This window comes from Chlorocebus sabaeus, chromosome 25, assembly GCF_047675955.1.
Source record: "Chlorocebus sabaeus isolate Y175 chromosome 25, mChlSab1.0.hap1, whole genome shotgun sequence".
Lineage (NCBI taxonomy): Eukaryota > Metazoa > Chordata > Mammalia > Primates > Cercopithecidae > Chlorocebus > Chlorocebus sabaeus.
In genome coordinates this window covers 44138480-44282658 of record NC_132928.1, presented here as the reverse complement: position 1 = coordinate 44282658, position 144179 = coordinate 44138480, and the positions used below count along the sequence as shown (strand labels likewise).

Genomic DNA, 144179 nt, shown 5'->3' with positions numbered 1-144179 from the left:
AGACAGGGTCTCGCTGTTGCTCAGGCTGGAGAGCTGTGGTGTGATTTTGGCTCACTGCAGCCTCCGCCTCCTGGGCTCAAGCGATACTCCCACATCAGCCTCCCAAGTAGCTGGGACTACAGATGTGTGCCACCATGCCTGGCTAATTTTTTAATTTTTTGTAGAGACGGGGTTTTGCCATGTTGTTCAGGCTGGTCTCAAACTCCCGGGCCTCCCAAAGTACTGGGGTTACAGGTGTGAGCCACCATGCCTGGCCTGAGAATCCTAGATTTAAATACCAGGTATCTAGAAAAGCTTATTCTTTCAAAATATATTCCCCAATCCAGTTACTATGTGTCAGACCCTATGCTAATGTAGCTGAGATTACAGTCATAAACAAAATAGCCTTGTTCTCATGGGGCTTAAGGTCTACAACAGCCCAGTCTAGTAGAAATATAATGGGAGTGCATATTATAACTTAAAATGTTCTAGTAAATACATTTTTAAAAGCCAAAAGAAGCAGGTAAAATTAATTTTAGTAACATTTTATTTCTCAATATAGCTAAAATATTATGACATGTAATTGGTGTAAAAGTTTACATTCTTTTTATTGTCGTTAGTCTTCAAAATTTTGTATGTGTTTTGCACTTAAAATACATCTCAGTTTGGATTCGCTACATGTTAAGTGCTCAACAGTCTCATGTGGCTCTTGCCTACTGTACTGGGAGGTGTAGTCTACCAACATCCTACACGTAATTCCACAAGTCAATATTTAGATCGAGGTGTTCAATCTTTTGGCTTCCCGGGACCACATTGGGAGGAGAAGAATTGTCTTGGGCCACACATAAAATACACTAATGATAGCTAGTGAGGAAAACAAAAACAAAAACAAACACACACACCTCATAATGTTTAAACAAAGTTCACAAATTTGTATTAGGCCACATTCAAAGCCATCCTGGGCCGTGGGTCGGACAAGCTTGATTTAGGTTATAATGGTAATATGTACTATCAGAGAAATGGAAACTGGTGTAATAAGCAATTGGGAAGGTTTTTGGGGATGCTGACAGTGAAACTTGAGGGATGAGTTGGAGTGAGGCAGGAATGAAGGAAAGTAAGAACAATCCAGGCAAAGGGAACAGCTTGTGTGAAGTCCTTGGGTTGAAAACAAGTGAAAAGGAGGCTGTATGCTGACTTTTGTGAGAATGAATGAGCAGCTCACATTCTTCTATGAGCAGAAGAATGATGGTACTACGAACAGAAAGAGAGAAATCATCCAGAATAAATCTGGTTTTAGAGGAAAGATAACTTTGATTTTAATACGGCTTTCAGGTGCAAAAGATACAAGAAAATGGGAGGGAGGAAGGGTTGGAGATGTAGCTGTCAGGGTTAATGGAGCTGGCAAGTTAAATCTTTTGTTGACATCTTTATGTCTGAATTTATCTTCAAGGGTCACTCATTAGGTGGGCTGGAAACCACTATGGGAAAGAGATGGGAGAGTTGATCAGATTGATCAGGAGGGGAGGAGAGAGACGGAGAACATAAACTGTGTTCTAGAAAAGGTGACAGGTCATGAGGAAGAGATTAAACTCAGTGATGGAACCTTGGGGCCAACAGGAAAAGGAATGGAAGATTAAGACTAAGGGGTCAGAGCCTGGAGAAGTGGAATGGAGGGAGGATCAAGGCCAGCAGGTCAAAGGTGATTGGTGAACAGTGGCTTCCTTTAGTCGACCGCTGGCCGCATGGTGAGTGGTGGGTGAGCCAGGTTTAAAGTAAAGGCAAAGAGTCTAGTAGACACTTTAAACAACTCATCTTACCAGCTTCCCCTACACACTGGCAGTTTCAGAGGAAACAACCCAGAGACTGAAAAGAGAGAGGCCGTGGAAAATGGGCTGATATCTTGAAGAACAACGGAAAGCCTCTAAGACTGGAGAGAAAACCAATTTGTCTGGGCCCTGAGGACAGCCTGCTCTGGCTGTTACCTCTCATGCTCTTACATTCTGGCAGACAAGGTGTCTGCTGCTCTTAGCAAATCCTAAAGAGACAGTGGTGATAACTGAAGTTCACTTCCCAAATGGTGAAGTGTCTCTTCTACCTACCATCAGGAGAAGCATAGGCATCCCTAGTTCACCAGGCCTCTGGCCACCAACCAGAAATTTTAAAGCCTGAAGTCCATTGTGATGCATTTAAAGCTTGCTGTGTCCATACTGAGAGCATGTGAAGAAGCCTGATTTATAAGGTCCTGGAGTTTGTGTTTTCTGCATGCTCTCCTGGAATGCTGAAACAGCAAAATGCTCTTTTCTTGGCAGCCATGAGAGAATGCAGCAGTTGGTGAGATGGGCAGTGAGCCTTCTTGAAGACCCAGCTGTGAGCTGGGCACCAACTGCAAACACTGCAATTCAAAACCAAACCAAACCATCCTATAGACCAAATGCCTTTTAGCAAGAAAAAGCTGTGCTGTGTTAAAATAATGAGATGATGTTCTGTTGTGAGGTGATCCTGCTTTTTAAGGGCAGAGATTTGCTCAGTGATATTTGTGGAATTGTTGATGTCTACTCTGTAGGTCTTAGCTCTGACCATCTCCGCCCCTGTGATCACTAGGAGCTGAGAATGATAGGTGCATGGATAATAAGGCGGAGTGATGTAAGTGACAGAGTAATCATAAACCAAGACTGGAAGCATAACTTTTCATCCAGGCTTGTCAAAATAACTGCACGTCTACATTTTGTTATGTTGATTATGCAGTGATTGAGAGCTGTGTTAAAAGTTTTTGAAACAATGAAAACTTTAAAAAAAAATCAGTAAAATAAGAGAAAATATGATGAGGTCTTTTGTTGTAGGCCATTCTCCTGGACGACAGCATATTTAAGCTCATTTGGATGGGGAGGGAGAGAGAAAAGAGAGGTGGAAACTGAGGTTGGCAAGGTGGATGGGACTAGATCGTTTAAGGCTTTGGAGGTCATGACAAGGAGTTTGAATTTTATCGTAAGAGTGATAAGAAGCTGGGGAAATGTTTTGTACAGAGAAGTGTTTACAAGATCTGATTTGTGTTTTTGTAATCTTTCTTTTGCTGTTGTGGGGTATAACAATAGCAGGCCTATAGAGAGTGAACGTCCCATTCTAATTCTGGCCATGTAGCTGGTGCAAGGCTTGATTCCCAAGTGACAGTGCACAGAAACAACTCACAGAGACATGAAAGGAGCCGGATAGCACTATGGTCAGGAGTTTTCACTGCCCGTGTTTCTTGCTGGCTTGCGAATGCAGGCAGAATCAAAGAAAATATGTAATATAAAGGGTTCTTTGTAGTTTTGTTTAAAGGGAACCCATGTTTAGAAGCAGGTTTGCAAAACTTGAAAATGTGATGATAAATGTCAAGCCTGACATGTTTAGGGGACTAGCGCATGTCAGCTGTGGGCTGAATAGACTCAGCAAAGCAGAAGATTCATGGAAACAGAAGGCTCTCTTGCAGGTTTCCCAACGCTGCTGCTTTAGGGTAACACTAAACCTTAAGAGGCATCGAAGGGGATTTGCCTCCAGAAAAACCACCTGGGATTTGAAGTCTACCCCTTTCACTCCCTATTGAGATGGACTTACTCTACTCCTTCATGAATGAAGGTCCCTCTCCCTTCATTCAGTGGATCAGCATCTACTCTCCTGTTGGCCAGGGGCTCTGTGAGGCATGGGTGCACTGTGCCCTCATGTAGTTTACCCTGCAGAGGAGAAACAGACAAATCGTCTTCCTAATAAAGGAATTTTTAGTGCCAAAATTCCTTTATTACTGAAAGGAAATTTCAAGGAACAGATTACATGCACTCCTTCTTATTTCCTTAGTTTGGAGTCAGTTAATGATTAAGAAGCCCCTGCGTTTTCCCTTCTGCCTCGCTGAGGGAAGCCAAGGTGCACTCTGGTAACCCCAAGCCTCTGCATACCCCAGCTCTTCCTCTCTGTTTCCTCCTGACTCCCATTCTCCAGAGCTGGACTACCCTGGTTCTGCTAACCTGTTTCTTTCCTTCTTCTTCAGAGGTTTCTGGAGAAGCAAAGTCCATTTAGGTGTAGGCCCAAATGTATCCCTTTAGCAGCTGGGGTGGTTTTCCTTGAAGCTGCAGTAACACCAGCCAGTTAGCAATCTCCAGCTTTTGCCCTTGGACTTTGCTGGCTCACTTTGTCTTTGCTGCAGGCACAGGCGCCCTGCCCTGCTGTGCTCAGCGGAGACCTTGGCTCTGCCTGCACATTTCTCTCCTCTAGCGAATTTCTAGCCTATTCTAGTCTGCTGGTTCTCTGTTGAACCTTGTCTCTTTGTTTTTATTGTTTCTGAGACAGAGTCTCACTCTGACACCCAGGCTGGAGTGCAGTAGCATGATTTTGACTCACTACAGCCTCAGCCTCCTGGGTTCAAGTGATTTTCCCACCTCAGCCTCCTGGGTAGCTGGCATTATAGGTATGTACTACTACACCCAGCTAATTTTTGAATTTTTGGTAGGGATGGAGTTTCCCCACGTTGACTAGGCTGGTCTTGAATTCCTGACCTTAGGTGATCCACCTGCGCCACCTCCCAAAGTGCTGGGATTACAGGTGTGAACCACAGCACCTGGCCTGAACCTCATCTCTCTTTATAAGACTTCACCACCTAACCTTCCAGACACAGGTTGGCACACTTCCCTTTTTTTATTTTTTACATCTTGAGCCCTGGGACCCGATGAATGTCTCACATGATGTCCCAAGGCCTCTATATGATAAGCTTTACAACTTGAATAGATTTTGAAAATGTACCTCAGTTGAAGGTCATCTTTGTGGAACTTTATTAATTGGGTTTCTTTTAACGTTTTTCTAAAAGGTATTTTTGTTTTCAAATTTTCATCCTCCGTGTATAATTTTCTAAGAGGTATCTGAACCCCCCTGATTTCATTAGTCTATGTTTCCAATATCTACTGTTTTCCTTAAAGAGTATTTTGTGCTACATTTAAGGTTAAATGGCTTTATAAAAAGCACTGTGAATATTTTTAAATGTACATTTTGAACTTTGAATTGAGGCGTCAGATTTTTTGCTGAAGTAATTACAGTTAAAAGTAATTTTAGCTCTATTTTTAAAAAGAGGTACACCCTAATAATTATGCCCTTGTGTGCATTAGTAAAAAATGATATTTCTGCTATTATAGAACAAAAGTGCATTGGAATTGCCCCCTCATCCAGCATTCTGGCTTGGTTGCAAGTACATGAGGAAGGATTAAGGAAGTGGGGAAGAGCCTGTACCTTGTGTGTTTCGCAAGGGGAAGCACACATATTCCTTGGGTCTTGTTTGGGCTTTGGGAGCTATAATGCCTTGTCAAAAGTTAGGGAGAATAACTCACTGACCATTTTCGGATCTTTTTTCCCAGTTATAACTTCCCTTGAAGCTTAATTATATATGAACATGTAAATAGAGAAAGATTATTAAGTGGCTTACAATGAGGTCAAAGTGCTCATGGTTCTCTGCCTGCCTTTTGTCCCATTACACGTGAGTATTTCCTGGTAATAGACAAGGAACTTGGTGTTCAAGCCATTCAGGACAGAAATAGAAAAATGGTTGCATAAAATCCAATATTCATTGGCTTTGAAGTGGTTTATTACAGATATGTCTTCTCCTTCTCTTCCCTACTTCTGCCTGAGAAAAGCAGGTGCCTTTACAGCAATACAACCCAAAGTCTTTGTGGAATTCCACTTCCACACTTTTTGCATCACCTTGATCTATGGCTTGTAACAGTTTGTGCATCAGTGGTGCCTATAATGGGAATTGTTTCTTTCCTTTAAAAAAAACAACAAAGAGAATATAGTTTAGAGATAAAATCTTTTCTCACTTTTTTTCTATTCATATTCCTCCCACTTGTCACTGTTCCGATCAAGATAACTTAAACAAATTTGTACAAGTACTCCATGTTCACCATTGAAAAATTAGAAAATACAGACTAGCAAAAGAAAAAAGTTACCCCCAATCCTATCAACGGACGCAACCACTGTTAACAATTTGGTTTGTAACAATGTTCTCTTTGGTATGCATTGGCACATCAGCATTCTCTGAAGTCTTTTTGGGAGTGCTGTCCACTGTGGACCTATGTAATGAAATTTGCTGTTGCTATAACCATGGATGGAAAAATTGGTCCTGTGACAAAGTACAGCAGCATAATGAGGAGGCAGTAAGACTGCAATGTAATGTTCACCTAATGTCAAGGAAAGATGGTTTCCCATTCTGTGGAACCACTTGGCTTGTGAGGACAGAGGAAATCCCTGTCTAAGCAGTAAACAATTTGGCTCAAACAGATGCAATCTGTGCAATGAAAAATGAACATTATGGGATTACTACGGGATTGCTTATTGCATTTTTTCCAGTCTTTCAATACTTTCAAGTGCGTGGCTTCACTAATAATTAAATAAATGTTAGTTGAAACAACTCAGAGCTCTACTATTGCTTATTAAGTTAGAAACAAATTAATTACAATGACAAAACCCAATGTTAATGGAGGTATAAGAAAAATACATATATTTATATGTTGCTAGTGACATTTAAATTGTTCCAATGATTCTGGAGTACATTCTGCCCAATTATGATGAGAGCAATAAAACATATCTTACCCTTTCAGTTATAATCTACATTATGGTATATAGATTGAGGAAATCAACCAAAAAAGAAAACAATTTATATAAAGATGGTTATAGTTTAAATTATGGGCAATCAGGTAAATCATTGTCAAGAGACGCCCCTTCTATTTTATCATCCTCAGAAATGTGCTTTATCTACTTTGGAAAGCTCTTCTAAGTAATGAAGGCTTTGAACGGTGATTAAGTCTGTAGCCATAGGACAGAGGCTTCTTTTGTTTGGGTGGAAAGATATGATCAGTGACTTTCTGCACAGAATAAGCTGCTTGTGGATTTCCTATATTCCTGCCACATTTTCCTGTTACATAAACTGATGTTGATTGGGAAAATAATGGAGTAACAGAATTAACAGGATTATTAGAGGTCTTCTTATTTAACCGACTAGGTGAGAAAGGTAGCTTCTTGACATACATAGGCATATGTCTGGTCATTGTTTGATCAACTTACTGCCTCTTGCGGCAATTTGATGGAAGCTTTATAATTTAGAAATTTCTTCCTTATAGTAAATCAAAATCAACCTGCTTGTGACTTCTACTTATTAATTCTACTTCAGCCTTCTGAGTATACATAGGATAAATCTGGTTCCCCTCTGAATCATTTTCTTTCCTCACCAGGCTGAAAAGCCTTAGTTAGCTTTTTCAGACTTGCTTCAGATGTTCAACATATGGTTATTTTTCTCTAGAAGCATACCAATTTGTGATGTTAAAGCTTTGCAGAAAGAAATAACCATAATACCCAAGGTGTGGTCTAAATACTACAGAGAAGGCCCAATAGAGTAGTTCTTGACACCACATTTTTATGAATACTAAGATCTTATTAGCTGTTATCCTTGCCATTTACTCATGTCATGTAGGTAGACAACTGAAACCCGTTAATATTTTCATTTGTGTAGCAGTTTAGGTTCTTCTCCTCTATCCAATAGAATTGTTTATTCGAATCTGAATGCAGTTTTTAACTTATTCATATATACATATACATACATGCATATTTACATACATATGTATATATATATATAATCTTCTTGAAGGATAATTTATATAGAGTAACAGGCAGTAATCTGAAGTGCACTGATCAAAGAATTTCTACATATGTAAACATCCATTTGACCACCACCCAGAGCAATATAGAGAGTTTTTCTACCACCCTAAAAGGTGGTTTCACCTTCCTTCATAGTCAATATCCTACAAATGTAACCACTGTTCTGATCTCTATCACTGTAGATTAATTTTGCCTGTTTTGAACTTCATAAAAATAAAATTGTACAATTCCAATTCTCATGTGTGCATCTGTGACTTTGTTCATATAGCTGAGTGAGGCTGAAAATCACTTTTTTATTACTATGTAGCATTCTATAGTATGAATTATACCACAATTTATTTATTCGTTCAACTGTTTGACTTTTAAAAATAAAGCTACCACAACTATTCTAGTACATGCCTTTTGGAAACAGGCACTCATATCTGGTGGTTGTATACTCAGGAGTGGAATTGCCGGGTCATGGGGTAAATATGTTTTGCTTAGACCATACTGCCAAATAATTTTTCAAAGTGGTTGTACCATTTGTATGCTTACTAGTAATGTATAGAGTTCTAGCTTTCCATATCTCCAGTACTACTTAAGTCCTGTCAATTTTAGACATTTTAAAGATGTGTATAGTGTTATTATCTCATTGCTTTAATTTGCAGATTCCTGATGACTGGTTACACACATAATTTTCATGTAAAATTAACTGCCTGGTTTGGTTCTATTGAATTCATTTTGGATAGCTACTTCGTTATCTTATGACTTTGCTATTCCACATAACTTCTTGTTACACACTCATTTCTTTAGTATGTCATTTATCTCCAAGCCCCCATAATACACGGATAAAGACAGAACATGGTATCAAGCCCCTTTAAATTGGCATCAGTGTATTGATTGGCATTCTTGGCTTTCAATGATGAAGTCAGCTAACTGTGATTATCAGCTCACATTTCACTATGCTTTCAGTAAGGTTATCCAGAAATACTGAAATTTAGATCCTTCCATGACTATAGTAGTCTTTTGATCTTTCAGTTTAGTTGGTACTCCTATCAAAAAAATGAAAAAGTTTAAGTTGGCATTCTTTGTGAATCTAGAATGGCTCCTGTTCATCATTTATTCCTTCTTTTCATAAAGAATCACCCTCAAAAATCACCCTTTTGATAACCTGTTCTTACATTTTTCCTAATGATATATTTTCCATTTTATAAATGTAGGACAGCATTTGCAGCTTCTTGCTTGAAACAAAAGTGTGGTTAGATTGGTTTTTTCATTTCATTGAATTGCTATGTTTAAAATTGATTATCTTTTTTATAAATGGAATTCTTAAAGGTTTTAAGATAGCTTGCTAGTTAGCTGAATTTTACAAGTACTTTTCTTGGAGGAGAGGAATTATGAAGTCTTTTACAATGCAAATAATCATTTATTATCTCTAAAGTTTTACTTTTGCAAATGGTAAGAATGATTGAGAATTGAATGACAAGAAGGATTTTATAAAAGGAGATAATTCAAAACTACAAACTACTGTAGACCATTTAGTAAAATTACCTTGGTCTGTTAAGACCTCAATGAACTTGAAGAGGTAGAAAATAACTTTTTTAAAAAAAGAGGTAGGGTCTTACTAAGTGTCCAGGCTGGAATGCAGTGGTTTTTCACAGGCACAATCATAGCAAACTGGCCTCAAACTCCTGGCCTCAAGGGATCCTCCCACCTCAGCCTCCTGAGTAGCTGAGACTTTTAAAGTATCTTAGGCATTAAAAGAATCTGGTCTAGCCTTGCAAAGTCTAAAAGTAACAACATAAATAGCTAAACTGCATTATATGGCTAAGATTGCTTGGTTATATTGCTTTGTGATTTAAACATGAAAAATAAAGATTTCATTTCATGGAATATAACCAATTAACTAGAACAGCTGCTGCCCTAATTGAGGATATTTTTCATTACTATGAACTCCAAATTAGCCAGTTTTTTTTTTTTTTTTTAAAGACAGGTTCTCGCTCTCTCCCCCAGACTGGAGAGCAGTGTCCTGATCTTGGCTCACTGAAACCTCCACCTCCGAGGCTCAAGTGATTCTCCTGTCTCAGCCTCCTGAGTAACTGGGATTACAGGCATACACCACTACCACCTGGCTAATTTTTGTATTTTTGGTGGAGATGGGGTTTCACCATGTTGGCCAGGCTGGTTTCGAACTCCTGACCTCAAATGATCCACCCACCTTGGTCTGCCAAAGTGCTGGGATTATAGGCATGAGCCACTGTGCCCGGGCTAACCTTCTCTTTTATGCTTCTCATTAAATTACATAAATAATAGGATTTTTGAATCTAAGAGAAAACTTGGAGTTCATCAGTGTTTTAAATTTAGCTGTGAGGAAACAAATACCCAGTGAAACTAAATTTCACCACCCAAACACCAAGCATTGTTGTTGTTGTTGAAGAAGCAGATAGGCAATATTCCTGCTCTCATGAAGATCACAGTTTAGTTTGAAGGGGACATGGAAAAAGCAAAACACAAATGCTTGAAGGACAAGGTATTAGATTTAGATGGTGCTATGTGTTAGACAGACTGGAATACATTATTTTCAGTGACTAGTTTTCTTCCTGCTTTACCAAAAGGCTTCCTGAATGACGGTTTCAAAATAAGAGGACCTAAATGACATAGTATTCATGGATATATTGAATGTCAAAAATGTTAATTTCTTTCAGGCAACTTATACCCATTTGTCCTTTAAGCAATTACAAATGTAGATAATATTTCCAGAATGAAGACATATTTAAATAAAAAATATACTCCAGAAGATCAAAAAGTCTAGCTGTGTTGCCTAGGGCAAATGAATCACTTTTTTTCATCTTTGAAACTATTCGTTCAGATATATTGATTACAGAGAATCTTTTCTTCTCAGAGGGGTTTAATGAAATTAATTAGAGTATGTGACTAATCTAGTGAATATTTCTACAGCTTTTATAAGGAAGATTGAAGAGACGTTCTCAGAGGCCTGCATTTTGATCCTAGTTTTGTAATTGAAGCTCTCTCAGTGGACACATCATCTAATTTGGTTGTGCTTCAGCTTACCAAACAGGGAAAACACTTAACATCAAGCTCTACATTAGATTTGCGGGAGATTTTTAAAAATGTCTGAGATAGGACCCTAGCCCTCAGAAATACCATCCTCTAACTAAGAGAAGAGACAACAGTAGGTTGTGGTAAAAATGCTGAGCTCATGCTACAGATCAGAGATTTGATGGCTATCCAGAGGAGGGAAGAATGCCTTTCTGCAGGAGTTGGGAAGGCTTTTTTGAGGAGGCTTGAGTTGGGCTGAACTCTAGAGGATGCATGTGCTGGAAAGGAAGTGGTGTAATTATAACAGTACTTGTAGAAAGATTTTCCAGATAAAGCTTCTGCAGGGACTAGGGGCAGAGGTCTCTAGAGTCTCCCAGTCACAGAGATCTGAAGTTGGTTGGTGACTGACACACCTGAGCAGCTGGCTGAGATGCAGGCGGTGGGGTGAACCACAGAGGAGGTGGAAGAGGACTCTGCAGCCTGGGTCTGGGTGACAGATGGCTTCATTCATAGGATGGCAGAAATCTGAGGACAGAGCTGGTTTGGAGGCAAGGTGATAATTGATTTTAGATATATCAAGATGTTGCAGCAAATTGGACTCAAAATGTCCATCAGTGGAAGCCAAGGTCTGAGGGCTAAGAGCGAGGTAATGGTGGAGATGAGGAATCATCTTTGTGAGCCCTGGCTAGTGAGAGGAGACGGTGTGAGAACTCAAAGGTGAAACTTGGACCATGAGCTACTGGCTCCTTCCACTGGGGCATTTTTTAGTTCATATCCCAGAGTTAAAATGATTCCTTGGCAGCTGAAGGGAGCTGACAGTTATTGACACAGTGCTCATCACACTCAGGACTTGGTGCTGACCGTGAGCAGGTTGATCTGTCTCGGTACCCACCTATCCCCGCTACTGCTTATTGATAGGTTAAAATATATAAGATATATACCTATAAATCATATGTGCTTTGTGATCCAGACCAGGGCGTATTTGAGCATGAAATGAGGGTACCATTGATAACTATGCCAGGGCAACCAGGACCGCCCAGGAGCTTGGGCAGTTCATCTGCAGTAACAGGAGCACATGTCAGTAAGTAGATGTAGGGCTAGTGTGGAGAGAGGCTGGAGTCCCCACTTTGTTCTCAGTATGAGGTTGGTCATTCCTCCAGCGAGTTAATGTCTGCCTAGTGGTGTTGAGCTGTCCTGTATGGGATTTTCAAGAAGACTTGCTGAAAATGAGTTAATATGAAAAAACTCATATTAACATGAGTTTGGTACTTTCAGTGTGTCAGACATTGGAAGTCTGGGTTCTTATCTAGTTCCATGAGAATTTCCCACAAGTTACTTTTCTGAACTTTTAGTTTCTTCAGATTGAGAGAGAGAGAGAGAGATTAGCTTTTCTTTTTCTTTTTTTTTTTCTTTTTTTTCTTTTTGGTGACGGGAGTTTACTTCTTCGCAATTTCATGCTTCCCTCATCCTGCTGCTTTAAATTCTCTGCTCCCTCACTTTTTGAATTTCCCTTGCTCAGAAGGTAAAGTTAAACAACTTTTGAAAAGTGCCCTTTCTGTTCAGTGGCAGTGCATTTTTGTTACTGCCAAATGATACCTTGCATTGGGGGAGCATTTTTACAGCTCACAAGCATTCCTATAAATTATAAGAATTATCAGAATCATGTTGATGGGCGGGAAAATATCAATTTAATATTTTATATATGACAATTTTGGGGCACAGAGAGGTTAAGTGACTAGCCCAAGGTCACACAGTTAGTAAGTGGTAGACTTGGCCTAAAAATCAAGGTTTTTCTCTGATACTAAGGAGACTGCTTTTCACTATATTAAATCCAATGTTATAATGGAGCCTTATACTTGAATATTAAATATGAAGGAACAGAATAAAGAAAATATCCAAAATATAATCCACAATTCTCCTTGTTAAAAAATAACTGATTTTCATTATATAAGTAATAGATGAGCATATTCTTGCTTTAAAGTATTCTGATAGTACAGACAAAGCAAGTTCCCAGTCTTGCCACCCTTCACAGAGGTAACTACTGTGATCAAACTACCGTTTGATATATAATTCTCTCTTTAAAAAAGTAGTCTCTGGTGGTGTTTCTCTCCAGTTAGAAAAGTAATATGTGGCTATTATAACAGTAAAAGGAAGAAAACAAAGTCAAACACTCATTACCATCCTACACAAAGATAAAGTTAATATTTTAGTGTTTTCTACAATCTGTAGTCCTTTACATACACATATATTTATAATTGTATGTATTTTATGTAATTGAGATTGTAATGCATACACAATTGGCTTTTTAAAACAAAATTAACATGTCATGAACATTTTCCCATGTTGTTAACAATTTTGCAGAAAAATAGTATTTTAATAGCAGCATATACCTTTAGTTAGAGGTAGTCCCATAATTTAGTTAATCATTTACTGTATTATTAGAAATTTCCAGTGTTTTTGTAACTATAAATAATGCTGAGGTAAGTTATCTCTTTAATAAGGTGAGAATGTTTCTTATTCTAATTTTATGCATTTTCCTTTATTGACCCTATTTAGTATTTCTGTAGGAAAAGAGACCAGGTACCATGTTAATTATTGAATCTCATCATCTGGGTAAGCATCTCACATCTACTGAGCCATTTATGTCAAAGGAACAATGATGGGGACAATAATAATGAGCATGCATCTTTGACTACTCATTAATGCCATCTGCTCAGTAAAACATTAATGAGCTTACACTTTTGACCTGTGAAAGTGCTTTTAATTACAGTTCTTTTCTTTGCCTCTTTGCTTTTTGATTCTGCCAAACTGCTGGATCCTTTGAACATACTGTCCATTCTTTATAGTAGCAAATGAGCTCTCTGGCTTTGAGCTGTTTTAAACATGACAGTAGAAAAGGGGTGATAAAAACCAAATATCTCTCTAAACTTTGGATGTAGTGCTGAATATAAGATGAATGTTGTAGAGGTTAAAAGTTCCCATTATCTACTTGATTAAGAGAAAATTCACACAATATTTGAACGATAGAATTGCTCAAGGACTACAAATGAAAACAAAAACATAAATATGATAAACTTCAATAGTGTCAAAGAAATCAAAGTATCAACTAATATAAGATAGCTTCTTTAAAACCTGTGAAATTAAGAAATATCTTGTAAGTAGATTTATTATCCAGTTGAGTCAGGTATATAGAGAAATAAGCATTCGTGAAAAGTTTATTAGCTAATGAAGATGTAAGTTGATTACATTTGGTCAATTTGGAAGTAAACATTAATGCCTTAAAATTTGCCTTCTCTTTGAGCCAATATTTATGCTTACCAAAATGTATCATAAAGAAATGACTGCTATAGAATTCTGATAAAGATTTGTATAAAAATATCTGTTTATTAATGTTCTTATACTAAAAAATAGAAACAGCTTGAATATTAATTTATTCAGTTAATATTTATTGAATGTTGCTATATGTCAAATTCCATCATACCTCAGACTTTGGGTATAACAGTTAACAAGGCATGGTTTGTCCTACCAAGTACATATAGTCCAGCAGGGTACATCCATCAATGGAATTCTAGGCATGCATTAAAAATGAAGCTGCACCCTTCTTCCAGTCAAGATGGAGTAACAGAGTTTGGATTTACCACTCTGCCTGAAACAATAAAGCACCAGATAAATGATACGAATTAATGGTTTCAGGTGTTGGACAACAGGTAGTGAAGGACTGTGACCTTTGAGAGAAAGAAAATAAGACAAGTGCTAAGATTGTACTAGATTCCTATCTGCAAGAGGTTTGATAGTGAGGGTAGGGATGGTCTCTGGTCATCTTGCTGAGTGTAAGAGATGGAGACCGGAATTTGGGGAAGTCATGACTTCTAAAATTTTCAGAGTAGAGTACTAAAGAAGAAGGATTCCACAAAGAGAGCACTTCAGAGATCTCTAGAGGGATCCCCTTGAGTCTTTAAGTGATGATCAGTATGCATGTGAGAGGCAACCATCTGGGGTTAGGGAAATAACTGCAAGAAGGAGAAGGCAGGACAATACCTGCGTCACACAGGGTTGGGGAATATCCTTGTTTCTTAGGTCTTTCGGTGAGCACTCCTGTATCCTCACAACCTGGGTCCATTTGGAGAGTTATATACATTTCTCCAAACCTTACCTCCAATCCTTCCATCTCATTCCTTTCAAATATCTGAATATCTGACCAAACCATTAGCACATTCCTATGAACCTGTATATATTTAACCTCAAGCCATTGCTATTTACAAGCAAATTGGACAAAAGAGCTCTCAAGTTTCTACTCACAGGGAGGTTTCTCTTTTTCATAGTCCCTCAGAAGCATACCTAAATGGGTATGAAACATTTCAGCAAACCTTTCAAATGGTGCCAGAATATCACACAGAGCCTTCTCTAGATGCCGTTCAAGACTTTTCTGTCGTAGTCCATGACTCGTAGACCACTCTCCTGAAGTCATAACTGTGGGCTGAGGAGGGGTGGTATTAGGTCGGAAGCAGATATGCCAGAAGTATGAACAACTTGCTCATGAAATTTATGCTTTCAGAATGAGCAAAAGTTTGAGTTTGTGCTTTGGCCTGTAGAAAAACACTTCCATTTGCTAATCATATGCTACAGGGTGTACTGAGTTAATGGTGAAGCACCTGAGATAACCATTTACAATGGTCAGCTGGTGTCCCATGATCTGTTTATTAGTCTCTGTCAGAGTCCAGTAGCAAGGTGTTACTCACAAGAAGAATAATTACTTGCTGAAAAGGGCATGGCTTCTATCCAAAGCCCTAGGGGCTTTCACATGACTTGCTATGAGCTCTATTTAGCTTCCTTATTGTTTCATTTGATATTTTCAGCGCTATCTGTCCTGATGGGTCATAAAGGTTAAGTAGCAGAGCTGCTTGAGCTATGGTTCAAACCAGACAGAAAGCCCTTGATTGATTAGGAGTACCCCTAGTCAAGGTTAGCAATTTTTTTAGGTCATCCAGTAAATGGACCAGAGCAGCCAGCACATACATAGGAATGTTGCCTCCCAAATCCAAAGAGATTCACAAAATTGTTGACTTCTTTTTCAGTGAGAAAAGGTTCAAAGTTAGCACAACTGTACCCTCATTTTGGGGACGCTACCTCAACTTGTCCCAGATCATTGACCTCCCAGAAACTGAAGTTACAAATCATGATATTATCTTACAATTCTTGTTCTTCTTATATACATTGTATTACCAAAGCATATAGAATAGTACACTTCTTTTTGTCATACAGGGGGTCAGTGAGATATGAGATGGTGTTATCAAGGGATGCATGGACTAAATTTTAGCACAGAGCCGGCAGGTTAGCATAAGTGAGAAAGATGATGAAGATGTATTGGTACCCCTCCCAGAAGGGATTTTGATGTCTGCATACCGATAAAAAGGAAAAAGCATTTTCCTGAGGGATAGCTACATGTCAGGAACTAGGGACTATTTTGGTTTACTTAAGCAAAGTGACTACATCTAGAATAGCAGGTACAATTAGAGTCACCGCTTGATTAAATTTATAATCATCTACTTGTATTCTGTAAGTTCCATCTGCCTGCTCCACTGATCAAAGAGGTAAAGGAAATGAGGATGACAGATGCACCACCCCTGCATTTACAAGTCTTTGATGGCGGAAGTAGTGTTTGTCTTAGCAGTAGGAGTTCAAAGAATTTTTACTTGTCCACCACAGTTCAGGGAAGTAATGTGCAGATTCTGAAAAATTCTGGGTATACCTATTTCAACTATATGCTCAGAGCTGGTGATATAAAGATATGATAGGTTTAGGGTGACCCTAGGCATTTGAGTAGGTGAACTTATCTGATAGTGTAATCCTTAACTGTGAATGGTGTGCCACAGATGGGTCTCCTAGATGGTGTACTAGATGCCCTACTATACACCTAGGGCATATGGTATGGCCTATTGCTGGTAGGGTGCAAACCTGTACAGCATGTTACGGTACTGAGTTCTGTAGGCAGTTGTAACACAATGGTAAATACTTGTGTACCTAAACTATCTAAACATCGAACAGGTAATGCTATGTGACATGAGGTTACCATGGCTAGAATGTCACTAGGCCTTAAGAATTTTTCAGTTCCATTATAATTTTATGAGACCACAGTCATATGTATGGCCCATCATTGACCGAAATGGTATTATGCAGCACATGACTGTATTAAATTCCAGATAGGCTGTTTCCTAGTTTGCAAAGTTAATTTGATTCAAATACAGCTTTAGGCCAGGTGCAGTGGCTCATGCCTATAATTCCAGAACTTTGGGAGGCTAAGGTGGAAGGATTACTTGAGCCCAAGAATTCGAGACCAGCCTGGGCAACATGGTGAAACCCCATCTCTACAAAAAATAATAATAATAAATAATTTAAAAATTAGACTGGCATAGTGGCATGCTCCAATAGTCTCAGCTACTTGGGAGGCTGAAGTGGGAGAATCTCCTGAGCGCAGGAAGTCGAGGCTATAGTGAGCTGTGATCACGCCACTGCACTCCAACCTGGGCAACAGAGACCCTGTCTCAAAAAAACAAGAAACAAACAAAAACAAAAATAAAAGCAAGAAAACAAATACAGCTTTAGTTTACCAGAGGAGTTAAGAGTACTGGTTCTGGTGCCAGATTGCCTAGTGTATGTCCAGGTTCTGTCACTTACTAGCTATGGGATTTTCCTCATTTGTAAAATGGGTATGAAAATAGTACCTATTGCCCATCAATGGTGGATTACATAAAGAAAATGTGGAACATACACATCATAGAATGTGCAACCATAAAAAAGCATGAAATCATGTCTTTTCAGCAATATGGATGGAGGGGGAAACAAACTAACACAAGAATGGAAAACCAAATACTTTAAGTTCTTACTTATAAGTGGGAGCTAAACATTGAGTATGCATAGTCATAAACATGGGAACAGTAGACTCTGTGGTCTAATAGAGGCAGCACGTGAATTGAAAAACTACCTATTGGGTATTATGCTCACTGCCTGGTTGCAATATACCAATATACTTATTATTTATTTATAATAAAACCTGCAGATGTACCCTCCATATCTAAAATAAAATTTGACATTACACAAAAAGAAGTGTAGGTTAAAAAATAGTATCTGCTTCATAGAGTAGTTGTGATTAATACATGAATTAATAACAGTAATGAGTTTAGTATATTGTCTGGTACTTAATACATCATTATTTTTCAATATATTTAATTTTTATTGTTTTAACCCTTTGCATATATCAGTTTGATAAAATTTTAATTTAAAAGGTGAGAAATTAGACCTATTAAATGTATATTGCTTCTTCCAGACTCTAGCTGGAATAGGGTATGGGGTATAAGAGCTGTAGTTTATTTGTTTTTTTGTTTATTTTCATTTCAGTGGGTTTTTGGGGAACAGGTGGTGTTTGGTTACATGAGTAAGTTCTTTTTTTTTTTTTTTTTTTTTTTTTTTTTTTTTTTTTTTGAGACGGAGTCTTGCTCTGTAGCCCGGGCTGGACTGCAGTGGCCGGATCTCAGCTCACTGCAAGCTCCGCCTCCCGGGTTTACGCCATTCTCCTGCCTCAGCCTCCCGAGTAGCTGGGACTACAGGCGCCCGCCACCTCGCCCGGCTAGTTTTTTTTGTATTTTTTAGTAGAGACGGGGTTTCACCGTGTTCGCCAGGATGGTCTCGATCTCCTGACCTTGTGATCCGCCCGTCTCGGCCTCCCAAAGTGCTGGGATTACAGGCTTGAGCCACCGCGCCCGGCCGAGTAAGTTCTTTAGTAGTGATTTCTGAGATTTGGTGCACCCACTGCCCGAGTAGTGTAAACTGTACCCAATGTGTCGTCTTTCATCCTGCACCCCCACTCCCACTCTTTTCCCCCAAGTTCCCAAAGTCCATTTTATCATTGTTATGCCTTTGGATCCTCATAGCTTAGCTCCCACTTATAAGTGAGAACATACGATGTTTGGTTTTTGATTCCTGAGTTACATCACTTAGAATAATGGTCTCCAATTCCATCCAGGTTGCTGCAAATGCCATAATTTCATTCCTTTTTATGCTTGAGTAGTATTCCATTATATATATATGTATCTCACATTTTCTTTATCCACTGGTTGACTGATGGGCATTCGGGCTGGTTCCATACTTTTACATTCGTGAATTGTGCTGCTAAAAACATGTGTGTGCAAGTATCTTTTTTGTGTAATGACTTCTTTTCCTCTGGGTAGATACCCAACAGTGGGATTGCTGGATCAAATGGTAGTTCTACTTTTAGTTCTTTAAGAAATCCCCACAAAGTTTTCCACAGTAGTTGTACTAGTTTACATTCCCACCAGCAGTGTAAAAGTGTTCCTTTTTTCACCACATCCACGCCAGCATCTATTATTTTTTTATTTTTCGATTATGGTCATTCTTGCAGGAGTCAGGTGGTATCACGTTGTGGTTTTGATTTGCATTTCCCTGAACAGTAGTGATATTGAGCATTTTTTCATGTTTGACCATTTGTATATCTTCCTTTCAGCATTATCTATTCATATTCTAAGTCCACTTTTTGATGGGATTGTTTGTTATTACTAATTTTTTTGAGTTCCTTATAGATTCTGGATATTAGTCCTGAGTCAAATGTATAGATTGTGAAGATATCCTCCTATTCTGTGGGTTGTGTGTTTACTCTGCTGATTATTTCTTTGGTTGTGCAGAAGCTTTTCAGTTTAATTAAGTCCCATCTATTTATCTTTGGTTTTGTGGCATTTGCTTTTGGGCTCGTGGTCATGAAGTCTTTGCCTAAGCCAATGTCTAGAAGAGTTTTTCTAATGTTATCTTCTAGAATTTTAATGGTTTCATGTCTTAGATTTAAGTCCTTGATCTGGAGTTGATTTTTATTTAAGGTGAGAGATGAGGATCCAGTTTCATTCTTCTGCTACATGTGGCTTGATGTGGCTTGCCAATTATCCCAGAACCATTTGTTGAATAGGGTGTCCTTTTCTCACTTTGTTTTTGTTTACTGTGTTGAAGGTCAGTTGGCTGTTAGTACTTGGCCTAATGTCTGTGTTCTCTATTCTGTTCCATTGGTCTATATACCTATTTTTATTCTAGTACCATGCCGTTTTGGTGACTATAGCCTTATAGTATAGTTTGAAGTCAGGTAATGTGATCCCTCCAGATTTATTCTTTTTGCTTAGTCTTGCTTTGACTATGTGGGCTCTTTTTTTGGTTCCATATGAGTGATAGAATTGTTTTTTCCTAGTTCTGTGAAGAATGATGGTGGTATTTTGATGGGAATTGCACTGAATTTGTAGAGTGTTTTGGGCAGTATGCTCATTTTCAAAATATTGATTTTGCCTGTTCATGCACATGGATGTATTTCCATTTGTTTGTGTTGTCTATGATTTCTTTCAGCAGTGTTTTATAGTTTTCCTTGTAGAGGTCTTTTGCCCCCTTGGTTAGGTATATTCCTAAGTATTTCATTTATTTATTTATTTTGGCAGCTATTGTAAAAGGGGTTGAGTTCTTGTTTGATTCTCAGCTTGGTCGCTGTTTGCATATAGCAGGGCTACTGATTTGTGTATGTTAATTTTGTATCCTGAAACTTTGCCGAATTCATTTATCAATGCTAGGAGTTTTCTGGAGGAGTTTTTAGGGTTTTCTAGGTATATGATTATATCATTGGCAAATAGTGACGGTTTGACTTTCTCTTTACCAATTTGAATGCCCTTCATTTCTTTCTCTTGTCTGATTGCTCTGGCTAGGACTTCCAGTAAGTACAATGTTGAATAGAAGTGGTGAAAGTGGGCATCCTTGTCTTGTTCCAGTTCTCAGGGGAAATGCTTTCAACTTTTCCCCATTCAGTATTATGTTGGCTGTGCATTTGTCATAGATGGCTTTTATTACATTAAGTTATGTCCCTTCTATGCTGATTTTGCTAAGGGTTTTAATCATAAAGTGATGCTGAATTGTCAAATGCTTTTTCTGCATCTATTGAGATGATCATGTGATTTTTGTTATTAATTCTGTTTATATGATGTATCACATTTAGAGTTGCGTATGTTAAACTAGTCCCGCATCTCCAGTATAAAACCTACTTGATCATGGTTGATTATGTTTTTGATATACAGTTGGATTCCGTTAGCTAGTATTTTGTTAAGGATTTTTACATCCATATTCATCAGGGGTATTGGTCTGTAGTTTTCTTTTTTGTTATGTCCTTTCATGGTTTTGGTATTAGGATGATACTGGCTTCAAAGAATGATTTAGAGAGGAGTCCCTTTCTCTCTCTTTTGGAATAGTGTCAATAGAATTGGTACCAATTCTTCTTTGAATGTCTGGTAGAATTCAGTTGTGAATCTGTCTGGTCCTGGACTTCTGGACTTTTTTTGTTGGCATTTAAAAAAAATTACCATTACAGTCTTGCTGCTTGTTATTGGTCTGTTCAGAGTTTCTATTTCTTTGTGGTTTAATTTTGGAGGGTTGCATATTTCTGGGAATTTATCCATCTCCTCTAGGTTTTCTAGTTTATGCATGCGAAAGTGTTCATAGTAGCCTTGAGTAATCTTTGGTATTTCTGTGAAATCAGTTGTAATATCTCCTATTTTGTTTTTAATTGAGATTATTTGGATCTTCTCTCTTCTTCTCTTGGTTAATCTTGCTAATTGTCTATCAACTTTGTTTATCTTTTCGAAGAGCCAGCTTTTCTTTTTAAAAAAGCTTTTGTATTTTTTATTTGTTTCCATATCATTTCATTCTGCTCTGATCTTTATTTCTTTTCTTCTGCTGGGTTTGGGTTTGGTTTATTCTTGTTTCTCTAGCTCCTTGAGGTGTGACCTTAGATTGTGTATTTGTGCTCTTTCAGACTCTTTGATATAGGCATTTAAGGCTATGAACTTTCCTCTTAGCACCACCTTTGCTGTATCCCAGATGTTTTGATTGGTTGTGTCACTATTGCCATTCATTTCAAGGAAATTTCTTAATTTTTTTTTTTTTTTTTTTTTGAGACAGAGTCTTGCTCTGTCACCCAGGCTGGAGTGCAGTGGTGCCATCTCGGCTCACTGCAAGCTCTGCCTCCCAGGTTCACACCATTCTCCTGCCTCAGCCTCCCGAGTAGCTGGGACTACAGGTACTCACCACCACGCCCTGCTAATTTTTTGTATTTTTAGTACAGACAGGGTTTCACCGTGTTAACCAGGATGGTCTCAATCTCCTGGCCTTGTGATCTGCCCACCTCGGCCTCCCAAAGTGCTGGGATTACATGCGTGAGCCACTGTGCCCGGCCGAAATTCTTAATTTCTATCATGATTTCATTGCTGACTCAATTGTTGTTCAGGAGCAGGTTATTTAATTTCTGTGTGTTTGCATGGTTTTGAGGTATCCTTTTGTAGCTGATTTCCAATTTCATTTCACTGTTGTCTGAGTGAATACTTCATATAATTTCAATTTTCTTAAATTTATTGAGACTTGTTTTGTGGCCTGTAATGTGGCCTATTTTGGAGAATGTTCCACGTGCTGATGAATAGAATGTATATTCTGCAGTTGTTGGGTAGAATGTGTAAATATCTGCTAAGTCAATTTTTTTCTAGGGTATAGTTTAATATTCTTTGTTGACTTTCTGTCTTAATGCCCTCTCTAAGCTGTCAATGGAATATTGAAGTCCCCCACTATTACTATGTTGCCGTCTATCTCATTTCTTAGGTCTAGTAGTAATTATTTTATAAATTTGGAAGCTCCGGAGTTAGGTGTATATATATTTAGGATTGTGATATTTTTCTGTTGACTAGCCCTTTTATCATTATATAATGTCCCTCTTTGTCATTCTAAACTGCTGTTGCTTTAAAGTTTGTTTTGTCTGATAGAAGAATAGCTACTCCTGCTCACTTTTGGTGTCCATTTTTATGAACCTATATGCTGCACTTTCTGACTTTATTTCCCTGATTTTCTTTTCAGGCCCTGGTTCTTAGTTTTTTCAAGAGAAGCCTTTTGAGTTTGGAAATTTCTATCCCCTCTCAACAAAGTCTGGTTGTCAAAGCTAAAAATGGAACTAGCAAATATAATATGCAAGTTAAAACTGAATGGTAACTTCATTTTTCTTTATCTGTTCCCTGAAAGTGTTAAAAGCTCTTGTTTTTACTGGATAGGGAGTAGTAAGGCATATCTACTAGCTTAATACTTTCAGAATATTATTTCTTTTCCTTCAGCTATGTAGCAGGTACTTGATAAATGGTAGCTAGTATTGTTATTTTATGTATATATACTTGTTCAAGTGAAACCAATAAATTATGCTTAACTTTATGTGTAAGTATTAAAGCTTCTCAACAATGTACTAGAGCCTTGTTTTATTCATTCATTCATTCATTTATCCATCCATTCACTTGACAAATATATATTCATAGCCTACTATAGGCTAGGAATTACTCTAGTGTTCCCTAACTCCTTCTTTAGAGTTGGGCCAAATAGGTGACACTGCTTTTCACAGTGACATTTTCTACAAAGCACCCCGGGTTCTTCAGTAACTAAATTGGATACAGTCCAAGATGGGTCAGGTGTACACCAAATCCTTCTGTTAACAAATAGTTTCCAATGTAGTGTCTCAGTTCAATAAGTTAAACTGCTTCTTCTGCCCCCTACCCAGTATTAGCTAAGAAAGGAAGTGAATAACCAAGTTGTTGGCTATAGCACTGCACATCTTTTTCTTTGGCCAAATCTAGGCCAGCACTATTGGTAGGTTCCTGGATCTCCTGTTAAGTTTCCTTCTATTTCCTGCCCAACAGTGGCCATGAGCTCTGACATTGGCAATGGCAGTGATGAGTTACACTGAATCCCAGGAGAGGTGCCACTTACCTCATTTATTTATGGAATTGGATGTCATTGGTAGTATTAGTGTCTGTCTGTTACTGAGGAGAAAAGGCATTGTTCTAGGTAACAGAATCCTGATTATATCTTTTCAATCCTTTGTTTTTCATCTTTATGTAAATCATGGTATGACTAGACTTTAAAGGTTAGTGATTAGGACACTGAGAAGACAGGCAATTAGAAACACCTTTGATAACAAAGGTATACATATTATGTGTAGACTACATCTACCCCAGCTAGTTAGTAATATGTAAGCTTCATATAAACTTATGTAACTTATATAATTTAATTTTATCAGTTCTCAGTAATGATAAAAATATAACCAATTTTTCAGAGATTACGTGACTTTTTTTTATATGTGTGAAGGAGATTTAAAGTATTTCGCTATGTGTGAAGTGACAATTTTTCATGTGCAAAAGCAGCTTTTAGAAAGATGGCAATAGATATGTCAAGATAAAACTGAAAATGCTTGCCCGTGCAGAAAAATGGCATATAGAGCCAGATTGGCTCGTAAATGCAGAATTTTCTTCCTATAGCTCTTTTGAGCCTATTGAATCACATTTTTTTTCTATGTGCTGACAAAAACTGACATAGGTAGCTCATCAGTTGTGACATGTCCACCATGAGGAATGTTTTCTTGGAACATGATCTCAAGTTATCTACTTCTGGGACTGTTAAGTTAAATACCTGAAAGATTCTTTGTAACCAAGAACTAAGATATTTTCCAATTTTTGAGCTGATTCTTTATGCAGGATTTATGTTCCTAAAAAGCTGTTTTAAACGATATGCTTGAAAATCTAATCATATTTTCAGCGTACTAAAGGATCATTTTATTCAGAGGAACTCCCAAGCAAGTGTCTTAAGTAAAAATCATCTTGCTAATCACAACCCAATGTAGCTATTTTATTTTATTTTTCTTCTTAAAAGCAACATATGACTGGGCACGTTGGCTCGTGCCTGTAATCCCAGCACTTTGGGAGACTGAGGCGGGCGGATCACCTGAGGTCAGGAATTTGACATCAGTCTGGCTAACACGGCGAAACCCTGTCTCCACTAAAAATACAAAAATTAGCTGGGTATGATGGCAGGCGCCTGTAATCCCAGCTACTCGGGAGGCTGAGGCAGGAAGAATCGCTTGAACCAGGGAGGCGGAGGTTGCAGTGAGCTGAGATTGTGCCATTGCACTCCAGCCTGGGTGACAGGAGCAAAACTCCATCTCAAAAAAAAAAAAAAGTAACACGTAACTGCTCTATATTTCACATAAGATAAGGTATTTGAAATGCTAGTTTTTATTTACTAATGTACAAAGCGCACAGATCTTACCTGAACAGTTTGATGGGTCTAGACAAATGTATATGCCTATGTGATCAACATCCCAATACAGATGTAGAATATTCCCATCAATCTGTAAAGTTTCCCTATGTGCCTTTCTAGTCAGTTCCTTCCCCATCTCCCAACTGATGTTCTTATTTATATTACTACTGTTTAATTGATACTATTCTTGAACTGGCTATAAATGGAATATCTTTTACATCTGGATTCTTTTGCTCAACAGAGTGTTTTTGAGATCTTTGAGGTTCATTTAGATTTTTATGAGTATCATTATTTCATTCTTTCTTGTTATTGTACAATATCTCATTATATGATTATATCACAATTTATTTAACCATTTTCGTATTGATGGATATTTTGATTATTTTCAGTTTTTAGCTATTATAAATAAAGCTGCTATGAACATTCTTATAAAAATTTTTGTGTTTTCATTTGTCCTGGGTAAATTCCTAGGGGTAGAAATATTAAACAAGTAGGGATATATATATATGTTTATAAAGAACCAAAAAATGGTTTTCCAAAGTGGTTGCTGCATTTCCCTCACCTACCAGTGATATATGAATGTTCCAGTGGTTTCACATCTTTGCCAATATTCCTATTATTACTTTTAACATCTTAGCTGTTTGAGAGGGTGTGTAGTAATTTCTCAATGTACTTCTCATTTGCATTTCACTGATGACTATGATGTTGAGCACCTCTTCATGTGCTTCTTGGCCATTTGTCTTGTGTATCCTCTTTTTCCTCCAGTATATCTTCAAGTTTTTCCATTAAAAAAATAGAGTTATCTTTTTATTATTGATTTGTGATATGTAGTTCTTTACATATTCTGGATATAAGTCTTTCATCAGATAAAGATGTCACAAATATTTTCTGTTTGTGGATTATTCCTGTTCTTAATGTGTTTTTGATGAACAATAGTTTTAAATTTATAGACGTCTGATTTGATAATTTTTCATTTATGCTTAGACTTTTTAATCTTGCCTACAATATCTTTACCTATCCCAAGAACATAAAGATAGTATCATACATTTTCCTCTAGAAGCTTTATAGTTTTCACTTTTATGATCAATCTCTAATTTGCTTTTGATTTTACAGGCTTATAGATGGAAGGGACTTGCCTTGTCCCAGATAAGAGTTTGGACTTGGACTTTAGGGTTAATTCTAGAATGAGTTAAGACTTTGGGGGACTGTTGGAAGGGCATGATTGTGTTTTGAAATGTGAGGGCTTGAGATTTGGGAGGGGCCTGGGGTGGAATGATATGGTTTGGCTGTGTCCCCACCCAAATTTCATCTTGAATTGTAGTTCCCATAGTGGGAGGTACCCAGTGGGAAGCAATGGAATCATGGGGGCAGTTTCTCCCATGCTATTCTTGTGATAGTAGGTTCTCGTGAGAACTGATGGTTTTATGAGGGGCTTCCCCCTTTGCTAAGCTCTCGTTCTTCTCCTTCCTTCCACCGTATCTGGTTGTGGGGATGTGTTTGCTTCCTCTTCTGCCATGATTATAGGTTTCCTGAGGCCTCCCTAGCCATGTGGAACTGTGAGTCAATTAAACCTTTTTCTGTTATAGATTGCACAGTCTCAGGTATGTTCTCATAGCAGCATGAGAATGCACTAATATACAGGATGATGCTGTACTCATAGAATTATTTAGAAAGGAGTCCCTCTCAATTTTTTGGAATAGTTTCAGTAGGAATGGTATCAGCTCTTCTTTATATCTGGTAGAATTCAGCTGTCTGGTTTAGGGCTTTTCCTGGTTGGTAGGCTTTTTATTACTGATTCAATTTTGAAACTTGTTATTAATCTATTCAGGGTTTTAATTTCTTCCTGGTTCAATCTTGGAGGGTTGTATGTTTCTAGGAATTTATCCATTTCTTGTAGGTTTTCTAGTTTGTGTGCATAGAGGTGTTCATAATAAGTCTCTGAAAGTCTTCTGTATTTTTATGTGGTCGATGGTAATATCCCCTTTGCATTTCTGATTGTGTTTATTCAGATATTCTCTTTTTTCTTTATTAATCTAGTTAGCAGTCTATCAATCTTATTTTTTCTGTCAAAGAAACAACTTCTGGTTTTGTTCATCTTTTTTATGGTTTTTCACTACTCAATTTCATTCAGTTCAGCTCTGACTTTCATTGTTTCTTGTCTTCTCCTAGTTTTGGGATTGGTTTGCTCTTGTTTTTTTAGTTCCTCTAGGTGTGATGTTAGATTGTTAATTTGAGATCTTTCTAACTTCTTGATGTGGGAATTTAGTGCTATAAATGTTCACCTAAACACTGCTTAGCTCTGTTCCAAAGATTCAGATATGTTGTATCTTTGTTTTCATGAGCTTTAAAGAATTTCTTGATTCTGCTTTAATTTCACTGTTACCCAAAAGTCATTCATGAGCAGGTTGTTTAATTTCCACATAATTATGTGGTTTTGAGTAATCCTCTTAGTCTTGATTTCTATTTTGATCATGCTATGGTCCAAGAGTGTGGTTGGTATGGTTTTGGTTTCTTTGAATTTACTAAGAATTGTTTTATGGCGTATTAGATTCTTTATGGATCCTTAGGATTTTGGATGAATAAAATCAGGTCATTGACAAAGACAATGTTAATTTTTTTTTCTAATCTTTGCTTTTAAGTTTTCTTTCCTTGCTTTATTATTAAGACTTCCAGTTCAAAGATAAAGAAAAGAGCCATTCTTACCTGATCTTTGGAGAAATGTATCCGTCTTTCACCACTAAGTATAATGTTAGCATTTTTTTTTTTTTTTTTTTTTTTTTTTTTTTTTGAGACGGAGTTTCACTCTGTTGCCCAGGCTGGAGTGCAGTGGTGCGAACTTGGCTTACTGTAAGTTCCGTCCCCCTGGGTTCACGCCATTCTCCTGTCTCAGCCTCCTGAGTAGCTGGGACTACAGGTGCCTGACACCATGCCCAGCTAATTTTTTGTATTTTTAGTAGAGACAGGGTTTCACCATGTTAGCCAGGATGGTCTCGATCTCCTGACCTCATGATCCACCCTCCTCGACCTCCCAAAGTGGTGGGATTACAGGCATAAGCCACCATGCCCGGCCAACTATGTATTTTTTTTTAGCTGTATATGTTTTTTATTTATATTGAAGATATTCCCTTTCTATTTCTGGTTTTCTGAATTAATCGATTTTAATTTTGTCATTTTCTAATGCTCTTAATGGGATACAGTTATTGTGAATTACATTTGATGACCTACGGTTCACACTTGACAGTTTTCTTTAAGAGAAAATAGGCTTCCAAATTGAGTTGCCTTGATAAGGTCTTGTGATTCATGGCAACATGCTGTCTCTAAGTTAAAAAAACAATCTTATCATGAGTTCCTCAAATTGTTGATGTACTGATTAATGTATAACCTACTGACACTGCAAAGGGTGCTGATTTATTTCTGTATTATAAAGTTTTATTGATTGTCTTGCATGCAGATAGTTTAGCGTGTATATTGCAACCTGTGTCCAATGATTGTAACCTCTGTATTGTACTCTCCAATGTAAAATAAGCTTGATGTTAGGAGTTCTCATCCTTTCTAAAGTCTCTTATAAAAGTTTTCCAATTTGTAGCAGACTCTGGAATGCTCCCAGCTTTGTTGGTGTGTGTCTTCTCAGCTCAGTCCTCACATTTGGCTTCCAGTAAAACTCTATCAAATTATTTCTGGCTCAACAAACTTAATTTAGGTCGACATTTTGGCATAGCTGGTAGGATTTCACAGTCACCTCCCTAGACCATCCGGCATGGCTTACAGCATTTGTGCTGATACTAGCAATGGACCCATTGTATTCCTGAACTCAGTTACCCTTACTAGGTACTACAGATGAGCTCCTCCCAGAATCAGTAAACCTCTCATCTTGGTGAAAGTTCTGGTTTACTGAAGCTGGTTTTTTCCTTGGCTAAGAGGTCAAAGACTCTCTCAAAATTAGAGTTACTCCCAAGAATTCAAGGTAAGGGATTTTTTGTTGTTGTTGTTAGTTCTAGGCCATGGTAAAATAGGAGCTCTGTGAATTGTTTCCCTGGAGGTTTGAAGCAAGACAACTTTAGCTTTTTTTTTTTTTTTTTTGCTTGCTTGCTTTCTTTTCTTTCTTTCTTTCTTTCTTTCTTTCTTTCTTTCTTTCTTTCTTTCTTTCTTTCTTTCTTTCTCTCTCTCTCTCTCTCTCTCTCTCTCTCTCTCCCCCCCCCCTCCCTCCCTCCCTCCCTTCCTTCCTTCCTTCCTTCCTTCCTTCCTTCCTTCCTTCCTTCCTTCCTTCCTTCCTTCCTTCCTTCCTTCCTTCCTTCCTTCCTCATGAGGACACTCTTGCTCTGAAGGTAAAAGACCCTTCCTCTGGTCGAATGACTCTTAGGAAACAAAAACTAACAAAGGTGTCTGATGAACTGTCCATGACATGGAGTAGTCTCATAGGAAAACCCCTACACTGTTAATATTTTGCCCAGCTGGTGGGATTTATAAAGAATGATCATAAGTTTTTGCTCAGCTGGTGGGATTTATAAAGACTAATCATCTCTTTCCCATGAGCACCCTGCTACTTCTTTGGAGGTGATTTGGGAATCTGAGACACCTAAGAGACTCTATTAGGCCTATTGCATGAAACCTCTGGGAAGAACGATTCGTAACTAGCACACTTGATCCACTATATAGCTTGTCTTACTCAAAACAAATTAGAAAAAACTGGTTTTAGAATCAGACAAGTTGAATGGGAGACTTACTTTCAGTAGCACCTAGAAGCTTCTAAAACAAATTCTGAAAAAAATGTTTTCCCCATTCAAGAGGTAAACAAAGGATATTTGAAACTTATTTCTAAATTAAATAAGACTTCAGAGACATTCTCCCTACTGCCTCTGAATGCTCTTCCTCATTCTGTCCTGTGCCTTCATATTCTCCTTTATCTGAAATCATTCCTTTCAGCTTGTTCCTTCAACTCCCATAGGTCTCAGGCAGAGATTTTTGGAATTTCACAATGCACACATTTCCTTCTCTCAAAAGGGGAAAATGTATTTAAATTTGGAACAGAAGGAGCAAATGGAATAATTCAGAATAATACAACTACTGAGATTATAAAAATACAGATCCAACAAATTTTCCTAAACCAGAACTAATGAGTGATATTGATAATTTACTGCAAGCTGTGCTGGATCACTTATGGTCCCAATTTTCACTCATGTTGGTGAAATATATTCAGCCATCCCCATTAAAGTGGAAGTAAAATTGATTAAACCTTTTACCCAATATCAGATAATGTTCTTTAAATGCCCTGTTGGACTTTGCAGTCATTTGGAGATGTAAAACTCCACTGGTCTTTTGGAAAGCTTAAATTCTTTCTCCATGCTTTGAGATATAAATTTGCTATGCTGTTTTCCCTAACACGTGGTAAGGGCTTTGGCCATGCAGGACAGATAAACTTTAACTTGTTCTGTTCTCAGAGGCACAATTTAACTAAACTCTTCATTTAAACTAGTGAGTTCTCTCTGACTCATGACTAAAATTTTAAATTCAAAGCTATAAAATATTTATCTGTATTTTTATGTGTACATATCTGTATTTGTATGTTGTCTACATGGTACTAAATTGATTATAAATAAATGAGTGCTCATAAATTAGTAAGCCCAAATATTTTCCAAGTTCACAGGACTTGAATAAATCTTTTGGTAAATAAGATTAATTTAATATTGTTGATTTAATGAAAACAGCTGTATTTTCTGAGTTATTGGCAAAACATCCAAATATTTAACTTTAATAGTCTTTCTTGAGTGAACACCTGATATTCATAGGCTATAAAAATGGTTAACAGGAAAATAACTTGAAATGATGACTACCTTTATCTAATATCTTAGTTCTCATAAGTAAACTAGGTAAATTGTTAAAAACAAATAACTAAATGTAAATGGGATAAACTACTATAAATGAATTTTTTATGTTATTTGAGATCTCAAAGTTATCTTAAATAATAGATAGTCATTAAATGTCTGGGTCATTTCCACTTAAGGTAAAAAATTGTGTTATAAGAAAGCATGTTTCTAGAAATTATAAAATGGTACTTATCTATACAAAACTGATATGTGACAGATAATTCTAGATTTCTTGCTTCTTAGGTTTTCACTAAAATTTAAAGTTACTAAGATTTAAAATTCTAATTAATATATACAACTCTCTATATAAAAAGGACCAAAAAAGTAAGATGTGTTTTTGATGAGAACATATTATCAGAAGGTATAAAAATGTGTTCTTTATTGAGAAAAGAATAATTTTGTACAATTTCGATGTTACCTAAAGATTACTTCAAATTATAGATTTAGGAAGGAAACAGAAACAAGATTAAAAGGAACCAGTAAATGGGAGAGAAAAGAATGTGAAGAAAGTTATGGATATGAATCATGCTACTGTAAAGACACATGCACATGTATATTTATTGTGGCACTAGTCACAATAGCAAAGACTTGGAACCAACCCAAATGTCCATCAGTGATAGACTGGATTAAGAAAATGTGGCACATATACACCATGGAATACTATGTAGCCATGAAAAAGGATGAGTTCATGTCCTTTGTAGGGACATGGATGAAGCTGGAAACCATCATTCTCAGCAAACTATCGCAAGGACAGTAACCCAACACTCCATGTTCTCACTCGTAGGTGGGAATTGAACAATGAGAACACTTGGACACAGGGTGGGGAACATCACACATGGGCCTGTCATGGTGTGGGGGGAGGGAGGAGGGATAGCATTAGGAGAAATACCTAATGTAAATGACGAGTTAATGCATGCAGCACACCAACATGGCACATGTATATATATGTAACAAACCTGCATGTTGTGCATATGTATCCTAGAACTTAAAGTATAATAAAACAACAAAAACAAAACAAAGCAAAACAAAACAGAAAACAAAAAAATAGTTATGGATATGAAGATGACTTTTTGGTTGGGAAGGTTAAAAAGTAAGGAGAATAATTTTGTATGAGGAAGAATCTTGTATATGTTTTTCCTAAAGTAAATGACTAGCTATTTAAGAAAGAGGAGACGTAGGATAAATTAAAAAGTCCAAGCATATTGTCAATGGTCTGAGTAAGTCATGGTAAGGTTTTTGAAAAGAAGGTTTATGAAAAGAAAATTTATGAAAGAAATCTTGTGTTTGATCAAGTTGGCTATAATTAGATGAAAATTATGGATGCCTTTCTGAAGATGAAGCTTTGATATTAAAAATACACAAATACAAAACTTAAAGAATTTGATCCCCTATGTTATAGTAACAAAGCTTTCTTGAAGTATTAATTTGCTCTTAATAAAATTGCAAGAGATTTCAATTTTTAATCCTGTAATTTTTCTTTTTGAAACTTCTTTTTATCAAGATAATTTCTACATTGTCTTTATTAGGACTCTGATTACTTTAAAAAACTGAGTTTTAAAAGGATTAATGTTTTCACATTCATGTAACTTCCTGTATTGCTTCTGAAGTCCACTTGACTCTGGTTAAATGAATACCTGTTATTTTACAATGACCAGTGATTATGCTTTGATCACGTGTTTTGAAACTTTGACATCCTGGCAGGTTTCCTCAGGATCAAAATCAGTTATATTTATGGGTATGTTATTGATATAAATGTTCCAAAAATTATATAAATTCATAAAAATCTAATATGTTGTTTATAATTTTGATCATTAATTTTTTTCTAAAGTTATATTTGTAAGACTATGTTATTAATGTGAATATTCTAAAGATTCTAAAGATCATGTGAAATTTACAAAAGTCTAAGGGTCCTCATGTGATGGTGTTAGTCATGATTCTGGTTGTTTTCTTAAAATGCTCCATGTAATAGAAATAACTACATTCCTTTATCAATTAGAAACTGTCATCAGATTTTAACCATGGCTATTCTAAGTTTTTGTCATCTACAGTTAATATTTTCAATTCTTCTCTAAAATTATTTGCAATCAGCTAAGGTACAAAAATACTTTTTATTGAAAAGACTCTAACAAGTGCTCTTGAACACAGACTTCTGATAACTTTAAGATCAATGGACTAGAACTTTCAGAACTCTGACAAAAAGCTGATTTATTCATGAAAATTGCTAACTCAAAATCAAGCAGAACAAAAATTATATGAAACTAAACTGATGGAGGACTAAAGTGATTTTTTATGACTTTTTGTTTGAAACATGGCTGATTCTTTTTATATTTTGTTTTCCAGAGTCAAGAAAACAGTTTTGTCTTTTGAGCTACAGTAATTGGGTAAAATATACTTTTATAAGCAAAACTGAAACATTTACCTTTCTCTCTCTACTTGAATTATCCAGAATCTGGAAACTATTCATAAGCATTCTTGTTTTATGACAATGTAGTTATTTGCATAAGTTCAATAAGAATCTTTTTTTTTTTTTGGTAACAGGATACAGTGGAAACACTAGTTATTTTTCAAAGCTTTAACTAGAATGTCGTATTTTCAAATAGGACAAGATTGCTTTGAGAAATTGAGATTGAGACTAATAGACTTGGAAAAATATTGGCCTGATACTTAGTCTATGCAATTTCCTTACAAGGTTTCTGACCTTGTGGTAAGTAAAGAATGCTACTTTTGGATAGGTTTAGGAACCTCAAGATATTCTGGGGACCTCAAGAAGAGGGGAAGTCACCTTATCTGCACTGGTATTACAAGCACAGTCTGATAGTGAATCCTTGGCTTGACTACTTAGGCTCAAAAGGCTTTTAAAAGTCCAACCCAAAATCCTTTATAAAAAAAGTTACAGCAAAGCTAATTTAAAGGAGTCTCTATGGTCAATCACTATTCTTGCTGTACTTTATACAAATAACCAAGGCAAATGCAATCTGACTAAAACTTATATGGCAAACAAATTGGTCTCACTGTGATTTTTCTTTGGTAAAAAAAGGGACTGGAGAGAGAACTATCATGTTTCAGAAAAGAACTATAGTACGCCTGTTATTAGATTCTAGCCCTGACTGTTGTCTTTGAGTTTTAAAAATTTTCCCTTTTTTGGACTAAATACTGGATTATTTCCTGGTTATAACATGTCTCTAAAGAAGAATCTGAAGCTGATTTTCTTCTTGATGATTTTAGTTGGTCCCCTAATGGTATAGGCTCTCTTTTTCCAATTCTGGCATACAAATTCTCTTTTTAATTCTAATCCTTATGTGCATTTTTTGCACTATTTAAATTATTAATATGATGTATGTCTCATTGTTTTACTTCTTCCAAGAAAACAAAATCATGAAATTCTAAAGATTAGAGATGATTCAACAAGTGAGAGCAGCTATAAATTGGTATCTTATTTAGTTGGTTACAGTCAGGACTAACTTCTTTATTTTGTGCTGGCCTTCAAATTATTATTATTATAACCTTAACCATAAATATAAACATAGTTGTTATTTTCCTGGCTATTAAGTTACTCATTATTTTCATTTCTGCTTGCTTTAGATCAGTTTCTAAAGTCAAATTCATGGTTACCCAGCAACTGGTGATGATTCATTATTCAGGAGAATAGCATGTAGTCTTGTGTCCATGACCTACATTCCTAGCAATCTGCCTTACCTGCAATAACAAGATTCTTTGCCCCCACTGAGGGGTATGACTTTCTGAGAATGAGCTTTCCTAGCACCAAGGAATGAAGCAAGTCTATCACTGTAACCTAAGCAGAGATTGATCATCAATGCTTCTATGGGAAGATTTTTGATCAAAAAGGGGAAGTGAAAACCAGAGGTCAATTTTGACAGTTTAAAAGAAAACAGGCTTTCAAATTAATCTGCCTTGGAAAAGTCTTGTGACTCCTTCTTCCTGAGTAAAGAATCTTGTCATGAGTTCCTCAAATTGTTGATGTACTGATTAATGCATAGCCTACTGACACTGAAAATGATGCTGATTCATTTTTGAATTATAAAATTTTACTGATTGTCTTGCATGTAGACATTTTAGCCTGTACATAGCAATCTGTATCCAGTGATTGTAAACCTCTATATTGCACCCTCCAATGAAAAAAGACAATCCAGTATGAGGAGTCCCCCTGACTTCTCCTAATCTCTCCTATAAAAATTTCCCAACAGACTTCAAAAACTCTTAACTTTGATAGTGTGTTTTCTCAAGTTTATCCTCGCATTTCGCTTTGAAGGAAACTGTATTAAATTATTTTTATCTGAACAGCCTTAATTTTAATTGACATATTGACTGAATTTTTTTATTTTTTATTTTATTTTTTTAATTTTTTTTGAGATTGGCTCTCACTCTGTCACCTGGGCTGGAGTGCAGTGGTGCAATCATGGCTCACTGCACCCTTGACCTTCTCAGGCTCAGGTGAACCCCCTACCTCAGCCTCCCAAGTAGCTTAACTACAGGCACATGCCACTATACCTGCATAATTTTTTTATTTTTTGAGGAGACACGGTTTCTCCATGTTTCCCAGACTGGTCTCAAACTTCTGGGTTTAAGCGATCTGCCCTCCTTGCCTCCCAAAGTACTGGGATTACAGGTGTGAGCCACCACACCTGGCCTACACACATTGATTGAATTTTGATTGTTAAACTAATCTTGCCTTCAGGGGAACGGGCCTACTGGTCATGATGCACTATACTCTGTATATAGCTAGATTTGATTTACTAGTATTATGTTAAAGAATTTTGTATTTTTATTCAAGAGGGTTATTTTTATATACTTTTCTTGTAATGTCCTTGTCAGGTTTTAACACTAGGTTTATCTTGTTCCCATGAAATGCATTGGGAAAGTTCTTTCTACTTTATTTTCTCAAAGAGTTTGTATAAAATTGGTATTTATTCTTCCTTACATGTTTGACAGAAGTCATCAATGGGACCATCTTAGCCTTGATGTTTCTCTGTGGAAAAACTGAAATAAGTTAAACATCCTTGACAGTTATAGGGCTATTCAGATGTTCCGTTACTTCTTGCATGATTTTTCACAATTTGTATTTTTAGTGGATTTTCTCTATTTTATTGAAATTGGCAAATTAATCAGCATAAAGTTTTTCATAATATTCCCTTACTAGTCTTTTGAGGTCTATAGGGTCTATGGTAATGTCACTGTTCTATTCCTGATACTGGTAATTTGTGAGAGTTTTTTTCTCTCTTTTTTTACTTGATCAATCTTCGCAGGGTTGACCACCTTAAATTTTTTTTTCAAAATCCATTTTTTTAGCTCTTTTATTTTGTCCATTGCCTGCTTCTCATTTTGTTGTTTTCCATTCTTTAATGTTTTCTCTTTTCTAGTTAATTTAAATTAATTAGCTTTTCTTTTTTTTTTTTTTTTTTTTTTTTTGAGACGGAGTCTTGCTCTGTAGCCCGGGCTGGACTGCAGTGGCCGGATCTCAGCTCACTGCAAGCTCCGCCTCCCGGGTTTACGCCATTCTCCTGCCTCAGCCTCCCGAGTAGCTGGGACTACAGGCGCCCACCACCTCGCCCGGCTAGTTTTTTGTATTTTTTAGTAGAGACGGGGTTTCACCGTGTTCGCCAGGATGGTCTCGATCTCCTGACCTCGTGATCCGCCCGTCTCGGCCTCCCAAAGTGCTGGGATTACAGGCTTGAGCCACCGCGCCCGGCCTATTAGCTTTTCTTTTTCCAACTTCTCTATGTAGAGCCTTAGATTATTATTTATAAATTTTTCTTTTTTTCTAATATAAGCATTTAAAGCTAGAAATTGCCCTCTAAGTGCAATTTTGACAGCATTCTACAAAGTTTGATTTCATTAGCATTTTGCTTGAATTATATTCTAATTTAGATTGCTTGTTTGACTAATAGATTATTTAGAAGTAGGTTTTTTAATTTCCAGATTCCGAGGTTTTCCATGTATCTTTTGGTAACTGATTTATATCTTAATTCTGTTATAGTCATGGTAACATTCTGTGTTATTAAGTTCTTTGAAATTCTTGAGATTTGATTTATGTCTCATCACATGATCCTGCTAGATAGTTGTTCCATATGCCTTTGAAAAAAGTATTTTATGCAGGGTATTGGTTGTTCTGTTATATAAATATCAAATAGATAAAGTTGGTTGATAGTATTAAGCAAATCTTCAATATCCTTATTGATTTTCTCTATTTATTGAATTAATGACTGGAAGAAGGATGGTTAAAAATCTCAAACTCTATGTTCTTTTTCTCTTTAGTTCTGTGAATTTTTGCTTCATGCAGATTAAAGATCTGTTGTTAGGTGCAAATATATTTAAGATTGCCATATATTCTTAATAAATTGACCCCTTTATCATTGTGGGATGTCCCTCTTTATCTCTGTCAATATTCATTGTCTAGAAGTCTACTTTGATATTAATATAACCACTAAGAAAATAATTGACTTTAATATGTTTTCTGCTTATTTTTCTTATTTGCCAATATACTGTCTGTATTAGTCTGTTCTCACACTGCTAATAAAAACATACCTGAGACTGGGTAATTTATATAGGAAATAGGTTTAATTGATTCACAGTTCCATATGGCTGGGGAGGCCTCATAATCATGACTAAAGGCAAATTAAGAGCAAAGTCACATCTTACATGGCAGCAGGCAAGAGAGCATGTGTAGGGGAAATCCCTTTATAAAACCATCAGATCTTGTGAGACTTACCCACTATCACAAGAAGAGCATAGGAAATACCTGCCCCCATGATTTAATTACCTCCCACTGGGTCCCTGCCACAACACATGGGAATTATGGGAGCTACAGCTGAAGATGAGATTTGGGTGGGGACACAGCCAAACCATATCGTTCTGCCTCTGGCCCCTCCAAAATCTCATGTCCTCACCCTTTCAAAACCAATTATGTCTTCCCAACAGCCCCCACTCCAAAAGTCTTAACTCGTTTCAGCATTAACTCAGAATTCCACAGTCTAAAGTCTTATCTGAGACAAGGCAAGTCTCTTCCACCTATGAGCCTGTAAAATAAAAAGCAAGTTAGTTGCTTCCTAGATACAATGGGGGCGGGCAATGGGTAAATATATCCATTAAAATGGGAGAAATTGGCCAAAATGAAGGGACTGCAGGTGCCATGCAGGTCTGAAATCCAACAGGGCAGTCAAATCTTAAAGCTCTGAATGATCTCCTTTGACTCCATATCTCACATTTGGGTCATGTTGATGCAAGAGGTGGGTTCCCATAGTCCTGGTCAGCTCCACCTCTGTGACTTTGCAGGGTACAGCCTCCCTCCTGGCTACTTTCATGGGCTGGCATTGAATGTGTGTGGCTTTTCCAGGTGTATGGTGTAAGCTGTTGGTGGATCTACGCTTCTGGGGTCTAGAGGATGATGGCCCTCTTCTCACAGCTCCACCAGGAAGTGCCCCAGTGGGGACTCTGTGTGGGGGCTCCAACCCCACATTTCCCTTCTGCACTGCTCTGGCAGAGCTTTTCCCTGAGGGCCCCGCCTCTGCAGCAAATTTTAGCCTGGACATCCAGGCATTTCCGTACACCTTCTGAAATCGAGGCAGAGGTCCTGAAACCTTAATTCTTGTCTTCTGTGCATTTGCAGACTCAACACCATGTGGAAGCTGCCAAGGCTTGGGGCTTGCATACTCTGAAGCAACAGCCCAAGCTGTACCTTGGCCCATTTTTGCCAAAGCTGGAGTGGCTGGGATGCAGGACACCAAGCACCTAGGCTGCACAGAGCAGGGGAGGCTTGGGCCTGGCCCATGAAACCATTTTTTCTTCTAGGCCTCTAGGTCTGTGATGGGAGGGGCTGCCGTGAAGACGTCTGACATGCCCTGGAGACATTTTCCCCATTGTTTTGACAATTAACATTTGACTCCCTGTTATTTATGCAGGTTTCTGCTGGTGGCTAGAATTTCTTCCCAGAAAATGGTTTTTTCTTTTCTACAGTGTCATCAGGCTGCAAATTTTCCAAACTTTTGTGCTCTGCTTCCTCTTGAATCTTTTGCTGCTTAGAAATTTCTTCCTCCAGACACCCTAAATCATCTCTCTCAAGTTCAAAGTTCTACAGTTCTCCAGGGCCGGGGAAAAATGCCACCAGTCTGTTTGCATAACAAGAGTGATCTTTACTCTATTTCCCAAGAAGTTCCTCATCTCCATCTGAGACCACCTCAGCCTGGACTTCATGGTCCATATCACTATCAGCATTTTGGTCATAGCCATTCAGCAAGTCTCTAGGAAGTACCAAACTTTCCCACATTTTCTTATCTTCTTCTGATCCCTCCAAACTGTTCCAACCTCTGCCTGTTACCCAGTTCCAAAGTCACTTTCACATTTTCACGTATCTTTACAGCAACACCCACTTCTGGTATCAATTTACTGTATTAGTCTGTTCTCATGCTGCTAATAAAGACATACCCAAGACTGGGTAATTTATAAAGGAAAGAGGTTTAATTGACTCACAGTTCCACATTGCTGGGAGGCCTCAAAGTCATGGCAGAAGGTAGATGAAGGGCAAAGTCATGTCTTACATGGCTGCAGGTGTGTGCAGGGGAACTCCCCTTTATAAAACCATCAGATCTCGTGAGACCTATTCACTATCATGAGAACATCATGGGAAATACGCAATCCTGTGATTCAATGACCTTCCAGCAGGGCCTTTCATGACATGTGGGAAATATGGGAGGTACAATTAAAAGATGAGATTTGGGTGGGGACACAGCCGAACCATGTCACTGTCCCTCCTGCTGACTTTTGTCGGGTAGTATTAAACACATTGGTGAGGCACAGGTGGAGTGACGTACTGGTAGCCATTGCAGTTTTCTTAAAATCGGGCAGTGTTGAGACCAATGCAGGCTAGCAGCAAAATTAGTTTGTTGGTTTCAGGCTATATGAATAGGATGAGTTGGCTTTATCTACCTTTGGAAAATTTTTTGACCTTGCTTCTGCCAAGCTAGTAGAGGTATCCTTTTGCCTGAGAAAGATTAAAACAGGAAAAGTGTTTTTCAGGTAGTGTCCAACTTGCTAAGAATTGTGAGTTTATTTTTCTTCAATTATCTTTATTTTCAATATTTTTACATAGTAGAGGAGTTCTATGGCATCTTGATTTCAAAAGTTGGAGATTCAGTGAACTGAAAGTTCCAGTCTGGGAGCCAGGAGAACGGTGTTTTCTGTTTGTTTGAAATTTGAAATGTCTGATTTCAGGCAAGTCTTTTAAAATGTATCCTGAAGAAAACAAAGATAATGATGTTTGTGCTAACTTACGACTCATGGAATTTTATAATTGTATGTGGTCTTGCAGATTATCTGCTCCCACCTGGAAATTTTATGTATAAGGAGACTGTGGTTTTGAGAGGCCAAATCATTTGCCTAAAGACATTCAGTTTGTTTATGGCTGGGCTAGAATTTGAACCCTGAAGACTTGTTACCAGTCTAATGTGACTTTTACCCAAATACGGTGACTTTAGAGAGCATGTAGAAAGACTCCAAGTCTCCAAAATAATGAATCCGTACCTATACATTGGCCAATATAAGATATTAAATGATTTAAACATTTTAAAAATGCCTACATGAATTTAAAAAAGTAGTGTTTATCTTTTATAACTGAGTTTAAATTCAAGAAAATATGTCAAAAGAGCCTCATATTTATCAAGTATAAAATAATCTGTTTAAAGAAGATATCATTCCCTTTATTACTGATGTAACAATGTCAATTTTATAGCTTTCAGAAATTATAAATGTTTCATTGGATCCTCACAAGCAACACTATAAAAATAGTAGCTAGTATTTATTGTTTACTATGTGCCAGAAATTTTTCTAAGTATTTTATGTCTATTAACCTTTTCCTTCAAACAACCTTAGTTCCTATTATTATCCTCACAAATGAGGAAACCAAGGCCCAGAGAGTTAAAGTAACTTGCTTGAGGTCACATAGCCTTCCAGAAGCAGAACTGACATCAACCCTAGAGTGGATAACTTAGTCATAGCCACTTTGCTATAGTGCCTCTCAGGTGAGCAGGGCAAAGGTACAGATTGTTCTTTACCTTTCTTTTCCTCCTGCAGGAAGGTAGAGGACTGAACACAGTCATTTTGTGTCTGGGTAGGGTCTTCAGTGGGGCCTTCTGAAGATTTTCCTTTGATTCTATGTTTTACACATTTTCTTTGTTCTCCATTGCAACCCTGTCTAAGCCACCTTGTTTGAAGTTGTGCTCTACTGTGTATGCCATTTGCATATTTCTCTCAAGTTCCCCTTTCTGTTTCTTCTGTGCACGTCCAGAAACTGAGTAGTGCATGGGTGCATCACACAATCTTTGCCTACTAAAGTAGTTTTTGCAGAATGGGGATTTTTAGCCATTTTTGTACTAGAATACCCATCCGGATGACATTCTAATGCTTGATATACTTTCTTGGAAGCAGAGGTAAGATGCATGTGGATTACAGGCAATTCTCAGCACCTTTAGCTTTATTGTCCCTCCTGTCTCTCCAACGCAAGAAATACAAGTGAGTGTGAGTGAGGGAGTTATGGGCACAGCTGTTCATCTGTCCTTGTGCATAGGGAAAGTGAATCATCCTCACTACTTAGTGTTTCTAAAAAATAATCATTTACTTGTCTCATCCCTTGCAATAGATTGTGTACCCTGGGTCTCAATAGTGTGCTTGGTTACAAACTGCTGCTTTGGAAAGACCTGTTAATTATGAAGTAAGATGGTTAGGTTTGGTGATTGCTAAGATTGCTTTTATCTTTAGCATTCTATGGTTTCCTCACATTGTGCCACAAGGCCCCACATCACTGTGGCAGTGGACATCTGGGTCACTTCTGAGAGACTTAGTATTGTGGGTTGAATTGTGTCCCCCCACCCCAACAATATATGTTCAAATCCTGACCACTGCTACCTGTGAATGTAATCTTACTTAGAAATAGTGCTTTTCAGATGTAATCAAGTTAAGATGCGGTCATACTGGATTATGGTAGATCTTAATTCAATGACCAGTATCCTTATAAAAAGATGGAAATTTGGACCAACACAAAGAGGGCACCATGTGACAATGGGGGCAGAGATGACAGTGATGCACCTACAAGTCAAGGAACACCAAGAATTGCCAGCAACCACCAGAAGCTAGGAGAGAGACATAGCGCAGATTCTCTCTCAGAACCTCTAGGAGGAGCCTCTTGATCTGCTGACCTCTTGATTTTGGACTTCTAGCTTCCAGAACTTCAAGACAATAGATTTCTGCTGTTTGAAGCCACCAGATGTGTGGTCATTTGTTATGGCAGCCCCAGGAAACTAATACACTTTACAAACTTCAGGTTAGTTGATCCTCACCTATGTTTAAAGTTCTGTGTTCAGACACCCCTTTCATGTGCTCTGTAACAGGATGTGGCTCTCTAGCAGGCGTGTGCCCGAAAACTCAAGCTCTGGAGTGTCTTCTCCTGACTTCTCCCCATGGGAAGCCTCCAGTCTTTCTGATCTTTCTGAGACACTTGCTTTTCAGTTTTCCTCATAGTTGCTTCCCATGGATTCTCTTGACCAGCTCCTACTGTGGTCCTTCTGTGGGAATTATTTCAAACCTAGACTAGAACTGAGGAGAGATTTAGAAAACGATTCCTGACTCCCTTTAGCTGATGTAATTTTAATTTATAATTTTCATGTCAGAGTGATTACGGTGAAATTATTTAAAAGAAAGACATTATCCAACAGTCTCATGACAGTGTCATTTTATGTTGATGGGGTAATTTGTCCCTTTAGAAACAATTATTTCTTGAATAATTACTTTGGGTACCAGGTGACAGGCTCAGACTATTTTGGGACTCTGTGGCCTTGTCTCATGACATGCATTTACCTTGAGGATAAGGCGTGTGGCAGGTATTGCCTGTGACTCATTGCTCTTCTGTTCCTGTCTTTAGCAGATAGCAGCATTATGACTACGATGGCTTGAAAGAATTGCTGCCAATATGATTCTTATGTAAGACTGGCATAGAGGAATGTCCTCGTTCCTTACTAAGCATCTTTTTGCTCAAACCAGATTTTTTTTTTTTTTTTTTTTTTTTTGGTTGACAGCCCAGGAATTTCACTAGACGTGGGGAAATATGAGTTAGCCAAGTATTACATTTGATCACTTTATGTAAGTCTTCCAACTTGAAGTTGCCTCGCTTAAATTAATAAGGGTTAAAATAAAGTTATCTTTATTTATGATTCTGAAGATACAACTTTAACAAACTATATATTGATTTGTACTAAAAAGAGTAAAGAGACATGGATTATTTAAATCTATGTTAAAATATTTCTGAAAACTTTCAAAATCTACAAAACTCAGTGCACATTTTCAGGGTGATGACAAGTGCACTAAAATAACATTCAGTCTTCTTGATTCCACATTCCGTCTTGTCCCTGCCTTCTCCCAGACAGACCTACATTAAGAGTCTATTGTGTATCCCACCTCACTTTTGGTGGTCTCTGTTCTAATGCCAAATTTTCCACAGAGTCTCTGTTTCAAAACCCATAGCTAATCTCAGAGAGCCAGGTTTTCAACGTTTAAGAGCTGGAAATACTATTTTAGTAATATTGCATTTTGAATATCCAGAGCTCTATGAAGACAAGGATGATATGCCCAAAGCTTACTGCACTGTATGAAGGTGCAAATGTTCCTCTTTACCAAAGCAGTCATTTGGCCACACGGTGACATTTTGGTCAACAACAGACTGCATATAAGGTGGTGGTCCTATAAGATTATAATAGAGCTGAAAAATGTTTCTCACCGAATGACATCTTCATGATCCCAGTACTGTGTAAGCCTAGGCTAATGTACGTGTCTGTGTCTTAGTTTTTAACAAAAAAAGTTTTAAAAGTAATAAAAATTAAAAAGTTCTAAAAACTGAAAAAAACTTAGAGTGAGAATATAAAGAAAATATTTTTGTACCACTGACAATGGGTTTGTGTTTTAAGCTAAGTGTTATTTACAACAGAGTCAAAAAGTTAAAAAATTTTGAATGTGTATAAAATAAAAAGTTGTAGTAAGCTAAGGTTAATTTATTATTGAAGAAAGATTTTTTCTAAATAAATGGAGTGTAGCCTAAGTATACAGTTTCATAAAGTCTACAGTAGTATACAGTAATGTCCTAGGCCTTCACATTCACTCACTACTCACTCACTCACCCAGAGCAACTTCCTGCAAGCTCCATTCATAGTCAGTGCCCTACACAGGTGTGCCCCTTTTAATCTTTTACACTGTATTTTATTATACCTTTTATATGTTTAGCTATGTGTAGGTACACAAATACTTATCATTGTGTTAACAGTTGCCTGCAGTAGATGTATGGTAACAGACCATCTAGACTAGGTGTGTAGTGGGCTATATATACCCTTGGGGTTTGTGAAAGTATACTCTATGATGTTCACACAGTGATGAAATGGCCTAACAATGCATTTCTCAGAACATATCCTTGTCGTTAAGTGGCACACGACTATAATTCTTATCTCCAATTTATATGAAAAAATTAACATTCAGGTAGGTTAAATTAATTGCTTTCAAATATATAAACGGCACAAAACAGAAAGATTGTTCTGTTCCAAAGGCCCACTGATTTCATATCAAGAGTTGATAGTTCGAGAACCTACTCTTACAAAAAAATGTTGGCCGAAATATTAGAATGTAATGCAATCCTACTAATTAATGAGTTTTATTTATTTTGGCAAATACACAATTTAATTACTAGCTGTTAGCTGCAAACTGCTTAGCTCCTTTGGGGTTTTTCAAATGTGCAGAAAACCTCAGGCCAAAGAGCCCAAAGCAAAACACACTGCTTTCCCCTGATAATGGCATTTTCCAGATGTCATTTTCCCAGCTGTCAGAATGTGATAAAAGGCTTGGGTTTAAAAACTTGACCTAAGACTTAACTGAGTCTTGCCCAGCAGAAATATGGGTTTCATTAAATTAGCAACAGATCTGAAAGCCAGAATGCAAAAGCAAGCTAATTCCCAAAGCCAGTGTTTTGTCCCCATAACCTGCAGGTGTCTGAGGACCATAGAAATCAGCTTAATGTAATGTTTCTATTTTTCTCTGCTCAGGTTCTGAGATGGCAATTGCTGGTTTTATTGGTCTGGGGATTTCATCTTTCAGAGCTGTCAAGGATTTTAGTGGCTATGAGGAGAGAACTCTGATGATAAAGTATATTGATTCATGATTGCATTCATATAAAACACTAAATGGAATTTTGAATGGCAAGAACATGTTTTGTACATTCAATAAACGAGAATCTGTGTATAATGAAAATGATAACATTTAATATTAGAATGATAATTTTCAGTTTATAAAGTGTTTTATTTAATTCTTACAATATTCCTGTAAGGTAACTGAGTGGTTGAGTTATAGTATCTCTCAACACATACACTCCAACCCCTGCCACAAACACATGAATATATGTTCAGTTTTCTTTTATATACAAAATATCCCATCTCCCCAGACTGTTACTCCATCTAATACTTTGTTCACTTCTAAAATTCCTGGAAAGGTGGAATGTTCCCATAACTGTCTTCAACTCATCACTACCACTCCATGAGATCTGGTCTAATCTTTGCCATTATAGAAAATTTCACTTAGTTATTAATAACTTCCTCATTGCCAAATCTAGGGAAGTTTCCTCCCTATGTATCATTCAAAGTTCTTGGTAGTTTTGCATTCTATTGATCAGCTCCTTCTTTTCCTTATTTAGTTCTTCTTTTAAGTGTTCCTTACTATGGCTTCTGTGACAATAAGGCTTTCTTCCCAGTACTTTGGCCATTCTCTCTCCGCTGTCTTTGTTAGCTCCTCCTTCCTTTCTTCTGGAAATTATATACAAGGCCTTGAGGGTGTGGTGAGAGGCTGGAGCAATAATTTTAGCTGTTTCTCTTCATCTTCCTCTCCCACGTTCTACAACAGCCATTCATTTTCTACCCTGTCCTCTTCGCACTCAGTTGATAACTTTTTTCAGGTCTGCAGGATGTGAATCTCATGACTTTCTGTCCACAAGAAATTGAACTCCAAATACATACCCTCTTATCTCCTCTCTTCCAGTTTATGAGGAAGAGGTGTGTCTTTTCCTGTTACAGAGCAAACCTTGTTCATGATCTTATCCCCTTCTGCCTTTTCTGGGAATAGAACCTTGTTCCATTGGGTATTTCCTCTCTATAAGATATTTTTAACCCATCCTTGTTAGTTTGTTTTTGTTTGGAGCCTCTATACATACTTACGTCTCTCCAATTCTTTTTTTTTTTTTTTTTTTTTTGAGACGGAGTCTCGCTCTGTCGCCCAGGCTGGAGTGCAGTGGCCGGATCTCAGCTCACTGCAAGCTCTGCCTTTTGGATTCACGCCATTCTCCTGCCTCAGCCTCCCGAGTAGCCAGGACTACAGGCGCCCGCCACCTCGCCCGCCTAGTTTTTTGTATTTTTTAGTAGAGACGGGGTTTCACCGTGTTAGCCAGGATGGTCTTGATCTCCTGACCTCGTGATCCGCCCGTCTTGGCCTCCCAAAGTGCTGGGATTACAGACTTTAGCCACGTCTCTCCAATTCTTAAAAGTGATTGCCTTCACTTAGTGTTCTCTCTAAACACCATCCTATCTTTTTCACTTTCAGCAAGGTCAAGCTTTGGCAAGGGAGAGTCTACAGATGCTCTATTTCCCCTCCTTTAACTGTTTCTTCAATTCAGGCTTTAATGCCAGCCTAGGGACATCTAATTGCGTCACATCAGCAAGGTTGCTGAATTTCTCAGCAGGAATTGATGCTGCCCTCTACACCCATTTTGTTTTAGAGACTTTGCTCCTGTGGTTTCCATTAGCCACTCTCTCCTGGTTTCTGATTGTTTTTGCTTTGTTTCCATTTGGGCTCTCCTTTCTCATTCACCAAATTGTTCTTTTCCTGCTTCTTCACCTTCTCATCTGCTGTCTTCCCCTCCTCCACCATTTTTCTCTTTCCCCATTGATTCTTTCCATTCGGCTACAAGTTTGAACCTCTTTTGTACACCATGATATAAATGACAGATGTTATTCACATGCCAGACGCCTCTATAGCAGTATCGTTGGCCTTAACGTCAACTTTCTGGCTCATTCAGTAACATGTATTAGAAGGCAAGTGAGTGACAACAGTTATTATAGGGGTCACCTCGAATTAGTAATAATTTCTGAAAACAGCAAATAAATTGGAAACTTCAGTACTTTAGCCTTTATTAGAGACAGATTACTGGAGACACACCACACAATTGATTGGAGCACCTTAGTGTTTTATGACCACATGGTTGGGAAAGGCTGATATGTTAGGTCCGAAGCAATTATTAAATTGATTTGGATTTAATGGTGATTTCATAGTTATTTTTTCCTGGAGAATTTTCAACCAAAAAATTTATTTTTTTGATCCCCTAAGACTCATTCATTTATCTATTTACCTTTTTATATCTTGCAAATAAGTAAAATTCCTATTCTGTAAGTGTGCTGGTTTGGAAGATGCTGTTCTAGAATTAAGCAATGAGAAAAATCATTTGCCTGGGTATTGATGGTTATATACAAGAGTCTTATATTACAAAAAAATAGCTTCTTCATACTATAAGAATTATATTATGATGGGAACAAAGATATTGTCATTCGTGTATTAAAGAGACCCATCCAAGGATAAAGTCCCTGGGAAAGTAAGTTTCTGGGAGCTGGAGAGAATGAACTGTTTCTTCACTTCAGGCTTTGGAATTGTGTGGAAAAGAATGCCACACATACCTTGAGATGCTCTGTTAAGCTATGATCTCTTGAAAGGTGAACAGGAAAAGATAAGAGATTTATGGGAATCAGGACAGCTTAATTCTTGAAATATTACCTATCTAGAAGACATCTTCCCACAGTGGTTTTTAGGGTAACTTTGAATTTCATGACCTCAGTGAGTATAAAATTTGAATGGAGAGAAAATACTGTTCTCTAGAGGTTGAGAACAAGCACATTCTTTCCTATTTTATAATTTGAAGCAAATACTTCAGTCATGATGAACTATTAAATCTGATTTTCCTTTATTTTTAAGACTCAGAAGGCCAAAGTTTAAACCAGAAGTTGACATTGACCTGGCTCATATTTACAATTACGATTTTCCCCTCTAGTGGTCCCTATCTACTTCTATTTTTAGTTTACTTTAGCAAAAGAATGCAACTCTGATAGCAGATATACCGCTTTATCCCAGCAACATGAGATTAGAAGCTTTTTAAAAAGCAGGAACCATGGTGTATACTTCTATCCTTCAAGTGCTTTGCATGAGATTGATGTGTAACAAATAATTTTGAGTTTGTGTCTCATCAATAAGTAAAACATTTATAGAAAACAGATATTTTTATAAAGAAAAATAATTTATTTTCTTATTAACTAGAGACAATTTATATCAACAGTCTAGTATAAACCAGAGATTGGCAAACGTTTCTGTCAACGGACAAATAATAAATATTTGAGGCTGTGCGGACCCTGTGGTCTCTGTTGCAACCACTCAAGTCTGCTTTTGGGGCATGAAAGCAGCCACAGGAGACAGGAGATGATTAGAAACTGTGTGTGTGGCTCTGTGTCACCAACAAAGCTGTGTTTACAAAATGGGCAGGTTAGAGTCTGCCTGTAAACTGCAGTTTGCTGATTCCTGCAATACACTTTAACACCCGCCCCTGCCCCCGACACACACATATATGGTGGTTTTAAAGAATGACATCATTGTATTGTAAACGTAATTTAAAACTTTGAAACAGGCTGCAGAGATTCGTAGATATTCCTTCCAATAGGCTCTGGGTATTGTCCTAAACAACATGGATTTTTCAATTGCCCCAAAGGGGACAAAAATTCTATCTGAGGGGCAGAAAAGAATCATAGCAATTATAATGGTTTGTGGCCCTCCGAAGTTCAACTCTACCCAACAAAATCCTTATATCTTAGTGTTTAATTTTGAGGGCACTGAGTAGGGAGATTAGGTTAAGATATCTGAAAAAAAATCTTCTTAGAAAGGCAATAATGAAAAAAAGATTGAGAATCACTGCTATAAGGATGTGGACTTCGTCTTTCATCAGGTTATTTTTCAATTCTGTAATTTGTGAATTACTGGCAAATTATTGCAAATGCAAGTACTTCTTGTCTCTAGACTTTCAAATGACTTCTGTCTATTGGAAAGACAATCTCCCTCTTCATCCCCAGGAAAAAGCCAGTTTTGTGTTCATTTGTAAATTTATTTCAACATTCATTTGCTCCATGTAAATTTACAGTTTTTTAATTTATCCTTTGAATTGGTTGTAACATCTGCTTGTTTCCCTTATTTAATAACTAATAATGAGTTACATAGAAATTCTGACATGTGTTTATTTTCTATCTGTATGAGCCTTGTGGTTTTACCCACTTAAAAAATATAACAATTTCCACTGGTTTATAATAGTTCTTTTTCACTTGAAAATACATCAAAAATCTTCCCATGTCATTATGTATTTTAAAGATTATAAATATTCCATTAAATGAATATATCACATTTTAAAAAAATTATCTTTTGTTGTTGGAAAACAATGAATCATTTTTTAATGAACAAGCATAAATCGCTCTCTTAAAAATACACAAAATACGGGAAGTCATAAAATGTGTCAAAAGCCTGTTACTTAATTTTTTTTGGCATAGTGCTTGTTTGCTTTTAGTTCCAAGTTGACTTTTTCAAGAACATGGGCCAGTGGACATAAAGGCCAATGCTATTTTCATGGCTCTATTTGTTGACAGAAGGTTACATGTGTTGCTTCTGTGAATCTACAGATCATTTTGGGAAAGCACTAAGCCCTGGCCTCACCAGAGGTACACAGGAGGTTTAGGACATTGAGTACACTTTGTTACTTTACTTGGCTCCAGGTGCCTGGTTGAGATTCTGGTTGGCTTGCAATTAATTGCAGGAACATGGAATGTCTACCGTTTGTCTAAGTCTTTCATTTTCCTTGCCAGCTCCCCCTCCTTTCTCTTTACCTGCTCAAGTGCACTGCTGATTACTTCCAGCCCTTATATCAATGTTTCATATTCTTTAAGCCAAAATTTTAGAAATGAATATTCTCACCTTTCATGTCCTGAGAATTCTGTGTAACTGTTGGTAAGTCCGCCTCTCTCTGATCCTTTATTTCACTCTCTCCCTCAGCATCTCCTGTTCTTTACGATTGCCAAGTGAGTGACTTTGGGTGGCAAGTACCTATTCTCAGAATAATTTTTTAAACTTTTTTTTTAGGAAACCATATGAGTAAACATTTTATGCATGGAGAGGAAGGCAAAAGATACAATATAATAAATGCTTCAACGTGAATATTAGTAATAAGACCAGAGTAATGAGATATAAATGGCTTCACCCCATCTCCTGTAAGGCAAGCCTGTTGTTACAAATCTGCAATGGTGGTACTTCCAATATATTATTCTTTCTCCTTCTGTTACCAAAAATATCAAATATAACACTTTCAAGATCAACCAGTACTTTATTAAATGATCCTAAATTAAATGCAGAAGCAAGAAAACTGGTTCAGATCTTCTGGTTTTCAAAAGAGCATTCCAAATTTTAACTTTTGATAAAATCTATTTAACATTTAGGGAAGTAATCCTTCGGTAAGTGTCTGCAATTCCTTTAGTACTCTCTCTGCCTATAACAGCATTTAAATAATATATATAAATTGTAAAGAGAATGAAAAAATTCATACCTTAATTCAATTATACATAAGAATTAAGGTATGAATTTTTTCATTATGCAAATCAAAGAGAGCTAAATTAAAGTAAAAAAATGAGTTAATTGATAAAAAAAATTTTTTAAATGCCAATGTTTAATTTTGATGAGTCCAGTAAAATCAAACCTTTTTGTGTAAATTGGTAAAAATTCATTCTGAAAGACATATAGGGACATAGATCAGGAACCATTAAAGTGTTTATACCCTTTCTTACTAATCCACTTCTGGACACTTAGCCTAAAACAATAATCTAAATGTTGAAAAATTGTGTAAAGGTATTACTAGCAGTGTTACTTAAAAACAGGAAAGAATTAGAAGTAACCTAAATATACAATTGAGTATCTAGGTAATACATTGGTAACAACTAGGTAAAACAGTTTGGTCAGTCTGTGGAATCTGTGGAATATTATGCAACCATTCAAATAATGATTATAAAGATGATGTAACATATGCTTATTGAATAATAAAAAATTTACATTTGCGTATACAATAAAATGAAATACTTATGATTTATATTATAAGACAAATATAGCATAAAGATGAAGAAAACACATAAAATTCAGATGCATTGTGGTGGTGGAATAGTTATAAAAATTGCTTCTTTTTTTTAAAAGTTTTCTATTAATCTCCGTGTATTAATTGTATAATGAGGGGAAAAAATCTCCAAGCTTTCCTAGTAGTTTTTGCTGCTACAAGACCTGTCACTTTCTTTTTCTTCCCCTTTCCTCTCTCCCTTCCTTTCCTCTTCTTTTTTCTTTTTCTTTTTTAAGCTTATATTTTACTTCCAGTAGAACTAAGTTTTCAGAAACTAGTTTTGTTTCTGGTATAAATTTTAATCAACTCTATCACTTCAATCCTCAATAGTTCTCAGTAAGAGAAATATGACACATTTATTTGATATTAAAATATAACACCATAGCCTCTCCATTCGTTGTGAACCCGCACAGTTAAAAATTTGAAGACATTATGGCTTTTAAGGTTAGTGATTGAGATTGCGGGTGCATGGTCAATCTTGATTTCCAAGGGAACACTTCCTTTCTCTGGTTGTGTTACAATGTGGGATGGAGAACAGAGATGTAGAGAGCTTGCTATAGAGATATGAATTATCTTTGATTCTGGCAAGGCTATTGGGACTCTCTTATGTATTTGGTAAGAATTTTGGAAGAGGAATGGCTCCTTGGCTCTGCTGGGGCTTACCTTGAGACTCGGCAGCCCTCTGGCTTTCACATAGCTGGGTGGGGAGCTGAGCCAGCTCCAGTTGGACAGGAGCTAGGAGCTCACGTCAGATGTGGGCAGGCATGAGCCCAAGTCCTGGAGAAGAGATAAGGGAGAAGTGAGGTTGGTGGAAGGTGGACATATTGGAGAGGGTGGGATGCTAGGAAGGTATAGAGCAAAGCTGAGAACAAAGGCAAGGCCAGGGTAAAACCAAGATCCATGGATGGAACTTGCTCAAAGAAAGAGTCCTTGCTCATGGAACTGAAGGTTGGACACAGACTTGAACATAAAGCCTCATTAAAGAAAGCAAAGGCAAGAAACAGGAGCCAGGGGATGAAGCTGGGCTGAAGTTAATGGGAAGTCCGGTTTTGTAAACAGGAACAAGGGAAGGGTAGTGCCCAGGTGGAATTCTGGGGGTGCTCTTTTCAACTCCAGCCACCTGTTATTACTGCTCTCCAGGTGCAGAGGAGTTCAAGTCCAGAGTACCCTAAAGGAATTCATAGCTTCTGACCAAATGTCAGATGAATTCCTAGATAAACATCCTTGTCGAGACAGCACTACTGCTCCAGTATTTGTAGCATGGACCAAGGAGTCTCCTGAGTGCCATGAGGCCCCTCTCCCAAGAACTCTGGCTTACTGAGATCACAAGTTCTCTGACATAGCTGCCCAGATAAGTGGTACAAAGTTCAAGTGCTTCTAATGCTGTCATTTGTCATGTCTAACATGGATGGATTATCTAATCTTGACAGGTGGTTTTTAATGGGGGGGGATATATGTACATATATGTATACATATGTATATTCCTCATTTGCAGATATTTAGAATGTAGAATTTATATATAAATACTGTCTATCCACATACACATGTACATATATGTATATATGTAAAACTTATCATTTTCTTTTAAAATTTTTCCTTTAAAATGTTGCAGCCTCTGAGTTAAAATGATTTTGATAATATTTGCATTTTATACGTGTTTTTTCAGCTTTTGACTAAATTTACCACAGCCTACAACATGCCATGTCTCATGGAAAGTTTTCAGCATTCTGCCATTCTGGGGGTCTCCCTAATACTGGGCTGACTTGTCAGTGAGAGAAGAAGTAAGGGCTCTAACAATACGGTAAGCCAAACAGCTGTGTTTCTCCTGCAGCCCGCAGGCCTTGGTGAGTGTGTCCCCTGCACATAATTCACTTCCTTGGGCTTTTGCTCTACACCCTCTCTGCCACCAAACAGCTATTGAGTTTCTGAGTCGTAGGCTAAAACTTTCTGCCATAGTTGCCTTTTGATAGGGTTTGGCTCTGTGTCCCCACCCAAATCTCATGTTGAATTGTAATCCCCAATGTTGGGGAAGGGCCTGATGGCAGGTGATTCTATCATGGGGGCAGATTTCCCCCTTGCTGTTCTTGTGATAGTGAGTTCTCATGAGATCTGGTGGTTTAAAAGTGCGTGGCACTTCCCCCTTCACTCTCTGTCTCTCCTGCTTCACCATGTAAGACATGCTTGCTATCCTTTTGCCTTCCACCATGACTGTACCTTTCCTGAGACCTTGTAGCCATGCTTCCTGTACAGCCTGTGGAATAGTGAGTCAATTAAACCTATTTTCTTCATGAATTACCCAGTCTCAGCTAGTTCTTTACAGCAGTGTGAGAACAGACTAATACACATTTTAAGTCATTGGCTTATATTTCATTTATGGAGAATTCTGTAAATTAAGATGATGTAGGCATGAGTTATAGAATTGTTACCAAAAAATGGTCCTGATCCAGATGCAAGCAAGAATTCAGGATGAGTCCATAGAGTACAGTGAAAGCAAGTTTATCAAGAAAGTGGAGGAATAAAAGAATGACTACTCCATAGACAGAGTAACCCTGAGGGCTGCTGGGCCCATTTTTATGTTTATTTCTTGATGATATGCTAAACAAGGAGTGGATTATTCATGCCTCCCCTTTTTAGGCCATATAGGGTAACTTCCAGACTTTGCCATGGCATTTGTAAACTGTCATGGCGCTGGTGGGAGTGTAGCTGTGAGGAGGACCAGAGATCACTCTCATCACCATCTTGATTTTGGTAGGTTTTAGCTGTCTTCTGTACTGCAACTGTTTTATTAGCAAGGTCTTCTGACCTGTATCTTGTGCCGACCTCCTATCTCATCCTGTGACTGAGAATGCCAAATCATCTGGAAACGCGGCTGCCCAGTAGGTCTTAGTCTTAATTTACCGAGCTCCTATTCAAGATGGAGTTGCTCTGGTTCAAATGCCTCTGACATTTCCATATAGATTTGTTTTGAATCCTGGCTCCATTGTCTGCTAGCTGAGTGACATTTTTGCTGATGACATTACCCCATTGTACCTCAGTTTCCTTATTTGAAAAATAGGAATAATGGTGCTGATCTATTAAAATTAAGATTATTTGAAGAATAAATAAAGTAACACTTGAAAAAATGCTTAGGACATAATAGTAACCTAATAAATGATATTATCATTTTGATGGGGTTGGTTGCCCAATAAGAAGAAATGTGGGAACACTCATAGAAAGAATAACTGCTATTTAAAAGTGTGTTTCTGGTGTTGGACATATCAGATCAACTTGACTCAGATCCTTTTCTGGGGAGAATATCTGGCTCTTTTCAGAAAGGTTAATGTATATTAACAGACATGCCTATTTATGTCGCAATATAAAAACACTCATGTAAACAAATGCTTAACAAACAAAAAGAATATGTGATTGAATAAGTGAAAGCATATTTCCACAAGGTGCTAAGAAGCTTATGGGAATAAAAGTGATTGAGACCCTAATTTCTTCCCTTTTGAGGTTTAATGTTAGAACATCTCTGATGAACTGAGGCAGTCCTAACTGAAGTCATTGGTTAGGGAAGAAGACCAACTCTCTCCCACCCAGGAAGAAACTCACCGTGGGAAATGGGACAACTAGGCTGTGCCGCATGTTACAAACAAGGTCCTATGTGGTTATAGTGGAAGACTGGTTCAGGGTTGCTCACTTACCCTCTCAAAAACTCTACAATGTAGGACCTAGTATTGTCCTCATTTTTCCAGCAATGAAACTTAGGCTTAGAGGGGTTAAGAAACTTGCCCAAAGTAAGGGCTGGGAGGCAGCTAAGAGGTAAAACTCCAGCCCCATCTGTCTCCAGAATCCTTGATTCTCACTTCTATAGTACACATACTATCTGAGATCTTTCTCTGGCCTTTCTCTTCTCAACATTCAGTTGACAAAAGAAAGAAATGCAAATTGGGGCTAAGGATTAGGACACATACTTCAGTGGGAAGGGGAATGGCAATTAGAGGAAGAGAATTTTAAGAGCTTTAAGGTTTCCCAGCCTCCTCTAGGAGGGTGATGGTTGTGTGATGTAATCCTCATTCTTACCTGACTTCTGGAAATACAAAACAGGCATTTTCAAGATGATTGCCTAAGATTTAAAATCATTTTGTGGCCATGTATACATGCTTTTCTTTCTTTTTTTTTTTTTTTTTTTTCCAGTGCAAACTTGATCTTTCCAGGCCTTAATAATCTCCTCTGGAAAATAAGAGGGTTGTGCTAAGTCATAGAATTCTTTTCACGCTCAAGGTTTGTGAGTTCAGGAATTTATAAGCTTTTTCTGGTATTTAACCTTTGGCCTTAGTTTCTTTAGTACTGTGATCAAAACTAATCTCCCCAACTTAAATTTTGTGTGACAGGTAAGGAAGCCAGGACAAAGGACTTAATGAACGCTCTGAAGCAGGAAGGATAGCAGCAAAAGGTTTTACAGCTATGTATGAAATGAAGTTGAAAGGAAAGAACTCAGAATCTCAGAATCCAGTGGGTATAGCCAAAAAGGTTGAAGCTCAGAAATGACTTTCAGAGGGATTACATGGAGGAATAGATAAGATTTGGTTGTGCCCTTCGTGTAAGCAGGCTGTAATTAGATTGGCTGGTGTGAGTTAGTGGGAAGGATTAGCCATCACAGAGGGACATTTAATGGGATGGCTGTCTGGTTCCCCCATCTCGCTGTCCCGTCCCAGTCCACCCTTGGGAACTGGTGTAGCTGCCATCACCATCAAATAACTCTACTTCCAATACTTCCAACTATGCAGAGCTTTCTTGGTCTTAGTTTTATTGAATCAAAGAACTGTTACCCATTAAATGAGAAAAAAAGTTTTTAAAAATTCACAAAAACATAGATGTGAGCAATGTTTACAGAGTAGAAATTTCTGGTTCTCATTTGAGAGAGTAACCAATTCCTTATCGTCCTCTTCCTTACCTCTTCTTGCTTCTCATCTGCCCACTTCTTTCTTCTGCCTTTCTTTCCAGCTTCTCTTCACCTTTTTTCATTCTTTCTTCCCACTCATCTGACACTTTACTGAGCACCATGTTTAAAGGTCTGTGTTAGGTACTGTGGCCAACAGAAGATAAAGAAGGCACAGTCCCAGCATCTTGTGTTGCTCTGGAGCTAGCAGCAGAGACAGACACAGATAAGTCAGTGTGGTAGCCCAGTTCACAAGACAGTCCAGTCTCAGGTTCCTTTTCCTTACCTTCTCTGCAGCCCCATCCCCAAACCTACTGATATTCTCTCCTCCTCCTCCCTTCTAATGCCCACTTTAAGGATTAGATGCCTAAATGGCTAATTATTTTTCCCTAAACTATGGGGACAAGTCTCTTAAGGTTCACTATGTCATATCAAGCACGTTCCATATATATGATCACTCACCAGTTGGGACTTCCTTCTCTTTGTATTAAGACAGATTCACAGAGGGTTTAGAAAATACAAGTTTTAGCATTTGCCTTTTAAACTGAATAATGATGGTGTTTCCAGGACTTTGTCAAGTGCGAACTGTGTGCTAGGCACATATATATTGTCTCTACTCCTTGTATTATCACTCTGCTCTCCATCAACTCATAGATAAGTCAGAGAGGTTAAGTAACTACTCTAAAAACACGTAGAGGTGGAATTTGAACACAGATCTAACTCTTTTTACTACATCTGTGCTTTAATGACAAAAGGCAGGTTCCATATAGCCTTTCTACTACTCTCCAAAGAAATTCTACTTCTGTGTGTGTCTGTGTTTGTGTGTGTAATCTACTCATAAGATAAAGCATATAGCATATGATAAAACTTTTAAATTTTTATCTAATTTTTTGAAACTGAGTCTCACTCTGTTGTTCAGGCTGGAGTGCAGTGACACAATCTCGGCTCACTGCAACCTCCGCCTCCTGGGTTCAAGCTCTCCTGCCTCAGTCTCTCGAATAGCTGGGATTACAGGCATCTGCCACCATGCCCAGCTAACTTTTGTATATTTAGTAGAGGTGGGATTTCACCATCTTGGCCAGGCTGGTTTTGAATTCCTGACCTTAGGTGATCTGCCTGCCCAACCCTCCCAAAGTGCTGGGATTACAGGTGTGAGCCACCACGCCCGGCCAACAGATGATAAAACTCTCAGGTACAGTTGAGTCTCTTCTAGATTAAACAATGAGTATCTGATCTGTTTTGCTATCAATTACAGAACCTTTATGATATTCAATTAAAAGTTTAACAACTAGAAAAATTTCCTAAGTGGCACAATTTTTAAAAGTTAAAATTTTTCCTCTTAAAAGTCAACAAATACTTAATTGTAAAAACACATGTCGTCTCTATGCATTAATGTTCATGGTGCAAAACATATGTGGATTTACAGGCATTAACAAGAGTCAAAGGAGGCAGTTGTAAGAGCTCTTGCTGGTTGATGTTATATATAAATTCAATGTATATTCACTAGAATTATAGACGCTCCTAGGAAAAAAAAAACTCACTTTAAAATTGTAAAGCTTGTGAATTTTATAGCCAACTTAGTTCAAAAGATGTTTAAAAATACTAATGGAATATTAATTTGCTGTATCTTGGTACTGACTATATAATCCTTGGTGCGTTAATATTTGTCATGAGAATATTATGTCAATATTGTTTCTGTGTTACAACATAATAATAGGGAAAAATTCAGCAGCAAACTGAGATGAGTTTTAAGAGTATAAGATTAATTTGTGCTTGTTCTTTCATAAAATAATTTGCATTGAATTGTTGAACCAATGCAGGCAATATCCAGATTATATAGTACTCCCCTGGCATGAAGACACGGTACACAGATATTGGTGGTGGTATTTAAACAGTGTTTCCTTTAACCTTCCTGGATGTCAACTCTTCCATCTGTCAGTGCAGATTATTTTTGGGGGGGGGGGGTTCACAATAATGCCTGGCACATAGTTAACATTTACTGTGGGTTTACTATTACAATTTATTAATCCTATTTTAAGAACAGATGTGGTTACTAATGTTGTCTGTTGCAATTATGAATGAAGCTAAACCCACTACTGGTAAGGAATATTAAACCTGTTGAAGTGTGTAGCTCCAGCTTCTTACCTAATAAAGCTTCAGCCCATGAGGGAAGTTTGGGGGTGACTTTGATAACATTTGAGGAATGGAATCTTCTGATAGGAAACAGCTGAGGGCAACATTCAGATGTAAGTTTTCAGTTAAGCTCTTAATTTTCAACAGTTTTGCCAAACTGTGATTTCAGGGAATGTTCCTGGAGAAGAAGCATCAGTCATTCAACCAAATAAGATTTTAAAAACGCTGTAGAACACACCATCCTTTTAGAGCTTCACAATACTTATGTACACAGCAAAGGCTCAGGTGACCCAGCAGCAGGGACACTGGGGGGAAATAAGGCTTAGCGATGTTGTGCAAAAAATGAGCCTATTTTAATTTAATTTCACCTAGCTTTTCTCAAACTTATTTGACAATGGAACCTTTTAAAAAAATATATATACCACTCCTAAATAGCTTGTATACTTAGAGAAATGCCGATTTAGAGAAAAACTCAAAACTCAGCTACTGTTCTCCTTTTTCAATTCAGGGGTTTAAAACAAATTGTGCTGATGAATGGCTTTCCAAATTTACTTTCCCATACATATTTAAGTATGACAAATGCTCATCCACCATGTGGTAGGTAGTGAATTCATAAAACCTAAGAAAGGAGATCAGAGGCTATGTACATGCCAGATATGTTTCTACTTAATGCTTTTTAAAAACATTTTAATACTCTATAGCTGTGTTTATATTCCCATGCACAGTTCTTATGAATTATGAAGACAACAAAGATGAATCTGGGAAAACTTATCACAGAGAAAATTCACATGTCAAGATAAATTTGCATCCCATAATCTATGATTTGGTGTTGCTAGGTCTTGGTCAAATGTTGTTTAGTGCTTTGTGTTAACAGTGCTGAATATGCTCTAGAAACACTTGACTGTCATGCACTTTACAATTTATGTTTTATAGCTAATTCTTTTCTCACATTATATTACTTATCAATTGTGTAATAAATTACCCCCAAATGTAGCAGCTTAAAGAACAAACATTTACTATCTCACATTTTTGTGGGTCAGAAACTGGGTGTGGCTTAGCTGGGTTCTGTGGCTCAGGGTTTCCCATAAGGCTACACCCAAGGTGGTGACCAGGGCTGTGGTTCCCTCAAAGCTCAATCAGGGGAAGATCCTCTTCTAAGTTCACTCATGTGGTGGTTGGCGGGATTTAGTTCCTTGTGACTGTTGGACTGAGGGCCTCATTAGCTCAGTGGCTGTTAGCTGTAGGTCTCCCTTGGTTCATTGGCAAATGGGCCTTTTCACAGGGCATCTCACAACATGGCATCTGGCTGTCATCATAACGAACAAGGGAGAAGCCTGAGCCTCTTTCTAATCTCATCTCAGAAGTGACATCCCATCTCGTTCACCACAGTCTGTTTGTTAGAAGAAAGTTCCTAGGCCCAACCCATATTTAAAGGGAGGAAATTGTACAGGGACATGAATACCAGGAACTGGGAATTGGGGGAGCTGTCTTAGAAGCTGCTCATCACACATATTAACAATTGGTGGCACAGGGTGTTGTTCCACTAAATGGGTCTGGTACTTTGGGATATGTTGATAGTAGTCTGATTCAGAGGTTATAAATCTATGCATTGAAATCCAATAAGATATTGAACAATGAGATGGAGACAGTTGTACTTACCTCAGTTCCGACGAAGGAGAACATTGTATTTATTTGCAAAGAATGCCTTGATAATCTCTGGTTAGGTGGAAACAGAAGTCTAGAAGACGGGGAAGTACTTCATATTCAGGATTATGCCACAGGATAGAGTTCGCAATTCACAGCTGTGGAGCTGGCTAAGCTCTGAGTAGAGACAATTATGTTGAGATATCCTAAAGACAGGAGCTAATGCTGACACCTGGGTCACCCTGATTTGCAATATGGAAGGTTTAAAACAAATTTGGAAGATTAGGTTTCTATTTAGACCATAGTGATCAAAGTACACACTTATATTAGTTACCCATTGCTGAGAAACAAATTACTCCAAATTTAGCAGCTTAAAACAACAGACATTTTTAGCTCATGTTTTCTAGCAGTCTGAATCTGGGAGTGGCTTAGCTAGGGGATTCTGAAGGTCTCATGAGGGTTGACTGAAGATGTCAGCGTAGGCTGCTGTCATCTGAAGGCTTGACTGGGACTGGAGGACCTGCCTCCAAGGTGGCTTATGTTGGCAGGTGGCCTCAGTTCCTCACCATGTGGAGCTCTCCATAGGACTGCTAGAGCATCCTCATGACATGTCATCTGGCTTCCTCCAGAGTGACTGATCCAAGACAAAGAAACAAGGAGGAAGCCACAAAGTTTTCAAATCAGCATTTATGAAGTACTTCACTCTTTCCAGTCATTAATAAATAAATGAGCAGATAAGTTCAGGATATTTCAGATCCATCAGGGGCATGAATTGTGTGGATACCTGATTAAAAAAACAAACAGTATGGACAGTTTTGAAAGTGCCATCCTTCCTAAGATAATTGTGGAAGAAGAAAGAAAGTGACATCCACTAGCCAAAATGAAGCATGTGTTAGTTTTTCTATGTTAGATTTAGTGGTAAATGTAAAAAAAAAAAAAAAAAAAAAAAAAAATCTGTTTTCTTCAACAGTCAAATGCCTAATCAGGAATAGTTCACCATTTAATGTGCTTTGTAACACTGAAGGAACCTCAAAATCAGCCAGTGTCTTTGGTTCAGAAGGTCACTGAGCTTGCAAAATTCTTTTTATTCACTGAATAACAGTGTTTTTGAAAGCAAGCATTACACTATGTGTGAAGACACAGAAGTCAAACATGACTGAATAATTTGGCAGAAGAGATTTCTTGTATTTTTCACCTCTATGATCTTTGAAACAATTGCTGCGCTTGTATTTGGAGAGTGGTTGTGGCCTACAAATTTTATTAAGTACATGCTGTCCATTAGAAACTATGGTTATTGCTTGACCATTGGAATTAAGCCATTTTCTGCTTTCAAAACACCCATAATAATTAGCTTTTAAATTTTTATCTTTTACCATTAAGTAGCCTCATATAGCTAAGTTATCACAGCCTTTTTTAATTTTTCCAAGGGAACAATCTCACAGATCTCTACCATTGTGTTATAAGGAATATAGTAAGAAGGAAAGATATTTGGTTTCCCCAATACCAAATCTGTGTTAGTTACGATTCTCTAAAAAGACAGAACTAATAGCATATGTATATAGATATACTAGAGGGTGTTTATTAGGAGAATTGGTTCATGCAATTATGAAAGCTGAAGAGTGCCATGACAGGCCATATGCAAGCTGGAGACCCTTGGATGCTGGTTACATGGCTCAGTCTAAGTCCAAGGGCCTCAGAACCAGGGAAGCCGCTGGTGTGACTCTCAGTCTGAAGCTAACAGACTCAGAACCTGGACGCCACTGGCGTCAGTCCTGCAATCCAAAGGCCAGGGAGCCTGGAGTTCTGATGTCCAAGGTAGCAGAAGAAAAGTCTGCGCCAGCTCTCAGAGAGACACTAATTCATCTTCTGTTTTCTCTCCAGGCCCTCAGCCTATTGGATGATACCCACCAACACTGAGGGCCAATCCTCCCTATTTTATCCACTAGACTCACACTCTAGTCTCTGCTGGAAACACCCTCCTAGACATACCCAAAATAATGCTTTACCAGGTTTCTAAGTATTCTTGAATCCAGTCAAATTGACAAGCTAAAATTAAATCCACAAACCCACCCCTCGTCAACTTGGCGCCCATACACATCTCCTTAAACCATACTTAATTTCTAAAAGAGATAATAACGAGGTAATAGTTTCACCTAACATGATGCAATATGATGCGATTGTGATTTTCAGGATTTTAGACTTCGGGGTGTGTGTGTGTGTGTGTGTGTGTGTGTGTGTGTGTGTGTGTGTTGAGATAGGGTCTCTGTCACCCAGGCTGGAGTACAGTGGTGTGATCTTGGTTCACTGCAGTTTTGCCCTCCTGGGCTCAAGTGATCCTCCCACCTTAGCTTCCCAAGTAGCTGGGACTACAGGCTCACCGCACCATGCCTGGCTAATTTTTGTATTTTTTGTAGAGATGGGGTTTTGCCATGTTGCCCAGGCTGGTCTCAAACTCCTGGACTCAAGTGATCCACTGCCTCACCCTCCCAAAGTGGTGGAATTATAGGCGTGAGTCACCACACCCGCCAACTTTAGAGATTTTGATCATCAAGGATTTTGATCTCAAATGCCAATAGTGTCTCCAGCTAGGAAACATGTCTCTTCTTTCTCTGCAGTCCTGCCTCTAGTTTAGGTTGTAAACTCTGGGAGAAAAGGGACGTGTAGATTTTCTTTGCTGCCCTAACCTTAGTGCCTAGAAGAGCACCTTACAACCTTACATATAGTGAGTGCTCAGTATATATTCGCTGAATTAACAAAGTGCCATTTATGGAGACAGACTGTTGGATAATTAGATAAATATAACAAAAAGCTGCTGACCACAGTTCGATTTCCTTAGGCCTTTAATTACCTTGTGTTGGGGTCCTGGATATATTGCTCTTGTGTCGTACAGTCTGTTTTCATTTTGTAAAGTGGGATATTCAAGGTTAAAAGGGGGAAAAAAACAAGTTGTGAGACTTTGGGTGGATGTGATTCTTCTTTTGGGAAGTCAGACTTTCCCAAATGCAAATTGGCTATCGATACGTTCATATGTTCTCTAAACGTACCTATGATTTTATCAATGATGAGAAATATTGTTAAAATATATTTGTATTTTACAGAAACTACATTAAAAGACTTTTCCCTCAATATTTCAAGGAAAACTTTTCATCTTTATTTTGTCCTTTCTCTTCTTTCTTCTCAATGTTAGTTTTCGTATTATATGGAAATTGCTTTTTTGATTAGCATTTAAAACGTCTGTTCTCTGGGGATGCCTTTATTTTGTGTTCTAGTTATTTATACCACCAAGGAACAACTTTATTTTTAAAAAGAGCATTTAGCTTTATAAAAAACAAATATTTACAAATTATTTTTCTGATGGCATCTAGTGTTCATTTCACTTTCTTGCCTCCTTCTGTATTATAGTGTACTCACACACTGAGTATATAAAATTCCTTTATGAAATTTGCAACAGAATCCCCCTGCAACCCCCTCACTCCAGACATCTAATTAGTGTTTCCTGTCACAACAGCATTTTTTTGCTGCATAAAATTGCACACTTTTTTTTTCTTTTTGGTACTAGAAATTGTGTTTTAACAGGGGGAAGTGCTGGATTCCAAGGACATGTCTTCAAGGCTGGGTTCAGAGCAGCTATTCCCATAATGATCCCTGATCAATCTACCTTCTCATTTCTTTTTTAAATACCAAGTCTCTTGGTAAATAACGGTAGCAAAAAAAAAAAAAAAAAAGAAAAAAAAAAGAAAAGAAAAAGAAAAAGAAAAAAACCATTTCTTCTACAGGAACACCACTTTCCTGGGAGTAACTGCCATTATTTATAGACTGGTATTTGTCTGGTTAAGTTGTTTTTGCCAGTGCACACAGCAGCAAATCTCATCAGAATCTGCTCTCCTAGGCATTTCTTCCACCTCTTGATATGCAGAATCATTTTCTTTCAGTAAATATTTGGATGTTCCCAAGTGAGCTCCGTCAATGGTGCTTTATTTCTGAGATAGGATAGCTGAGAAGTGCTGTGTTCATGTGGGTGATTAGGTTGTTCTTCCGTTTTCTTTCCTCTGAAACACTTTTTAGACATAAATCTTAAGTATGGATAGGACTTGGAGGTGGTGGGGGGCGGGGGCCTTCAGTCTGTCATTATGGTTTTAACCAGAAAAAATAGTTAAGGCAGAACCTGTAGTGGAAAACCAGAGGCTGATCCAAGAAATGGCCACAGGAGAGCCCTGAGTTGGAACAGTCTCTTGCTGAGATGGCTAGTAGTATATCCATGCAACTCTTTTTTTTTTTTTCTTACCAGCTTTATTGAGGTATAATTGTATGCCTAAAACATTGCACATATTTAATGTATATAATTTGTCTTGATTAAAGATTTTTCTAATTTTATAGGAAAGAAACAGCAATGACTAAAATTAAATAGATCCCTGTCCCTTTATGTCACAGAGATCTGAGAAATGAGAAAAACAGGATTGTACTGATTTTTTTTTCTCAGCTAAAGTTATCTCAGAAACACAGATTAGAGTGGAACCTTCTCTACCATGCTCTGAGGGGCTGTGAATGACCCCTGGCATGGGAGGAGTCTCCGGTGTGTATACTGAATTGCTTCCTCATGATCCTCTGCCTCCAACTGTTTCCCTGTGCTCTGGTTCTCATTGCATCAAGGCCAGCGTGTGCCCTCAGAGGTGGGTGGGGCATGCTCATGGCAAGAGAAGCAAGATCCCCCGGCTCCCAGTGGTTGATCTAAAGGACAAAAACTTCTTCAGTAGAAAGAACAAAATAAATGCTTCTTGGCTGAAATCTACCAGCCTAGGAGTGAAGGAAGCAAGTCAAGGGGCTAGGAAGAAGTTAATAAAACCTAAACGCATTAAGACATGAAAGGTCTGTAATCTGACCTCAACTTACCTGTTCAGTTGGATTTTTTGACATGCCAACAGCACTGAGATGTGAAGTTTCTGCAACCGTCCTGTGGTCTTTCACCTTTGTGCCTTTGCTTATGCTGACCCAGGGAGCATGCCCTCCAGGGAGCCTGCTGTGATCTGGATGTTTGCATCTCTCCCAGATTCATACACTGGACTCCTAACCTCTAAGATTATTATATTAGGAGATTGGGACTTTGGGAGGTGAGAGAGGGTGGAGCCCTCAAGAATAAGGTCCTTACAAATGAGGCCCGAGAGAGACCACTTGCCCTCCATCTTGTGAGGACAGCCAGAAGGTACCATCTATGAACCAGAAAGCCTTTACCAATTGCTGAATCTGCTGACGCCTTGATCTTGGACTTCCTAGCACACAGAGTATGAGAAATAAATTTCTGTTGTTTGTAAGGTATACAGTTTATGGCATTTTGTGAGAGCAGCCCAAATGAACTGAACCTACTCTGAATCCCCTTTGTTAGATGTGTCCAGATTTCCTCCTTTCTACTTCCATTAATATCCAGAGCATTACTCTATACTGTGCTGTTACATTGTCATATCATCTTGCAATGCCTACCTCTTACTCACACAGCTCCTTGAGGACAGGGGCTATGTCCAAGTTATTTGTATATTCCCAGGGCTTAGACAGTGCTGTGTAGGCACTTAATGTTTGTTAAGTGAATGAATAAGACAGAGCAAGAGTATATAAACAGAAGTGACCTACAAAGTAGTTGCATCTTTTGACTTTAGAGTTAGGACAAGACCTATGATCAAGGGTATTCTAGTGATCCCATCCTGGGCCTGAGAATTTAAAAGAAAGTTGTCTCAGGTCTTACCATTGCCTGTATCTTGTGGACTTCCAATCAGATTGAACTGAGCGAATTGTCGTACTAAGCTAATTAAGTACCAAGTTAATTGTTGTTATTTTATTTTTTCAAAGTTTTTGAGTGTAATTATTTAATGTTTAGAGTACAAATACCAAGACCTTTGCTTTAGCAGATAAGACACTATTTACCTATTTACATAATTATGTAATTTACATAATTGTTTTACTTCCATGTTGTTTGATCTATCTTCTCTTCACCCCTTCTTTTTTTTGTTTTTTGTTTGTTTGTTTTTTGTTTTTTTGAGATAGAGTCTCATTCTGTCACCAGGTGGGAGTGGCATGATTTTGGCTCACTGCAGCCTCCGCCTCCCAGGTTCAAGCAATTCTCATGCCTCAGCCTCCCCAGTAGCTGGGAGTACAGATGTGTGCCACCACACCCAGCTAATTTTTTTGTGTGTTTTTAATAGAAATGGGGTTTCACCATGTTGGCCAGGATGGTCTTGATCTCTTGACCTCATGATCCACCTGCCTCAGCGTCCCAAAGTCCTGGGATTACAGGCATGAGCCACCATGCCCAGCCCACCACCCCTTCTTTATTGCTTATGTTAGGGACTTTTCTTTAATTATCTTCTTACTACGTTTGTATTCTGTTTTGGAGAGCTCAAGCTATGTCTGTGGATACTAATGTCAAACTCATTTTTTCCTTTTATTTTTCATAGTTCCTATGATTTTAAGATTTGATTTTGATGTAACTTTCTCTCTACCCTTCAATAAATCAAGTCTTCTTACCAGGCAAGAACAATGCCACTCTTGCAGTTTCAAATACAATATTAATATTGTATTTGAATTACATATAATAGTAATATTAATAATTATGATTTATTGAGCATTTTCTGTACACTGTGCAACTGTGTAAATAATTTACAGGTTTTAGCTCATCTAAACCCTCCTCATTAGGCCAGACTCCTTGCTTGAGGCTAGGAGTTCGTGACCAGCCTGGGCAACCTAGTGAGACCCCCATCCCAAATAAATAAATAAATAAAGCCACTTCACTATGAGAGATACCAGTAGGTCTGAAAGTTAGATCTACCTTTCTCTACTTTTAGCTGCCTCCATGTGGACACCTCTCAGGTGGCTCCACCCCCACATCCTGAGGTGCACAAGCTCTGGGACAGGACAGCCGAAACACACATCTCAGCTCTGTCAACAGCTAGCTGTGTGATCTTGGGGAAAATTTCTTAAGTTTTTGGTGTCTCGTTGCCTTCATCTATAAGACGGGATAACAACAGGACCTTGACAATTGCAATGTGTGAAAAGTTCATATGTATGAATCAGTATATTTGTGTTCTCTGGTTGCCATAATACATTAACACAAACTGAGTGTCCTAAAACAAGAGAAACTCATTCTCTCACAGTTCTGGAAGCCGGAATATCTAAGTCAAGGTGTTGGCAGGGCTGCACTCTCTTCAAAGGCTCTAGAGGAAGATTCTTCCAAGCCTCATCCAGCTGGTGGTTCCAGATGTTCCTTGGCTTGTAGCAGCATAGGCACAATCTCTGCCTCCGTCTTCCTGTGGCCTTCTCTTCCTTCCCATTTCTCTCTGTGTCAAATCCTCTGCATTTCATTTAAAAGGACATTTGTCATTAGATTTAGGGCCCTCATGGATCCACCAGAATGATCTCATTTTAAATTACTTAATTTTTTTTTTTTTTTTTTTTTGAGACAGGATCTCACTCTGTTGTCCAGGATAGAGTACAGTGGTGAGATCTCAGCTTACTGCAGTGGCTCAAGCGATTCTCCAACCTCAGCCTCCCGAGTAGCTGAGACTATAGGTATGCACCACCACATCTGCAGGGTTTCGCTGTGTTGCCCAGGCTGGTCTCAAACTCCTGGACTCAAGCAATCTGCTTGCCTTGGCCTCCCAAAGTGCTAGGATTACAGGTGTGAGCCACTGTGGTTGGCCAAATACTTAATTTAACAACATGTGCAAAGCCTTTTTTTTTCCTTCAAATAAGGTCACATTCACAGGGCCTGCTCTTCTGTAACTGACTCATCTATAACATCTCTGTGCTCATAATCTTGGAAGTCTCAGTTAATCCTTGACTGTCTTCCTCACTGCTCTCAAGTACTTGTCTGGCAAACCTGTTGATTCTGCTTTCAGACAGCTTTCTTTTCTGTGCCTACTCCTGTTCTTGGTTCAAATTCTCATTAGGATGAGAGTTATTCTTCCCTACAGTTGTTTGCATTTCCAATTTATGCTCTGCATTGCCTCTAGATATGTTTTCCTAATGTACACCTCCTGCCTAAAAATTCCAAAGGTTTTCTGTTGCACACAATTATAGTAGTAATAGCCAAAATTAGCACTGGTATCTCTCCCATTTCACTAGTAGGGAAACTCAAGTTCAGAAAAGATCAAATGAGGGTCCCGGAATGGTGGCTCATGCCTGTAATCCCAGCACTTTGGGAGGCCGAGGCAGGCGGATCACTTGAGACCAGGATTTCAAGACCAGCCTGGCCAATATACAGAAAATTAGCCTGTCATGGTGGTGGGCACCTGTAATCCCAGCCACTCAGGAGTCTGAGGCAGGAGAATTGCTTGAACCTGGGAGGCAGAGGTTGCAGTGAGCCGAGATTGCAGTGAGCCGAGATTGTACCACTGCACTTCAGCCTGGGTGATAGAGTGAAACTCTGTTTTGGAAAAAAAAAAAAAAAAGATTAAATGATATGTCCTCAAGATCACGTAGCTTTGTAATTAGCAGAGACCGAAATTGAGCCCAAGTCTTCTAAATTTATGCTTTGATGTCCAGAGCTTAGTTTATTACTTGAAGTATTCACACAGCACTTCAAAGTCAACCTTTTCCATTTATATTCCTGACATTCCTTGACATTGATCTGTCATTCCACCCATAACTTCCCTTGTTCTACAATGATTTTATGCCTTTGCATTTTGATTGTTTCTACCAGGAGGGCTGGCTCGCCTCTTCATTTTTTCCTGACCCATTTTTCTATTTTTTTTTTTTTTCACGACTGTGCAAGGAAAGTTCACTTACTCTGCAAAGCCTTGCCCAGTTCCCAGGAGCAGTTAGATGCTTACTCCCCAAAGCTCTGGTGGCAGCTTACACATATTCCCATTATAACACTTCCATATCATCTTTTCATTGTTCACATGTCTTTCTGGACAAACATCTCACTGGTTTATATAGCCCCAGTGCTCAGCTCATCAGAGATGATCAACAAATATTTGCTGAAATATTTCAGCTAAAATTGCAGAACTAAAAGAAATCGTTCTTTTAGCTCACTAAAAATCAACTTATCAGGCATTTGAAAAAATAAGAAATGTAATGATTAAGTTAAGAGGCAGAGCTCTGAGTGGGAATAATGGGAATATTGAAATCTCTGTAATAGCTCTTTTGTTACAGTCAAATTAGCTTCTCACACCTTGAACAGGTGGTGACTATTTCTAACTCTATGCCTTTACTTAAGCCATTCTCCTCCCACAAATGTCCTCCCCACTACTCTGAAGTTTTGCAGTCTACCCATCATCAAGGCCAAGTCCTATCTACTCCATAAAGGAGACCTCTAAGCTGCCCATCCCATCTCTAACTCTACTGTGCTAGGCCTCACAGTGGCAGTTTCCTGACTTTATTGGTATTGCCTGTACACCCCATCTGTGAAGGAATAAAAGCATAGTTAAATGTTTACCTAGTAATAAAGCAAAAGTCTATATACATTGTTCCATTTTTAGTCTTCAAAAAGTCAAGTGCCTTGATAAGTGAACTGTGTTTTGGAGAAGCAGTACACTGATTTTTACAAAATGAAACTTTTGATTAGAGGTATATGTTATGGTTTGAATAGATGTGTTCCTCCAAAATTCATATGTTAGAACCTAATATCCAATGTGATAGTATTAAGAGGTAGGGTCCATGGGGAAGTGATTAAGTCATGAGTGTTCCCAGTCTGTGGCGTTTTGTCATAATAGCAAGAATGGACTAAGACAGCCTGTATTAGAATCTAACAGTTGTTCTGTGGCATTAAGTCCTTCCTAATTCCACAGTCATGGAACTTTTAGGTGAGCATGCCACTGCCCGAAATAATGACTCCATTTTCCATGCTCCATGGCAACTAGGCATGGCCATGTGACTAAGTTCTGGACCCTGAGATGTATATATAATTGTAGTGTGGTAGCTCTGGGGGAACTTTGATTAAAAGCTAGTGCTTATGTACACTGTGTTTTTCTCTTCATTTTTTCCTTCTGGAATATGAATGCTACCATCTTGGAAAGTGAATGAATAAATTAAAAAGAAGAAGCCTGGCTGATCTATAGTTGCCAGATTTAGCAAATAAAAACACAAGATGACCAATAAATACTGCATGGGACATACTGGTGTTGAAATGTTACTCAACGTTTACCTGGAATTCAGATTTTACTGAGTATTCTGTGTTTTATCTGGCAGCCCTAACTGGAACCCCACTATGGAATGCTATACCCACCCTAAGAAGTCTCCCAGGACTTTTACACATGAGGGAACTAAACCACCATTATATTTTTCTGTTGCTTACAACCAAACAGAATTCCACAAATTCAAAGCAGAAAAAGAGGCCAACCTATGTCTTCTCATACTAAATCTCATGATTGTAACATTTTATCATAATGCCTCTTTGGTGAAATGACTATAGATCTGCTAAGTTCTTCAGGGTCACCAGTAACTGCAATATTTTGTATTTCATATACTCTTTTGTGTTTTAAAGAACTTTCATACGTTTGAGTTTATTTACTATTTTCAATGATCTCACTTTTTAATTTTGCAGATGAAGTTTGGAGATTTGCCTAAGTTCATGTAACTAGTAAGAAGTTGGTGTGGGGCTTGAATTTGGAACTTCTGACTCTGAGTTTGCTGGTCTTCCTGCTAGTCCACAGCTTCCCCTCTTAAATTGGTAAATTCACTAGGAATAAAATGGGGGAGAAGGTGCCTCCTGTTGTAGGGATTTATTGGAAAAAAAGAGAGGCCATGCTCTATCTCATACGCTCAGGTACCACAGGTGCAGCATCCAAGTCCCCTAAGGTTCATGGAGAATGAGTATGCCAGGGAAATAATGGCTTTAGCTGGGAGGGACCAGTACCTTAATTCTCTCACACTACTGCATAAAAATAGAAGTTATCGACTGGGAGCAGTGCCTCACACCTGTACTCCCATCACTTTGGGAGGCTGAGGCAGGCAGATCACCTGAGGTCAGGAGTTTGCGACCAACCTGGCCAACGTGGTGAAACCCTGTCTCTACTAAAAATGCCAAAATTAGCTGAGTGTGGTGGTGGCTGCTTGTAATCCCAGCTACTCGGGAGGCTGAGGTAGGAGAATTGCTTGAACCCAGGAGATGAAGGTTGCAGTGAACTGAGATCACGCCATTGTGCTCCAGCCTGGGTGACAGAGCAAGACTTCGTCTCAAAAAAAAATAGAAGTTATCTTGATCATATTATTCTTACTAGTTGCTGAAAGCCCTACTAACTTTTTGGTGGCTTTGAGTAAGAGTTCACTTTGCCCTGCAGCAAGGAAGTCATGCCTCCATATAGAAATTTGGATCAAAACTCTGGTTTTTCCGCCGGGTGCAGTGGCTCACACCTGTAATCCCGGCACTATGGGAGGTCAAGATGGGCAGATCACCTGAGTTTAGGAGTTCCAGACCAGCCTGGCCAACATGGAGAAAACCCATCTCTACTAAAAATACAAAAAAGTAGCCAGGCATGGTGGTGCACACCTGTAATCACAGCTACTCGGGAGGCTGAGACAGGAGAATTGCTTGAACTCAGGAGGTGGAGGCTGTAGTGAGCTGAGAGTGCACCACTGCATCCCATCCTGGGCAACAGAGTGAGACTCTGTCTCAAACAAAAACAAACATAACTCTGTTTTTTCAAACTGTGGTTTCTGGACAGGTGCTTTAGGGGTTCAGCAAACATTTGATTCAAATGTTGTTTTCATATTTATCTTAACCACGATATCTATAATATTAATTAGTAGGGGTAAATAATGCTAGCTGTTGTACCAAACACCCCAAAATTAGATGTTTAACACAAGACCAGTTTATTTCTTGCTATTCCAAACCTATTAAAGATGTTCCCGCTCTGCAGGTGGCCTGCTACATTAGTCCTTCAGAAACCAAGCTCCTTCGATATTACAGCCCTGTCCTTCTCTAGATCCTCAGTCCTTTCCAGTGCAGTACAGTTGCTGAGCAAAGGGTTGGAGGGTTGCCGTGGGGGCTTTGCAGGTCCAGGTCTGGAAGTGGTGTATGTCTGTTCTACTCACACTTCACTAGCTGGAGCTCAGACAAATGACCACAGGAAGACTGGTAAATTTGAGCTGTGAACCCAGAGAGAAAAGGAACTTATTTTTGTCAAGGACACAGCTATCTGTCTCTACCACAATTTTTTAAAATATCTTTTAACTTTTTGGGTACTACAGCTTACTACTATGTTGCCAATGTTAATAACTTCTTTCAGTGCAGATTTTGGAATTAAACTTCTCTGTTTTATTTAGTTAAAGAATATCCTAAGGTTGCAAGAAAAGCTATTATAAAAACATCTGTTACCATTTACAGTCATTTATCTGTGGCAATCACTGTCATCCTTGACAAAAGTCATTGCAAAGACAATACCAAAATAAATTATATTCTAAAACTGATGTATGTTTATAAGTCATTCATGAACTCAGATCTCATTCATCTAAAAACACTTCCTTGTTCTCAGTGACTGACTTTATAACATTTAACAGAAATGTGAACTTATAAAATAAACTTATATTAATAGAATATTTTTATCTGTTCTGGATATATTAAGGTTGCCCATAAGGTTTATCTTGAAAAGGGTTCCAGTGCGTAACAAATTTAAAACAGTGATATCTAAAGTCTCTTCTAGCTCTAACATTTATAATGCTTTCTATTTTTATATGCCATTGAAAGGAAGACTAACTCCTGATTGCATATAAATGGTGCAATGCAAGTAAAGTTATTTTCCTTAGTAGAAAAGTTAAGTAGCACTGGGAAAACTGTTGCATAATGTGCTTCCCCAACATGTAACTTAAATAACTTAAATAAATTATTTTAGAAATTCCTAGAGACTTGAAATCTTCTGAGGTGTCTACCAACTGATAATCCATGCAAATAATTTCCACAGCTTATTTGATATTTGCAAGTGAAACACACTTTCGCTTGTTCATAATTAAGCACATCTCTCCTGCGTTAACTATAATGTCAAGTGAGTGGGAGGTCTGTTTAATTAAAGAGCTCCAGACCTTTCAAGGATCAGCATTGATGGCCTTCTACTTCAGATCCCTTCTTGATGAGGTTTAAATGTCCTTTTTGGGAACTATGGGCTCCTTTGCTGCTTCTTTAAAGGAGTAGCCCCTGCCTACCTCACTCAGAGGCTGCCTTGGGTCTGAAATATATCACCAGACAATTGCGCCATATATCTGATATTGCGAAGGCTATAGGTGCTGTGGCTTTTGTTTTCAGGGTTGCAGATGGAGATGAAGGTCATAATTCCTTTTCCCATGACTGCTGGCAGCAGCTGCAGGGTTACTAAGGGAACAGCCACAGACCACAGTATGATGAGAGAAATAAACTCAGGTGACTCTGTCTGTCTTGCTTGAATAAAGCCTTAGAGACCTGCCTTCATTAGGGAATCCTTGCATAGGGCCAGCCAGGCTCCTGGAACCATCACTGCCCTCTACTGGATCAGCATAGGAGTCCATGAAGCCAGTGGGTCCTTCTAATGAACTGGGTGTTAGCCGTTGAGCTCTGAGGAAGTGGCGACCACAGAATTTATCCTCAGTTCACCTCATGCACTTATCCAGTGACAATGGTTTACTTGGTTTGACATCTGCTTGTACTGAAACTACTCACATCTGTGAGATCTGTCAGATGCAGGTTCTACTCAATTTGGTACACTTGCACAGAAAATACCATTTTGGGTTTGAAAGCAGATACATTTAGATCAGAGACATGAAAAGACAAAATAACTTTAGAATGCTGAAAAAGGCCTTGGCAACTCTGAAATGGTGTTTTCATTTAAGGCTAATTTGTATGTCAAAGCAGACTCAGGGAAGTCCATTTGAAAAAATCCCCTTAGAAATGACTATTATTTCTATTATGTTTAGTCTTTAATGTGCAGAACACTGTGGAGCTGGGACAGTGAGACTTGGCAGCCCATTTGCTTTAGCCACCAAATGTGACTTTTTTTTGGTCCCCAGAATCACTTCTGTTACTTTTTCCAGAATTTCTCATTCTCATCCCCTTCTACTTATTTTCAGTCTTTTATTTTGACCCACGCCTCTATTTTTTTTTTTATCCAACCCTCTGCAATGAATGACAAAAATGGAATACCGAAGGAGAAAATAACTTAAAGCTATGAAATACACGTTTGATCTACATGTTCCCTGGAGAAAGTGTAGAACATTCAGACAAGAATAAAGAGGAAGGTTAGATCACCCTGTTTGCTCTCTGCATCCATCCTTCTCCACCTTGCTGAGTGCCTGGGGAAGCTGAGCTGCATCCAAAGGCCCCTTTGCCTTCTGACTTCTGCTGGAGTTTTGCCCGTGTGAGTAAAGTTGGACCTGACTTCCTTCCTGTGGGGTTGTAGCTGGCTGTCTCTGTGCCTTGACTGAAGGGCACAGCTCTGTCCAGCAGCCCTCTCTCTAAAGGTTCAGGAACCCACTCCCTCCTCCAGCCCCTTGTGGCCTAGGCTGCTAATGGGGCTGACCCTGGGAACCCGTACCATTCTTCACCCATACCTCACAAACAGTCCCTTAAGACACTCTCCTCAAATTACCCAGTATATGAGTTTTATCAGTTTTCTGCTGAAACACAGGATGGTATAATCATAATCCAGACTTAGAGATAAATATGGGTAATAATGTTGGAGTATCTCCTTTGCTACCTTTATTATCCTGTGGGATCAGATTAAATTATGAGTTACAGATGTAGCCTAATTCTGTGTATACATCTTTATAACTTACTTTATATCTTACCCCTCCCACATGTAATTACTTATGAGAGTGACCCCCATTGTTACAATCTTCCCTATCTCAAATAATGAGCTTTATTTACTACATTTTGTTTCACTATATGGATAGAACTGAATTTATTTTAGGATTTAAGAGCAACTCTGTGATCTATCTTCTGAATCCCCTCAAACTTAAAGTCTCCCTATTTCTTATATGTATTTATCTGCTGGTTCAACTTTGTAAGACAGAGGGTTTGACTGGCTCAATGTGTCACACACCTCTTCTGGGGTACCCCTATTGGATGAAAGCTCAAGCTGGGTTACCTCAAGGACAGTTGGGCCTCTTTATGTTCAGCCTTTACTAACCTCAGTGGTTAAGTGACTTCTCCTAGTTCCCATCCTAGTAAATGGCAGAGCTGGAACTTGAACCCATGACTGCTGTCTCTAAACCCAGGGCTTATCTACTCCAAAATGTATCTGCCAACATGTAAAACTCAGTCTCTACATCTAACCACAGAAACCACAGTTGTAAGTCACAGAAGAATGTCAATTTTTTAAAAATGTGTGTGGTTCCAAAGAAATGAACTATCAAGTCACGAAAAGACCTGGAGAAAATGTCAGTGCATATCACCAAATGAAAGAAGTCTATTTGCAAAGTCTACACACTGTAGGTTTCCAACTATGTGACATTCCAGAAATGGCAAAACTATGGAGACAGTAAATGATCAGTGGTTGCCGGGGGGGAGGGAGAAGAGATGAATAGGTGGAGCACAGAAGACTTTTTTTTTTCTTTCCTTTTTTTTTTTTTTTTTTTTTTTTGAGACAGACTCTCACTCTGTCGCCCAGGTTGGAGTGCAGTGACGCGATCTCGGCTCACTGCAAGCTCTGCCTCCTGGGTTCACGCCATTCTTCTGTCTCGGCCTCCCCAGTAGCTGGGACTACAGGCGCCCACCACCACGCCTGGCTAATTTTTTGTATTTTTTTAGTAGAGACGTGGTTTCACCGTGTTAAGACAGTGAAACTACTCTGTATGCTACTGTAATGGTGCATACATGTCGTTATAAATTAGGAAAAATTCACAGAATGTGCACCTCTGAGGTGAACACTAACATAAACTATAGTCTTTCAGTGATAATGATGTATCAGTATAGGTTCATAATTGTCATAACTGTACTACTCAGGTGGGGGATATTGACAATGGGGAGGCTGTGCATATGTGGCGAAGGGGTTATCTCTGTACCTTCTGGGAATCTCTGTATCTTTTGCTCAATTTTGCTGTCAACCTAAAACTGCTCTAAAAACTAAGATTTCTTCCTTTTAAAAAAATGTGTGGTTCCTTTTAAATTGGTATACTATTAATTTCCATTGCCAGCAGATTTACTGTGTTTAACTCTAGTTTTCATTTAAGAAAAATGACTGACTTTTCTCTTTATCACAAATGTCTGCAATAAACTGACATTCCCACCACAGGGGCGTTCGCACTGGAAACCAGTTTTCCTATTGTTATTTTAAAGCAGTGTCAGCATCCATCTCCTACATTCAGATAATGTGGACACATAATCAGTTACCAAACATATTTAAATCAGAGGCCTACTGAAGCGTTTCACACTTGAATCTTGTAGTGAAGATATAAGAGATTGTTTTTATTTAAAGCCCTAGAGATTTAGATGAATAAACTAGAAGCTTAATTTGAGACTTTCAAAATCCTGAGATCTATCCAGGCATCCATCATACATGACAGAATGATTATACCACCTCCAGAACTAGGTGTGTGATGACGCACTGAGTTAATCTCCTCCTATTCCAATGTATACTACATATATCTTTTATTCAATATATTGAGTACAGAAATTTAAAGCTCAGAACTTTGACATTCTCATGCATTAATTTCTTTTTGTTTAAACAACATAAAGAGATAGTGTTCATTAGAGAGGATCATAATGGACATATGTGGATAGATTTTCCTGTTGGTTGTTCAAAAAGCAAATGGCAAAAATATGTGTCTCTATGTAAACATATTTTCTGAAATTGGGTCAAAAGGATCAATGACTAGTTTGTGGTGTGTGAGTCCTGTTGACGATGTGTGTACTGACCATTCATGCTTCCAGAGCTTCCTTTCTGTTGATCAGGGTTTACAGGAATGATGTTTTAGAAATTTGGTCACCTGGTTTGTAAAGTAAGGTCTCCCTGGGCAGAGTTTTGCTTTTCCCTTTGTCCTCTGAGGTAGATTTATAGGCAGCTCTTGTTATTTACACTAAAGAAAGGAGGAGAAAGAGATATTTGATAAAACTGGATAATCGTAAAATCATTTGGGGGGGGGTTAGAATTCATAGTTTATTTTTAGATAACAGATATACTTCCTTAACCTCATTTTCTTTGGACTAATTTTAGACATTTATTCCTATTACTTGAACACACAGTGGTAAATGGCAGCAGAGGCATTTCCAAAGCATGAAGGATCACCGGGGAAAAGAATGAGATTAAAATTTTGCCATGGATATTGCCATGCTGTTCTTACACAGTTAAATAACTTAGTTCTGTGAAATTTGCTCATGGTGTCGTCTTTTAAGAAGTTATATACTGTAAAATATATATATGCATATGTTAATTTTGTTTATGTATATATCTATATACATATTTTTATTCCTTTATAATATAGTTATCTATTATATTCTGTATATTTTATTACATGCATATCAACATATATAATTAGTAATATATGTTATATAACATGTATAATTGTTACAGTCCTTTATATGTTATTATTATATGTGCTATAAAAAATACATAAAGGAATAAAATAAATAAGGTTCTGGTTCTGTCACTGATTTACTGCATGATCAGTGTGGACTGGGAGTAGGGTGACCAATCATCCCTCCTTTGCCTAGGACTGAGAAGTTTCCAGGGATGTGGGACTTCCAGTTTTAAAGCCAGGGTGAGCTATTCAGCTGAGTTCAGGGGAGTAGCTGTGGACCAGGTAGGGGCGAGTTTTTTTGGTGGCCCAAGCCAAGTATATATTGCAAAAATATAGTGAGCAAAATAGTGGGTCAAGAAAAGGGCCAGTGGAGAGTTAAGGAGCAAAGCTGAAGTTCACAGCCATCCAAAGCTTTAGACATTGAAGAGTGTTTCTGCATGGAGCCAAATGAAATTAGAATAAGCTGGGCCCATTCTACGTGGATAATGAGGTATGGCTCTCCCAAGAATTCTATAATAGTCAGCTGGCTACTCTAAGGGTCTTCTCATTCAGTTCTCTCTGCTGCAGGGACCAACTGCCACAGGACTTACAGAGCCAATAGAGGAAGTCAGCACTTTCCTTCAGGGGAGTAGATTGTTTTCATCCTATGCAAGGGGTAAAGTAAACATTACAGTTTAATAATGAACTTTTGTTTCTTATTTTCATTTTTGAAAAGTACTGAATATTTAATTTTATAAGTCTATAGGAAAATTGGGTGGTATTACATGACACTCCAAAATGATTTCCCTAAAAGTTACCCTCCACTAATTAGTGGATTAGTTATCCTCGTCCACTAATCCAAAGTTAGTCCGTGGATGAATGTGGTCTGACAGGTAGTGGTGGTCTGTGATTTTACCCTACTCTTTCTCCATGAGAAGAAAGGCTCAAGTTTCTCTCGGGATCTAAATGGGTAGAATATGTGTCCAGCCCCAATGGGGTATATTGCCTCTCTCCATCCTCTGGCAGGAGAGGCACTACTCTGAACTCATAGTATATTTACTTAGTGTCCTATATATATTAACAAATTTTAAAATGTACAAAGTGGAGATTTTTGAATACAGAAAAAATAGAGGTAGGGAAACAAGGGTAAATCTGGAAGTGAATCCACAAAATGCATGCTGAGAGGTTCTGTATGGTGGATGGGCAAGGGCACCAAGTTGGCATTGTGCATAGAGAAAAACATGGTCCAATATGTGAATCACTCTCCATAAGATACAACAAGCCAGTGCTAGAAGAAAAGCTCAATGCTTCTTTGTATGAAGGCAAGAGGGAAGTTTTTCCAGCGGGTCTTCATAAGAAGGATACTTTGAAATGTAATAAGCCACATTTTCAATAGTATCTTGACAGGCATTTCACAGAAGTGCTTTCTATGATGTTCCTCAGATAAAGACTGATGGCATAAATTCACAGCTCAATTCAATAAAAATTCCTATCTTAAATTCTTTCAGAACAAAGTAAGGTATGAATATACACATTTTTAAAAGTCATCAAACAATGGGAAGAACTAAACGAGACGGTCTAGTTATGAAAATCTCTGCTGGCCTGGAACAACCCAAAGACAGATTTTAGAGTATGCAGTGGAATGTCTGGATTTTCTGTCCTTCAGGCAATTCTGCATAATGGTGTTTCTAAAACAAGCTTTTGAAGTATTGAAAGCAATGAGTTTGATGGGATCCTGCCTGACACATACCTCCTGAAATTCACTCTGCTCTGTGGCTGACTATGTCCGGAACCCATTGATAATTCCTCATGTGAATGTTGGGAATGCAAGCACAGACAACACCTGAACAGAGGCCAGCCTGCCTTTTCTTGGAGGTGGGCCAAGGAATGGTTGTGGCGGCACCAAAGCTCGTCTCACAATTCTGGTTCTTCCCCAATGCATGGAGTCATGGAAGGGCCCCAACATTCTATACCTGTAGAACATTATGGTAAGAATTGAAGTATGTGAAAAAAGTTACTCTTTTTGAATTATCTGGGTCTATGGGGAACTGAGGTTCTTTTTTGACCAGGCCTCAGATACATCTCTTTGGCTTCATTTTAACACTGTTCTCAAAATCACCTCAGAATGGTACCTGGGACCTCCATTGACTTCCTGATTTTACTTTGGTTGCTCTATAACTGCCCTCCCGCTCTGAGCAGCTTGGCCTAAGTTTTCTCTTTATCTCTTTCTTCATTTTCTTTCTTTTCACCCACCTGCCTGCCCTTCCTTCCTTCCTTCTGCCTGCCTGCCTGCCTGCCTGTCTGCCTGCCTTGCCCCTGCCATAATTCATACCTAACCTCACAGGCTCTTTCAGAGCTGTTAAGTAAAATTCTATAAGTAAAAACTCTCTGTATAATTTTTTTTTCACCTGCTGCTCAACCCACCTGGTGACCCAGAGCTCCAATTTCTCATAAGAGTTGCCACTACCTCTCTCGATTAAATTTCCAGGTTCATATTTTTGCACAATTGTTTTCTATAAACATGCATGAACACAAATAGGATTATTTATGAGATTTATTTCAGTCAAATTACTCTGATTCCAACCAATCTAAAGACATGTCCAACTTACCCATGGTTTTGGACAAGATGGGGTGGGGCGGACAGTAAACCATGTTTTTTATTATATCCTGTCTTTGACAGATATTAGGAGACTAGACCAGTATGGAGTGATATGACCTTGTTAGTAATTTTTTCTTGGGATGCTTATCACATTGTACAGAATCTCCTGTTGATCTTTCTAATTTTTTTGTAATCCATGCAAGCTGTACGTTTCCTTGTAAAAAATTGATATTTGGGAAAATATTTTTATCCTGAGAAGTTTCCAGAAATAGAGATTTTTTTGAATCTTATGAGCTATGAGACATTTAACCAAAGAAAATTTTCAAAAACTATTTTAAATGGATACTCCATATATATTGTGCTTAATTTTTCAAGAGACACAGTATTAGGAGCACTTTTGACCAAATATCTGCTGTTCTGTTGATAACCTTGAAGCTGACCTCTTTCCTATTAAATAATTAGCATTTGGAACTTTTATATGGATAAATAAAACTGCAGTGTCACTTTCCATTTAAGCAATATTTTTCATTTCTTTGGCACTTCTAGCCACTCTTTTTTTTTTTTTTTTTAACTTGTGTCCTTGAGGTAGTCATTCATTTTGGATCTTAAATATCAAGATTTCAGCATTTGTCCTTTTAGAGACTGTGTCATAAAGCTGAACTCTAACACTTGAAAATTATTAGAGTTTACCACTTTACAGCTGTTCTGATAGTTCATCACTGCTTGGCTTTCAGCTTGCTCTATAAATTCAGGTATGTAATACCTGACTCTGAACAAAAATGTTTTGAAGTGTTTTAGCAACCAAACAAGCCATGCAATGAGAAAGAGATGCAGACGACTCGCTTGTGGTTATGGTTGTCAAGGAAACCATTTCCGTATATAGTGTTTGACAACAGCCATGTTTTTTTAAAGACCATAAAAACAAAGCTTGTCCAGAAGCATGAAGAAGAAAGCATACAATGAAATAAGCCACAGCCAACTAGAAGTTACGAGAATGCATTAGATACAAAATGCTAGATATCAATTGATGAGATATTTTGTAACGTAGAAATAAAAGTCAAGAGAGATAACATGTTGAAAAGTGTGGCAGAGGCCGGGCGCGGTGGCTCAAGCCTGTAATCCCAGCACTTTGGGAGGCCGAGATGGGTGGATCACGAGGTCAGGAGATCGAGACCATCCTGGCTAACACGGTGAAACCCCGTCTCTACTAAAAATACAAAAAAATTAGCCGGGCGAGGTGGCGGCGCCTGTAGTCCCAGCTACTCGGGAGCCTGAGGCAGGAGAATGGCGGGAACCCGGGAGGCGGAGCTTGCAGTGAGCTGAGATTGCGCCATTGCACTCCAGCCTGGGCGACAGAGCCAGACTCAGTCTCAAAAAAAAAAAAAAAAAAGAAAAAAAAAGAAAAGTGTGGCAGCAAAATGCCCTTGCTGAAGCAAGGTCAAAGTCTCAGTATGTTCTCAAAATATACTGTGTGCATTTTTAGAGGAATTGTTTAATTAAACAAACAGCTTCATCTTTGCCATACACAAACTCATGGAATGGAATTTAAACAGCTTTGATAACATAATCAGTGGGAGGTTTGAATATATTGCCCAGCAATAGACTACACTGCTAGAGCTACAAAAGCTGAAGGAAATGGAGAGCTCATTTGGGGGTTTTGTCTAGTTTATGCTACGTTTCGCTTTCAAAGAGGAATGAACTGTGGTGCATAGTGATGCTGAAGATCTTTATGGAGGGAAAAGGATCCTAAAATGTTGATTATGGATAAAGTCTATTTTGAATGCTGTTTCTCAAGGTCTATACATATAGAGCAAAACCCCAAGGAGGAAAAGATGGCTGGGCATGGTGACTCATGCCTGTAATCCCATCACTTGGGGAGGCTGAGGCAGCAGATCACTTGAGGTCAGAAGCTCAAGACCAGCCTGGAGAACATGGTGAAACCCTCTCTCTACTAAAAAAAAAAAAAAAAAAAAAAAAAAAATAGCTGGGCATGATGGTGCGTGCCCATAATCCCAGCTACTCAGGAGGCTGAGGCAGGAGAATCACTTGAACCTGGGAGGTGGAAGTTACAGTGAGCCAAGACCATGTCACTGCACTCCAGCCTGGGCAACAGAGTGAGACTCTGTCTCAAAAAAAAAAAGAAAAAAGAAAGAAAAGAAAAAAAAAATGATGTTGGTTTGACATTGCAGCTTTTATTCTAAAATGTGGATTCCCATTCATAAAATGTGAAACATAAAGCACAAAGACGTGGCAAAAGTGGAACTGTAAGGTGCATGATTCTATACAGAAAGGGGTAAATGGAGCCTACTCTGAAACTATCCAACCTACAAAAAAAGAACATGTGGTTTGAAAGATACATGATTTGACATGTTGGAAATCAGATGAAAGTCCAATGAAAAGACATAATTTCTGAATAGATTCTAATATCTAAAAGAAATGGTTTCATTATTGCTTGAGCAATTTCTCATTTCATAAACTATTAGTGTAATTATTTGTGTAAGCAAAAAAATTGATTTTATACTTCTCCCTTCCTTTTTCTTTGATATGTACACGTAACTGCAGCATATGACATAGTAAAATTTTCACATTTTTTTCTTTACAATTTTTTCTTTACATTTTCACAAAGGAAATGTTGTTTGGGCAACTTATGATGTGCAAAGATAGAGCCAACTCACTACTGCCTGTTGCCTCACATTTAAGTATCATTTATTTCTAAAGATTATGAAATACTTATTTCATCCTAATGCCTCTTTCACATTATTCATCAGTATTTTAATACAGAATAAGAAAAGCAAAACAGAATTAATATATTTTAAGGGCAAGATGACTGACCTCAGGATGACTGATTCTCTTTCATGAGAATGCTGTAAGAAAGTAAGTGGGGAATGAACCGGAGGAGGAGAACAAGGCATCACAGGATGTCTTCAGACCCCTGTGGCATTTTAGTCTGTACAAAAAAGACCTAACCCAGTGCTTCACATGTAGGTGATTAATTTTTCCCCTTCTATTACCTCCCAGACTTTGCAACCAAAATTTTCAGATTTTTTACCTTCTATGATCTCTTAAAACTTCCATTTTCTAATTAGTCAATCTAAAAGCATTACAATGACCAAAATGGTGAAAAGTCTGGAAATCATATTACATGAAAAGGGGAGCATGCATTTGAAGAACTGTCACATAGAAAAGGAATTTCACTTTTTCTGTGTGACTTTCATAGAACCAACTATGACCAGTGGGTAGTAGCTATATCATAGTAGATATTCAAGTCCTCCGAGTTGCTAAAAATAGACTCAGCTGCTTTAAGACGTAGAAAGCTAGCCATTTTTGGAGGGGACCTTTTAGGATTTTCACTGCATCAACTATCTCCAATGGCACTTTCCCTTAGGCTGGACATTCTCATGTCTCTTCCTTTAATGCAAGCTCTTCTCCTCCTAATCTTCTTCTTATCTAAGTGTGAAACAGGCACCAAGTGCTATGGATTTGATCCCCTTACTATCTCTTGAGCCTGTCCTCTTCTTTCCATCTCACTGCCACTCCATCATAGTTCCTGTCTCTTTGAAATGTGAGCTTCCTGAAGGCATGAGTTGTCTTATTTTTTTATACCTAGTTAGCTAGCCTGATAGATGGATACTCAGTAAATACATACTGAATGAATATGTGACTCTCAACAATTCACTCTGAAATCATTTGGTTTGAATGGCAACCTTGTCTATTCATTCAAAAACATTTTTTGAGCATCTACTACGTGCATTGGAGGATATCTGGATGAATAAGACATAGTGATTTCCCCCTTAAGCTCATAGTCTAGTTGGAAGAAAAATATGTAAATGAAAATGGACTTGGCTCAGGCAATGTTATGAAAACAAATATATACCTGATCGACTTAATTGAAGTTACAGACTATCAGATTTCTATCATTTGGCAGGAGTTCTGCAGCCAGATCCACCAGGTGTTCTTTGAGAGGCCAAGGAGAGCACTGGGTATCACAGAGCTAAAGGGATCGCCATCTGGAGATGTGGGAGGACATCCATACGTGAATGAATGAGCCAAGCAAGATCACGAGGAAAAGCCACAGTTCTGGTTCTCACTACCAGCCTTTCCTTGCTAGGAACCGTCTTTCCTTTGTCTAGAGATTCTCATGGTTTCATTTTTCTCCTCGGGCCTCATATCTTTCTACTTCAAACTCTGTTTCATATTGGTTTGCTGTCAAACTGGTTTCTTCTTAAATTCACAGTGCATATGTAGTTTCAGAGCTTTTGATTCTTCAGTCTCCAATTGTTTAAAGTTCAGACTTTCCGCTTGGCTTCACAAACACAGTTAGCTATTATATGATTACTTAGTTACTTATTTTCCTATTTCCAATTTTACCAATCCAGGCAAATGCATGAAATGTTAGAGATGAGAGGCTCCTCCAATGTTACATTTTCTGTTAACCAGTTCATTGAATGCCTATTCCTTCCCTGCACCAAATGTTCTAGTCAAAGTGTTCTCTGCAGCTTCAGTGAGAGTGGTTTTATGGACCACCTTGGATTTAAGAAGGGGGGAAAATACATTCTTGACTGAGTATGGCCTGGAAGACTTTTCTCTCATTCCTGTGATGCTCCTCTCCGTCTAGTTATTTCTGGTTTCCAACTAATAAATGTCCCTGAGCTATAGTCCTCCTGCAACAAAATGTAATTTTACTATTCTATCTTTTCCAGCCTCCTCCTACATAAGCAGGCTGGGTATGACTATTTTCATAGAGGAAGAACATTAGGGAATTGATCTAGTGTATATGTTCACGAGACACAGAAGAGTCATGGGAGTGAGATCAAGATGAAGGAATAAGAGATGTACAAGAAGTAAAACAATCTTCTCCATTTGTGACCACAAGTTTTAGTTTCTTTTTAGCTTCAAATTTCCTTCCATTTAATCTCTAATTGTTCAGACATTCAGAACACAAGACATTGAAGTGAGCTTTGTCTCATGAACCTTGACTTCCGACTCTGAAGTCTGAGTGTCTGACTCCACGTACACAGCAGGCAACCTGTGACACACCTAAGCCACGTGATACTATCAGATCGCATCACAGTCAAGTGAAAAACAGGTAAAGCCTAAAGTCTGTCAGTGGAATCATAAAAAATAGCCTCAGGTCAGTTTCCAAAAGCATTTGACTTAAGAGGGGGAAAAAAAAAGAGGCTGTATTCTGATTTTATAATCTAGCCAGTTATTCATTCACCAGAAATGTGTTATTTTCCAGTGACGCAAGGCTTGCTTACTTTATCAAGTATTCCATTACTGCCTTGGAATGACTGGGGGTGGGATGGAGTAGTATGGAAAACAAAGCAAAAAAAACATGTTTTCAAACTCTCTCCAACTCATTTAAAATTTCCATTTAGTCGAACAGGCATTTGTTTGGTTATTGCTTTCCAAGTCTTGAGATCGTTTAAGCACCTATACTCTTTGGAACTTCTCCTGCATCTTTTCCTTTTCATTTAGAATTAAATTCTACTGTCATTTATTGTTCACCCTCTGCATACCAAATTTGGCATCTCTGCTGATTTTCTGTTTCCATAGGAATGAAAGTGCCCTTGAGAAAATATCACCTTCAAACCTTATGTTCATGGAAGGCTTAGATCCCAAATTTACTTAGACCTCTTGGGCTCAAGATCACATAGATTTTTTTTTCCTCAGTAAGTAGCTCATTTTAGAGGTGGATAATACAGAATTGCATGTTTTAAATAATGAAATATGACCAACTCCAGACTTACTAAGAAAAAATTTTGACATGGATAATCTCAAACTCAAACTGTATAATGAAAATTATGCAGAACATTTAAATCATGCATGAACTAATCATCTTTCTAAACTTATCCAACACTTTCTGCTAACTCCTGATTATGTGGGAGTTGCTGATCTGTTTTTCAGATTCTCTGGGAGTCTCCTAAGGTCATGTTCTGTCCTCGTGTTCATATTTCTGTGCTTAAACGGAAGCCCAGGTTCCAGGCTTCTACTTCCAAAAGGAGTAGGAAAAAATCCTCTGAGTCCCTTGAATCATGAGACCATGGTAAAAGCCAGCTCTACCCTGGGTCAGATTAAGTGGCAGCTAAACTGCCTGACTTTGTAAATCTTCCTGAAATCACTACTTCAACTTGGTCTGAAAATCCCCTCCAGCATATTCTACATGCAGATGATTATCTCTAGAAGACCATTGTTAAAACCGAGAGGCAGGGCCGGGACTGCTCATCTTTATGTGGTCTATACAGAGCACCTGGCTCAGGCTTTGTACGTGTTTGTCAAATGGATGGATATTTTTTGTAGAAGAGAGGCCCTGACTTCGTTTGCCTAATTAGCTAATTAATATGAAAAGACATCACAACCAGAGAGGGTGAGGCTTGAGGAAGACGTTCATGATAGGCAAATGGTAACAAAATGGAAGGAATTGTGCTGTACATTTGAATGCGAGTGCTAAGAACCCCACTAGAAATACCAAATCAGGATCTTTGGAGAGTGGGGCGCAAGAGTATGCATTTTTGTTAAACTCCACAGGAAATTTCGAAACACAGCTATGGCTGGAAATTCTTCCAACAAAAGAAAGTTTCCTTCAGTTTAGTGCTCTCTGGATAAGTGTGAAGACAATAGCTACTTATGAAATGCCTGCTTGATTGGATGAATAAATAAATCAAGGTCCAGGTAGAAGCTGAGTCCTTAATTACAGTTATGTCCCTGCTGCCCTTATTTTATCCAGGCCCGAACCTCCATAGCAGCACTACCTATTCCTCAGCTATAATCTGGAGGATAAACGGGAAGCCAGGAAGAGCAATGAGAAGACAAATAAAAGATGATGATTAAAAATATAATTTCAGGATGCTTTGGATTACATCTGGTCTCCTCATGCTCCCCCAAAAAAGAGGCAGATTGGCATCCCATCTCCTCCAGTCAGCTTACAGCATATGCATGATCAAAAGTAATTTATGGCTCCTTTTCAGGCTCAGCTCTGAAGCAGAGAAGCTGACATTAAAATGGTTCATGTGACAGAAATGTGGCCTTGGAGGACCCTCAGAGGAGTTCCAAATCAGATCAGCTGTCTTTCATTAATCAAAAATTGGCTGTAGTTCACTCCTCTATTTGGAACAAGTCTAGCCTTCCATCAAAATGGCAGAATGGTGAGTTCACGGATAAGAGTTTAGCATGAAACTTGGTACACACTTGTTATTGCAATCTCAGGCTGTAAAATGAAATGTCTTAAAGGCCTGATCAACCTCATCATTTGCAGTACCACATTTAGCATATCTTTGTACATTTTCTTTTATTCTTGATTGCTCCCCTCCTTCTTCCAATGCAAATGAGTGGCTGGTGCTCAGTGAGTTGTGTCCTTAATGCATTCAGCTGAAATCTCCAATTATAGTCAGGACTGGGGACAGTCTTCAAGAAAAAAAAAAAAAAAAAAAACACTGGCAGAGGGGAAAACTTGACATTAATGCCATTGAGCCAAACACTGTGGTAAGTACTCTGCAGCACAGAAATCCATTGAGATAGCCACTATTATCTCCATCTTGTAGATGAAGATAGTGAGGTTCCAAGAAGTCAAGAGATTTTCCTAAATGTACGTGTGCAATAATATAGAGGCATAGAAGGTAAAGAGGTAGAGGGGAAAGAAGGCAAAGTGGGAGGAAGTCAGCCAAAGAAGCTAGTGTAGTAGTGTTCTGGGCAGAAGAAATATTTTAGAGGCAGAGAGCATTTGGGGAACTGAAATTTTGAAATTCAGGGAAAGGAGTAACAGGAGATGGGCTTCCAGAAGGAAGGAGGCATTGGGAGGGAGGTGCCTCCTAAGGATCCTTGAGAGATATGTTAATGAGCCTGGACTGCATTCAAGGGAAGTTATATGGTTTGAAGTGGGGAAATGACATGGTGAGATTTGTGTTTCACAAGGATTACATTGAATGCAGCATAGAAAATAGAGGCAACATGGAGGAGAGGTGACCACTGGTTGTGGTAGTCTTGACAAATGACAAAGCCTGGTACGGTACAGTAGTAGTGGGGAACAGAGATACACATCAGAAGTAGAATAACACAGGGTTTAGTGACAGACTCTATGTGGGAGATAAGAAGCCATGATAAATCCTAACTGATGATGAGCGTGGATCTTCAAGGAAAGATATGGTGGGAGAATGAAATGTGGGGGTTTTCTGAGCTTGGAACCAGTTCTTACTCTGGTTCTGTATTCTAACTTTTCTAGACTAAAAACTCCAGAAGGGTAGAAATCTTGCAGTCTAATTTCTCCCTACTCATTTGATATGTGAAAGAACCCAGAGAAGAGTTGAGTTTGAATGTCAGCTCCGTAATTTAATAACTTTGATATAGTATGAAGAAGATACTTAATGTCTAATCAGAGCCCACTACATTTTGGGCTCGAGGAAGACAACATTGAGTGAGAATGAAAAATCTTTACCTTTATGAAACTTTAGTTCGGAAGACAGACAATAAGGAAATACAGAAACACCAGATAATTACAAACTGTGATAAATGCCATTAAAGAAATGAAAACAAGGATGATGAGATAGAGCTAAAGAATGAGAATTAGTCAGCCACTAAGAAACTCGGCGAAGAACATTCCAGGCAAGTGCAAAGTCTGCAAGTGTGAAAGGGCATGGTGGGACAAGTAACAGGAACTCCAGGCTGTGAAGAGATTAAGTTTTATTCTAAGAGCAAGAGAAGCCATTCATGGATTTTAAGCAAAGGAAACAACAGATCCAGATTTACATTTTCATAATATCATTCTAGCTGTTGAATGGAGATCATGAATTAGAGATAAAGTGAAAAGAGAGAGACTAGCTAGGAGGCTATTGTAGTTGTCCAAGAAAAATAAAAGTGTCTTAAATAATAATAGTTAATGCATAGAATTTTTTTTTTTTTTTTTTTTTTTTGAGATGGAACCTCACTTTGTCACCCAGGCTGGAGTGCAGTGGTGTGATCTCGGCTCACTGCAACCCCACCTCCTGGGTTCAAGTCATTCTCCTGCCTCAGCCTCCTGAGTAGCTGGGACTACAGGTGCCTGCTATCCTGCCCAGCTGATATTTGTATTTTTCTAGAGACAGGGTTCTGCCATGTTGGCCAGGCTGGTCTTGAACTCCTGACCTCAGTTGATCCGATTGCCTCGGCCTCCCAAAGTGCTGGAATTACAGACATAAACCACCACACCCAGCCTCATAGAAACTCTTTATAGACTTGTAAGCAAATTTTCATGGATTATTTATTTGAGGCAAGTTTTGGACAAAAACACTATAAATATATTACCTAATTTACAGTTTTCTGTCATATTTTTAAAATTTTCATAATATAGAAATGTTGAAATAATAATAGTATTAGACCATGTACCTACCACCAAGATTCTGCAATCAACCTTTTACTATTCTTGGTTTGCCACAAATGTATCCCTCTACTCATCTCTCTATCAATCCACCTTATTTTTTAATGAATTTCAAAGTAAATGCAAGCATCAATACACTTCACTTCTAAACACTTCAACATGAATACAATTAACTAGGGATCCATTTTTTTATTATTTCTCTTTTATTCTTCTGTCATCAAACATACATATTATAAATGTACAAATTTACATATACCATTCAGTGAGTTTGACAAATACATGCACTCAAGTATGATCCAGTCTGTTTTACTCCTCTCCTTTGGGAACTCCAGTGACACTTTGTGAGAATTTTTCATATTGTCCCACAGGTCCCTAAGACTCTGTCATTTTGTTCAATCTTTTTTCTCTCTGTTCTTCAGTTTGGATAATCTATTGATCTACCTTCAAGTTTACATTCTTCTATCATCTCCAATCTGCTGTTAATCTCACCCAGTGATATATATATTTTTTAATTTCAGTTTTGTGTTTTTCAGCTCTAGAATTTCTTTTGGTTCTTTGTTGTAGTTTATGTTACTCTGTCAAATTTTCCTGCTTTTTTATTTATAATAAAGATATTTTCCTTTGCTATATTGTGCATAGTTATAATAGTGGCTTTAAAATCCTTCTCTGCTAATTTTAACATATGAATCTGTAGTCTCTGTTGAATGCCTTTTCCTTCAAATATGATTCATATTTTTGTTTCTTTGTACCCATGTGTACCCATTGTTTAGCTTCCACCTGTAAATAAGAACATGTGGTATCTGATTTTCTGTTTGAGTTATCTCACTTAGGATAATGGCCTCCAGCTCTACCCATGTTGCTGCAAAAAACATGATTTTATTCTTTTCTATGACTGAGTAGTATTCCATGACATATATGTACCACATTTCCTTTTTTTTGGTCAACTTTTAAGTTCCGGGGTACATGTGCAGGATGTGCAGGTTTGTTACACAGGTAAACATGTGCCATGTGGTTTGCTGCACAAATAAGCCCATTACCTAGGTATTAAGCCCAGCATCCATTAGCTATTCTTCCTGATGTTCTCCATTCCCCTGCACTCCCACCAACAGGCCCCAGTGTGTATTGTTCACTACCATGTGTCCATGTGTTCTCATCATTCAGCTCCCACTTATAAGTGAGAACATTCAGTGTTTCGTTTTCTGTTCCTGTGTTAGTTTGCTAAGGATAGCAGCTTCCAGCTCCATCCATGCCCCTGCAAAGAACATCATCTCATTCCTTTTGATGGCTGTATCATATTCCATGGTGTATATACTACATTTTCTTTATCCAGTCTATCACTGATGGGCATTTGTGTTGACTCCATGTCTTTGCTATTGTGAATAGTGCTGCAATGAACATATAGCATGCATGTGTCTTTATAGTAGAATGATTTATATTCCTTTGGGTATATACCCAGTAATGAGATTGCTGGGTCAAACAGTATTGTTGCCTCTAGATCTTTGAGGAATCGCTGCACTGTCTTACACAATGAGTAAACTACTTTACACTCCCACCAATGGTGTAAAAGCATTCCTTTATCTCCAAAACCTCACCAGCATCTGTTTTTTCTTGACTTTTTAATAATCGTCATTCTGACTGGTGTGAGATGGTACCTCATTGTAGTTTTGATTTGCATTTATCTAATAATCAGTGATGTTGAGTTTTTCATACATTTCTTGACCACATGAATGTCTTCTTTTGAGAATTGTCTGTTAATGTCCTTTGCCCACTTTTTAATGAGATTGTTCATTTGTTTCATGTAAATTTGTTTAAGTTCCTTGTAGTTTCTGGATATCAGACCTTTGTCAGATAGATAGATTGCAAACATTTTCTCCCATTCTGTAGGTGGTCTGTTCACTCTGATAATAGTTTCTTTTGCTGTGCAGAAGCTCTTCAGTTTAATTAGATCCCATTTGTCAATTTTTGCTTTTGTTGCAATTGCTTTGGGCATTTTTGTCATGAAATCTTTGCCCATGCCTATGTCCTGAATGGAACTGCCTAGATTTTCTTCTAGGATTTTTATACTTTTGGGTTTTACATTTAAGTCTTTAGTCTGTCTTGAGTTATGTTGCAGGAAGTCAGGGACCCCAAATGGAGGAACCAGCTGGAGCCACAGCAGAGGAACATAAATTGTAAAGATTTCATTTTAATATGGACATACATCAGTTCCCAAATACTTTTATAATTTATTACGCCTGTCTTTACTTCAATCTCTGAACATAAATTGTGAAGACTTCATGGACATTTGCCAGTTCCCAAATAATACTTGCATAATTTCTTATGCCTGTCTTTACTTCAATCGCTGAACATAAATTGTGAAGATTACATTTTAATATGGACATTTATCAATTCCAAAATTAATACTTGTGTAAGTTTTTATGACTGTCTTTAATCGCTTAATCATGTTATCTTTGTAAGCTGAGAATGTACGTCACCTCAGGACCACTATTGTGTTAACTGTACAAATTGATTGTAAAATATGTGTGTTTGAAAAATATGAAATCAGTGCACCTTGAAAAATAACAGAATAACAGTGATTTTCAGGGAACAAGGGAAGACAACCATAATGTCTGACTGACTGTGGGGTCAGGCAGAATAGAGCCATATTTTTCTTCTGGCAGACAGCCTATCAATGGACATGCAAGTAGGGAAGATATAGCTAAATTCTTTTCCTAGCAAGGAATATTAATAATTAAGACCCTGGGAAAGGAATACATTCCTGTGAGGAGGTCTATAAATGGCCACTCTGGGACTGTCTGTCTTATGCAGTTGAGATAAGAACTGAAATACGCCCTGGTCTCCTGCAGTACCCTCAGGCTTACTGGGGTGGGGAAAAAAACCCACCCTGGTAAATCTGAGATCAGACCGGTTCTCTACTCTCAAACCCTGTTTTCTGTTGTTTAAAATGTTTATCAAGACAATACATACACAGCTGAACATAGACCCTTATCAGTAGTTCTGAATTTGCCCTTGTCCCGTTTCCTCAGAAGCATGTGATCTTTGCCCTTTGAAGCATGTGATCTTGTGACTTACTCGTTGTTCTTGCACCCCCTCCCCTTTTGAAATCCTTAATAAAACTTGCTGGCTTTAAGGCTCAGGTAGGCATCACGGTCCTACCGATATGTGATATCACCCCTGGAGGCCCAGCTGTAAAATTCTCTCTTTGTACTCTTTCTCTTTATTTCTCAGCCTGATGATACTTACGGAAAATAGAAAGAATCTATGTTGAAATACTGGGGGTGGGTTCCCCCGATAGAATTAATCTATGTATAAAGTGTAAGGAAGGGGTCTAGTTTTAATTTTCTGTATGTGGCTAGCCAGCTCTCCTAGCACCATTTATTAAATAGGGAATCCTTTCCCCATTGCTTGTTTTTGTCAGGTTTGTCAAAGATCAGATGGTTGCAGGTGTACAGTCTTATTTCGGAGTTCTCTATTCTGTTCCATTGGTCTATGTATCTGTTTTTGTACCAGTACCTGCTGTTTTGGTTAATGAAGCCTTATAGTACAGTTTGAAGTCAGGTGCATGATGCCTCCAGCTTTGTTCTTTTTGCTTAGGATCTTCTTGGCTATTCAGGCTCTTTTTTGGTTCTAGAGGAATTTTAAAATAGTTTTCTCTAATTCTGTGAAGAACATCAATGGTAGTTTAATGGGAATAGGATTGAATCTATTAATTACTTTGGGCAGTGTGGCCATTTTCATGATATTGATTCTTCCTACCTATGAGCATGGAATGCTTTTCTATTTGTTTGTGTGCTCTCTGATTTCCTTGAACAGTGGTTTGTAGTTCTCCTTGAGGTTCTCCACTTCCTTTGTCAGTTATATTCCTAGGAATTTTATTGTCTTTGTAGCAATTGTGAATGGGAATTCATTCATGATTTGGCTCTCTGCCTGCCTGTTGTTGGTGGATACGAATGCTAGCAAATTTTGACATTGATTTTGTATCCTGAGATTTTGCTGAAGTTGTTTATCAGCTTAAGAGGCTTCTGGGCTGAGATGATGGGGTTTTCTAGACACAGGATCATGTCATCTGCAAACAAGGATAATTTGACTTCCTATCTTCCTATTTGAATACGCTTTATTTCTTTCTCTTGTCTTATTGTCCTGGCCAGAACTTCCAATACTATATTGAATAGGAGTGGTTGAAAGAGGGCATTCTTGTCTTGTGTCAGGCTTCAAGAGGAATGATTCTAGATTTTGCCTATTCAGTATGATATTGGCTGTGGGTTTGTCATATATGGCTTTTATTATTTTCAGGTATGTTCCTTCAATACCTAGTTTATTGAGAATTTTTAACAAGAAAGGAAGTTGAAGTTTATCGAAGGCTCTTCTGCATCTATTGAGATAATCATGTGGTTTTTGTCTTTAGTTCTATTTATGTGATGAATCACATTTATTAATTTGTGTATGTTGAACCAACCTTGCATCCTGGGGATGAAGCCAACTTGATTGTGGTGGATAAGCTTTTTGATGTGCTGCTGGATTTGGTTTGCCAGTATTTTATTGGGGATTTTTGCATTGATTTCATCAGGGAAATTGGTCTGAATTTCCTTGGTCTGAAGTGTTTTTGTCATTGTTGTATCTCTGCCAGGTTTTGGTATCAGGATGATGTTTGTCTCATAGAATGAGGTAGGGAGGAGTCCCTTCTTTTCAATGGTTTGGAATAGTTTCAATAGAAATGGTAGGAACTCTTCTTTGCACCTCTAGTAGAATTCAACTGTAAATCCATCTGGTCCTGGGCTTTTCTTGGTTGTTAGGCTATTTATTACTGCCTCAATTTTAGAACTTGTTATCGGTCCATTCAGGAATTCAGTTTCTCCCTGGTTTAGGCTTGGGAGGGTGTATGCATCCAGGAATTTATCCGTTTATTCTAGATTTTCTAGTTTATGTGCATAGAAGTGTTTATAGTATTCTCTAATGGTTGTTTTTATTTTTGTGGGGTCAGTGGTGACATCCCCCTTATCATTTCTGATTGTGTCATTTGATTCTTCTCTTTTCTTTATTGGTTATTTCTTGTCTTCTGCTAGCTTTGGAGTTTGGGGTTGGTTCTCTAGTTCTTTCAGCTGTAATGTTAGTTTGTTGATTTGAGATCTTTCTAGGCCGGGCGCGGTGGCTCAAGCCTGTAATCCCAGCACTTTGGGAGGCCGAGACAGGTGGATCACGAGGTCAGGAGATCGAGATCATCCTGGCTAACCCGGCGAAACGCCGTCTCTACTAAAATATACAAAAAAATAGCCGGGCAAGATGGTGGGCGCCTGTAGTCCCAGCTACTCGGGAGGCTGAGGCAGGAGAATGGCGTGGACCCAGGAGGCGGAGCTTGCAGTGAGCTGAGATCCGGCCACTGCACTCCAGCCTGGGCAACAGAGCGAGACTCCGTCTCAAAAAAAAAAAAAAAAAAAGAGATCTTTCTAGCTTTTCGATGTGGGCATTTGGTGCTATAAATTTCCCTCTTAACACTGCTTTAGCTGTATCCTAGAGATTCTGGTACATTGTCCCTTTGTTCTTATTAGTTTCAAATAACTTCTTCTTCTTCTTCTTCTTCTTCTTTTTTTTTAAAGAGATGGAGTTGCCCAGGCTGGAGTGCAATGTTGTGATCTCGGCTCACTGCAGTCTCCACCTCCTGGGTTCAAGTGATCTCATGCCTCAGCCTCCAGAGTAGCTGGGATTACAGGCACACACCACCATGCCTGGCTAATTTCTGTATTTTTAGTAGATATGGGGTGTCACTAGTATTTTTAGGGTTTGTTTGTATTTTTAGTAGAGATGGGGTAGTCAGGCTGGTCTTGAACTCTTGACCTCAGGTGATCCACCCACCTTGGCCTCCCAAAGTGCTGGGATTACAGGCATAAGCCACCACGCCCAGCTCAAAGAACTTATTGAGATCTAATTTAATCAATTTTCAAAGAATTTATTGAGATTTTGAGATCTAATTTGATTGCGTTGTGGTCTGAGAGACTGTTTGTTATGATTTTACTTCTTTTGTATTTGCTGAGGAGTGTTTTACTTCCAATTATGTGATCAATTTTAGACTAAGTGCTATGTGGTGATGAGAATGTATATTCTTTTGTTTCTGGGTGAAAAGTTCTGTGGATATCGATCAAGTCCACTTGATCCAGAGCTGAGTTCAGGTCTTGAATATCTTTGTTAATTTTCTGTCTCAATGATCTGTCTAATATTGTCAGTTGGTGTCAAAGTCTCCCACTATTATTGTGTGGGAGTCTAAGTCTCTTTGTAGGTCTCTAAGAACTTGCTTTATGAATCTGGGTGCTCCTGTGTTGGTTGTATATATATTTAGGATAGTTAGCTCTTCTTATTGAATTGATCCCTTTACCATTATGTAATGGCCTTTGTCTTTTTTAATCTTTGTTGGCTTAAAGTCTGTTTTGTCAGAAACTAGAATTATGACCAATGCTTTTTTCTGTTTTCCATTTTCTTGGTGAATTTTCCTCCATCCCTTTATTTTGAGCTTATGTGTGGCTTTGACCATGAGATGGGTATCTCAAAGACAGCATACCAATGGGCCTTGGATTTTTATTCAGCTTGCTATTCTGTGTCTTTTAATTGGGGCATTTAGCCCATTGACATTTAAGGTTAATATTGTTATGTGTGAATTTGATCTTGTCATCATGATGCTACCTGGTTATTTTGAAGACTTTTTTATGTGGTTGCTTCATAGTGTCACTGGTCTGTGTACTTCAGTGTGTTTTTGTAGTGGCTGGTAATTTTTTTTTTTTTTTGTCATTTCCATATTTAATGCTTCCTTCAGTTGCTCTTGCATGGCAGGCCTGCTGGTAATGAATTCCCTCAACATTCGCTTGTCTGAAAAGGATCTTATTTCTCCTATGCTTATGAAGCTTAGTTTGGCTGGATATGAAATTCTAGGTTGGAAACTGTTTTCTTTAAGAATGTTGAATATTGGCCCCCAGTCTCTTCTGGCTAGTGGGGTTTCTGCTGAGAGATCTGCTGTTATTCTGATGGGCTTCCCTTTGTAGGTGACCTGGACTTTCTCTCTGGCTGCCCTTAACATGTTTTCTTTCATTTTGACCTTGGAGAATTTGATGATCATGTGTCTTGGGGTTGATCTTTTTGTGCAGTGTCATACTGGGGTCCTTTGAATTTCCTGAATTTGAATATTGGCCTGTCTTGCTAGGTTGGGGAAGTTCTCCTGGAGGATATCCTGAAGTGTGTTTCCCAACTTGGTTCCATTCTTCCCATCTCTTTCAGGTACCCCAGTCAGTTGTAGGTTCAAGTTTTTTACATAGTCTCATGTTTCAGAGAGGTTTTGTTTGTTCCTTTTCATTCTTTTTTCTCCATTCTTGTATGCCGGTCTTATTTCAGAAAGATAGTCTTCAAGCTCTGAGATTGTTTCCTCCACTTGGTCTATTCTGCTGTTGATACTTGTGATTGCATTGTGAATCTCTCGTGTTGTGTCAGGTCAGTTACGCTCCTCTCTATACTGGCTATTCTGGTTATCATTTCCCATATTGTTTTAACATGATTCTTAGCTTCTTTGCATTGGGTTAGAACATGTTCCTTTAGCAAAGTTCATTATTACCTACCTTCTGAAGCCTACATCTGTCGATTCAGCCATCTCAGCCTCAGCCCAGTTCTGTGCCCTTCCAGGAGAGGTGTTGCAGTCATTTGGAGGAGAAGAGGCGTTCTGGCTTTTTAAGGTTTCAATGTTTTTGCATTGATTTTTTTCTCATCTTTATGGGCTTATCTTTCTTCAATATTTGAGGTTGCTTAACTTTGAATGGGGTTTTTGTGGGGTCTTTTTTGTTGATGCTGTTGTTGCTGTTGCTTTTTATTTGTTTATTTTTCTTTCGTCAGGCTATTCTTCCATAGGGCTGTTGTGGTTTGCTGGGGTCCCACTCCAGACTCTAGTCACTTTGGTCCCTTCTGCACCTGGAGGTATCATCAGTGAAAGCTGCAAAACAGCAAAAATGGCAGCCTGTTCCTTCCTCTGTGAGCTCCATTCCAGGGGGGCACCAACGTGATGCCACCTGAATGCTCCTATAGGAGATGTCTGGAGACCTCTGTTGGGAGGTCTCACCCAGTCAGGAGAAATGGGATCAGGGACCCACTTGAAGAAGAGGTCTGGCATCCCCTTGGCAAAGTGGGTGTACTGTTCTGGGGGGAATACGCCTTGACCAGACCACCCAGGCTCTCTAGAGCCAGCAGGCTAGAAAGGCTAAATTGACTGAACCACAGAGACTACAGCCACCCTTCCCCTTAGAAGCTCCATCCCAGGGAAAGATCAGAGTTCTGGTCCAGACTGCCTGGACTCCCTGGAGCTGGCAGGCTGGAACGGTCGATTTGAACTACAGAGATGGAGTTCCTTCTAGCTGGGAACTTGGTCCATCTCAGGCATTCTCCAGCCTGCTGCTGCTGGCAAGCTGGAATTCCAAGCCAGTAGGTATTAACTTGTGAGGTGTTGTGGGAATGGGACCTGCAGAATGACACTGCTTGGTTCCCTGGATTCAGACCCCTTCCTAGGGGAATGCACAGATGGATATCCCACCTCGCCAGAGTTCCCAGAGCTGGAATATGCAAAACTCCTAAGTCTCCATGCATGCCCAAGCAGCCACTTCCCCAAGACTCTGCATCACTTTGTGCATCAGAACAAAGGCCCTGGTGGCATGGGCTCATGAGGGGATCTCCTGATCTGTAGGTTGCAAAGATCTGTGGGAAAAGCGTGGTTTCCCTGGCGGGGCTACACAATCACTCACCACTTTTCTTGGCTGGGGGTGGGGGCTCCTGTGGCTCCATACAGCTCCTGGGTGGGGCATCGCCCCCCCCCCCCCCGCTTTTCCTTGCTTTCCAGGGGTTGAGTCTTCTGCCTAGTCAATCCCAATGTGAGAACCTGGATACCTCAGTTGAAGGTGAAAAATTCACTCACTGTTTTCATTCCTCTCCACAAGAGCTGTGGACTGGAGCTGCTTCTAATCAGCCATCTTGGCCTGCCCCTCAATTTTTTTCAACTTAACTAAAAAATTATTTTTAAGCAGAAAGTTAACATGGTTGAACGTATACTAAAAATCCTTTCTTACATGAAATGGGTGGCAATTGAAATCTTAAGTTTTTAATTTACCCTTATCTTGGTTGCTCAGAATCTGCCCCACATATGTGTGGTTCAGAGATTTTGGCAGAATATATAAACAGAATTTAGGGCTCCACTTTCGTGTCTCTCTGCTTTCTAGAATTTCTCTCCTCACTTTCCAGCTGCCTTTAACTCTATCTTCAGGTTCTTTCAGCCAGTAAATATTGATTTTCTAGCTGAGTTTAAACCACATGATGTGAGACAGACTGATGAGATGGCCTCCAGATGAAACACTAAAAAACAAGAAACCCTCCCTCTTCTCTTCCTGTAAGTGTCACCTCCCCTACAGTTTCTGTCTGCTTTTTGGTCACTCCATAGTGCCTTCATAAAATGGTTTTTGAATACTAAGTCCAGAATTTAGCATAGTTTTCTGCAAAAATGTTTGTCCATTAAAAGTCACTTGGTCATAATCTAAAAACTCCAATTTCTGTTCTAAGTAGTTTATACATGTTGACGCATTAATTCTCACTATCCTATCAATACTATGAAATAGGCCATTTTATAGATAAGGAAGATAAGGCACAGAGTAATTGAGTAACTTGCCCGAGATCATACAAGTACATAGAGAAGCTCCAGAGTGTGACCTTCCAACATTTCTTGAAGTTAGATGTTAGTAGTGGACACAGAAATGCCAGGGTCTGACTCACAGACCCAGGCTACATGATGGATGAATAATGTATTCAGACACCGATACTCAGTGAAAGAGCAGCTAGGGCACTGGACCACATACAGAAAAAAGTTGTGGCAGCCATGTGCCCTGACTAGCTGGTCCTGTGGGCATTTGTTCAGCACAGATTTGACGACAAAGACGTTGAGTCAACACATGTGTGGATAATTAATCTGGTCACCCTCCCCCAGAGAGAGCAGTCATGCACCCATGGAAGATCAAAGGTCAGTCTTAGGACCATATAAGTAAACAAACTATTTAGATAAGCTCCCCAACATTCCTTTGTTATTTGCTATTCTGCTATCAACTCAAGGTAAAGAGGATGAGGCTGCCTGCAGCCAAATCTTTTACTGAAGCTATGGAAACCTCCTGCCCTTCCAAGAAGGTTTGTGTCTATTTCCTATAACTTTATAATTTTTCCCAGCACTTTGACTGATCCCCCACACAGAAACAGGAGGACAGATGTGAAAACTGGAAGAAATTACAATTTCTCCAAGACATGGAGAGATTAGGTATGAGGGAGTGATGTAAAAGGAAGAATATAAGTGCTTTCTAGGTTTGGGATTTGAGCAATGGAGTAAATGGTGATAAAATGTGTTGATGAAAGAGAGTCTGTTCCAAGATGGCCAAATAGGGACAGCTCTGGTCTGCAGTTCCCAGTGTGATCAATGCAGAAGACGGGTGATTTCTGCATTTCCAACTGAGGTACCTGGTTCACCTCATTGGGATTGGTTGGACAGTAGGTGCAGCCCACAGAGGGTAAACCAAAGCAGAGTGGGCCATTGCCTCACCCAGGAAGCACAAGGGATCGGGGGATTTCCCTTTCCTAGCCAAGGGAAGCCGTGACAGACTGTACCTGGAAAATTGGTACACTCCAGCTCAAATACTGTGCTTTTCCCACAGTCTTAGCAACCAGTAGACTAGGAGATTCTCTCCCATGCCTGGCTTGGTGGGTCCCACACCCACAGGCCTTACTCACTGCTAGCAGTCTGAGATCAAACTGTGAGGGTGCAGACTGGTGAGTGGAGGGGTGTCCATCATTGCTGAGGCTTGAGTAGGTAAACAAAGTGGCTGGGAAGCTCGAACTGGGTAGAGCCCACCACAGCTCAGCAAGGCCTACTGCCTCTATAGACTCCACCACTGTGGGCAGGGCATAGCTGAACAAAAGGCAGCAGACAACTTCTGCAGACTTAAATGTCCCTGTCTGACAGCTCTGAACAGAGCAGTGGTTCTCCCAGCATGGTGTTTGAACTCTGAGAATGGACACATTCCCTCTTCAAGTGGGTCCCTGACTCCCCTGTAGCCTAACTGGGAGACACCTCTCAGTAGGAGCCAAAAGACACCTCATACAGGTGGGTGCCCCTCTGGGATGAAGCTTCCAGAGGAAGGAGCAGGCAGCAATATTTTCTGTTCTGCAGACTCCACTGGTGATACCCAGGACAACAGGGTCTGGAGTGGACGTCCAGTAAACTCCAACAGACCTGCAGCTGAGGGACCTGACTGTTAGAAGGAAAACTAACAAATGGAAAGGAATAGCATCAACACCAACAAAAAGGACATCCACACCAAAACCCCATCTTTAGGTCACCAACATCAAAGACCAAAGGTAGATAAAACCACAAAGATGGGGAGAAACCAGAGCAAAAAAGCTGAAAATTCTAAAAACCAGAGTGCCTCTTCTCCTCCAAAGGATCACGGCTCCTCTCCAGCAACGGAACAAAGCTGGACAGAGAATGATTTTGGTGAACTGACAGAAGTAAGCCTCAGAAGGTTGGTAATAACAAACTTCTCTGAGCTAAAGGAGCATGTTCTAACCCATCGCAAGGAAGCTAAAACCCTTAGAAAAAGGTTAGATGGATGGCTAACTAGAATAAACATGTACAGAAGATCTTAAATGACCTGATGGAGTTGAAAACCATGGCACAAGAACTTCGTGACACATGCACAAGCTTCAGTAGTCAGTTTGATCAAGTGGAAGAAAGGATATCAGTAATTGAAGATCAAATTAATGAAATAAAGCAAGAAGACAAGATTAGGAAAAAAAGAGTAAAAAGGAATGAACAAAGCCTCCAAGAAATATGGGACTATGTGAAAAGACCAAATCTATGTTTGATTGGTGTACCTGAAAGTGACAGGGAGAATGGAACCAAGTTGAAAAACACTCTTCAGGGTATTATCCAGGAGAACTTCCCCAACCATAACAAGGCAGGCCAACATTCAAATTCAGAAAATACAGAGAACGCCACAAAGCTATTCCTCGAGAAGAGCAACCCAAAGACACATAATTGTCAGATTCACCAAAGTTGAAATGAAGGAAAAAATGTTAAGGGCAGCCAGAGAGAAAGGTCGGGTTACCCACAAAGGGAAGCCCATCAGATTAATGACAGATCTCTCAGCAGAAACCCTACAAGCCAGAAGAGATTGGGGACCAATATTCAACATTCTTAAAGAAAAGAATTTTCAACCCAGAATTTCACATCCAGCCAAACTAAGCTTCGTAAGTGAAGGAGAAATAAAATCCTTTACAGACAAGCAAATGCTTAGAGATTTTGTCACCACCAGGCCTGCCTTACAAGAGAAGGAAGCACTAAACATGGAAAGGAACAATCAGTGACAGCCACTGCAAAAACATGCCAAATTGTAAAGACCATCGATGCTAGGAAGAAACTGCATCAATTAACGGGCAAAATAACCAGCTAACATCATAATGACAGGTACAAATTCACACATAACAATATTAACCTTAAATATAAATAGGCTAAATGCCCCGATTTAAAGACAGACTGGCAAACTGGATAAAGAGTCAAGACTTATCAGTGTGCTGTACTCAGGAGATCCATCTCACATGCAGACCCATCTCACATAGGCTCAAAATAAAGGGATGGAGGACAAACCGCACAACTACATGGAAACTGAACAACCTGCTCCTGAATGATTACTGGGTAAGTAATGAAATTAAGGCAGAAATACAAATGTTCTTTGAAACCAATGAGAACAAAGACACAATGTACCAGAATCTCTGGGACACAAAGCAGTGTGCAGAGGGCAATTTATAGCACTAAATGCCCACAGAAGAAAGCATGAAAGATCTAAAATCGACACCCTAACATCCCAATTAAAAGAACTAGAGAAGCGAGAGCAAACAAATTCAAAAGCTAGCAGAGGACAGGAAATAACTAAGATCAGAGCAGAACTGAAGGAGATAGAGACATGAAAAACCCTTCACAAAATCAATGAAGCCAGGAGCTGGTTTTTTGAAAAGATCAACAAAATGGATAGACTGCTAGCAAGACTGATAAAGAAGAAAAGAGAGAAGAATCAAATAGATGCAATAAAAAATGATAAAGGGGATATCACCACTGATCCCACAGAAATACAAACTACCATCGGAGAATACTATAAACACCTCTAAGCAAATAAACTAGAAAACCTAGAAGAAATGGATAAATTCCTGGACACATACACCCTCTGAAGGCTAAACCAGGAAGAAGTTGAATCTCTGAACAGACCAATAACAGGCTCTGAAATTGAGGCAATAATTAATAGCCTACCAACCAAAAAAAGTCCAGGACCAGATGGATTCACAGCCAAATTCTACAAGAGGTACAAAGAGGAGCTGATACCATTCCTTCTGAAACTATTCCAATCAATAGAAAAAGAGAGAATTCTCCCTAATTCTTTTTATAAGGCCAGAATAATCCTGATACTAAAACCTGGCAGAGACACAACAAAAAAAGAGATTTTAGACCAATATCCCTGATGAACATCAATGGGAAAATCCTCAATAAAATACTGGCAAACCGAATCCAGCAGCACATCAAAAAACTTATCCACCATGATCAAGTCGGCTTCATCCCTAGGATGCAAGGCTGGTTCAACATACACAAATCAATAAATGTAATCCATCACATAAATAGAACCAATGACAAAAACCACATGATTATCTCAATAGATGCAGAAAAGGTCTTCGACAAAATTCAACAGCCCTTCATGCTAAAAACTCCCAATAAACTAGGTATTGATGGAACATATCTCAAAATAATAAGAGCTATTTATGACAGATCCATAGCCAGTATCATACTGAATGAGCAAATACTGGAAGCTTTCCCTTTGAAAACCAGTACAAGACAAGGTTGTCCTCTCTCACCACTCCTATTCAACATAGTGTTGGAAGTTCTGGCCAGGGCAATCAGGCAAGAGAAAGAAATAATTAGGAATCAATTAGGAAAAGAGGGAGTCAAATTGTCCCTGTTTGCAGATGACATGATTGTATATTTAGAAAACCCCATCATCTCAGTCCAAAATCTCCTTAAGCTGATAAGCAACTTCAGCAAAGTCTCAGGATACAAAATCAATGTGCAAAAATCACAAGCATTCCTATATACCAATAACAGACAACAGAGGGCCAAATCATGAGTGAACTCCCATTCAGAATTGCTACAAGGAGAATAAAATACCTAGGCATCCAACTTATAAGGGATGTGAAGGACCTCTTCAAGGAGAACTGCAAACCACTGCTCAATGAAATAAAAAAGGGCACAAACAAATGGAAGAACATTCCATGCTCATGGATAGGAAGAATCAATATAGTGAAAACAGCATGGTACTGGTACCAAAACAGAGATATAGACCAATGGAACAGAACAGAGGCCTCAGAAATACCACCACACATCTACAACCATCTGATCTTTGACAAACCTGACAGAAACAAGAAATGGGAAAAGGATTCCCTAAATAAATGGTGCTGGGAAAACTGGGTAGCCATATAGAAAGCCGAAACTGGATCCCTTCCTTATACCTTATACAAAAATTAATTCAAGATGGATTAAAGACTTAAATGTAAGGCCTAAAACCATAGAAACCCTAGAAGAAAACCTAGGCAATACCATTCAGGACATAGGCATGGGCAAAGACTTCGTGACTAAAACACGAAAAGCAATGGCAACAAAAGCCAAAATAGACAAATGGGATCTAATTAAACTAAAGAGCTTCTGCACAGCAAAAGAAACTAATCAGAGTGAATAGGTAACTTACAGAATGGGAGAAAATTTTTACCCTCTATCCATCTGACAAAGGGCTAACATCCAGAATCTACAAAGAATTTAAGAACTTAAGAACTTAAACAAATTTACAAGAAAAAAACAACCCCATCAAAAAGTGGGCAAAGGATATCAACAGACACTTCTCAAAAGAAGACATTTATGCAGCCAACAGACACATGAAAAAATGCTCATCATCGCTGGCCATCAGAGAAATGCAAATCAAAACCACAATGAGATACCATCTCATACCAGTTAGATTGGCGATCATTAAAAAGTCAGGACACAACACATGCTGGAGAGGATGTGGAGAAATAGGAACACTTTTACACTGTTGCTGGGAGTGTAAATTAGTTCAACCATTGTGGAAGACAGTGTGGCTATTCCTCAAGGATCTAGAACTAGAAATACCATTTGACCCAGCAATTCCATTACTGGGTATATACCCAAAGGATTATAAATCATGCTACTATAAAGACACATGCACACATATGTTTATTGCAGCACTTTTCACAATAGCAAAGACTTGGAACCAACCCAAATATCCATCAATGATAGACTGGATTAAGAAAATATGGCACATATACACCATGGAATACTATGCAGCCGTAAAAAAGGATGAGTTAATGTCCTTTGCAGGGACATGAATGAAGCGGGAAACCATCATTCTCAGCAAACTATCACAAGGACAGAAAACCAAATACCGCATGTTCTCACTCATAGGTGGGAACTGAACAATGAGAACACTTGGACACAGGGCAGGGAACATCACACACCAGGGCCTGTTGGGGAGTAGAGGACTAGGGGAGGGATAGCATTAGGAGAAACACCTGATGTAAATGACGAGTTGATGGGTGGAGCACACCAACATGGCACATGTATACATATGTAACAAACCTGCACTTGTGCACATGTACCCTAGAACTTAAAGTATAATAAATTTTTTTTTTAAATGTGTTGATGAAAACTAGAGGAACACAGATTTTGTTGTTGGAGGGGGTTATTTTATACCTGGTAAACCTGAGATTCTATTAGATATTCAAATGGAGTTGTTTAGTCAGCTGTCAGAAATATGAGTCTGGAGCTTGGGATGTAGATTGGTTAGAGCTAGATACACAGCTTTGGTAGTCACTAGCATATGGGTGTCCTTTAAAGTCATTGGACTGGATGAGATAACTAGACAAAAATACAGATAGAGAAAAGCAGAAAAAATTCCAGAGGCACTAAGAGATTGGGTAGAATTTAGTAAAAGAAAGTAAGAAAAAGTGTGCCAGGCGCGGTGGCTCAAGCCTGTAATCCCAGCACTTTGGGAGGCCGAGACGGGTGGATCACGAGGTCAGGAGATCGAGACCAACCTGGTTAACACAGTGAAACCCCGTCTCTACTAAAAAATACAAAAAACTAGCCAGGCGAGGTGGCAGGCCCTGTAATCCCAGCTACTTGGGAGGCTGAGGCAGGAGAATGGCGTGAACCCGGGAGGCGGAACTTGCAGTGAGCCGAGATCTGGCCACTGCACTCCAGCCTGGGTGACAGAGCGAGACTCCGTCTCAAAAAAAAAAAAAAAAAAAAAAGAAAGAAAGTAAGAAAAAGCAGCCAGTAATTCTGAACATAAATCAGGAGAATGTAGTGTTATGGACCCCAAGAGAAGAGAAAGATTTCAGAAGGAGGTGATAATGCACATGAAATCCTACTGAAAGGTTTAGAAATATGAGGACAGAAAAGTCTCATTTGCTATTGGATTTACCAAAGTGGAAATCAGTCAAGTAATAAGGTTGGAATCCAGATTGGAGTAGGTTGGAAGATGAATATTTGAATAAGGAAGTGGAAATAGCATGTTTTGAATAATTACTTAATGAGGTTTGTTGTGAGTGGGAAGCAGAGGAATGAGGAATTTTTATAAGTAGAAATGATATAGTAGATAGGAAGACACTTATCAATAAGTATAATGATTAATCAAAAATAACAGATTTAGCTAATTCATTGGATTGTTTTGAAAAAGCAAATGATTTATCCAGAACTGCTCTATAAATATTCTTTGAGAATATTTTTAGTTATCTCATTTTTCTAGGCTTTATAATTTCTGTGGCTCTTTCTGTGTTTATCTTATACAGTAAATACATGCTGATTAAGGTCTACATGGGTTTTAACTTTTTTTATGTAGTGTTACAAAAAATGGATATTTAATGAATGCGTTTTCTAAATGATTTCCTTTGGAGCTTTGATTAGTCATTTTAGTCCCCTGGGCTTCAATTTTCCTATTCTGAAAATAGATGGTAAATGACGAAGAAATGTGTTTACTGTCATAGAGAGGGGTCCAAACATATTGCTGAGTGGAAAGGGGAGTTTAAAAAACAACATATAATGCATAATTTCACTTTTATAGAACTATGTACATACATCATATTTATTTCATACACCAATGTCTGGAAGAATTTTTTAACAAAATATCAAAATGAAATTATGTCTCTTTAAAGTAATATAAAATAGTAAAAACAAATTTAAAAAATTTAAAAACCATGCAAAAATAGATAATGATTTTTCCCCCAAGGTAGGACAAATTTTATCATTTGTAAAGGAATAAATATCAAAATCAAGGTGGCTTACTAGAACAAAACCCTAGGTTGGTTTATTAGAGCCTGTACCCATAAAGGACCATGCTAACGAGGAAATTTCTACTATTCCTAAGTGAAGTTGGAAATCAGGCTTGATCCCGGTGTCTTTTGGTCCTTCCTTAAACTTTTTCATTTTCTATAAGCCCATCCTTCAACAGAACCTATTTCCATCTATGATTTGCTAATAGTAATAACTCTACTTCCTAACCCATTTCTATAAGCAAATTATTTTGGCTCTGCCTTAGAATAATTTTGTCAGTTAAATCCTGATTCCTTCTTTTTATTCAGGGCTTTATCCTAAGAATGCTCAGGAATCCTGAGTCCCAGCCCAGTGTCAGTTTTGGAAGACAAATTTCCTGCCTGGCTCTGCAGCACAAATGCTGCTCTGCCAGTTTTTCTGTGGCTTTGTTCCACTGTATCTGCCGTGGCCAATGGTAGGCATCTTGTCCTGGTGCCCTCTGATGTAGCCGGCCACTTGCTCAACTGTATCCTGGCATATATCCCTCTGTTTTGGGGTTCTCTGTAATCATCCCTTTCAGATTAGAAGTGCTTTATAATAAATTGGTAACTGTGCTTATTTGGCTGTTGAAAAGGGAATCCTTTTAAAAAGGAAATCTAGTCCTTAAAAAAACAAAAAACAAACAAAAAAAACCATACATTTAAAAATTTTCCAGATTGTTTTCTTTGCTTTTAAAGGTCACCTGAAGGTGAAGGGTTGAGGAAATTTTCTTGGGCTGTTTACTCTGCATTAAATGTCCTTCCTTCTTTCTCCTTATCTAGCACAGCCCTACCTTCAAGGTAGTGAAGTCCCAGCCACTCTGTGAAATCTTTCTTATCACCCTTGCCTTGGAGATTTGCCCTTTCTCTGTGCTCTGGTAATACGGAATGTCTGCACTAGCTTTTTCAAACTTAGCCTACGCTGCCTGTCTGTTAAGTATAACCTTGTTTTCCCAATGAGACTATCAGCTTTGTTCTTTCACTCACTCATTTATAGGCTTGGAGTAAGAGTGGCTGGAATTCTATCTCCATCACTTGTGAGCTGTACAAACTTGTTCAAGCCACTTCCCATCGCTGTGCCTTAGGCTCCTTCTCTGTTCAATGTAATCATAGTACCTATCTTTCAGAGTTGTTGGGAAAATTAAATGAAATAATACATGCAATGTGTTTAGTACAATGCCTGGCACATAGTGTTCAATAACTAATATATTTTGTACTCTTGTAATTTAACTACTATGTAGTTAAAATAACTGGTGAAACAGTTATGAAACAGGTAATAGTCTACAGAAATAGTTTCTGCTCTGCCAAATCCAGCAGGGAGCCAGAGGGCAGGAGAGTCAACTGAAGCACAGCAAGAAATTGTTTTTGCCCCAGTGGAATTTACATTCTAGGATTTAATAACTAATGAGCCAATTATTTATTTAAATACTAATCTTTTCAGAAGTACAGGGTGCCATAAAAATGTCTACCTCCCCCTGAAAGTTTTGGGGAGGTTCCCCTGAGGAAGTGGTAAATGAATTTAGATCTTAAAAAGGAATAGGTGTGAGCATGTTGAATGTCAGGAAGTGTATTCTTGGCAAAGAGAAGAGCATGTGTGGGGGCTTTGAGCTGGAGGGAAGCGTGGAGAATCTGAGGACCTGAGAGACAGCCAGTATGGCTGGAGCATGATGGCTGAATGAGAAGAGAGAGAGCTCCAAAGGAGCCAGGCTGGATTTTATGTCTGTCATTTTCCTAATATCTTGTACCTATACATTAAGGAGCTTATTCATACTCATTAATGATTTAGTCTACGTGGATGCTGGTTCATCTAATTATTTTAGACATCAAAAGAAAGTTGTTTTCTTGGTATATGGTATATTGATAAGAGTCTGGTCAGGAAAACAGAAACTGCATTGATCATTTCAACAGTGAGGATTTAACATGAGAAGTTGGTTAAACAGGACTGGAGAAATAAAAACTCAAAGAAGGGATACTGAGGTCACAAAGAGAGAGTGACTATAAGAAGCTGCTACCTTTCCAGATCCAAATCTTAAGCTTTGTCTTCATTGCCTTTCTCTCCCACATCCAGTCTCTCACAAAGTCCTATCTTCACAGCCCAGAGAACTATAACGCAGAACCTTATATGTCAGGGGGTGGAGGGCAGGAAGTGCAGGCCTGGATACTGCCCAGCACGTGCTAGTACCTCAGGAGCTCAGAAGAGCTGGGAAGACTTCACAGCTAGTGCTGATACCTGTACCTCTGAGGGCACATTCAGGTTAGTTCTTAGAATACTGAAATAAAAGAGGAGATTGAAGCCAACTGCCCATTCCAGGATGCAGAACTATTGCTAAGGTGATGATAGGAACAGGAAGAAAGCAAGGAGTCTGCCTTTTAACCTCCCTCTAACGGCCACTATTGGTGGAAGCTCACAGGGAGTCAGCAGGTTAAGCTGATTTGCAGAGTCCCAGACCCAGTATCACATAATAAAGATATGAGGGGTAAAAAATAAGAACAATGGAGAAGGTGGATATCGATAGCCAGATATGAAGGGTGACATGGTCTTGCTTTGGACAGCATTTGACTCTCTCATTTCTGCCTTTCAACATCTTGAAGAGTTACTTTCAAAGTCTTTGCAGGAAAAATTATTTTATTAACTCCTTAACTCTTTTGAGAGTAACGAAAATGAATTCTTTTGCTAAATCAGAAACATAGAAAAAACCTGTTTGTAAGTTTTATGCCACTCCAGTCTCTGGTTGGAGATATATTTATATCTATCTCTATAGAGATAGAGATTGATATTTTCACACATACAGACATATACACATATACATTTTATTTAATTTAAAAATTGTTGAAAAAGAAAAAAAATTTGTAAGATCTCACTGTTGGGCTTAAAGCTGTTGGAAACTAGGATACACATTCATGAAAAGGAGACTTGAGGGTCATTATACAGATTGGTTTCAGCTGCTAAGGGGTCTTGCCATCCCAGATCTGTGAACTCCAGAGAAAAGCTCTACTTTTCTACCATTCCCTTGGTGATTGATTGCAAATCCCCTGGGGTTTGGAGAATCATATGTATCTTTCCACCCAGCTTCTGCTATAGGTTTTCATTGGCCATTGAAGTTGAGCAGGAACCACCCAGAGCTCTACCCAGAGACCTTTTTATTTTCCCCCACCCCATAGTGTGAAAGATTTTTGTCACTTAAACCACAAACAATATTTTACAAATCATTTCTCAGTATTTATAAATAAAAATATTCTTAAAAGTTAGACATTATTTCAGCACCAACTTGACTGAATTCCAACCACAAGCAACAGATGTTTTAGTTATTCCAAGCAATTCTAACAACGATAAAACTGGGATTTTCATTTGATATTTTGGAACATTAAAAATAATTGTTGGAGTCCCCAGTACTACTTTTAAGTGCCTCAGGAGACACAGGCTTAGGTATAATTTTTTTCATGTGTACGATATTAAAAGATACATTTGCACGCAAGATCTATTTAGTGCAAAAGTGTGACTTTTGGCCAATTCCTCTTAATTAATGACAATACTTGAGTTAAGCACTTTAGTTCCTTTATATCAACTCCCATATTTCTCCAGAGAATTTGTGAAATAAGCACCTTGACTGGTGTGGAAGGAGCTGTTACTACAAATTTTTCATATAAAAGGAACATTGAAATGCTACTTATCAAATTGGCTCATCTGTCTCAAATATTCATTTCCTAGAAATAATCCTTTGTTATTATCCATAATAACTGAAACCTTATTGTTTTGTTTCATCTGCTTTCTTCTGGTTTTCAGCATTAAAAAGCAATAATAACTTTGGCAAAAAATAATTCCTGTAGATCATTATTTTGAGGATAGTCCTACTGGGCCTATTAGTTTCACTGTAGTGCAATGTGTTTTGATACTGTTTACTTAAATCAACGCCAACCAGCATTACTGGCAGTCACAAACAGAAGTCTAATAATTCAGTGTTGAATTGCAAAGCAAAATGCATTTAAAAAAAATTAAGAATGCAAAGAAAGATGAAAATAACTATACAATAAACAGATAAACATGTTTATTTCTAAAAAATATGAGTTTGTTATAGATTCCCTAAAAAGTTGCCTGGTTATCAATTTTTAAAAATAAATTATGCATTATTTCTGTATTTGCTTTTCTGCTGGTAACAATATTTATGTGACAAACAAAAAAATAAAAAACAAAAAAAACAAAGAAAAACCCCCAGTGCAAACATAAACCTTTGATGAGGCTTGGAGTTCTTTCTACTTTTAATCTGCATTACATTTGCCTCCCCTTCATTGGCTCAATTACGGATTTGAAAGACTGATTCTCAAAAGGCGATCCTGTATGCTTTGCCTCTCAGTAAAATGCATACTTTAACATTAATGTATAAAAAGGTAATTTTTATTAACTTAACAAAGTAGAAACACTGACCATAATTATGAAACATGGCTACTATTTTTAAAGTAAGTAACAAACTTAAAAAAAAATTAAAAGATGTTAACAAAACCTAAGTAGAGTTTTGTACCTTCTTTGATGATCTTTAGCTGTTGTCAATCAAACTTCATCTCTAGTCTATTTTTAGTCTGGAAAGAAACTCCTTATCTTTAACTTGCCCAGAGATTCTTCCGGGGCTTTTCCACTACGTTGAAATTTTAATAATATCTCTAGATAGTTCTTCATTTCTATTACAAGATTTAACTTCCTTATTGAGGCAATCTTTTGACTGTCTTCAGCTTCGTCAGTTATCAGTACTTAGTTCTCTTGCTAACCTAAGTTCCATGTACCTAGTCTCTTACTTTCTCCTATTAGGGTAAAAATTATCATTTTTATTCACAAAACTGCTGCTGATGGAGAGAAATTACAGGTGTGATGTACTTCCCCTCAGTAGTAGCATACCAACTTAGCAATCACATTTCCCCTCCTCAACTATGCATAAACTTACTAGCTTCATTTGCCCCTTCTTTAAAAAAAAAAAAACAAAACAGAAAAAAACTATTTTGAGACACTTTTCTTTTTCATTGGCAAACTGCTCAGTTGGGTGCCTGTAAAATGAAATGTACATCAAATACATTCCATAGCAACCCTCACATTCATGATCTAATATGGTTTATTTCTAGTCTTACCTAGACCATATACTCTAAGTTGAACATCTAAGTAATATCGAAATGTAACTTTCAAAAACACGCTAAAACTCTCTAGGGAGTCAAAAAAAATGCAAAGTAATTTTAAAACAAATTCTAGTATTAGGGAAAATAATAACTATGTGTAAAGGTGCTTTCTATGGCTAGCAAAAGGAAGCCCCTTATAATAGCCCTTGGTAGGCAGAGCTGTTTTGGTGGGGAGGAGGTAGGAAACATTGCATAAGGGCCAAGGAGATTCCTAGGACTGAAGAATCAAGAAACTGACCTCATCCCTTTTGAGTTTAACATTATTTTAGAACATCATTGGTAGACAGAGTTCAACTAACTTCAGCTAACTGAAGTTCGCTCCTAAGAAATGTGTAGAAGTAGTGTCCCAATCTTAACACCAGAGTTGGCATGTTGATGGCATATATCCACAATACATGGATATGGTAGAAGATATTCTTTACTAAGCCAGACACAGGCTTGAGATCATATTTTAGCTGCAATGACTGAATATGTGATTCTGACTTAAAACAACTGCAGCAAGGATCAACAAGGAAATCACTGCAGCTGGACAAGCATCCACTGGGCATCTAGTGTTCAGTAACTATGTAAATGTGGTTGCTACTGAGGAATTATGCTAGTGGTCTCAATAGACCCTCTGGTTCTCTCTACTTGGTCGTTTGGAAGTAGAAACGACCACTTGGGGCTGAATAAGCATTAAGATACTTGTATAATTAACAGCAAGCAGTGGTTTCTAAAGGAAAATACTGGACTTGCTAATAAGTAATTAGTATCATAATGGCAATATAATCACCTTTGTATTTTGAGCTGATAAAGAAGGTCATATTGGTAACAGACATTTGAAAATGTTAAGATAGTTCTCTGAACTTCCATAGTTAGGGCATTTATTATTTTTATTAAAACTATTTTTTCAAACATCTTATCTCTTCAAATTTTGATTATTGAAGGCCATGACTTATCTTTATATCAACCCTGGCTTTCCCTCCCATTGTAGTACAGCAGAATCCCTCATGCAAAATAGAAACTAAATTAACTAAATAAGTATTAAAGAATGAAATAAAGAATAAATTAGAAACACTGAAAATATTTCAAATAGGCCGGGCGCGGTGGCTCAAGCCTGTAATCCCAGCACTTTGGGAGGCCGAGACGGGTGGATCACGAGGTCAGGAGATCGAGATCATCCTGGCTAACACGGTGAAACCCCGTCTCTACTAAAAAATACAAAAAATTAGCCGGGCGAGGTGGCGGTCGCCTGTAGTCCTAGCTACTCGGGAGGCTGAGGCAGGAGAATAGCGTAAACCCAGGAGGCGGAGCTTGCAGTGAGCTGAGATCCGGCCACAGCACTCCAGCCTGGGCGACAGAGCGAGACTCTGTCTCAAAAAAAAAAAAAAAAAAAAAGAAAATATTTCAAATACTGAAAATCCATTTTTTTCATGAATAGTATTTATTTTTTTCAAGAAAAAATTTTTTTGGCAGCTAAGGTTCAACATAATTGCTATGGTGGTAAGATGCACAGAGAAACGGTTTGAGGAGACAGGTCTAGGTACAAAAGAAAAATAATATCTCAGCTGTGCATATAGAAATTCTGATTTATATTTTGAGCTCACTGTCATATCTTTTTTGGAAGTCTTTTGTTCTCAGTTCTTTGATTTCCTTGTTGGTTTTGTTGGTCTTTAAATATTTTATTTTATATTATGTAAAATGTGCCCCTATGGATTTATTATCAATATTTAGTTTTTAAAAGTTTATATTCTACTCTTGTAAAAGTTCATATTCTGTTAATGAAACAAACTATGGTGTAGCAAAATTTTCATATAGTTCCATTATAGAAATAAATTATCTTCTATAAATTATCTTCAATTTTGAAGAAATGTAGAGTATAAGAATAAATTCAGTGATTGATAGGTATGTGGAAGAGAGTAAGGCATCTGAATGTGACATTGCTATTAATTGTCCTCCAATACTTATTCTCCTTCTCTTAGCAACAGAACCTCTTATTTTTAGATGAGCACATAACTGCTAAGAAGTAAGATTGTACCTCTTACCCTCATTTGCAGCCACATGTGGCCCTATGCTCAGCCTCTGGTCAGTGGAATGTAAATGAAAGTATGCAGCTTGCAGCAAGTATACCTAAAGTGTGTATGGGGTGGGTGGGGGAGGTCATGTCCTTGTTCCTCTCTTTTTCTAACAAAGGTTGGAGACATCTTGGGCAAGGAGGTGAATTTGCGAATGGAAGCCTAGTCTCATGCACTGTGGCACTCCAAACTAGCCCTGGACAATCTAATTCTAGGTTTTCATATGAGGAAAAAACAAACTCTTAATTTGCTTAGGCCATTATTATATTAGGTATTCTATTTCTTGCAAAAAAAAAAAAAAAAATCCCAACTGAAACTCAATTATTAGAAATTTGGGGGCTGATGTAATATTCTGCTCTTTAAGTGATATTATACTAAATTCTGTAAATTGAGACTCCTTCTTAAAGATCTCAGCCTCTTGATTGTCCTAGCAGATTGAGTGTTGACGCGAAAGTCAGTGTGTAGTATTGGGTAAATTTCTAATGCTGTTATTTAAGTTTCTATATCCACAATGTAAGAAAAGAGAAACAAATGTGGAAGTGATGGTAATTATTTGACTTTTCATCTCTAAATAGAAGTGGGTTTCCTTTCAAATTATATCTGTCCCTATAATGATTCATTTGGGGTGTCAACTTGTCTGGATTAAGGACCACCTAGAGAATTGGTAAAGCATTATTTCTGGTACGTCTGTGAGAGTGTTTGCGAAGCAGGTTAGGCTGTGAGTCAGCAGACTGAGTGGGGAAGATCTGTCCTCAGTGTGCGTAGGCACCATTCAATCAACTGGGGGCCTGAATAGAACAAAAAAGGCAGAGGAAGGGCGATTTCCTCTCTCTGTTTCCTGGAGATGGGATACTCTTCTTCTACTGCCTTTGGGCATCAGAACTTCTGCTTCTCTGGCCTTTGGGCTTCAGGTCTCTCACCAGCAGCTCCCCAGGTTCTTGGATCTTCTGAGAGTCACACCATCAGCTTCCCTGGTTCTGAGGCTTTCGAACTTAGACTGAGCCACTTAACTGGCACCCTGTGGTCTTCAGCTTGTAGACAGCCTGTCATGGAACTTAGACTCCATAATCATGGGAGCCAATTCACTAGTAAATCTCTCCTCTCATAAATCTATCTATCTATCTATCTATCTATCTATCTATCTATCTATCTATCTATCCATCCATCCATCCATCATCTATCGTCTATCATCTATCATCTATCTGTCTATCTGTCCATCCTATTGATCCTGTCTCTCTGGAGATCCCTGACTAATGTAGTCCTCGACCTCACACCACTTCAGATGGGAGTGGTTCTTGAAGTAATCTAGACCTTAAAAATTTTCTCTGTCCTAGGGAGATATGACATGGCTTTTACCGGGATTCTCTTATGATTTAATTTAAATTCACTCACCTCAAAGCATTCTCCAGGGCTGCCATTTGTTTCCTATGATTTCTGCCTCAAATAGCCATAAGCCTGGTAATAAACTAAAAAAGGCCAGCTGTGGATGCCCCAGAGTTGCTTGAGCCAGTTTCTCCGGACTCTCTCTTCTTGTTGCTGGCATTGACTGGCTGGCCTCAAATGCTGTCTTTATAGCTGTAACATCAACTTCAGGGCTGCCACTGGCCCTTTGAATTGAATGTTCACAATTAGTTTTCATGGCTTCTTACTCTTGGCTTACCCTAAGTGATATTTACCTTGTTTTTACTTTCTACCATTCACATTATGAGTTGGCTTGAGCAAAGCTTCCCCCTCAATGTCCTGGTTATGGAAGAGACACAACAGCCATTCTGGGAAGCTTTGGATAGTAGCTGAAAGTATAGGGAATGTTTGCCATTTTGTCACAGTCCCACTTTTTCGTTTGAGAGAAGAAGACTCACAGGTTTCATCAGATGGGGGGCAGTGAAATATTTTAGATAGAACAGTGAGCTGATCAAATCTGGGTCTAAAAATATGACTTTGGGGGCCATATGAAGGATGGAATTGAGGAGGAGGTATTTAAGAGAGTAATAACAATTAGGTGGTCTGGATGAGAGACGATAAAAGCCTAAATTAAGGCACTTAGCAGCTATGACAGAAAGAATAGGAGAAATTTAAAGGGCCATCTAGAAGGTATCAGTGAAAGGACATAGAGATTAGATGTATTGTGAAAGGAAAGGCAAAGGATCTAGAATGACCCCCAGTTTATGGTATGAGAAACCACGGTGAGCTGGTCCATTAGAGATAAACTAGAGTAAAATTTAGGAGGAGAGAGTAAATTCAGCTTGTGATTGCCCAGTTCTAGAGCCTCTGGCCAGGCACGGTAGCTCACACCTGTAATCCTAGCATTTTTGGGAGGCTGAGGCAGGTGGATCACTTGAGTTCAGGAGTTCAAAACCAGCCTGGGCAACATGGTGAAACCCCATTTTTACAAAAAATACAAAAATTAGCCAGGTGTGGTGGTGCATGCCATAGTCCCAGCTACTCTGTAGGCTGAAAATAGCCAGGTGTGGTGGTGCATGCCATAGTCCCAGCTACTCTGTAGGCTGAGGTGGGAGGATCGCTTGAGCCCAAGAGGCTGCATTGCAATAAGTGGAGATGGTGTCACTGCACTCTAGCCTGAGCAGCAGAGTGAGACCTTGTCTCAAAAAAGAAAAAAAAAAAAAAAAAAGCCTCTGAGCCATCTGGGTGGATATACCTGGTAAGCACTTGAAAATACAAATCAGCGGTGAAATGAAAGTAGAAATCATCAGCAGATGGGTAGTAGTTGAAGCCAGGGAAAAGAACCAGATCTCTGAGGGAGAACACAGAGGCTGAGAAGAGATGAGTTCTTGCACAAGGATAGAATCACAGAGAACATCAAATCATGAGGCATAAGAAGAGAATCAGGGGTGGGGAGGAAGAAAGGAAAAATGGTAAGAGGATGGAAATGCTACGAAGGGAAACAAGATAACTGTTAGAATCTATTTTCTTTTAGGATAATAATTTAAGCAGCTGTGGCAGACATAATGTTGTGTTTAATAGTCTGTTTTTGTTTTTTTTTCTCTCCTGGACACCAGGAGGACATTTTCCAGTCTTGCACTCCATCTAGATGGGGCCGTGGGACTGAGCACTGGACAACAGAAAGGAGGTAGAGGTGGAAGTGATGTTGTCTACTTCCAAGCAAGCCCTTACAGCATTGTGGGTGATGTGTGTACATGTTCTCTCCTTCCCACCATGTGACTGTATGGAGCCATATGGAGTCTCACTCTGTCACCCAGGATGCAGTGCAGTGGCACAATCTCAGCTCACTACAACCTCCGTCTCCCAGGTTCAAGCGATTCTCCTGCCTCGGCCTCCCAAGTAGCTGTGACTACAGGTGCCCACCATCACGCCTGGCTAATTTTTGTAATTTTAGTAGAGACAAGGTTGCAACATATTGGCCAGGCTGTTCTCAAACTCCTGATCTCATGATCTTCCCACCTCAGCCTCCCAAAGTGCTGGGACTACAGGCATGAGCCACCGTGCCCGGCCAGGAGAACTTTCTGACTGGTAATATCCACATCAGACTTTACTCGAGGGAGAAGTAGGCCTGTGTTGTGTTAGTCTACTGAGATGTTATAGAAATTAACACATTTTGATTGATATGACATTTTAAAAATATTTTTAAATGGGGATTTTTAAGTTGTACTTTTGGCATTGTGGACACACTTTAAAAATGCAGCCATCCTAAGAGTATGCATCTTTTAAGATATTTTATTTGCTGTTTTTTGAACCAAGGATGTAAGTTTCAGGGTCATTGGAATGACATCCAAATCTTAAATTTATGCGTAAAACAGACTAATAATAGATAATGGAACAAAAGGTCAGTACATGCACACACTCAGTGTTCTTGTCCTGATTCCCTTATAGCCTATCAAGGAGACTCACATGCCTTTTCCAGACTGGCCTTCTTGCTGCCATGAAACCCTACAGGGTACGGCCTATAGTAAAAATCCCTAGCATCAAGGACTCTTGACATTTGCATGTGATTTCTCTGGATAGAATGTCTAAGCAGTGGCTTACTATGACAGTTGATGCTTCCTGGTCCCAGAATTATGATTCAAAGATAATGTATGTACCTAGCACCAAGTGTGGTAGCTCACACCTGTTCACTCTACTTTGGGAGGCCGAGGTGGAAGAATTGCTTGAGCCCAGGAGTTCGAGACTAGCCTGGGCAACATAGAAAGACCTTGTCTCTACTAAAAAGTAAAAAATTAGCTGGGCATGGTGGCACACACTTGTGGTCTCAGCCAGTTGGGTAGTTGAGGCAAGAGGATTGCTTGAGCCTGGGAGGTCAAGGCTGCAGTGAGCCATGATCGCACCACTGCACTCCAACCTGAGTGACAGAGTGAGACCCTATCTCAAAGCAAATGAACAAACAAAAATGTACCTGAGTATAGAAAGTAACAAGAACACATGAGGAACTTCTAAGTCAGTCTCCTGGGCTAATAGAAAAGGCCCCAAAGGCAGCCTGAGGAATTCTGAGCTTCTCAGGAGGTTCTGTTCAAGAAAATAAATTCAACCAAAAAAAGGAATTTAGGCAACAAAATAAATGACTTTGCGATTTTAACCCAAAGTATTGAATGGATCTATACTAATCTAAATAAATGAATAGGATAGAAGAGACAAACCTCCCCCCCCCCCCGCCAAAAAAAAAAAACCAACCAAACAAAAAACAAACAAAAAAGACTTCTAAATGGTTTATATAGATACTGCCTCCTCAAGGAGGTGGGACATAACTCTCCACCTCTCAAATGCGGACTACACTTAGTGTCTTGATTCTATACAACACAGAAAGGAAAGGGGAAAATAACCTTATAACAGAGAAACCTGGCGAACACTGCCTAGCCAGGTGTTCAAAGTTAATACCATCAGTGATAAGTCTTGTACGTAACATGTACCCTTGATATGATGTACCCTTATCAAAGAATGGCACTTCACCTCTGTGATCTTGCTCTCCAAAGCCATCACCCCAGTCGAACCATAATTTAAAAATTAGACAAAACTAATGTGAGGGATATAAAACCTGACCAGTGCTTGTTTTTATGGTTTGAATGTTTGTGTCCCTTCAAAATTCATGTAGAAACTTAATCCCCAATGCAATAATATTAAGAAGTAAGGACTTTATGGGACTCTGCCATCGTGGAAGGAATTTGTGCCCCTATAAAAGGGATCAAGCAAATGGGTTAGGCCCTTTTTCCCCCTTCTACTGTGTAGAGACACAGCAACAAGGCACCATCTTTGAAGAGGAGAAAAAGCCCTCACCAGACACTGTCTCCTGGCACATTGATTTGGATTTCCCAGGCTCCAGAACTGTAAGAAATAAATTTCTTACAGGAAACTAGGTTTGAGATATAAATGAACTTTCTGTACTACTTTTGCAACTATTCTCTAAACCTAAAACAGAAAATTCTAGCATTTTACAAGTTTTAAAAGTGGCTCATGCCTGTAATCCCAGCACTTTGGGAGGCAGAGGCAGGTGAATCACTTGAGGCCAGGAGTTCAAGACCAGCCTGGCCAACATAGTGAAATCCTGTCTCTATTATAAATACAAAAAATTAGCTGGGTGTGATGGTTGGCATCTGTAGTCCCAGCTACTTGGGAGACTGAGGCAGGAAAATTGCTTGAACCTGGGAGGTGGAGGTTGCAGTGAGCAGAGATTGCGCCACTGCACTCCAGGCTGGGGGATAGAGTGAGACTCTGTCTCAAACAAACAAATGGAATTTAGAAATAACCTAAATCATTTGCTTTTCCTTGAAGAAGAAATCTAAGCAAATAGTTCATAGCAAATTTATGACAATCTCCTTTACTTCTGTAAATCAGCTCTCTGAAACTCACTAGCGGACTCTTTCTTTCAAATAAATCTACATTGATCCCTCACCTTCATCTGCCTCCCTGGTCACTTTCTTGCTTGCACCCCTTTCCTAATTCCCATCTTCCTCAATTCAAAATGTTCCCCCACCAGACATAGATCAATTGAAATGTTGTTTGTCATCTGTAAGTATTTTCCTTAGAGAAATGATGTCTCCTGGGCTCTTATCCTCTGCACCACTTCTCATATTTACTGCAGTTCTGGTTGAGGGCTGGATGGACATGTTAATTCTCAGTCCCATTAGATACATAGATAACATTGATAAATCAGCAAATTAAGAAAAAAAGTGAATTTATTTTGGAGAAACTACTGTTCAGCCTGGGCAATCCAGCAAGACCCCATTTCTAAAACAAAAAAAACAACAATTTTTTTCTTAATTAGTTGGATGTGGTGGCACATGCCTGCAGTCCCAGCTGCTTAGGAGGCTGAGGATTAGTTGAGCCCAGGAGTTTGAGGCTGTAGTAAGCTAGGATGCTGCCACTGCACACTCCAGCCTGAGTAACACAGCAAGACCCCATTTCTAATTTAAAAAAAAAAAAAGAAATAAATGAAAAACTGCTAAATTAGTGAGGGAGGAAATAAATATAGAACTTAACTACCATGCTTTGTATATTTATCCCCAAATTTATATTTAATTAGGAATCATTAAATATGAATTTTGAAGGGAATTTACTGAACATCTAATACTGTACTCTCAAGTTACACATTAGGAATGGCTTAAGTGACCAGCTCAACTTCATGCAGTTAATGACCAGAAACTCATGATTATTTTATTCCTCCTCATTTTTCATGTTCTTCAAACACTAAGTTCAAATTTTTGTCATGATGCAAGAAGGATAAAGGCTTTGACATGGTAATGCCTCTTTCCTGACAAGGAAGAAATACAGAAAGAAAATAGCAAATGAATACACACACACAAAAAAAAGATCAGCCTGACCAAATATTATGTTATATTCTCTTCAATTAATGACTTCTTATGGACACATAGAGATTCACATTCAATAAAAGAGTGTGAATATGCAGCCTGGCAAGCTGCTCGATCATCCAGTGGCTACTACTGCCTTATACCTTCTGGTGTCCAGAACTGTGGGACCTCTCAGTCCCATCTCTCAGGTACATTCTTCGTTAAATACATGGCAATCATTATTTTCATTAAATGTTTTGAGACCCACAGAAAGCTAATATCTTGTTTAATCACTCTTGTCATTATCACTTCATTCATGCAACCATGCACTTATTTCTTCAGTCATCTATTCCTTCATCTACAATTTGCCAGACACTGAGCAAGGTGCTGAAAATACAGAGATGGCACCATCCCTGAAGTCAAGGTTCATGCTGTCTACTAATTTAAGTGTTAGCAAAAACAGCCTGACCATATTTCCTGTAAAATCTCTGTGGTCTACAGAATTTCTAATTCGCTGTGCTCATTAAATATTAGACAATATTTCAAGACCTATTAGGTAAAGACTGGTATGGTATCTGCAAGTAAAAACAAATGGAGAATTCTTAAAAGCTAAAGAATTCAAGAAAAGAATTTGAGTTAAACATTGTTTCCTCTTTCTTTTTATTCTAAATGTAATGTGTATATGCATGCATATGTATGCACATAACATTTTAATTTCTAGACATCAATTAACAAAAATTCAATATTAAAAAGATTTTGTTCAAAAGAAGACATACATGTAGCCAACAAGCATACAAAAGAAAACTCAATATCACTGAACATTAGAGAAATGCAAATCAAAACTACAATTAGATACTATCTCCTGAGTCAGAATGGCTATTATTAAAACGTCAAAAACAACAGATGCTGGTGAGTTTGCAGAGAAAAGGGAACACTTATACACTGCTGGTGGGAAGGTAAATTAGTTCAACCATTGTGGAAAGCAGTATGATTCCTCAAAGAGCTAAAAGCAGAACTAGCATATGATCTGTCAACCTCATTACTGAGTATATACCCAGAATAATATAAATCATTCTACCATAAAGGCACATGCATGCAAATGTTCATTGCAGCACTATTCATAGCAAAGTCATAGAATCAACTTAAATGCTCATCAATGACAGATTAGATAAAAATATATATACATTTACACCATGGAATACTATGCAGCCATAAAAAAGAACAAGATCATGTCTCTTGCAGGAACATGGATGGAGTTGGAGGCCATTATCCTTAGCAAACTAATGCAGGAACAGAAAACCGAATATCACATGTTCTCACTTATAAGTGGGAGCTAAATGATGAGAACTTCTGAACACAAAGAAGAAAACAACAGATACTAGTGTCTACTTGAGGGGGGAGAGTGGGAGGAGGGAGTGGAGCAGAAAAGATAACTATTGGGTACCAGGCTTAATACCTGAGTGATGAAATAATCTGTAAGACAAAGCCCTGTGACATGTGTTTAGCTATGTAAGAAACCTTTGCATGTATCCCTGAACCTAAAATAAAAGTTAAAAAAAAACTGATTTTGGAACATTATTCAACCAAGAATTATTTCAAACATTTTTAAGTAAAATATCATAAGTTCTTCAAGTTTTCTATTTCTCTGTGACTTCCAAATTAGCCAGTAATGTTTGCAATCTGCCAGGCTTGTTCTTTATACGGTTATAGGATACCAGAGCCATCTCAAAGGCTAAGTCAAGCCCAGACACTTCAGCCCCTCCTTGCAATAGAAATCAGGACAGATTTTATCACTCAGTTACACATAAGGTATGAGACTTAATTATAACCCAGGCTGTAGGAGTTATTAAAGAATGAAGTTATTTTGCCAACCTTACTTATACAACACAACATATAATACTTTGGCATAAATACTCTTTAACTCACTATGTATTGGCTTATCTGCAAAGTCTAGTGTCAATGTAGAAATTATAAATAGTAGATCTGTTTGTCAAAGTTTCTGAGATTAATGAGTGTTATTATCCCACAGAAGAAGAAATACTTCAGAATTACATTAGAATAGCCCCGCAGCTCATCAGTCTGTTCCAATGCCACATTCTATTCATGGTTGCTTTTGACAATTATAATTTCTTGCATAGCCTTTGGTGTTAGTTATGCTATCCAGTCAAGATATAATGAAAACACATTCATTTATTGTCATTTACTGTTCAAAGCAAGAGGCAGAAAAAATGTGGCAAAAACTTTTCAAACAAGCTCACTGTCTGAGTTAAAGATTTTGGTAATGACATTCTAGGAGAAACTCTTCACAAGAATAAAAATAGCAATTGTCAGAGTAGCTAACATTATGACACTTACTTTGCATACATCATCTCATTTAAGCCTCAAAAAACACCTGTGAAGTGAGCATAATTATTATCCACATTTTATGGATGAAGATTTTGAAGGCCTGAGGGATAACTTGCTTAAGTTCACATACCTAATAAATCCAATTAAAAAATAGACAAAAGATCTGTCTAGACATTTCTCCAGACAAGACACACAAATTTCAAACAGGCATATGAAAATGTGCTCAGCATCACTGATAATCAGAGAAATGTAAATCAAAACTACAATGAGGTATCATTTCACCCCAGTTAAAATGGCTTATACCCAAAAGACAGGCAATAACAAATACTGCTGAGGATGTGGAGAAAAGGGAACCATCTTATGCTGTTGGTGGAAAGGTAAACTAATATAACCACTTTGGACAACAGTTTGGAGGTTGCTCAAAAAACTAAAAATTGAGCTACCATATTATCCAGCAATCCCACTGCTGGGTATATACCCAAAAGAAAGGAAATCAGTATATTGAAGAGATATCTGCACTCCCATGTTTGTTGCAGCACTGTTCACAATAGCCAAGATTTGGAAGCAACCTAAGTGTCCAGCAACGGATAGATAAAGAAAATGTTGTATGTATACACAATGGACTGTGTATACTATTCAGCCATAAAAATAAATGAGGTCCCATCATTTGCAACAACATAGATGGAACTAGAGGTCATTTTTTAAGTGAAATAAGCCAGGCACAGAAATGCAAACATCACACGTGCTCACTTATTTGTAGGATCTAAAAATCAAAACAATTGAACGCATAAAGAGAGAGAGTAGAAGGGTGGTTACCAGAGGTAGGGAAAGGTAGTGAGGGTGAGTGGGGGAGAGGTAAGGATAGTCAATTATTTAAAAAAAAAAAAAATAGAAAGAATGAATAAGATCTAGTGTTTGACAGCACAACAGAGGAACTATAGTCAATACTAATTTAATTGCACATTTAAAAATAACTAAAAGAGTAGAATTGAATTGTTTATAACGCAAAGAATAAATGCTTGAGGGGATGGACACCCAAGTTTCCATGAAGTGATTGTTATGCATTGCCTACCTGTATCAAAACATCTCATGTACCCCATAAATATAGACACCTACTATGTACCCACAAAAATTAAAAATTAAAAAAAATCATGCTGCCCTTGTAACCATTAGTTTTTAAGGGATTTATCTTTCAAAAATAATTGGTAGATTCTTGGAAAAAAAAAAAGGAAATCCTACTGCATAGTTATGGAGCAAGGATGTATGTTAATCATACTTTCAGAGTCACAAATTAGAGCTTCTCATTGGAGTATCTCCTGCATTCTATTTTTAATCTTCCACTGATCATGATATAAATAACTTACATGTGTATTATAGACACAGACATATTGCATCATTCACCAGGCTTCTATGGCAATAGTTGAGGTTTTAAGCTGTGGCTCTTCTGTGTGCTAAGTTTTCTTCTTTCCTGATTTTGTTCATGATCTTCTCTTCATTTGGAACATTCTCCCTCTCTTCTCCACCTTGTTAACTCCTTATCTTTAGAAACTTGTGCCACATACATCTTCTCTCTCATCTAAAAGATCTTCTTCTTTGGAAAACATTATCAAGGCTATCTGATCCTAACTCAAATTAATCTGTTTTTACAGCCATTTTCAGAGCAGGGATTCTCTTTTTAGTCTAAGTAAAATTTCTCCACCTTTGATCCTCCTATCCTGCCTCTTTCTCTGAAATGTTATTCATTGATTGTTCCAGTTTTCTTCTATATGTTTACTTTCTCTATTGACTTTTCTCTTGCAGCATTTACATGTATTCACTTCTCTCCTACCTGAAAAGAAATCTTTCTTGCTCATTTGGCCTTCTCCTGTCGTCGTCCTGTCATTTCTCTCTTGAAAGACACTTAATATTTAGGCTTCAGTTGGCTGTATGTAAGTTATTTAGGACTCTATTCAATTCCATCAATACATGTGTCTATTCTTATACGATTAGCATACTGTTTTTATTACTGTAGTGTTATAGCAAGTCTTTTTTTTTTAGAATAATAAATAACATGCATTTATTTTTATGGGTACATAGTAGTTGTATGTATTTATGGGGGTAAATGAGATATTTTGACACGGTCATACAATGTGTAACTATCACATCAGAGTAAAGGAAGTATCTATCTCCTCAAGCATTTATCATTTATCATTTATTTGTGTTACAAACATTCCAATTATACTCTTAGTTATTTTAAAAGTACAACAAATTACTGTTGACTGTAGCCACCCTGTTGGGCTATCAAATACTCAATCTTATTCATTCTCTATATTTTCATACTCATTAACTATACCCTCCCCACCACCCCTACACACCAACTACTCTCCTCAACCTCTGGTAACCATCCTTCTACTCTATCTCTAGTAGTTCAATTGTTTTAATTTTTAGATCCCTTTTCTCCACGTCCTTGCCAACATTTGTTATTGCCTGTCTTTTGGGTATAAACCATTTTAACTGGGGTGAGATGATACCTCATTGTAGTTTTGATTGGCATTTCTCTGATGATCAATGATGTTGAGCAGCTTCTTATATACTCGTTTACCATTTGTATTTTTTTTTGTTTTTATTTTTGTTTTGTTTTGTTTTTTCTTTTGAGAAATATGTGTACAGATCTTTTGCCCATTTAAAATAAGATTATTGGATGGGTGCGGTGATTCACGCCTGTAATCCCAGCACTTTGGGAGGCCGAGGCCGGCGGATCACGAGGTCAGGAGATCGACACCATCCTGGTTAACACGGTCAAATCCCGTCTCTACTAAAAAATACAAAAAATTAGCCGGGCGTGGTGGCAGGTGCCTGTAGTCCCAGCTACTCTGGAGGCTGAGGCAGGAAAATGGCGTGAACCCGGGAGGCGGAGCTTGCAGTGAGCCGAGATGGCACCATTGCACTCCAGCCTAGGTGACAGAGCGAGACTCCGTCTCAAAAATAAAATACAATACAATAAAATAAGATTATTAGATTTTTTTTCTATTGAGTTGTTTGAGCTCCGTATGTATTCTAGTATGTATTCTTTGTCAGATGGCTAGTTTACAGATATGCTCTCCCATTCTGTGGGTTGCCTCTTCATTTTGTTGATTGTTTCCTTTGCTGTGCAGAAGCTTTTCAACTCGGTGTGATCCCATTTTCCATTTTTGCTTTGGTTCCGTGCTTTTGAGGTATTACTCGAGAAATCTTTACCTTGACCAGTATCCTGCAGAGTGTCCTTAAAGCTTTCTTTTTGTATTTGTATACAACAAACACAAAATTTGTTGTATAGTTTTAGGTCTTAGATTTAAGTCTGTAATCCATTTTGATTTTATTTTGTTAGAGATAGGTCTCATTTAATTCTGCTGCATATGAATATCCAGTTTTCCCAGCACCATTTATTGAAGAGACTGTCCTTTCCCCAGTGAGTGTTCTTGATACCTCTGTTGAAAATTAGTTCATTGTAGATGAATGGATTTATTTCTAGGTTCTCTATTCTGTTCCATTGTCTATATGTCTGTTTTTATGCCAGTGTCATGCTTTTTTGTTTACTCTAGCTCTGTAGTGTAATCTGAAGTCGGATAATATGATTTCTCCAGTTTTATTTTTCTTTTTGCTCAGGATGACTTTGGCTATTCAGGGTCTTTTGTGGTTCTGTATGTGTTTTAGGATAATTTTCTTCTATTTTTGTTATGAATGTCCTTGATATTTTGATTGTGATTACACTGAATCTGTAGATTGCTTTGGGTAGTATAAACATGTTAACAATATAGAGTTTTCCAGTCCGTGAACATGGAATATCTTCCTTTTTTTTTTTTTTTTTTGGTATGTCCTCTTCAATTTCTTTCATCAATATTTTATAGTTTTCACTGTAGAGATCTTTCACTTCTTTAAGTTTATTCCTAAGTATACTATTTTATTTGTAGCTATTGTAAATGGGATTACTTTCTTAATTTCTTTTTCAGATTGTTCACTATTGGCATATAGAAATGCTACTGATTTTTGTATATGAAGTTTTATTCTGCAACCTTATTGAATTTATTTATCAGTTCTAATAGGTTTTTTGGAGAGTCTAGGTTTTTCCAAATATAAGATCATATCATCTGCAAACAAGGATAATCTGACTTCTTCTGTTCCAATTTGGATTCCCTTTATTTCTTTCTCTTGTCTGATTGCTGTAGGTAGAACTTCCAGTACTACATAAAATAATAGTGGTGAAAGTGGACATCCTTGTTATGTTCCAGATCTTAGAGAAAAGGCTTTCAGTTTTCCCGCCATTCATTATAATACTGGTTGTGGGTGTGTCATATATGACTTTTATTATATTGAAGTATGTTCTTTCTATACTTATTTTTTGAGGATTTGTATCATGAAGGATATTTAATATTATCAAATGCTTTTTCAGTATCAACTGAAATGATTGTATGGTTTATCCTTTATTCTGTTGCTATGATGTATTACATTGACTGATTTGCATATGTTGAAACATTCTTGCATCTCTGGGATAAATCCCAATTGGTCATGATGAATGATCTTTTTTTTTTAATGTGTTGTTAAATTTGGTTTGCTAGTATTTTGTTGAGGGTTTTTGCATCAATGTCCATCAGGGATATTGGCTTGTAGTTTTCTTTTTTTTGATGTGTCTTTTTCTGATCTTGGTATCAGAGTAATACTGACCTCAGAGAATGAGTTTGGGAGTATTCTCTCCTCCTCTATTTTTCAGAATAGTTTCAGTAGATTGATATTAGTTCTTATTTAAATATTTGATAAAATTCAGCAGTGAAACAAACAGGTCTGGGAAAGTCTTTATTTTGCCTTCATGTTTGAAGGATTTTTTTTACTGGATATGCTATCCTGCAATACAGTTTTTTATTCCCTCAGCATTTTAAATATGTCATGCCACTTGTTCCTGGTCTATAAATTTTCCACTGAGAAGTCTGCTGCCAAACACTGGCACTCCTTTGTATGTCATTTGTTTATTTATCTTGCTGCTTTCAGGAACCTTTCTTTATCTTTGACCTTTGGGAGTTTGATTATTAAATGCCTTGACATAGACTTCTTTGGGTTAAATCTGGTTGGTGTTCTATAATCTTCTTTTACTTGAATATTGATATCTTTCTCCAGGTTTGGAAAGTATTCTGTTACTATCCCTTTAAATAAATATTCTACCCCAATCTCTCTACCTCCTCTTCGGCACAATAACTATTAAATTTGCCTTTTTGAGGCTATTTTCTAGATCTTGTAGACATGCTTTATTGGTTTTTTTTTTTTTTTTTTTTTTTTTTTTTTGTCCTCTTTATGGCAATTCTTTTTACTCAATACATCATGTTTGGCTTTTTCAAAAAAAAATTACAAGACCTACTTAAAAACAAACAAACAAACAAACAAACAAACCCCAAAAAAACAGTTCAAAGAGACAGAGCAAGCCTCAAAACCAGGCTCAGATATGGCAGGATGTTAGAATTATAATACTGAGAATTAAAAATAACTATGATTAACATGTTAAGGGCTCTAGTGGATAAATTTAAAAGCATGCAAGAACAGCTAGGCAATGTAAGCAAAGAGATCAAAATCTTGAAAAAGAAACAGAAACAAATGCTAGAGCTGAAAAGCATTTTTAAAGAAATAAAGAATTTCTGTGATGGGTTTATTAGTAGACTGGACATAGAGGAGGAAATAATCTCTGACCTTGAGGATTTTTCAATAGAAATCTCCAAAACTGAAAAGCAAATAGAAAAAAGACTGAACAAACAAACAGAACAAAATATCCAAAAGCTATGGAACAACTACAGAGATATAAATAAGTGTAACAGGAATTTCAGAAGGAGAAGAAAGAGAGAATTGAACAGAAGAAATATTTGAAGCAATAATGGCTGAGAATTTTCTGAAATTAATAAGACATAAAAACACAGACCTAGGAAGCTGAGAAAACAACAAACAGGATAAATGTCCAGAAAACTCCACCAAGGTATATCATACTCAAACTACAGAAAATCAAAAGTAAAGAAAAAGTCCTGAAAGAAGCCAAAGGAAAAAAATCTTACCTATTGAGGAGCAAATAAGAATAACATCAAACTTCTCAGAAACAGACAAGTAAGATGAGAATTGAGTAAAATGTTTAAAGTCCTCTGAGAGAAAACTCCATCAACCTAGATTTCTGTATTCTGTGAAACTGTCCTTCAAAGAGAAATAGTTTCTCATGCTAACAAAAATTGAGGGAATTTATTGCCAGTAGACCTGCTTTGCAAGAAATGTTAAAAGAAGTTCTTTAGGGAGGAGGAAAATTGTTAGGCCAGAAACTTAAATCTACATTAAAACAAACAAACACACACTTTGGGAGGCCAAGGCAGGCAGATACCTGAGGTCAGGAGTTCGAGACCAGCCTGGCCAACATGGTGAAACCTCATCTCTACTAAAAATACAAAAATTATCTGGGTGTGGTGCTGTGTGCCTGTAATCCCAGCTACTTCTTGGGAGGCTAAGGCAGGAGAATTGCTTGAACCTGGGAGGTGGAGGTTGCAGTGAACCGAGATCGTGCCACTGCACTCCAGCCAGGGCAACAGAGCAAGGCTCTGTCTCAAAACAAACAAACAAACAAACAAAAAAACAAAGCTGGGCACAATGGCTTATGCCTTTAACTCCAACATTTTGAAAGGCCTAGGTGAGAGGACTGCTTGAGCCTAGGAGTTAGAGACCAGCCTGGGCAATATGGTAAAACCCTGTCTCTGCAAAAAACAAAAAAATTAGCTGGGTGTGGTGGCACATGCCTGTAGTCCCAGCTACTCAGGAGGATCATCTGAGCCTGGGGTGGTCAAGGCTGCAGTGCGCTGTGATCAAGCCACTGTGCTCCAGCCTGAGCAACAGAGTGAGACCTTGTCTCAAAAAAAAAAAAAAAAAAAGAAAAGAAAAAGCATCAGAGAAGAACTTGGCAAAAATAAAATAAAAACTTTTATTTTTCTTGTTTTTAATTAATCTGACATGTAACAGTTTGCTCAAAGTAGTAATAGCAACAGTGTATTCATTATGTATAAGTGATATATACATAATGAATAACACCATGAATACAAGGGATGGGAATGATTAACACCATGACTACAAGGGATGGGAATGAGGAATCACGATTTTCATTATTATAAGGTACTTGCTCTACATGTGAAACACTACAGTGTTATTTGAAAGTGAACTTGGATTAGCTGTGAATAAATAGATTAGTTGCCATATATATGTGTTGTAAATTCTAGGCCAACCACTAAAAAAGTAAAAAAGAAGAAAAAATGAAATTATATAAAATGCTCAATTAAAACCACAAAAGGTAGAAAAAGACTATAAAACAAGAATGGGAACAAAGAACAAGTGCAACAAATTGAAAACAGTCACAAATATGGTAGGTAATAATCTAACTATATCAATAATCACTTTGAATGTCAGTGGTCTAAATGCACCAATTAAAATACAGAGATTGTCAGAATGGATTAAAAAAAAAAAAGACCCTACTGTATGTTGTCTACAAGGAAGCCGCTTTAAATATAAAGATACATATAGATTAAAAATAAATGGATGGAGAAAGATACCATGCTAACACTCATCAAAAGAAAGTGGGAATAGCTATATTAATTTCAGATAGAGCAGATGTTCAGAGCAAAGAAAGTTATCAGGGATAAAGATGAGCATTACATAATAATAAAGGGGTCAATTCTCCAAGAAGATATCACAATCTTCAATGTGTATGCACTTAACAATAGAGCATCAAAATATGTAAGGCAAAACTGATAGACTACAAGGAGATATAAATTAATGCATTCTTACAGTTGGAAATTCTAACACCCTTCTATCAGAAAAGGATATATCCAGTAGGCAAAAAAATCAGGAAGGACATAGGTGAACTCAACAGCACCACTAATCTACTAGATACAATTGACATCAACAACAGAATACATATTCTTCTCAAGCTAACATTGAACATCCACCAAGACAGACTATATTCTGGGCCAAAAAGACACACCTTAACAAACTTAAAAAATAGAAATAATATAGTGTCTACTCTGAGAACACAATGGAATTAAACTAGAAATCAATAATGGAAGGATAGTTAGAAAATCCCAAAATACTTGGAGATTAAACAACACGCCTTTTTTTTTTCTTTTTTTTTTTTTTTTTGAGGATATAGAAACGTACCATTTTATTACAAAGAGGCTCACAAAAATGAAAATAGTATCTCAAAAAGGAAACTAGACTAGCAACCTCCACCTGCAGAATTAGGAGAAGATGGGGCAGGCAGTGTTTCTTGGCTCACTTGAGGCCAGTGGGAAGGTATGAAAACGGAACCAATCTAAAAATGGCTGATGTTACCTTAGGAGCCTGAAAAGAACAGGAGATCATTGAAGACCCAGCCACCCCTTCTAGAATATTCAATAAGGGCACCTTTCCAAAGCTACTAAGCAGGCACTTCACATTTCAGGATTTTGTCTTATGGTTGCATAAAAGCATCCCTTTCACCCAGACCTGGCACCCTTTATGGTTCAAAGTTAAGAACTGGGGAAGAACGGGTGGCAACGTGGCCCCTGGAAGAGTTCACCCAGCACAGCTGCCCTGGGCTCAAGGCCTTGGTTTCTGTCCCTGGGGATATTTATATTTAATAAATTTTTATATAAATACACAGAGAAATAGAAAATATAAAATCTGAGGGGTTGGGGGAGAAAGGTGGGGGACTCAGCAGGAAGCCAGAGCTGGAGAGGTCTGTTCAGGCCAACTTGACCTCCTCCTTGACCCCTTTGGTTTCTGGCTTTTCCTCCTTGGTTTTCTCTTCTTCTGTGACTTCTTTCTTCTCCTCTGGGTCTTTCTCTTTTTCATCCTCTGTTTTGACTCTCTTGGCTTTTTTGAAGTTGGAAGAGTTCTTGCGGCCCCCCTCTCCCTCCTCTTCAGAATCGGAGAACTCTTCCTCACAGGCAATTCGTTTGTCGGAGGAGCAGATCGAGATGCCCTTGTCAGGGTCTTCTTCATCCTCATCGCCACTCTCCTCAGGGATGACGTCCTCAGGAATCGCCTGCATTTGGACCCCAGGTGCATGCGGCAGCATTCTAAGGTTCTCAAACAGCCGCTGTTTGATCTTCTCCAGGTACTCATTCGTGTTCTGGTTAGTCATATTTGAAGGACTGATGTGGAGCTTGAAATCTGGTCCAAAGTATTCAGAGTAGTCCTTGTATGGAAGCTCATTAGGGATCTCCGTATCCAGGGCCACAGCTGTCTCGTATGTCCAGCACCGGGCAACATTACCAATGGTGTAACCACCACCTCCCAGCATCAGCATAGGCAGGTTAAAGCTCTTGACAAATTCCACACACTTGGCGTGCCCTTTGATGGTTAGATTGAAGCAACCTAACCGATCCCCAGACAGGGAGTCTGAGCCACACACCGTGCTAGGCTGGAACATCTCCATTACTTTGGACATGACTGGCTTGAAAATGGCCTCATAGGACTCATCATCAATCCCGTCTCGGAGCAGGTAGTTAACAGCATAATACTTGCCTTTTCCAGCCCCGATATCCCGCAGGTCCCCAGTTCCTGGGAAGTACTCTCCATACTTATGAAAGGACACAGTCATGACCCGGTGTGTGGTATAGAAGGCCTCTTCCACGCCGTCGCCATGGTGAATATCAATGTCAATATACAGCACCCTCTGGTGATACTTTAGCAGTTCCAGGATGGCCAAGACGATATCATTGACGTAACAGAAGCCAGATGCCTCAGACTTCTTTGCATGGTGCAGGCCCCCAGCCCAATTCACAGCGATGTCCGTCTGCTGCTTATTAAGTTTCACAGCACTTGCCACAGAACCACCAGTAGACAACTGACAGAACTCAAACAGGCCGTCGAATACTGGACAGTCCTCACCAACGCTGAACCTCTGCCTCTGCTTGCTGTACTCCAACATGTTATCTGAACGGAGGGAGCGCAAGAATTTAATGTAGTCATCACTATGGTACTTGGTCATCTCCTCAGCATTGGTTTTGTGAGGGCGATAGATTTCCATTTTTCGGTAGAGACCACAGTGGAGCAGCAAATTATGAGTCATGCGGATTCGGTGAGGCTTCATTGGGTGGCCTTGTCCGTAGTAGTGATTTCCAACATCCCCGTCGTAGTAGTAACAGACTTTCCTCCGGGTGCCCTGCGTCTGCGCCATCTTGCTCGCCTCCTGTCCCTACCGTCAGTCGGTCCGTCCGCCAACGCGTTTCTAAATAGAACATGGATCAGAGAAAAAAAAAATCTCAAGAGAAATTTTAAAATTTATAAACAAATGAAAATGCAACAATAAAATTTGTGGAATGGAGCAAAAGCAGTGCTGAGGGAAATTTATGGCACTGAATGCATATATTACAAAAGAAGAAAGATCTAAAGTTAGTCCTCTACACTTTCACCTTAGGAAACTAGGGGAAAAAAAAGAGCAAGTTAAATCCAAAGTAAACAGAAGAAAAATAATATAAATTAGAAAAGAAATTAGTAAAATTAAAAATTTGTACAAAACATGTGAAAAAGTAAAATTATAAAGAAAATCACTGGCTGACTGCAGTGGCTAATGCCTGTAATCCCAGCAGTTTGAGAGGCCAAGGTGAGTGGATCACCTGAGGTCAGGGATTCAAGACCAGCCTGGCCAACATGGTGAAACCCATCTCCACTAAAAATACAAAAATTAACTGGGTGTGGTGGTGGGCACCTGTCATCCCAGGTACTCGGGAGGCTGAGGCAGGAGAATTGCTTGAACACAGGAGGCCAAGATTGCACCATTGCATTCTGGCCTGGGCGAAAGAATGAAACTCCATCTCAATAATTAAAAAAAAAAAAAAAAAAGCAAAAGAAAATCACCAAAAGTGGTTCTTCAAAAAGATAAATAAAATTAATGAACCTCTATCTAAGCTAACTAAGAAAAAAATAGAGAGGACACAAATGACTCATATCAGAAATGAAAGAGGTAACATCCCATGGACATCAAAAAGATAATAAAGGAATACTATGAACAACCGTATGCTTACAAATTTGATAACAGATGAATTTCTTAAAAGACACAATCTGCCAAAACTCATAGAAGATAAAAAACAATCTGAATAGGCCTATATCTATTAAAGAAACTGAATCAATAATTAACAACCTTCCAAATAGACAGCACCAAGTTCAGATAGGTTCACAAGTGAATTCTACCAAATATTTAAGGAATAAATTATACCAGTTTCTTTCAAAAGACAAAAACAGAGAGAATACTTAGTAACTCATTTATGAGGCCAACATTAACTTAATACCGAAACCAGAGAAAAATATTGCGGAAAAAGCTACAGACCAATATCTCTCATGAATATAGATGTAAAAATTCTCAAAAGAATATTAGCAAATTGAATCCAACAATATATAAAAAGAATTATACATTATGACCAAGTGGAATTTATCTCAGGTTTGCAAGGGTGGTTCAACATTTACAAATCAATTAATGTAATCCATTATGTCAATAGACTAAAAAAGAAGAATCACGTAATTCTATCAATAGATGTAGAAAATGCATTTGGCAAAATCTAATACTCATTTGTAATAAAAACCCTAGACAAACTAGGAATACAGGGAAACTTTCTCAACTTGTTAAATATCACCCCCTATCCCTTGGGAAAAAACCCTACAGTGAACATCATACTTAATGGTAGAAACTAGATACTTTCCAATTAAGAACGGGAACAAGGCAGGGCTGTTCTCTCTTACCACTCCTCTTCAGCATTATACTGTAAGTTTTTGCTAATTCAATAAGATATGAGAAGGAAGTAGAAGGTATGTGGATTAGAAAGGAAGAAATAAAACTGTCTTTGTTTGCAGCTGACATGATGGTCTATGTAGAAAATCTTCAAGAATAGGCAAAAAAAAAAAAAAAAAAAAGAAAAAGAAAAAAAATCCTGGAACTAACAAGCAATTATAGCAAGGTTGCAGAGTGTAAGATTAATATACAAAAGCCAGTTACTTTCTTATAAACTAGCAATAAACACATGGAATTTGAAATTAAAAATGTAATACCATTTATATTGGTACCCCACAAAATGAAATACTTAGATATAAATCTAACAAAATGTTTGCAAGATTTATAGTAGAAAACTACAAAAATCTGATGAAAGAAGTCAGAGAACTAAATAGATGGAGAGATATTTCATGTTCATTGATAGAAAGACTCAATGTTGTCAAGATTTCATTTCTAGGCTGGGTTCGGTGCTCACGCCTGTAATGCCACCACTTTGGGAAGCGAAGCCAAAGTGGGAGGATCACTTGAGAAGAGGGTTTGAGACCATCCTGGGCAAATAGCAAGACTCCATTTCTACAAAAAATAAAATAACTAGCTGGGCATAGTGGCACATGCCTGTGATTGGAGCTACTCAGGATTCTAAGGCAGAAGGATAGCTTAAGCCTAAGCTATATATATATACACACACACATACACATATATATGCATCTATAGATCAAGTTGGGAAGAACTGGAATCTTCATATATATACACATACATGTGTGTGTGTATATGTATGTGTATATATATGGAATCTTCATATATGTGTTGTGTATATATACACATATACGTGTGTGTGTGTATATGTGTGTGTGTGTGTGTGTATGAAGATACTAATTCTTCCCAACTTGATCTATAGATTCAAGGCAATCCCAATCAAAATCCCAGTATGTTATTCTGTGAATATTGACAGACTGATTTTAAAGTTTATTTTTAGAAGGAAAAAGCCCAGAATAGCCAAACAGCTACTTTAATATTCAAGGAGAATTAAAATGGGGGACTGACTCTACAATTTTTGAAGATGTACTGTAAAGCTAGAGTAATCAAGACAATGTAGTATTGGCTAAAGAATAGACACATAGATCAGTGGAACAGAATAGAGAGCCTAGAATTGACCCACATAAATATAGTTAACTGATCTCTGACAAAAGAGCAAAAGCAGTTCAATGGGGTAAAGGTGGTCTTTTCAACAAATGGTACTGAAACAACTGGGCATCCACATGCAAGAAAAATGAATCTAGACTCAGACTTTACACCTTTCACAAAACTCACTCAGAATGAATCACAGACATAAATGTAAAATGCACAACTATGAAACTATTAGAAGGTAACATAGGAGAAAATCTAGATGACCTTGGGGTTGGAGATGACTTTTTAGATACAAGACCAAAGGCATGATCCATGAAAGAAAGAATTGATAAGTTGGAGTTCATTAAAATTAAAAATTTCTGTACTGTGAAAGACGCTGTCAAGAGAATGGGAAGACAAGCCACAGAGGGAGAGAAAATATTTGCAAAAAACAGCTGATAAAGGACTACTATCCAACACATACAAAGAACTCTTGAAACTCAAAAATAAGAAAACAAAAACTTGACCAAAAAATATACCAAAGCCATCAACAGTCACTTCACCAAAGAAGATAAATAGACGGCAAATAAGCATATGAAAGGATGTTCCATATCAAATAGTATTAGGAAAATGTGAATTAGACCAACAATGAGGTACCATATATACCTATTAGAGCAGCCAAAATCTGCAACACTGAGAACATCAAATGCCAGTGAAGATGTAGAGTAACAGGAACTCTCATTCTTTGCTCTTAAGAATGTAAAATGGTACAGCCACTTTGGAAGATAATTTGGCAGTCTCTTATAAAACTAAACATAGTCTTACCATATGATCCAGCAATCTTGCTCCTTGGTATTTGCCCAAAGGAGTTAAAAAACATGTCTACATAAAAACCTGCATAGTCTATATACTATATGATTTCAACTGTATGGCATTCTGGAAAAGACAAAACTGTGATGACAGTAAAAAGATCAGTGGTTGCCAGGGGTTAGTGTGAGAGAGGAAGGCATGAATAGGCAGAGAACAGAGAATTTAAAAATCAGTGAAATTACTCTGTATGAATCTATAATGGTATATACATTTGTCCAAACCCACAAAATGCACAACACCAAGAGTGAGTGAACCCTGATGTAAACCGCAAACTTTTAGGTGATGATGGTGTGTCAGTGTAGGTTCATCAGTTGTAACAACTGTGTCACTCTGATGGGGGATGTTGGTCATAGAGGAAGTATGCATCTGTATTAGTCCATTGTGCATTGCTATAAAGAAATACCTGAGGCTGAGTAATTTATAAACGAAAGAGGTTTATTTGGCTCATCATTCTGCAGACTATACAAGAAGCATGGCACAAGCATCTGCTTCTAGTGAAGCTTCAAGAAGCTTTTACTCATGGCAGAAGGCAAAAGGGGAGCAAGTGTGTCACATGGTCAGAGAGGGGACAAAAGAGAGGAGGAGGTGCCAAGGCTCTCTCACTACCAGTTCTCCTGCAAACTAATAGAGTGAGAACTCCCTCATTACTATGAAGAGAGTACTAAGCCATTCATGAAGGATCTTCCGCCATGACCCAAACACTTCCCACTTGGTCCATCTCCACATAGGGGGTCACATTTCAGTATGAGATTTGGAGGGCCTAAGTATCCAAACCATATCAGCGTGTATGGGGAGTATATGGGAAATCTCTGTACCTTCTGCTCAACTTTGCTGTGAACCTAAAACTGCTCCAAAAATAAAGTCTACTAAAAAACAAAAGCAAAAGTTGACCAAAACTAACTCAGGAAGATATAGAACAGCTGAGTGGTCTTATAAATATCAAAGAAATTAAATTACACACACAAATTAGTCTAGATCATTTTAAAACTCAGCTCTTGCAAATATTCCAATAATTTCATATTTTTTGGAAGATAAATAAAAAAGAAAAATCATAAAGGTATGAAATATATATACTGGTAAAAGGAACAAGGGGCTAAGGAGATATGAACCAGTAGGAATATACACCAAACAACATGTAGTTAAAATATAGAAAACAATCACAGATAGAACTGTGTGGATAAGTAGGTAAATTAACAATTTATAGTTAGAGAATTCATTATACTTACCTCAGAAATTGAAAATAATGTCCATAAAATAGCAAAATATAGAAGATCTGGTGAATATCATTAAACGACTCAAGCCAATTGTTATATGTCAGCCTATATATCCATCCATTATGGTCCTGGACAGTGCAACAAGACAAAAGAAATGAAAGTATAAGAAGTAAATGAAAGAGTTGAAAATACCATTGATGGTTGGGTGCGGTGGCTCACACTTGTAATCCCAGCGCTTTGGGAGGCCGAAATGGGCAGATCACCTGAGGTCAGGAGTTTGAGATTAGTCTGGCCAACATGGGGAAACCCCGTCTCTACTGAAAACACAAAAATTAGCCAGACATGGTGGTACATGCCTGTAATCCCAGTTACTCGGGAGACTGAGTCAAGAGAATTGCTTGAACCCAGGAGGTGGAGGTTGCAGTGAGCCAAAACCATGCCATTGCACTCCAGCCGGGAAGACAGAGTGAGACTCTGTCTCAAAAACAAAACAAAACAAAAACCATTGATTATAGATGACATACTCATTGATAGAAAAAATCCTGACATAATCCATAGATAAACTATTCAAATTAATAAAGTTCTTCAAATGTATTTGATACAGAATCAAATTTTAAATTAAAATGTTTATCTATAATAAAAGAAATTGACTAGATAATAGCAAATAAGATCACATTCATATTAGCAAAAAAAAAATAAAAGATCTAGGCGTTAATAGGATAAAGAATGCACAAGACTTTTATGGAGAATATTTTAGGAGAAATTTATTGAAAGATACAAAAGAAGATATTATAAGATGGTGAAGTAACATCATTTGTCTGGGGTAATACCCAAGGTTCATTGTCTCATGCCAAGGAAATCAAGGATGCAGACACACAAGGGGAGTCAGGTTAAGAGCAGAGGTTCAATAGGCAAAAGAAAGAAAAAAGCTCTCTCCTGCAGAGAGGGGTCCCAAGCAGGTTTTCTGGTCTGCAGCAAAATGCAAGGGGTTTTATAGATGAGCTTGAGAAGGAGTGTCTGATTTAAGTAGAGCACGAAAGATTGGTCAGACCAAGTGTGCCATTAGCATAAAGTGTTAAAAACTGGCTAACCAGTCCATTTCTTTTATTGTAGATAAACATTTTAATTTAAAATTTGATTCTGTATCAAATACATTTGGAGAACTGGTTCAGACTAGGTGTGCCATTTACAAAGCATGTGAAAATCTGGCCACCCCACGCTAATCTTTTATTATGCAGATGAGTTCTCTAACTGGCTGGTGCCATGTTGCCTCTTCCTTTACTGTACACGTGGTGAGAAAGAAAAGGGAAAATGGAGGCTCCATGTTGAACATACCTGGCCCTCAGGTAGCCCTTCTCTATTGGCACAGCTGCTGACATTCACCCATGCAAGCTTCCAGCTTCCTTATCTATGTCTGCAGCTTGATCTTTCAGGCTGCTCTTTGTTAGAAAAGAAATGATTTTGGGGGCTGCTTTTTGTTAAAAGGGAAGCTCTGCCAAGGACTCTCTTTTGTTCACTATCTGCCTAAATAATTTCTTTTAGCTCCTGTATCAATAGTACCATATACCATGCTCATTTATGGGGAGCTGTAAAATTTTAAAGATGATAGCTCCTTTCAAATTAAGGAATGCATTCAAAGTCTTTTAAATAAATTTTCTGATAAAATTATTTTGGAGCTTTTGACAAATTGATTCTAAAATTATATAGAAAAATAAAGGTATATGAAAAGACAAATTTGCAAAAGAAGAGAAAGAGGGATACTTTAGAAGATATGAGCAATCACAACTAAAAAGTGAAGTTTGTCGTAGAAATAGAAACTGCCAATGAAAGAGAAAAGGAACTCAGAATACCTCACATATTAATGTGAAGTCAGCGGATGATAGAGGTGGTATCTCATTATGAGGAAAGAATAGATTATTAGCAGATAGTACTGAGGAAAGCAATCATTAGGTGGAGAAAAATAAATTTGAATTCCTAGCTCCTACCATATATGAAAATAAAGTTTAAATGAACTGAAGACCTATAAGTGAGAAGTGAAGCTAAAATCTTATAAAGAAAATATGGAAAGATATGTTTGTGAGTTAAGATTGGAATACCTTATTTCAACAGGGTCAAAATGCACTAAAAAAGGAGAAAAACATAGCTTTGACTGTGTAGCACAATTAGATTTCTGTTCAACAGAGGACACCTTAAAATTAAAAGGTAGATGACAGACTGTGGACGGTTGCAACTTTTAGGGGCCAAGGCAAACCTTCCCTTTGCTCTCTGAAGGTTCCTTGAAAATCAACTGACAAAAGTCCCAGATTAATAGGAAAAAAGGCATCCAAATGTATTAATGTGCATGGGGGGCGGGGGAGAGAATCACAGAGTAATTACCCACCATGCCATGGAGTACAGATGCTTCTATATCCTTTTTCATAGGGGAAGTGGGGAGATGGGGAAATATAGACAATTCTTCTGAGGGGCAGTAAATAGTTATTAGGGAGAATGAATGGACCCAAGGTAGAAATTAACTTGTAAATAATTCCCTTTGGAATTTGAATGAGCCTGAGAAGCAGGCATTATCTTGTGAAAAAGTCCATCCAGGTGTGGTTGCATTCTTCTATCTTTTCCACAATAGGTAAGGAGGTAAGGGCGGTGTGGAGGGTGCGGGAGAGAAGGCAATTTGTGTGTGTGTGTGTGTGTGTGTGTGTGAGAGAGAGAGAGAGAGACAGAAATTTCTTGTTTTGCTTTTGTTGTTGTTAAGAAGCCCTCTTGGTTAGATAAGGAAATTCCAGAGAGTCTTTCCCTGTGCTGGGGGCGGGGAACCCAAGACAAGTTTAAATTGATTCTGAGGCTTATTTGATTCTGAGCCTTATTTGATTCTGAGGCCTTTCAATTTTCAAAAGCACTCAGCATGCCCAAGTACCATGTTTTACAGAATCGTTTTCTGTACTCCAGCAAATAGGTCTAAGAATGTCAAGGGATTACTATCTAGAGCAAGCTTGTCCAACCTGTGGTCCACGAGCTGCATGTGGCCCAGGACAGCTTTGAATTCAGGCCAACACAAATTCATAAACTTTCCTAAAACATGAGATGGTTTGTGATTTTTTTTTTTTTTAGCTCATCAGCGATTATTGGTGTTAGTGTATTTTATGTGTAGGCCAAAACAATTCTTCTTCCAGTGTGGCTCAGGGAAGCCAAAAGATTGGACAACCTGATCTAGATTTCATGAGCAATACCTGTAAATCAATGAGAACAAGATGGAAAACAAGTAGAAAAATGGGGGAAAAGGCTGTGCGCGGTGGCTCACGCTTGTAATCCCAGCACTTTGGGAGGCCGAGGCGGGCGGATCACGAGGTCAGGAGATGGAGACCATCCTGGCTAACACGGTGAAACCCCACCTCTACTAAAAATACAAAAAATTAGCCGGGCATGGTGGCGGGTGCCTGTAGTCCCAGCTGCTTGGGAGGTTGAGGCAGGAGAATGGTGTGAACCTGGGAGGCGGAGCTTGCAGCGAGCCGAGATTACACCACTGCACTCCAGCCTGGGTGACAGAGCAATACTCTGTCTCAAAAAAAAAGAAAAAAGAAAAAAAAAGAAAAATGGGGGAAATATATGAATTGGTAAGTCATGAAAGAGGAAACCCAAATTGTTAGCATGTGTAAAAAGAGATGAGGGCCTGCCACAGTGCCTCACACTTGAAATACCAGCACTTTATTAGGCCAAAAGGGCAGGTCACTTGAGCCCAGGAGTTTAAGATCAGCCTGTGCAACATGGTGAAATCTCATCTCTACAAAAAACAAAAAATTAGATGGGCATGGTAGTGCACACCTGTGTTCTCAGCTAGTCTGGAGGCTGAGGTGGGAGGATCACTTGAGCCCAGGAGATGGAGATTGCAGTTAGCCAAGACTGTACCACTGCACTCCAGCCTGGGTGACAGAGTGAGACCCTGTCTCCAAAATATAGATAGATAGATAGATAGATAGATAGATAGATAGATAGATAGATGTCAAGTTCAATAGTAGTTATGGAACCACTCTCACTGGGTTAACAAGAATTACAATCCAGGCTTTAGGCAGAATTATAGTTAGGCATTATTCAGAGTGCACTGGTGCACTTTGACTCACTTCTCTGCAGCTGCTGAGAGTCATTTAGGATGCTGGCCACCTGGTACCTGCTCCCGCATTGTGCCTATAGACAGAATTTCTGATGCTAGAATGATAGCAGCTTCTTGCTCAAGAGCTTATGGTGTTTTCAAATTCCAGCAGGTCTGAGGCCAACCAGTATGAAGACCGCCCATCCACCCAGAAACAGACTCAGAACCAAAAATGTGGTTTCTTCATCTCCCTGTCCCAAGATACCACTCTGAGCTTCTCGTCTAATCAGTGACTCCCACACTTCAACCCCCGTTAATATCTCTTAAAAACAACCCCAAAACTCTTGGGGAGACATAGTTGAAGTTTCCTCTTGTCTCCTCATTCAGCTGCCCTATAATTATTAAACTCTTTCTCTGCTGTATCCCAAGTGTCTCAGTTTATTGACTCACTGCATAACAGGCAAATGAACCTATTATGGTTACAATTAGATAAATGATAATTTTAAAGTTCCTAATTTACACAGATCAGATTGACAGTGAGTAGAAGGTTGGATGATACAAATGCTGGTTAAGAATACACTCTTGTCTGGGCAGAGTGGCTCATGCCTGTAATCCCAGCACTTTGGGAGACCAAGGCAGGAGGATTGCTCAGCCCAGGAGTTAAAGACCAGGCTGGGCAACACAACAAGACTCTGTCTCTACAAAAAATTAAAAAATTAGCCAGGTGTGGTGGTGCATGCCTGTGGTCCCAGCTACTAGGGAGACTGAGGCAGGAGGCTGAGGTGGGGGATCGCTGGAGTCTGGGATGGTGAGGCTGGGTGAACTACATCTGCACCACTGTACTCCAGCCTGAATGACAGTATGACCTTGTCTCAAAAACAAAAGCAAAAGTAAACAACAAAAGGAATACACTTAACACTTCCCAAGCGAGTCCAGACTGGCACAGCTATTTGGAAAAGCAATCTGGGAGCATAGAGGGAAATTTCATCTGTATATACTTTTTGAGCCAAAATGTGCACTCCTGTTTGTTTACTCCAGAGAAACTCATCATATATATTAGAATACTCAATCCATCTTTGTAGTAGCCGGCAACTAAGTGTTTATTACTAGAAAATGGATAAAGGACACACTGGAAGAATGCATTAGAATATTCCACTGCAGTCAGAAGTAATGACTTAAATATACATGCAGCAACACGGATACATCTAGAAATTCAGTGCTGAGTGAAAAAAATAAGAAATGGAATTTGAGCAATGACATAGTATCATTTACGTGGATTAAAATGTATAAAGATGCAAGCAAATATTCCAATTTTTTGGAGATACATATATACCTGATATACATTAAACAAAATGGAATGAGTGCCTCTACAGGAGGAAGGAAAATGGCAATGGGGATGGGGATGAAGAGAAAAAATACATTAAACAAGGATGAGAGCTTCTGTTAGCCTGTGGAGATAGCATGTGATGACAAAGAAGTAGGATTAACTCAACTGTGTGCCTTTGAGGTTCAAAGAGGAATATATGAATCCAGCCTCCCTCTTTTTAGACTTTTATCTGAATTGCTTACAGCTCCTAAGAATTTTCTATGTGCTATCCTCTGCCATGGAAATTGGGAAACAGTTCCTATGATATGTTGATGCCTTGGCTGAATTTTGATTTTTCTAGATGGGCCTCAAGAAACAAGTAAATTTCTGTATTATGAGACAAAAAACCATCTAAATGTTAATTAGCACAAAAAGAAAAAGAGTTAAAGGGGAGAATCTCTTTACGATTGAATTCATTTGAATATCTGGCAGGGAGTGGTAAAGGTCAGTGGGGAAGGGAAAGTATGGTGATTTCCATTCAGTGACTGGTTCACTGGGGTTCAGTCTTGCTCTGAATTAAGTCTAACGGGAGGCATGTTAAGGTTCTAATCTCATTCTCAGGCCAGGGGTTAATGTCTTTCTCCTACCTTATAGTCCTGAGTTTTGGGATGTCCCTGAGTTCTTCATTGATCACTGGGCCATGACCAGCTTTTCAAGAAGATTTGGCCTTGCCTGAAAGTACTACAGCAGCAGCATCTGTGCAAATGTGGGTGTTCTTTACAATGTCAGAAGACAAGGTGAATGTTCTGTTTTCACAATATATATACCTTTCACAAAAGGCACCATCTTTGTTGAATCTGTGCCTGTATTGGCTAGAAGAAATCATGTGTGTAAGGGTCTTAGCACAATAACAAAAACTTCTCATACTAATTTTTAAATGTGAGGTTCTAATGTTTGTTAATGCTCTGACCTATTTCAGCTCTAAAAGGTGAAATTTCTTTTTTTTTTTTTTTTTTTGAGACGGAGTCTCGCTCTGCCGCCCAGGCTGGAGTACAGTGACCGGA

General features: G+C 38.3%; 1 long non-coding RNA gene and 1 pseudogene across 1 annotated transcript; both read right to left on the bottom strand.

Annotated features, from left to right (window-relative positions):
- Positions 1 to 71450: 71450 nt before the first annotated feature.
- LOC140710199 (uncharacterized) lies at positions 71451 to 143872 on the bottom strand. The gene is made up of 4 exons (XR_012091140.1): positions 143763 to 143872; positions 141841 to 141904; positions 76476 to 76636; positions 71451 to 71743 (listed from the first exon to the last, which is right to left on the bottom strand). It is a non-coding gene; the product is annotated as an uncharacterized lncRNA (long non-coding RNA).
- LOC103230429 (histone deacetylase 1 pseudogene) lies at positions 130951 to 132989 on the bottom strand (annotated as a pseudogene).
- Positions 143873 to 144179: the final 307 nt, after the last annotated feature.